General features: G+C 35.8%; 1 long non-coding RNA gene across 1 annotated transcript; it reads left to right on the top strand.

The window, feature by feature from the left end:
• Positions 1–67983: 67983 nt before the first annotated feature.
• Positions 67984–116153, top strand: LOC150110026 (uncharacterized). Its single transcript, XR_016548586.1, has 2 exons — positions 67984–68149; positions 116048–116153. It is a non-coding gene; the product is annotated as an uncharacterized LOC150110026 (long non-coding RNA).
• Positions 116154–144179: the final 28026 nt, after the last annotated feature.

Genomic DNA, 144179 nt, shown 5'->3' with positions numbered 1-144179 from the left:
TTGTCTTAATACCCTTGAAGATGTCTCATCAAAGTACTTAATCCCTAACTTCCCACGTGCATCAATTTCATCCCCCCTTTCTTTAACCCGATCAAAAAGAAAAGACGGGAAGTACAAGGGAATTGAAAAGTTTTCTTTGAAATCGAAGCAAGGAACAAAATCAGCATTCAAATGAAACTTCAGATCCCCATTGAGACGCAGTCGGTGGACGATAGCCTTCCTGCATAGATTGGCTTTCACACAAAGGCTGCTACAATATTCACTCGACAAGTTCCTGTCAGTGAAAGGAATCTGCGCATGAACAGAAGGACATTTAACAATCAAATTGAATGACAGCATTTAATGGTTCGTATAACGCATTTTATTGACTTGGAAGGATAGCCGTTCTTTTGATGTAATGGAACTGTGGATTGACAAAAAAAATCTCGTCTTTTAATTCTAATGATTGTCATTTTAACTCGAATCTTTGTAAATCTGGTATTAGCCAATCAACACATATTACGATAATTCCTTAATTAGTACTGCTTGAATGAAGATATGAAAATGGCAGATAATGTAAGAAACATAAACCTACGAACTTTTCTATTAATTTTTATATATATATATAAACTCCCGTGAGGCTTCCATGTTTATATACCACCGTACGAGACCAGTTAACTCATTCAGTTGAAAAGCCGTTATAACGGTTCATCGCGTCCCAGACGGGAATCGAACCCGGATCTTCCAATCCAAGGGAATTGACTAAGCTTAACCAAAGGTAGGCCATAAAAATTTTCATAGTCTAAGCCACAGAGGAGAAAACTTTTTAAGTACTTTTTCTCCCCAAAATATGAAGGTCATATAAGTTTTTTTTTTTGTCTTCCCATCTGCAAATTCTGCTTAACAGATTTTATTGAAATTCGCAATTTCAAAATATGCATCTCAATTTTCATTGCAGACGGAACGTTTGAAGGGGAAAAAAAAACGTCACGGAATTATAAAGAAGTGTACTCTGGCCAAAAGCAGTTGAATAAAATTTTAATATTTCAAATACACACCAGAATTTTGGTTTTAATTCTCAGATTGTCGAATGGTTAGCGTATCCTTCCTCGGTCTGCTGGTTCGAATACCGCGGTGAGCATAATGTCTTGAGGTGGGAGACTAATTTCATCATATAGGAAACCACGATTGTTCTTATTGGAGATCTGAAGTGGCTTGAAAGAGTTTTTTCATAGTCTTGGCTTCTATAAAAGAGTATCCAGATTATCCGACCTTAGTCCACTCATGATACTAACATGATTGTATTAGAGTCTAGCAGCCTTTTTTCGTGGATAAGATTTATACAAAAAGATAAAAAAAAAATAAAATGAAAAACCGGATCCATTTTAAATTTTAGAAGAAATGATCAGAATATTAAAACCATTAGAATTGTTAAAACGATTACAGCGGATATGGGCCTCGGTCAAGGATTACTTGACTCCTTGGAGGGCTCTGATGATGATGATGATAATAATAATAATAATAATAATAATAATAATAATAATAATAATAATAATAATCTTCACTGAAATAATTATGCAAAATGACTCGAAATGATATTAACAAGCTGGCATTGGTTAAATGCAATTTAAAGAAATTTAGTATTATTGATTATTATTAAAATATATAGAGAATCCATAGTTTAACCAATATAGACAATGCTTTTTGATCTGAAAGATTCGGGTTTGAACCCTCTAAGACGAGAAGAACGTTTATAAAGGGTTTTCGTATGGGAAACTCGGGTTTTTCATTTCGAAAGAGAGGCAAACTAGCCAAAGAATACATGCAATTGACAGGCAGACGGATAAGATTAACCCTATCATAAAATCAACGAGAGATAAGCATAGATCATTCATAGCATTAAATAGGTTACGATGAAGCCAAGTTACTTAGATGTGACGTCAATGAGTTAACTCGTTCAAGGAAAGCTGGATATGAAGATAAAAATAGGCAGTTTATTTTAATTTTGGTTTCAGTCGGATCTTTAGCAGCGACGAAGTTAGGAAAAAAAAAAATTGGTCCGACATTAACGACTCTGCATTCAGCTCGTGACCCCCCCCCCCCCTCCAGTCGTTAAATGCATACAGATTAAAAGAGGGACACGGTTAATGAAATCTACTAGTAACTTAGGCATAAACTTACCTAAATAGCCTTAATAATAATGACAATAATAACTGCACTCTGCAATGGCCACCCTTTTCTCTGATCGCAGAAAACCCTACTGCGCATGACAATTGGGAACAGGAGAAGAGGGAGACCAAATGGATAATGAGATTTATTTTTGCTTAAACGCTATGGAAATAGAAAAAAAAAGAACTAGAGTCCTTAAGAACATCTGGAAATGTTATTTGTAGTCTGTTGAAGACATAGACGAGACTGGGAAAATGCTAATCTCGTATGTTATTTCCGTGGTTTTAATTTTTTTTTTTTTTTTTTTTTTTTTTTTTTTTTTTCCAGGTGGGGAGATAATTTGCGGCAAATGACGCACGAGTTATTCGAGTGGTAAACATTCCACATGATGTGCTAGAGTAATAGAAAGTAAACGCGTTATCTTGCAGGGGAACGGAAATAAAAAAAGTAGTCGGATGGATTAAGCAGAGCAATGCATCAATTAGAAGCAGTCTCACGACGCCACAGAATTCTCGTTATCTGCATTAGCCACGCTGATCCGTTGCGTACGGTGAGCACAAAATCATTATTGGAGTTGTGCAGGCAAACACCGTCTGGGGAGTAGCTAATGGGATCCAGTTGTGTGGTGTGGGTTGATAGAAATATAACGATTCATGAATTACATTCACCCACACGTTCTTCCATTATCTTACAAGGTTTTTTTTTTTTTTATTGCAATGCTGTTGTGCATTAATTAACATCGTTACTATCCGTGCTATATTTTGACTATTGTGAAACCTCTCTCTCTCTCTCTCTCTCTCTCTATACTATTTGTCGAATATAATTTTTTGAGTGCAAGATTACTCTACTTCAGAAAAAATAAAATAACAATAATGACATACTTTTGTTATATGGGAATCTTTCGCAAGTGATATCACCACATATTAAGAAACGCACACACCTATATATAAAGAATCATATCAGCAGATGCTTGAATATTTACTTATATTTTTGCCAAAAAAAAAAAAGTTAAGTGTAACTGTTGGTTGTCATTATGATTTATTGTATGTGTTTTTCTTTTTCTCTTTTTTCCATTTATTTTTGTTGCTGCCTTTTTTTATTTCGGTCAATTCTCATACTTTAGAAACGTCTTTTTCTGCAGGTAGAATCCATTAGTAGATATGTAGAGATGGAAAAGATGCTTTTTTAAAACGAAAGACAGACAGACAGACAGACAGACAGAAAGAGAGAGAGAGAGAGAGATTACGAATCCTGGTTAATTGATATTAATTCATTTGATATCCGATATGAAATGAATTTCATCCTCCCCCCCTCCACCAACACACAAATAAACTTTTATATGATTTTTAGCATATTAATCGTGGATTTATTGTGTATTTTTCTAATACAAATACAAACCCACGCTATTATTAATCTTATACTTTCAGTCTAAAATCGAATCATGTAGTGAATGCAACTTCCTTCTTCATCTTCTCATCAACTCTTTCTTTATCAACAACTACTCCAACAGAAACTGTTGGAGGGTGGTCTATCTCTATCTTTTCCATAGTCTTCCTGTTGACTTCCCCCCCCCTCAGTTTTTCATTTCATACTTTCTTCTTGATATTCTTTCTAAATTACTTTTCATTATATGCCCAAACCACATCAAATGAGATTTCCCAAGCATTTTTTCTACATTTTTTTCTATTAAAGAAATAACTTGTAAACTTACTAGTAGCTTCAAGAAGTCTGTGACCTCCAGCTGAAGAAAGAGATGGAAAAACTTTTATACTCATCACTTTCATACGCATTCTTTATGAAGATAACCTATTATTAATTTTTTTGCTATCCATTCCTACTCTATTCTGTGATTCGGCGACTTTGTCTTTACTCAAACTAGTCGTTTCCAATTCTAAGATAATTTCTAATAGAAAAATCTAATAACGCTTTCCTTCCTCACTTATTTGACCCAAAGTAGATCGGCCCCAAATTTTTCTACTCCTATTCAAAGCAAACAATAATTTCCTCTTAAACAACACCCGCTAATTCCTCATCTTTTCCTGTAAGTGTCAATTTGTACAACGTCTCCCCATTCTCAGTTTCCTTTCCAGTCCAGATCGTTTACCATTTACCGTATTTTTCCATGTATAAGATGATAATTTTCTAAAATGTTTAGGCCAAAAATTGGGGGTCGTCTTATACATGGGGGGAGGGGGGGTAACCCTCCCCCCATGTATAAGACGATTGAGATAACCGTGGTTTGCAGTGGCGAAACTGCCGATACCTTGACTCCGCGAACAGACTTCCGGCAATCACTAGCCTATATTAACTGTGTCGAATGACATCATTAACAGCTGATTCTGAATAAACCAATCAGAAGTCTGAAAGCATTCATAGGTCTGCAACTCGTTGGCGGGGTAAGTTAATGCATTAGCAATATTTTGAGTACTAGCCCATAAAAATGTCAGAAAATAAAAAACGATTGTCATATTCTTCAAAATTCAAGTTAAAAGTCATCACTTACGCAAAAAAAACATAGAAATAAAGCTTCAGAGAGACAGTTTTGACCTCCCCCCACTGAATGCATGATTAGACAGTGGAGAAAACAGGAAGAACAACTACTCAAGATGCCAAAAAAGAAGAGGGGGCGCCTTAAGAGGAAAACCAGCGAAATGGCCAAACTTGGAGCAGAGGCTTAAGATTTGGATTATGGAGCAACGCCAGAGCAGGATATGTGTGTCGACCAAGCTTATTCAATATGAGAAAAAAAGGTTTGCAAGAGAAATGAATATTGTTGATTTCACGGGAAAGTCAAAATGGTGTTTCAACTTCATGAGGAAGGAAGAGTGGCCATGAGAACACGAATCAAATTATCCAAGAAAATGCCACTAGCTTATGAGGATAAAAAAATCCAACAGTTTTACTCCTATGTCATAAAACTTCGGAAACAATATGGTTTTGAACCAAGTCAGATTGCAAACATGGATGATGTGCCTTCCAACAGAACTGTTGATATGAAGGCGGGCAAAACAAGTGGTCATGAAAAGACACACTGTACTGCTGTCCTTTCATGCTGTGCAGATGGTACCAAACCGCCTCCTCCTATGCTCACTTTTAAGAGGAAAACGTATCCTAAAGAGAGCATATCACCTGGCGTTCTTGTCCAAGTTCATGAGTACGGCTGGATGAGCGAAGAGATCATGGCTATTTGGTTTGCAAAGACTTGGTCCAGAAGACCTGGAAGGCTCTCGAAGAGGCCAGCTCTGTCGTGTTTGATCAGTTCCAAGCACATTTAACAGAAAAAAACAAAACAAAAAAAGGTTGCAGTGGATTTGGGAACACAGCTAGCAGTTATTCCTGGAGGATTTGCAGGTAAACTACAGCCACTAGATATTAATAGCAACAAGCCCTTCAAGGCTCCGATGAAAGAAGAATGGAATAAATGGATGCAAAAAAAGCTTATTAGCTTAAATAAATACACCATTGACTTTTGTTAACTTCTGTCCGGTTTTCTTTATCGAAAAACGTGTCGTTCTCCTTCTTTGATGCATTCAAACAACATTGGTACTTGCATTGATACACTAAAACTTTTTTATATGAGATAAAATTACGTGAACAATTCGAACAAGCTAACAGTAACCTCACTTAGTGTTTTATATAGTTTTTTTGTCCTCATTTTTTTAAGGATTTCAATTATTATTATCTCAGACCTCCAGAGAGTTAAGGACTCATCGAGGGAGGATATAAATTCATTCTCACTAGATGCACTCACTACCCCTAAAGGCAGATTATTCCAGCTCACTCACTGCTCTGTGCGAGAAAAACCTAGAGCTCTTAGAATTTTTATTAAAAATGTTATTTTTAATAGCAGTTTTTCTTTACTCTAAGAATGCGTCCCTTTATTGCACCTAATTTTAAACACTGTGCACACAGCAGCGTCTTATTTAATCTCTTATTTATTCGTAGGATTACTGTAAAAAAAACTGCTTAGATATTTCGCAAACATGTAAACAATAACTGAACAAAAAAGAAAATAAATCCTTTGTATGAAATACAAAGCTGATTAAAGAAGATTAAATCCTATAATGCCAAGCTTTGATAGGAACAAAAAATGTTTGCTTCGTATGTCTTAAGGAAATATTTATAATATAAAGATTTACAAACAAGAAACTTGCTTTATCTTATCAATTTTAAAACGATAAAGCCATGAAATATTTTATCAGCTCATTTTATGGTACATTAAATGATTTGGATGAAGAGGGAGAGAGAGAGAGAGAGAGAGAGATTTAAACGTCTGTTTATCCTATTCACTGAAATATACAAATCCCTAAGGATTTTAATGCTATTACATGTAGCATTCTATTAACTATATAACAACCTATCAGATAAAATATACTATTTTTATACGGTACATCACTGCAAATAAACACACAGAATTAAATTAAGAGTTTCATGCCGAAGAACTATCGGCGAATTCAAACGTAAGTGAACAGGTAGTATAACACCAAGGCAACTCGAAGCAAAGAGGAGCAAGTTCCCTCATTATCCTGATATTTTCTCATAATGTAAAACACAGCTCCTACGAGATGTAATACTGCCTTACATTATGAGGAGGAGGTCACCACCCAGACCGGTTACAACCTTTTTTGAGGTCTCATCAGTGAGTAGGTAGACCTGGATGACATCAAAGTCCTTAAAAGAGGACTGGCTTAAAGGGACGAAGCAAGAATGCTTTTCATATTCCCTGTTATCTGTAGAGGACAGTGTAGGGATAAGGTGTTATAAAGCTCTGATCATGGCAGGAGGGTAACAGCAATAGCCGAACCTCAGTTAGAACTTCATTGGCTACAACTTTGCCATCCATTACCCTCCAAGGGTATTAATCACCCAACAACCGAACCTGATATCAAAGTTCTAAAAAGAATTGGGCAAAGTTCTTAAAAGACTGAGTCCTTGACTCTTTATCCCGTCATCGGAATGAAGAAAATCTGTGTGGATGGTGCGTTATTGAGCTAAAAAGCTCTAGTCATGGCAGGGTAACGGCAATAGCCGAACCTCAGTTAAATCTTCATTGGCTACAGCATCGCCATTTGTTAGCCTGGAAATTGATATCAAAGTTCTTAAAAGAACTGGGCGATGGACTGAGTCCTTGACTCTTTATCCCGTCATCTGAATGAAAAAAATCTGTGTGGATTGAGTGTTATGGAGCTAAAAGCTCTAGTCATGGCTGGGTAACGGCAATAGTCGAGCCTCAGTTAAAACTTCATTAGCTACGGCATTGCCATTTATTACCCCGGAAGTGCTAAAAAGGACTTCTCCTCTTACCTAGTCCTTATCCTTATAAGGACTGGCTTTAAGGGGCGAAGCAAGAATGCTTTTCATCTTCCCCGTTATCTGTAGAGGACAATGTAGGGATAAGGTGTTATTGAGCTACTATTAAATTAAAGCTCTGATCATGGCAGGAGGGTAACAGCAATATCCGAGCCTTAGTTCGAACTTCATTGGCTACAGCATTGCCATCCATTACCCTCCAAGGGTATTGGATTGAATGAATCAATCACCGCATCTCAGGGTCGATTCATCTCCTCCTCTTACCTAGTTATAGTTCTTATAAGAACTGGGCGATGGACTGAGTCCTTGACTCTTTATCCCGTCATCTGAATGAAGAAAATCTGTGTGGATGGGGTGTCATTGAGCTAAAAAGCTCCAGTCATGACTGGGTAACGGCAATAGCTGAGCCTCAGTTAAAGCTTCATTGACTACAGCATTGCCATTAATAATTTGTGAGTTCAACAAATCTTCATCATCGGTCTGTAGAGTAAGATAGACTGAGAGTCAGCAGATAGTGGGAGAGGAAATAAAGATAGAGTGCATAGTAGTAGGGTAGGTAAAAGAGGCCTCAGTTGACCTGTTTGCCCCCCAGGGGCGATTCTAAAACGGTCGTTGATTTTTCACTTTAGAAGAAAAAGGAAAAATCCTAAAAAGGAAACATGGAACAAAAACAAAAACATGAAGTACAGAGAAAATAAAACTATATAGAAAGAACTGGAAACCAAAAGAGATGGGGGGAAAAGGGTCTGGCCTAAGTGATGCAGCTCTCAAGAAGCTGCACCACCTCGCTGTAGGCCTTCGCCGCTCAGGTTCTCAGGCCCTCCCCCACCTGTTGGAACTAGAGAGCTATTGCTGTGGACAGGAACCCATGGGATGGTTATTGTGACTGTCGCTTTTTGTGGGCAGTCATTATTCTTTTAGCCACCTCACTTCCCTTGGCCATGTCTAATTTGGAGAGAGCTATGAAGAACGCCGATGCCGCCTCCTCGTCTATGTCCATGGCTAGCTGTACTTGCTCAGGGGTGATTTGGCTGATGTCTTCAACAAACATGTCACCCCATTTTGCACTAACTACATTTGGACCATATTTCCCAGTGAGGAAGAGCTCAGGTTCCCCTATTCTCACTATTGCGTCTTGAAATTTTCCTGCCACCCCAGGGATACCTTTAACTAGATGCTTTAGAGTCTCCCCTGCTTTTGCATGAGGAGTCTCCAATTCTTCTGTTTCTGCTGGTTTTATTTTTTTCATCTCTTTTTCCTCTGGACTCAGAGGTCTTTTGAAGGGGGCGCTACTTGCCTCCATGTTTTCTGTTTTTATTACTTTTCCTTCTGCAGTGATTTCATCATGTGACACAGCTTGTTTATTGGCTGTTTCTCGCTTCTTCTCTTTCTTGGGTGTGCAGGCTATGGTTTCTGTGGCGGTTGCCTTTTCTTCTATAGCCGTTATTTTGCCGTATGCCTCGTTTATAGTTGGAAAATCCGTGTTTTCCGACTCTTGTTCTGTAGTAGCTGTAGGCTCTTCTCTACAGAGGAGACTGTGACTGGTATAATAGCACCTCCCATCCTTTCTGCATGCGTTCTTGATGGGCAGGTGTTAACTTTGTGGTCTTTGGACCCGCATTTGAGGCAAGCCATGAGACATTTGTCCAGTGAATGACTTGTCGTTAGACAGCTTTTGCATGTCAGTTTTGGGCAGTTCGCTCCTAGATGGTCGAAGGATCCACATCGGAAGCATTGCTTCTTAACGCCAGAGTAGTTTACCATTACCCTAGCGGATCCGATGCTGACGAAGTTTGGAACCGCTGTTTTCATCTCGAGCGAGATGTTTACTTCCCCCGACTTCCATTGGGGGTTGTCTGCATCGTTTAAGATTTGTATGTTTCGAACAACACCCCATTTCCCAAACACTTCGTGGATTATTTTTTCATCACATTGTATATATTTCAAGGGGAATCTGGGGATTTTGAGCAGTTTGATAATGCTCCCCACCATGAACGGAAAAATTTCCTTTCCGTTACATTGAAAGCCTTTGAGCAACTTGTCCCTAGTCTCGGCGCTCCTAACTACAACTTGGTATCTGCCATTACCGAAAGGAGTGAATCCAAATGTCTGGTCCGCACCGACGCAGTCAATCAGGGCTTTAGCCAAAAGTCGGGGTCTTAGATCAGCGTCAGTCTCGATGCCGAGAGTCCGCGTGGGCGGCAAAACATTGGCCATAGCTGGCGAGTGGAGCCTAGCTATTCCCATCCCCAAGTGTTTATTATTGCCCCGGTCCGGGGTTTAGGAAGATCTGTAAATCTTCGTTAAATATATCGTGAGGCCCGATGGGACTCGTACCGATATCAATGGTTATGAACAGATGCTCAGTTTGTTTCCATACTACAGAAATGATCCTGTGAAGTATGAAATGAGGAAATAGTGTCCTCTAATCTGAATCTCAGCATTGCCATTTGTTACCCTGGAAATCCTAAAAAGGACTTTTCACCTCTTACCTAGTTCTTATAAGAACTGGGCGATGGACCGAGTCCTTGACTCTTTATCCCGTCATCTGAATGAAGTAAATCTGTGTGGATGGAGTGTTATTGAGCTAAAAAGCTCTAGTCATGGCTGGGTAACGGCAATAGCCGAGCCTCAGTTAAAACTTCATTGGCTACAGCATTACCATTTGTTACCGTGGAAGTCCTAAAAAGGACTTTTCTCTTTTCATAGTCCTTATAAGGACTGGCTTAAAGGGGCGAAGCAAGAATGCTTTTCATCTTCCCCGTTATCTGTAGAGGACAGTGTAGGGATAAGGTGCTATTGAGCTATTAAAGCTCTAATCATGGCAGGAGGGTAACAGCAATAGCCGAGCCTCAGTTAAAACTTCATTGGCTACAGCATTACGATCCATTTTCTCTTTTCAATTGACAATTGACAATTGACATTTATGTCTTTAGGGGTGAAGCAAGATGCTTTTCATATTCCCCGCTATCTGTTGTGGTTGCAGTGAAGGTAAAATTTATGAGCAGATTGCTCGCCCTGAATGGGCATGGAGATTATGCATCACTAAAGGAGGCCAATATAGCTTTTGGTCTTCTGTATTTGAATATGTCCGTTGGATCGTATGCTGTAGCTTGTTGAACCAAATCGTTGGGATGTGTGGACGTCTTTAGGAAAAACTTGGTGGCTAAGGATCGTAGAAAAGAGAAGATATAGGGAATATTTGTGTCTCTGTGGAGTTGAGTGTTTCTAACATACCACGGGGCATTCAAAATCATTCTCAGGCACTTGTTCTGCACTCGCTGTATTTTGATGATGTTAGCATTAGAGATGTGGCTCCAGGCCGGAGAGGCATAGGTGATTATAGGACGAATCGTCAACTGGTATAGCTGCAATTTGATTCTGTTGCTGAGCTTGCTATTTCTATTAATTAGCGGATAGATCTGTGCTATGGCTTTAGATGCCTTTGTGCATGCAGACTTGGTGTGTTGATTGAAAGATAGCTTTTTGTCGAGAATTACACCCAAGTAATTTGTTTCTGACTGCCAGGGAATTTTAATATTGAATAGTAACAAATCTCCTACAGGAGACATTGACCTTTTTGAGAAAAGAACGGCTGAGCTTTTCTGGGGGTTGACTTCCAATCTCCATTTAGAGAACCAACCCTCCAGCTTTAGAATGTTTTCTCGAAGCTTTCTGGTAATGAAATGGGGTCTGAGAGATCTGGTTAGTATTGCCGTATCGTCTGCATATAGGGCCAAAATGGAAGTCATCGGATTGTGTGGGATGTCTGACATGTATACAGAGAACAGCAATGGAGCCAGCAGAGATCCCTGCGGCACTCCAGCAAAGATGTGGCGCTGGGAGGATGTAGAACCGTTGATTTTTACTTGCATTGATCTATTTTGAAGATATGAGTGGATTAAATGAACCATTTTAGGTGAGATGCCGGCTGAGATAAGCTTGTGCAGGAGTCCAAAATGCCAGATTTTATCAAATGCTTTGGATAAGTCTAGGAAAACAGCGCCTGTGCACTGGCGCCAGTTGTAGCTGGTTGTGATGTATTCAACAATTCTGTGGATTTGCTGGGTAGTACTATGGTGTTGCCTAAAACCAAACTGTTCTTTTGGAAGGATGTTTAGGTCATTTATTGAGGTTTGAAGTCGTGAGAGGATGACCTTCTCTGCAACCTTACCCAGATTTGAGATGAGACTGATTGGACGATAATTTTGGGGTAGGTGTGAGTCTTTGCCTGGCTTATGTATGGGAATTACGTCAGCCAGTTTCCAGGTGGAAGGAAAATAGTGAAATCTTAAAATTGCATTTATTATACTGGTCAGGTACACTACTGCCCTCCGGGGCAGAAGTTTAATCACACGATTAGTAATGCCGTCTGGTCCAGGAGCTTTTTTGTTCTTTAAATTTTTAATAATGTCATATATCTCAGCAGGTGATGTTGATGCAATATGGTCAGTGCTGGTGATAGGAAGTTTGAGTGAGTGTCTGACCTTGCTGTGAATCTTATGTATGTGGTCAAAGTCAAGGTTTCCATACGAAGGCCTGCATTGCTCTTCCAAGCTGTGCGCTATAACCTCTGCTTTGTCCACATCTGTGTGAGCAAAGCCCTGATCAGTTAATATTGGGGGAAGGGATCTGCCTTTGTTTTTGGTATTTTTCAGTAGTCCCCAGATGGAGTGATCACTAGGTGAAATGGAGGATAACTTTTCATCCCATACATAGTCTCTGTGAGCTTTCAGTGCATCTCTTACTGCCCCATTTAGTCTGTTTAGATTTGTTTTGTCTTGTGGTGCACACGTGTTACGGAATCTCTTTCGAGCTCTGTTTTTATCTCTGATTAAGTTCATGATGTCTTCAGGCAAACGATCTGGCTTGCGGGCAGATTTGTAGGAGGAAGCTACCTTTATAGCAGAATTAATTTGTTGTGTGAGATTTGTAACTGCAGTTTCTACTTCTTCTTTTGTGCGTATGTGAGGAACAGGTCCAATATGATCCTTGAGTGCGGCTGACAGTCTTTCCCATACAATGTAGGAGTGAGAAGGAGGACACAGGAATTCCTGATTTCCCAGCTGCAGCAGTATTGGATTGTGATCGGATGATAGTTCATCCATAGAAATGATACTGTACTGAAGTTTAATATCCTGCAGGATAGCTATATCCAGGATATCAGCAGTGCCGAACGTACTGAGATGAGTTGGTTCGGTGGGGCCTGCCACAACAGCGTTGCTTGATCCTAAGTAATTGAAAAGGATGCAACCATTCTTGTTTGTGGTTGAACAATTCCAGGCAGGGTGCTTGGAATTCAGATCCCCGGCAATAATGGTGGGCCCTCTGATGCCTAAGATGGCATTTAGATCAGAGTGAAGTAGAGATTTTTGGGGAGGGTTGTAAGCTGAGTAGATTTTCAGTTTGCCAGTGGAGCTGGTGACTACTTCCACTCCTGTGATCTCAAGGTTAGTGGTTGAAGGAATGCTCACAGAGTGGTGCTTAATGTAGTTTTTAATGAAGATGGCAGTGCCACCACCTCTGTAGAGTAGTCTGTCATTTCTGTATAGGTGATAGCCCCTTATTGTAGGGTTGTCTGAGGGTCTTAGATGAGTTTCGCTGATTAGAATAACATCTGGCTGATACCTAGATGTGAAGGCACGGAGTTCCAGGATTTTGTTTTTGAGGCCATTTGCGTTCCAAGCAACTATTTGAAGAGATGCTGGAATGAGTTTGTTACTATTCATTTATGAGAGCTGTGAGGATGACCTGTGTTTCACGAAGAAATCTTTTAGTAGAGGTTTCAGTAGGGTTTGATAGGCTAAAATTTTGTAGCATGTTTGCTAGTGAGGCCGTGATAATAGCTGTTAGGTTTTTAGGTGCTCTTGGTTGATTGTGTTCTGGAATTGGCCTAGTTGTACGGGTCACATCGGCATAACTTCTTGTTTGCTTTTGGTTGGAGGTCTCCGACTGTGGTCGATGAGTCTCCGGTTTTGATGTCTGGGCCGCTGGTGTTCTTGTACTGTAGGAGGAGGGCTGATTGATTGCCTCCATCCGTCTGTTCTTTGGGTGTTGAGTACATCCTTTGTAGTTCGCCGGATGAGGGCCACTGCAGTTGGCACATTTGGCCGAGGTGGTCCTTGGCTTAGTGCAGGTATTGGTTGGGTGGCTGTCTCCACATTTTAAACATCTATATTCTGCTCGGCATAGATTCTGGGCATGGCCAAACTTTTGGCACCTGTGGCACTGCCCAGAAGATGATCTTTTACGGAGTGGTTCCGGTGTGACGATGAGACCACAGACTGTTTTTAAGTTGTAGATATCCTTATATATTTTGTGAATCTCAACAAGGACTAATGGCATGGGAGTTTTGTCTGATTTGTACATTCTGCTCACTTTGACTGGTGGCAGATCCTGAGAATTTAGGTCAGCAGCGATTTCTGCTGTGTCAATGTCTTCACAGACACCACGAAGGACTACTTTTAAATTTTTTTCTGAACTGAGCGCAAAGGTATGATACTGGATGCCTCTGTTGTCCAGTTCCTTGGTCAACCTTCTGTAGTCTGTCACTGTTGCTGGCTGAATCTTTATGCCTTCATCCATGTTTTTGGCCTTAATGAAGCCAATATGCAGATTGGACATTGTGGATCGTAAAGCTGCCCACTTTTGTTTTTCTCTAAGGATGACCGGAGGCACCTTTTCTTTGGGAGAGGTAGCGGCGTCCGAACCCTGAGAATCCTGTTCCATTACAGTATTGTCATTGTGCGGTTCTTCTGTTGTTCTTCGCTTTTTGCGAGCACGCACTTCTACAAAGTCTGAAGGTGTAGAAGGCATCGACTCTAAATGATCTTCAGCGACGACTTTGTGAGCACGCACTTCTGCAAAGTCTGAAGGAGTAGAAGGCATCGACTCTAAATGATCTTCAGCGACAGCGTCTGACACATTCGGGGGGAAACGTGTCATACAGTTTAACCTTTCCCGGCCAGTTATCACTCAGTAGCTTTCCCAGTCTGAGGAATTCCCTGTAGACTTCTTCGAATTGGGTCTCATTTAGAAGTTTTGTCATTTCAAGAAATAAAAATGTGTTGAGACACAGATGGAGAAAGAGTAGAGGTCCCTCAGGTGCCCCGAGCAGGCAAAGACAATCCTGTGAACTTTTGAGGGTCCACTAGCAGATCCCGTAGACACTCTTAGGTGTCTACCAGCAATAAAATGTTACTCTATTATATATATCCCGTAGATCAAATCGATCTACCAGCAACGGTAGCATATATTTCACCTTAAAAAACCTTAGAAAATGAAGAACACTTACCTCTGTATATATCATTTATCATTCAAAACTATCGCCACTAATTAACAACACAATGACTCAGCTGACTCTTTAATTTCATCATCCTTCCTCCGAAGTGAAAAGAACTTACATACCTTTACTATACGAATGCCAGAAAGGTGTGCTCATATATTATAACTGAGATAAAAAGTCAAACAGCTATTTTTTCTGGCGAAGTTAATTAAATTAAGGAAATAAAAATCCCTTATTATTTTATAGCCAGTATGCGAAACGCTAAGATCGAAAACTACGATCTAAGAATTTCATGCCAAAGAACTATCGGCGAATCCAAGCGTAAGTGAACACCTGGTAGTACAACACATCTCCTAGGAGCTGTGTTTTACATTATGAGAAAATATCAAGGATAGTGAGGGAGCTTGCTTCACTTTTGCTTCGAGTTGCCTTTGTGTTGTACTACCAGCTGTTCACTTACGCTTGGATTCGCCGATAGTTCTTCTGCATGAAACTCTTAGATCGTAGTTTTCGATCTTAGAGTTTCGCATACTCGCTTTAAAATAATAAGAGATTTTTATCCTCTTAATTTAATTAACTTCGCCAGAAACAATAGCCGTTTAGCTTTTTATCTTAGTTATAAAACAAACAAAATATTATTGTATTATTGTGTCACCAGGTGGAGCTAGAAGTGTAATACTGTCAACGGTGATGAATATCGTATCTTATATTTTTAAATAAGAATTCAAATATAATTTCTAAAAATGAATTATGTATTTTATTTATTTCATATTGTATTACTAAAATAAATAAATATAAGCAAATCAGATTTGCTTATATTTATTTATTTATTGCTGTTTCATATTAACTATTGTCTTTCTGCGATCCATTGTGTTTTCAGCATCTCTCAAAAGCATTCATTGGAGTTATTTTTATAATTATTCCTACAGTTGCAGTCTTCGTTTTTAACAAAATGTAAATACTGCTTTACAGAAATTAATCAAAACGAAAACATGCAATAATTATCATTTTCGCTTTGTACAGTAGAAAGATACTCCTTAAAAAATTCACTGTGCTTTTAGAAGCGCACTTAATTTAGCGCAAAATCGATAAATTAGTAAACTCTAGTGCCATTTTAACTTCGTTTCAGAAAAATGTCTCTTGTATAGCACACCAAAAGAAACAGCTGGGAAATGTGACGCATTTACAGTAAACGATACGTCACATGTCAGTATCCTAGCAACCATATCACGGCACTGCAAGTTAAAATATATTTTTTTCAGATAACAGCGTCGTGTTAAATTATGACACAGAGCATAAAGGTTTATAATGATAAAGGGTAAAAATAAACTTAGAACTGCTAGGGATTTAGTTTAGAGCTCCAGTGGGATCAGACAACGAATTTATATTTACGATTCATGTCCGTCAAGTTAGTTACTTTTGTAGTTTTGTCTTTTAAGCACGATTCGCGTAATACTTTTGAGAAGGAAAAAAAAACAAAAGTTTTTTTTTTTTCGAATTCATTCTTTATTACTATTATTTTTATTTTTAATTGAATTAAATAGGAAAAGTATTTTATTTGAATTTCTCAATTTCGAAAATCCTAGAGGTCGCTTTGGTATAAAAGAGTTTCCTGTATGATACCGTGAATATGGTAGGATTATTAGGATCGACCAATCTTGAGATGCGGTGATTAATACCCTTGGAGGGTAATGAATGGCAATGCTGTAGCCAATGAAGTTCTAACTGAAGCTCGGCTATTGCTGTTACCCTCCTGCCATGATCAGAGCTTTAATAGCTCAATAACACCTTATCCCTACACTGTCCTCTACAGATAACGGGGAAGATGAAAAGCATTCTTGCTTCGCCCCTTTAAGCCAGTCCTTATAAGGACTTTTTATAAGGACCGTGAATATTCCGTGAAGTATGTTTCTATGGCAACGACACGGCCTACTTATACTGAAGTGTATTTCATAGTCCGGACTACATGTTCAGTATTGGTAAAACGTGTGCTGTAACAGGATATATTATTGCTTCTTTCTTTTTAGTTAAAAACAATACTTATAATTTTTTTAACTAATAAAAAAGAAAGAAGCAATAATATATTCTGAAAGTTCACTGAAAAGCTAGTTTTTGATATTAAAATAACATAAGAATAATACATATACATGAAAAACAATTTTGCTTGGCTTTATTATACAACACGTTTGCTGAGGCATGGTTCCTAAAGAAAATTTTAATGCAACTTTAGCACGTAAAGAAATAGCTTGGTCCAGTAAACTGCACAGGAAGGGATTTAAAACATCTTAAAAAGAAGCGTTATAAATCAGAAACGTTTGAAAAAGGCCAAGTCAGTGATTATTTATCAGAAGTTCTGAACTCTTCAGTAGAATAAATTCGATAGTGTAGTAAGGAGGGCGATTTTTATTCCTTATAGCTGCATCCACTTAAACCTGTGCTGTGAAGCTTCTTTGTCGTTCTAAAAATCGACACTAGGCGGCGCACACTTCTTCGAAGGTGAGATTTTAAAACAGAGAATTTCAGCTGATATCCAATCAGTGTTTGCGATTGATTAAACATTCTGCACTTAAAATAAAGGAAAAGAAGCTTTATCTTTATTATCCATAAAAGCTTATCTGCAACGTACAGATTTCACTTTAGCCTCTTCCTGCATTTATGAAAATTAATTATCCTCAATTATAAAACTTTGTAATAGCGGGTAAAAAACTTTTATAAGACAAACTCGTTTTTCTTTTAGTCCTTATAAGGACTGGCTTAAAGGGGCGAAGCAAGAATGCTTTTCATCTTCCCCGTTATCTGTAGAGGACAGTGTAGGGATAAGGTGTTATTGAGCTATTAAAGCTCTGGTCATGGCAGGAGGGTAACAGCAATAGCCGAGTCTCAGTTAAAACTTCATTGGCTACAGCATTGCCATCCATTCACCGCATCTCACGGTCGATCTTCTCGATCCCACATCTCTCGTTTTTCTTTTCAATTTTATGCATTACTTTTATGCATTACATCTCTCGTTTTTCTTTTCAATTTTATGCATTACTTATAAGCGTGATATATTTATTTGTTTTTAAGGTGATACGATTATCCAGTAATATCCAATTTCTTTTAAAGATTTTTTTTTTTTTTTTTTTTTTTTTTACGTGCTTTAAAATTCCGGTTTTGTGTATTAATATCAACTAGAAAATTACCCAAATCTCTCTCTCTCTTCCCAAGCCTCACTTTCTGAAGTTAAGGATGTTAAGGATGGTCTGTGTGTGTGTGTTTGTAATGCGAAAAGAACATTTCCTTTCTTGTATAGAATATCAACATCAGTTTCAGGAGCGTTTCACAATGAATATTAATGGAAATGTTTAAGAATTAAATATGAACTTATTAATGTTTGTGCTCGGGACAACAATGGGAAGAAAAGGAAGTAGCAACCTTTTTTTTTTTTTTTTTTTGAATGACCAATCTCAAAAAACCAAAACAAAACAAACAAAAAAACCCCGGAGATGTTGTGCAATGAAACTTATTTGTTCTTGTGGTCCCACATAAGGTTGTAGTAAGGAAGAAATATAGCAACATTTCTGAGTTATTGGACAAGACAGCTGACATGAAGAAAAATGAAGAGCTGGTTCTTATTGCAGACCTAAATCAAAGTAGGAAATTAATAAACATATATAAAGGTGTTCCAAAATTCACGCAAGAAGTAATTTTGATAGAAAACACTGGTTTTTAATTAAAAATTGTAATTTCTTATTGATTCATAAAGATATGAATCAATAAGAATGGAATAGCATATCGGGTAAATGGCCTCCACGGCTTTGCTGGCACATACGCACTCTTTTGTCGAAATTTTCCATGACCGTTTTGCATAAATGTGGCTGAATTTCGTTGATACAGCGCTCCATTTCCTCCTTCAAGGCGTGAGTGGTCGTGGGCTTGTTGGCATAAACCTTAGACTTCAAAAAACCCCAAAGAAAAAAGTCCAACGGCATTAAGGCACATGATCTGGGCTCCAATTCTAATCACCAAAACGGGAAATTACACGACCAGGAAATGACTCATGCAGTAATTGAATTGTTTCTCGGGCTGTATGGCATGTGGCACCGTCTTGTTGAAACCACATATCGACCACATCCATATCTTGCAATTTAGGCACAAAAAACTGGATTATCATGTCGCGATAGCGAGCACCATAACTGTTATTGCCTTACCAGCCGCATTTTCGAAGAAGAATGGACCGATGATGCCTCCAGCCCAAAATCCGCACCAAACAGTGACACGTTGTGGATGCATTTGTTTCTCAACAATCACTCGTGGATTTTCTGAACCCCAAATGGGACAATTTTGTCCATTAACGAAGCCATCAAGATGAAAATGAGCCTCATCGCTGAAGATGATTTTGTTCGAAAAATAAGCATCCACTTGTTGTTGTTCCATAATCCATTCAACGAACTCTCTTCGCTGTGTGTGGTCATTTTTAATAATGAACTGTCAGCTGTCACGCTGTGTTTTTTTTTCTCCTTGGCAACATTTTACCGCACAAATGGCGCGGTAAAGTGTTGCTAAATTTAAATCTTGCGTGAATTTTGGGACACCCTGTAGAAATATTTTGAGAAATTTTGAGAAACAAGGCAAAGCAAATAATAGTGATAAGTACCTGCACTCGTAAGAATATAGAAGATAAATATCAGGAAGGTGACAAAATGTTCTGGAGTCTATTACTTAGAAATAATGTGTGTGTGTGGAGGGAGGGGGGGGGGAAGTCATGTGAAAAAACAAGAGATGTTAACTTTCATGTACCAATAAAACTGAAGATATTGTGAATGTTTGTAGTCATGCCATTTAATGCTTACTTTAAAAATTGCTACATGAGATACGCACTGACAGGACGGTGGTACAAAATTTCTGGAGGAATGCAGTCAGAGTCAGGGACGGATAACAATACTCGAGGTAGCAAAAGCCATTAAAATGTGGAAAGGCAGCTACAGTAGAGAATGTCCGACCAGAAATGCTCAAATACGAAGGTATAAACGTTTTACAGGGGGGGGGGGTATACTGTATAATTCAGAAGCTGGAATTATGGATATTCGGAGTAAAGTTATCACAGTAACGTATGTAAAAAACTGATACAAAACTGAATGTGAAAATTTTCTCTATTGAGTGTTCAGGTAAGATTTTATGCAATAGATTCTTAAAAAGTGAAATGTAAGATTAGAGAATATTCGAGTCCTCAGAAAGAAGATATTACTTTTTAAGCAAATTGCTGATTTTTTTTTTTTTTTTTTTTTTTTTTTTTTTTTTTTTTTGGGAGTAACCAGGAACGGGCAGGATAAGATTTATTTCTTTTTACATAGTTTGGACACCTTGCTGTAGAGACCAGACACGGAACTTTTTCAAGTCAATGTAAGTCTCGGCAACGAAATTCATTGCCCACTTAAAAACAACCAAATGCATTCATGTCTTTGATTCGTGCATTTAGCTGGTACGCTAACCACTCGGCCAGCGTGGCCAACAATGTTAATTACTACTAGGGAATGTACACTACCATGGAAGTATTTATTTAATGTAAATTTAATTTGCATTAAACGAATAAATATTGCTTCTCGATTTCTAAACGTTCTAGTAAAGTTAAATTTAAGAATTCTGGTTATTTATAGACTTAAGTTTCTAAACGCGATTGTGTGTATTCTTTTCGTTTCTTTCTGCTCGGCAGTTGGTTCGTTAGGTTGCTAATGCATTTTTAAGTGGAACGTACTTTTAAATGCGGTCTGTGTTTATGGCCGGAAGTTCGGTTATCAGAGCGTTGGACACAATCCAACTCATAATGCGTTACTATCTCAGGCCAGCAGACAAAAATACAAAGCCAGTGTAATATGCCTTATTTCGTGATTGTGCGCTGTTCCCCTGTTTGAAATGGTAATTAGGGTGTTATCAAACGAAACCAAAAATTAAGTAAGGAAATTACGAATCTCTAAATGCACGCATCAACGTTTTTGTTCTCCGTATAATTACAGTATTTTGTTGTTGAGCGTGTTATCTGAGTAAGGATGAACTTAGTAGATAAAAAGAAATTGTAAAATTATCTTTATTATTAGAGTTTTGGTGTGTGTGTGTGTGTGTGAATTTTTAAATATTAGACTTTATTACATTTTTTCTTAATATTACGTTTTTATTAATGAAATTTCATATTAAATAAAAATCAACGGTTAAAACTCAGTTTATTATTATTATTATTTAAGGTACCAAAATCTTCAAAACCATTTGTAAGAATTGTTACTATGACAACATATCATTATTATTGAATTTCGTGTCTCCAACCCAAATTTCTGAAAGAATAAAAAGAAAAAGCTTGCACTTCCCTCAGAAATATGGCTTTACAATTCTTCTAGTGGAAAAAGCAAATGCGTCAACTACTTGATGGTCGAGATAGAGAGAATCGAGTTCGGAGGTTTGTATAGGCGACAACAGATCTATCCGCGATATTCACACTTTTCTAAACACCCGAACTAGTTTTCACATCCGACGTCTATCAGATATTCGAAATCTATTTTTTCGATTTCATTTTGATGGATCGCCAAAGATTTTTTTATTTATCTCTCGATCGTTTTGTACCAAGTATAAATTATTGTGATGACTCTGTTCCCAGGTCAATATCCTAATTTAAAAAATAGAATATGGAAAATAAGAATAAAGCAGACAGTAGCAACGTTATTATCAGGCAATTTTAAAAATGCTAATATTTTGACTTACTTTGAAATATCAGTTTTTTTTTTTTTTTTAATGAACACACATCCATGCTGGAGTGATTCTGACCAAGAAAAACAGTATTCTGATAGATTTTTGTGCATCCACAAAACGAAAATATTAAACTTCTTTTGTTGGGTTTTAATTTTATGTTAAATAAGGACATGTTTATGCTTATGATATTTTTGTTTTATAATTAACTAAATTGAATCGATATATTGGATCTAAATTGTTTGATTAGAACAAAAACTATGGGTTTATTTTATATTATAAGGAAAGCCAGCTCTGTAGATAGCTGTATACTCTCCGATCAAATTTAGACTGTAGATTCGAGCCCGCCTTGGGCACGAATGTTTGAACATCTTTAGATGGAAAATGAATTTCATTCCCCTGTGAGACACGATCACCCTGCTTATTATGTTTGAAATGGCTGGAAAAAAGTTCCGCGTTTGGTTTATGGCAAACGTGCAATAGGCTAAAAGCTTCTCTGGTAAGGATTCACATCAAAAGAAAACTACTTCATTTTATTTATTTATTCTTAATTCATTTCCTTGGGTTTAACTTCCTCCAACCATTCACATGTGCATCCAGCGATCTAAGTGACTCACATACGTATTTTGTTTTTTTTTATTTTTTTTTCAAGAATAATGAAATGAAGAAGAAAAAAAAAAAGACTTTCTGCAATCACTACCTTAGGATGGCACCTTATCATTATACACCAAGCTTTTCCCGAAGCTGTACTTCATGTCCTAAAGGAAATAATGCTATCAACACATTTTAGGCTCGCACAAGTCGATTAAAATATCTTGGTTTGTTGTCATATCTCCCCAACCATCATTACATATGACATCCATTATAACTATTCTTATACCACGACCATAAAAATATTCCAAAGATCTATCGAAATGGGGCTGTTTTGATGTCAAAATATTACATCTTGACTTTAAAAAACTCATTTATTACATTTAAATGACGCATCAAGTGCTAAAGGAATATAAATTTAGTTTAAAAAAGTAGAAAATGAAAACTTCTTTCCGAAAAAAACAGAATGACAGACACTTGTAGCTCGTGGCTCATATTAACTCAATAAAATCTTAGAGAGAGACAGAGAGTCCATATTTAATATTTATTGAATCTCGAAGTCGACAAATTAGATTTTAAGGAGCTGCGATATTTTAAATCCATTGTTTCCCCTGTGACGTAATTGAATTACCTCCACTTCTAAAAATAAGGAAGTCACTACGGAAAACGTTAGTTAAAGTCCTAAGAAGGTCGTATGCGTATTATCTTCGAGGCAGAGTAATTAAACCAGTGCAAGTAAATGTCAGATTAGAATTTCTGCAATTTCTGCGTGAACGAGTTATTATCAGAGAGTCATTTTCATCTACTGGCGCTCTGAACCCATCTTCTCTCTCTTACTTTCTCACTAGATTCTAATTAACATGCCTGTCCTCGAGGAACTAATGTCTTCACGTTAATTACTGCAAGATACCAGTGGATGATTGAATCAAAGATTTCGCAAGAAGAACTCTAACTTTTGCAGATAATAAAAGGTAGAAAATGAAATCAGCTGCTTGGAGATTTAATGTCAGGGATAACAGAAAGATTTGTCGTTTACATGCAGAGATTAAGTGAATTAAACAGGACAGATTTAAGTTCGTAAATAATCCTTAGCATTTGTTGCTTTATAATTGCAGTATTATGAAAGAAGAAGAGGTATGCTAGATGACGCTATTGTTGTTAAGAGCTGATTGGTTTACGTCTGTAAACTGAGTGGTTTCTCTGGCTAGTTTTCATTTCCCCTTCATGAGGCGCTGTGTGTAAACATACAGCGCCTCATGAAGGGGTCATTTATGTATGAAATGAGTATACAATGCATAGTTTAATCGTTTCAGCTATTATGATGAGTTCGAATAATAATAATAAAAATAAAATATAAACCAAACGAAAAATTTTGAAATGAAGCCTTTAGTATCATTATCTAATTTTTATCATCATAATCATAATCATATTCCTCATTTACCCTCAAGAGGTGTACAGGATATGACAATACTACATGAAAAATTTACATCATTACTAACTTCTTATCTACAATTTTTCTCCAAATCAGTCTGTTACTTGTCAAGACTCCAACATTATCAGATCTTATATTTCTATCTTCTAAGGAACTTTTTACTGTATCAATCCACCTATATCTTGGCCTTCCTCCGGGTTCTTTTCCTACCAACCTGGCAGAGAACACTTGTTTGGCTAATCTTTCCTCTCCCATTCTGTTTAAGTGACCATACAACCGGAGATTTGCTCTGTTAAAGCATTCCTGGATGCTGACAATGTTCTTTCAAAGTTCTTTCCTAATATCCTCGTTTTTAATATGATATTGCCATTAATGCAATCTGTTTGTCCCCTAATCTTTCTCAGGACTCTCATATCTGTGGTCTCTAGTCTTTGGTCAAGTGTTTTACTTCTAACCCAGCTGTCAGATCCATAAGTTAAACCTGGCTTGAACACTGTCTTGTATACAGCTAATTTACTGTTTTGACTAATTTCTCTCTTATTTCATGTAAATTTATTCACTTGACTTCCTACCATACCAGCTTTATTGATCCTTTTGTCTATTTCCATATTCAATTTACCATCTTCACTCAAAGTCGTGCCTAAGTAGCTGAAATGTTTTACTTGTTCCACAGGTTCTCCATTCACAATGCAGTTGATATTTTCAATGCTTCTGCCTATTTTCATCGGCTTTGTCTTGTTATTGCTGACCTTCATACCATATCTATTACAACAGCTATTCAATTTAGTCAGAGAATCTTGCAGACTTGTAGCGGATTTATTTAGAAGTATAACATCATCTGCATAAAGTAAAGATCTGAGATTAACATCTCCAGTTTTGATATCATGTTTAATACCACTTTCCTTCATAATGTGATCCATATAGATAATGAATAACAGAGGGGATAATGTATACATCCTTCTCTGACAACAGATTTAACATTAAACCATCTTCCTGTACTTCAATTCTAACTGCTGACTTACAACTCAAATAAAGGCTAAGTACAGTATTACTTGATTGTAGCGTTTGTAGTAATACAATTGATACAAGTAATACATTTATAGCGTTTTGAACAGCTTCTTTCTTGGCACCTTGTCATATGCCTTTTCTATATCTGAAAAAACTCAATTACAGATCTTGTTATATTCCTACGATTTCTCAACTATTTGTCGTAACATGAAAATTGATACTCAACAGCCTCTATTTGGCGTGAATCCAGCTTGTTCTTAATGAAGCTTCCCTTCCACAATCCTTTTCAACCATTTCTCAAGTATACTTGCATATATCTTACCAGGAACACTCAGTAGGGAAATACCTCTGTAATTCTCGCATTCAGTTTTATATCCTTTTTTATATATGGGTGCGATGGGAGCTCTACTCCAATCATCGGGAATTCGTCCCTCTGTCCAAGCCTTCTGAACTATGCAGTGCAGCCACTGTAAGACTTTTATACTTCCACACTTTAGCATTTCTGGTCGAATATCATCTACTACAGCTGCCTTTCCATATTATTTCAGACTTTTGATGGCTCTTTCTACTTACTACTTTCTACTAAGTATGGATATGTATTCCTAACGGCATGCCTGGTGAGTGTTTTTTTTTTTTTTTTTTTTTTTTTTTACCACTCTGCTATATATGGGACCATGTGTCTTACAATGCTTAGAGAAGGCAGGCGTGCATACGCAAATACCGGTTTGATGCTTTAACGCATTAGTGGTATGAATGTTTCAAGGACCTATATACGAGGGCAACTTGCAAAGTCACTTTACTCTTCATTTAAGTTCGAACTTGAATGTTGGACTAATACAGAATCTCGAAATTATTTTCGAAGTTATTCCTCTGATTTTCCAGGCAGGTGTGATTAAAGTCACATACATCTTGATGGTATCTGTGAAGAGTCGATGGTTCCATTCCTGCATCTAGGTATAGCCTGCCTCCTTGACTTCTTAAGTGAAAATTTCGTGTCTATATATATATTAGGGTTACCAAATAATTTTATAAGCTTGGTTATTTAACTCCTAATCCCAAGTATGCAAACAATTAAGTTTGCACCTGAAACATAGTTCAAGTCTAGAGATGGGACAACACCAGGGCAACTCATTGTAAAGGTGGATAAAGTTCTAATCACTATTCTTAGTGTTTTCCAATAATGTAAAGCACATCTCACTAAAAGATGTATACTGCAATACATTATAGGGGGAGGGGTCACTACCCAGGCCGGTTTCAACCTTTTTTTTTGTGAGGTCTCCTCAGTGAGTAGCTAGACCCTAAATACCAAGTTTCTTAAAAGAACTGGGCGAATGGACTGAGTCCTTGACTCTTTATCCCATCATCTGAATGAAGAGAATCTGTGTGGATGGAGTGTTAACGAGCTACAAGCTCCAGTCATGGCTGGGTAACGGGCAATAGCCAAGCCTCAATTAAAACTTCATCGGCTACAGCATTGCCATTCGTTACCCTGGAAGTCCTAAAAAGGAATTTTTCTGTTCACCGATACCAAGGTTTCTTATAGGCCTTATATAAGGACTGGCTTAAAGGGGCCAAGCAAGAATGCTTTTCATCTTCCCCGTTATCTGTAGAGGACAGTGTAGGGATAAGGTGTTATTGAGCAATTAAAGCTCTGATCATGGCAGGAGGTTAACAGCAATAGCCGAGCCTCAGTTAGAACTTCATTAGCTACAGCATTGCCATCCATTACCCTCTGTTTAAGTAAAGGGGTAAAATCTCAAAAAATCAGACGATCTCTAGGCCACTCATTCGTGGGCGAAAGACCGTCCAAATCTCCGCGTTGGTTCCACTCAGTGAAACCGCCCACCGAGCAGACCCGCTCATTCCGAAGAAAATAATTCACCGACAAGAACCCCTCAGCGGGCCGTGCCAGAGAACACTTTCCCCGGAGACTCAAATTGCTCCCTTAAGGCAAAAACCCTATGAGAGCGAACTCTCGAAACTCATCAGGGTAACAGCAACAGCCGAACCTCAGTTAAACTACATTGGTACAGCATTGCCATTCGTTACCCTCCAAGGATATTGGATTGAATGAATCACATTCAAGCTACCTCCTCCCCGATACCAACGTACAACAACAACAATAACGTTACTGGCTTGCTGGGTGAAGCATAAAATGCTTTTCATTTTCCCCTTTATCTGTGTTGAGAAGCTTGATGGGGGAGGTTGTGAGACTTATGCTTGCACTTTGTGAACTATGGAGTTAGCTCTGTTCTGCTGAAAGCAGGATTGCCTTGGGTCTTTTGTGTTTTTGATAGTCATGTTCACTATAACTGGAAGCTTGTCTGATTAGTGGATTGGGATGAGAATGTGCCTTGCTGAAGAACTTTTCCGCATGGTCATGAAGGAGAGAACGGATGTCAGGGGTTCCGGTTTCTCTGTGGATCTGCGTGTTTCTGACGAACCATGGGGCGTCTAAGATCATCCGCAGGCATTTGTTTTGTATCGTCTGTAGTTTCTGGATGTTAGAATTGGATGTGTGACTCCATGCCGGGGATGCATACGTGATTACTGGTCGAATTACCATCTTATATAATAACAGCTTGTTGCGTTTATCCAATTTGCTGTTGCGATTGATCAGGGGATAGAGTTGGGCTATGGTTCTGGATGTCTTTGTGCCTATGAGCTTGATATGGCTGTTGAAATTTAGCTTTTTGTCTAGCTGTACTCCAAGGTATTTGGCTTCTGTCTGCCATGGTATCTTTTTTCCGAGAAGTTCAATATCATCTTGGATGAAGGCTTTGCGTCTGGTGAACAGTATAGATGAGCTTTTGACAGGGTTTACTTGTATCCTCCAGTCGGAGAACCATTTCTCTAGCTTTGTGATAGTATCCTGGAGATCCTGGAGACGACTGATCGCCAGGTGTGGGCGGAGAGATCTTGTCATTATGGCTGTGTCGTCAGCATATAGGGCTGTGATGGTAGTCCTCAGGTTCTGTGGAATGTCCGCCACGTAGATTGTGAAAAGTAAAGGAGCCAAAAGAGATCCCTGCGGTACTCCTGCCAGGATTTTGCGCCTAGTTGAGATGGTGCCATTTATTTTTATCTGCATGGATCTGTCAGTGAGGTATGATTTTATTAGACGGGTAAGGTTTGTTGGAATGTTGGCCTGAATGAGTTTATAGAGTAATCCTTGATGCCATACCTTATCAAAGGCCTTGGTAATATCCAGAAAAACCGCAGCTGTGTGAAGGTTCCAGTTGTATCCTTGAGTGATATGCTGCACTAGTTGGTGTATTTGTTGCACTGTGCTGTGCATACGGCGGAAGCCGAAGTGTTCGTTTGGAATTATTCCTATTTGGTCTGATTTTTCTTGTAGTCTTGAAAGGATAATTTTTTCAGCAATCTTTCCCAGGTTGGAAAGCAGGCTTATTCGACGGTAGCTTTGCGGGAGTTGCGGATTGTTTCCTGGCTTTTTTATTGGTATGATGTCTGCTGTTTTCCATGCAGAGGGGAAGTGTTGTATCCTCAATATTGCATTGGTTATGTTAACCAGGTGCATAATAGCCTTTCTAGGAAGTAATTTGATGATTCTGTTAGTAATTCCATCTGGCCCTGGAGCTTTTTTGTTGTTTAGATGCTTTATGATGTTGGTTATTTCAACTGGAGTAGTGGGGGTGATGCTGGCTGGTTTGTCTTCGGACTGACTTAAGGTACGCTTGACCTGCTGGTGGACTTTATATATGTGGGTGATGTTTATATTATCATATGACGGGCTGCATTGTTTTTCTAGGTTTTCTGCTATTGCTTCTGGTTTTTCTTTATCAGTGTGCGCCGTTCCATGAGCAGTTTGCATGGGCGGTAGGGGATTGTGTTTAGTGCGCAGAATCTTCAGAAATGTCCATATTGTGTGATCTTCTGGGTTGAGTGATGATAGTTTATTGTTTATTGTCCGAATCCTGGTTCCTGTGGATTTGAAGTGCTTTTCTGACTTGGTTGTTCAACTTGTTCAGAGTTTTCTTGTCCTGTGGGGCTCTTGTGTTGTGATATCTTTTCCTGGCTTTGTTTTTTGTTCTGATGAGGTCCATTATGTTTTCTGGGAGCCGACCAGATGGGTGGTTGGTTGTGGTTTTGGTGACTGCTTCTAGTGCTTTTTTAATTTGGCTTGTTAAATTGCTTATTGCTTCATCTATTTCTTCTTTTTTGTGGATGATTGGTACAGGACCAATGTATTCTGGTAGGATTTTAGCTAGCCTATCCCACGATATGAAGGTGTGCTGGTGGGCCAGTTGGTCTTGCGTGCCAAGTTTGATCAGTATTGGGTTGTGGTCGGATGATAGTTCACTGAGCGTCTCTAGTATGTATTGATAACTGATGTTTCTAAGGATAGCTATGTCAAGTACACCTGATCTGCCATGAGGGCTCTAATGAGTGTGCTCAGTGGGTCCTGCTACCACAACTGAGTTAAGTGCTGAATAGTTGTGTAGTATGCGACGACTTCTGTTGTTGGTGGTGCTGAACCATGCTGTGTGTTTGGCGTTCAAGTCACCTACTATGATGGTGGGGTCTGTGGTGCCGAGGACTGCATCCAGGTCTGTTGTCAGTAGAGGATTGCTTGGTGAGTTGTAGGCAGCAAATATCTTGAGGCTTCCAGCATTGTTTGTGTGGACTTGTATTCCTGTGGTTTCCAGGTTTGTAGTCTGTGGGTTGGATATGGCATTGTGGTGGAGGTATGGTTTGATGTAGATGGCAGTGCCTCCCCCTCTGGAGCTGAGTCTATCCGTAGTGAGAGGATACACAATATCTATATATTGTGTATCCTCTCACTTTTGGGTTGTTGGCAGGTGGGTCTCGGTGGTGGGTCTCGTTGATCAGCATTATGTCCGGGTTGTGTCTTTGTGCGAATTCCTGTAGTTCTAATGTTTTGTTGGTGAGGCCATTGGCATTCCAGGCTGCAATTAGAAGCGAGTTAGGTTTTACTTTTGTTTTATTCATAGTTGAGTGCTGTGAGTATGGAATGGGTTCCTTGCAGGAATCTCTTTGTGGAGGGTGGAGTTGGGTTTGTTCTGCTAAATTCCTGCAGCATAGTGGCTAGCAAAGCAGTCAGTATTGCTGTGATGTTGGAGCCTATTTGATTGCTTTGTATTGTGTCCTTTGGGCGGGCTGCTTCTGCATAGGTCTTGGAAGGTTGAGCCCTTTCCTGACCTTTATGGATTGGGTTTGGTGGTTTGATGACTGTGCAGCAGAGATGCTTTGAGTGGTGGTCCAGATTGGGGGAGGTTGGACGGTCTTGTAGTTCCGTGATTTCTGGGATGGTGGCTGCATCCTTTGTAGTTTGTTGGGTGGGGACCTCCACAGTTGGCACATTTGGCTGGTGTGGTTCTTGCTTTTGTGCATGTAATGGTTTGATGCTTCTCGCCACACTTCAGGCATCTGAACTCGGCTTTACAGAGTCTTTGGGCATGGCCAAACTTTTGGCAACGATGGCATTGCCCTGCTGATGCCCTTTTCCTGAGTGGCTCTGTTGATATTTTAAGTCCACAGACCGCAGTTATGTCATAAATTTGTCTTTGTGTGTTCTGTATCTCAACCAATACTAATGGCATCGGTTGTTTATCGGATCTGTACATCCGGCTGACTTTGATAGGTGTTAGGCCCTGCTGGGTAAGGTCAGCCGCGATCTCCTCGGAGGTAATGCCTTCGGTGACACCTCGCAGTACAACCTTTAGATTTCTTTCGCTGCTTAGTGCGAAGGTGTGGTACTATAGGTTGTTATCCATCATTTTTGTTATTCCTCTGCAGTCTGTGACTGTTGTTGGTTGAATTTTTACACCTTCGTCGGTGTTTCTGGCCCAGGAGTATCCAATTTGATGTTCTCTTAGGTTTCTTGCAACTGTGGTCCATTTTTCCTTTTCACGGAGAATTACCGGGGGGGGGACCTTTTCCCTTTTTTTAGGGACTATTTGTGAGGGTGTTTCGTTTTCCACCTGATCATCCTCGATTCTACGTCTCTTGCCCGTCTGTTCTCCTGTGAAGACCGTCTGACTGAGGCTCTCGGGCAGGGAGATGGATGTGTCATTGATCTCTTCCACTTCGCCCTCCATATCATGGATTCTTCCGGCTGTGTGTACAGGTTTAGGAAACCTGGCCATTCAGTATCAAATTTTTTAAGCAGTAATTTAAACAATTTTAATGCTTGCTCTTTGTTTAGATGCTCTAGCAGATCAGTAATATTATCCATGTCTGTTTTATTTGTTGTTATATCAGGCATAAATGTTACCAGCGATTGGAAAATTGCTTATGATCGCAATTCCGATACCAACGTTCTTATAGTTCTTATAAGAACTGGGCGATGGACTGAGTCCTTGACTCTTTATCCCGTCATCTGAATGAAGTAAATCTGTGTGGATGGGGTGTTATTGAACTAAAAAGCTGTAGTCATGGCTGGGTAACGGCAATAGCCGAGCCTCAGTTAAAACTTCATTGGCTACAGCACTGCCATTTGTTACCCTGGAAGTCCTAAAAAGCACTTTTGTTTCATTTCCCTTCCGATACCAACGTTTAGTAATACAGAGCCTTATCAACTTTACCTATAGAACTGATAACTGATAACTGATGTGGCATGATGGATATCAGTCCCAAGGACTCCAATCCCTTTGTCTCTATGAAATAGTCTTGCATTAAAGATTAGCGAGCACTTGGCTCACCCTATTTAGGGCTGTATGGAGGCACCTGAACCGATAAGCAGAGCTGTTTTCGGGCGCTTATGTTTCCACCTGTCGTGTTCGTCATAGTTAGAAGACTCTCGAATGAGTTGATTTGGATGAACAGCTGCTTTGGCAAAATAAGCAGCAGCACTGTTATGGAGGAACGTGGGAATATCTGGAATATCGGCATCACGGTGTAAGAGAGCATTTCTGACAAACCACGGAGCGTTAAAAATCATACGGAGGCACTTGTTTTGAATAACGTGTAGCTTGTTGATGTTGGTGGGGGAAGTGTGACCCCAGGCTGGAGATCCGTAAGTTAACGATGGTCTGATAATTGTTTTATAGATCCGTAGTTTGTTTTCAGTGCTAACTTGACTTCTTCTATTGAGGAGAGAATAGAGTTGTACAATTGCAGAGTTTGCTTTTTTGCATGCATAAACTATGTGGGAGTTAAAGTTTAAATGGTTATCAAGTTGAATGCCTAGATATTTGGTGCTAGTTCTCCATGGGATGGCTGTGTTAAAAAGTTTAACTTCTCCAGAGTGAGATGCTTGTCTTCATGTGAATAGAATGGCAGTGCTTTTATCGGCATTTACAGATATTCTCCATTTTCTGAACCAGTCCTCCAATTTTCTTGCTGCAGTTTGTAATCGCTGAGTAGCAATATTAGGCCTGAGAGATCTGCTAAGAATTGCCATATCATCCGCATAACTAGCTATAGTGGTTAGTGATGTGCTAGGAACATCAGAAACAAAGATGTTAAAAATCAGCGGTGAGAGCAGCGAGCCTTGAGGGACACCAGCAGTGATTTTTTTCAGTGAGGATCGAATTCCGCGCAACTTGACCTGGATTTTACGATCCTGTAGAAAGGAGTTAATAATTTTAGTAAGGTAAAGAGGGATGTTGGCTGTAATTAATTTATAGATGAGACCTTTGTGCCACACCTTATCAAATGCTTTTGCAACATCTAAAAAGATAGCTCCTGTGTGCTGTTTCCAGTTAAAGCCTGTAGTGATGAATTCAGTCAGTCTGTGAATTTGCTGTGTAGTGCTATGTCCGGTACGGAAACCGAATTGTTCTTTCGGAATTATGTTATTTTTATTCACCTCCTCATTAAGTCGGTTGAGAATGACTCTTTCTGCGATTTTTCCTAAGCATGATAAAAGACTGATAGGTTTATAGCTCTGTGGCATTTATGGTGCCTTACCAGGTTTAAGGATAAGGAATATATCAGCTTGTTTCCATCTTGAGGGGAAATAATTTAATCTCAGAATTGCATTAATAATGGCTACTAAATGCATGACAGCTTTGTGTGGGAGGGCTTTAATTGTTTTGTTGGTAATTTCATCTGGACCAGGTGCCTTTTTGTTCTTAAGCTTCCTAATGATTGAATAGACCTCTTTAGGTGAGGTGGGACAGATATTTTCACAGCTACAAGGTTTCCGAAGCACAGAGCGTACACGACGGTGTATCCTCTCTATGAAGGTCAGATCAGCATGCGTATAATTAGGACGGCACTGAAGCTGGAGGGCATCAACGAAAGCTTCCGCTTTTTCATTATCTCTGTAAACAAGACCTCTTTCTCCATGAATGAGCTGGATGTTAGAGCGATCTGAACGGAGAGCTTTAGTCAACTTCCACAGAGAATTATCTTCAGCTTTGAGAGAACAGAGTTTTCTTTCTCATTGCTGGTTTTTGTGATCTTTTAATGCGTAACGAACTTGGTTGGATGCTCTATTTAGTTCTCGACGGTCTTGCGGAGATAGTGTGTTGTGATAGCGGCGTCTGAGTCTATTTTTGTTCCTGATCAGAACAAGGATTTCTTCAGGAAGTGAGTTGACTTGAGCTGGGGTGGAAATAGAACAAGCTGCGGATAAGCCAGCATGTATTTTACATTCAAGATTGCTGACTGCCACGTCAATGTCTTCACAGGTGGAGATAGTAGGTACTGAGTCTATGATAGAGTTCATTTTAGCCTTGAATTTTGCAAAATTAGTGTGGGATTGGTTGGGAATGAGCTCAGGCTCCCCCCTAAACTTAAGAGTACTGGATTGTGATCTGAGCTGAGTTCGTCAACCACTTGAAGTTGAAATTGATGACAAATATTGTTAAAAATAGCAATATCCAAAACATCAGGTCTGCCGATCGCTCCATAATGAGTTGGCTCGATTGGGCCTGCAATAACAATATTTCTCTTTAAGGCAAAATTGTAGAGGATCATTCCGTTGTTGTTAAAACTCTTGCTGTTCCATAAAGGATGCTTAGAATTGAGATCTCCTGCTACAATTATTGCTTCATTTGTATCTAGTAGCTGAGAGAGATCAGAGGGGAGTAAAGGTTTGCCAGGGGGGTTGTATACAGAATAAATCTTTAAGCTGCTTGCATTGTTGGTATGAATTTCTATGCCTGTCTCCTCGAGGTTAGATGTATTAGTCTTCTTAATCTCATTATAGCAGATGCTTCTTCTGACAAAGATGGCAGTGCCTCCACCTCTGGCATTGAGTCTGTCATTTCTAAGTAATGAGTAGTTTCTAAGTTTGGGATTATCGCAGGGACGTAGGTGAGTCTCATTAATGAGGAGAATATCAATTTGTAAGTGATCTATAAGTTCCTGTAATTTCAAAATTTTGTTGTTGAGACCGTTTGCATTCCAGAATATTATCTGTATAGAATTTGATGTTGAATCTGAATTAGTCATTAATCATGGAGAAGATGAGTTGAGTATTCCTAAGGAATTTGTTGGTATCGGCCTGGCTTGGATTTGTTTTGCTGAAGGCCATTAGCATCTCCCCTAGTGAGGCAGCGAGAATTGCTGAGGAATTTTGACTGCTAGCTGCAGGGAGTACCTCGGTGTTACGTGAGGAAACCACAGAAGCATAAGATTTATCTGGTGTAACTTTTCGTGCTTTGATTTCAGGCACAGATCTCACATTATTTTTCTGCGTGGGCTGGATTAACTCCTGTCTAGGTTTTTGAAGGTTGGATGGGTGGAGAGAACAGCCCTTGTAATTAGCAGGATGTGGGCCACTGCAGTTCGCACATTTAGCAGGTGTGGACTTTGGCTTGACGCAAGTGTGCGAGGGATGGTTGCCACCGCATTTCACACACTTGTAGTCTGCTCTGCATAACATTTGCGCATGCCCAAATTTTTGGCAGCGATGGCATTGACCAGCCGATGCCTTTCTTCTTAGTGGCTCGGTCTTGATGACCAAGTTGCAGACTATTTTAAGATCATAAATTTCTCTCTGATCTTTACTGATCTCTACTAAGACCAGAGGCATAGGACGCTTGTCTGCTCGATACATTCGAGAAATCTTGATCGGCTCCAAGCCTTGTAATCTAAGGTCAGTAGCTATTTCTTCTGATGTTAAGTTTTCTACCAATCCTCTGATCACTACCTTGAGGTTCTTTTCACTTTTGAGTTGGTAAGTATGGTATGGAAATTTATGATCGTCCATAAGTCTGGTTAGCTGGCGGTAGTCCGTTGTTCCTTCAGGCTGTATGCGGACTCCGTCATCTGTGTTTTTGGCTGATGAGAACTTGATGTTATTTTTCTGCATCGTCTCTGCAAGCAACGACCATTTTTCCTTAGATCGCAAGACTACTGGTGGGATCCTCTCTTTGGGCTGTATCGGTATATTTGTCTCTGTTCTTGCACTAGATTGTGCTGATGTGTCCATTTGAGGTGCAAATTCAGGTTCTGCAGCAAGAGACTCTTTCTTTCTCTTCTTTCTGCTGACTTCCTGATAATCATTGGAATCTATGTCAGTTGTTGTGACATTGTCATGTGTACTGTGAGGAGAAATTTCGGAGGTTTGAGGGTCTTCTGTCTCGACCTCCATAATCTGATGAATTTCAACTCTTCCTGGCCATTTCGTGTGCAAAATGTTACCAATTTGCCGAAAAATAGCTAGAAGTTCTTTGAAAGAGAGATCCTCATATGGTGAATCCATAATTAAATCTAGACTTGAAGTGGGGGAAGGATCTGCCTTGTCCCTTCAACCACCAAGTGCTGCACAGGGCAGGGAACAGGAGAGGGCCTGAAAAATGTTTTTGAAGATGAAATAAAAGTCTTACCTGCTCTGATGATCGAGCACTCTGTTGACGCTGGATAATGCACTGACGAAAATTAAGCGACTGTTTATAACAGCAAGCTATTAACTACTATTACAATGAATAAACATAAAAAATCGCTAAAACATATCAATTAAATTCACAATTCATCATCAATAATACCCGATACGAAACACTAACACACTCGACTGATAATTCTAAAATCAGAATTCTCAACATCGACTACTCGAGAAGCCATCTTGAAAATACTCCGAAATTTTTTTTTCACTTTACCTATAGTTCTTAAAAGAACTGGGAGATGGACTGAGTCCTTGACTCTTTATCCCGTCATCTGAATGAAGTAAATCTGTATGGATGGAGTGTTGTTGAGCTAAAATGCTCTAGTCATGGCTAGGTAACGGCAATAGCCAAGCCTCAGTTAAAACTTCATTGGCTACAGAATCGGCATTTGTTACCTTGAAAGTCCTGATTAGTAAGTAAAGGGTAAAATCTCAAAAAATCGGACGATCTCCAGGCCACTCCATAGTGGGCGAAAGACCGTCCATGTCTCAGCGTTGGTTCCACTCATTGACGGCCGCCCCATCCAAGCACCCCGACGGGCTCCCCGTTTAAGCAGAACCGCTCAGCGTTGGTTCCACTCAGTGTCGGCCGCCCCATCCTAGCACCCCGACTCCTGAGCAGAACCGCTCAAATTCCGAGGAAAATAATTCACCGACAAGAACCCCTCAGCGGGTCCTGCCGGAGAACACCTTCCCCGGAGACTCAAGGTGCTCCCTTAAGGCAAAAACCCTAAGGGAGCGAACTCAAAAACTCACACCCAGGATAACAGCAACAGCCGAACCTCAGTTTACTTCCTCGGCTCAGCATTGCTAATTGTTACCTTGAAAGTCCTAAAAAGGACTTTTGATTCTTCTTATCACTTTACCTATAGAAGTTGCTGCAGAGCCTTATCAACTTTACCTATAGAAGTAACTGCAAGGTGTTTTTATTTTTAATAAGAATCTCTGGAGAAAATACAGATGTAATTAATTTTTTAACTTAGGGATACTGTATATTAGAGTTACCAAGTAATTTTATAAGCTAGGTTATTTAAGTCCTAATCCCAAGTATGCAAACAGTTAAGTTTGCGCCTGAAACATAGTTCAAGTCTGTTTTAGGCGCAAACTTAATTGTTTGCATACTTGGGATTAGGTATTAAATAACCAAACTTATAAAATTACTTGGTAACCCTAATATACAGTATCTCCAAGTTAAAAATATTATATATATATATATAAACTATTATAGAGGACCAACAGTTCGTTATCTCTTTAGTCATGCCCGTATCAGACATCCGTCACTTATTTTTCTCGTGTGCCATCAAACTTCATCAACCTTTGAGGTTCTCGGAAACCTGTGCGGTCTTACTCACCCTTGTTAAATCTTTCCAGTCATTCAAACTATTTCCTTTGTCTTACTCTTGTATCGTTCCCTGTGCAAACACGAAAGTGGAATCCATTCCGATTACAAAACTCCGAAGACACTACCAAAATACGAGACACAATACGCACCGGAAACTGGGACGACACGTTTCGACTAGATTACTCACAAAGTAAGTATCCAGAATCATTCTTACATTCAGTTTTCTTTAATCTTTTTTGATTCTCTCTCGAAAATTCATTTTATCAAAGAAAATATTAGAACTTCGGTCTTTTTTTTGCCGTTGATGTGCGATGACACTACTTGGCAATGAAAGCGAAAAGAGTTTTTAATGTAATAAACGATAAAATTGAAGGGAAAATATTACTTAACTAGTTGCAACTATTTCCTCTCGTGTAAGATCGGTTTAATTAGCATTCCCACGATAACAAACAAACTTAGTAATTCTTTTGTGATTACCTTACAGAAGTTGTATATCACCTAGCTATCCCCCCCCCTCCCCTTCCTCCATCGTTCCCTTTCTTTCCCATTAGCACCAAAGGACTCTTTTGAATCAGGAAAAGATTTGCGTATTAGCAAAAGAATAAAAATCCTTTTATACTGTAAAGAATTCGAAGTTGCGTTATCTCCAACGGTTCTAATTAAAATCTTTTCCCAGTAATTAAAATTGTATGTAATTAAGAAAGTGTGTTCAGTTTCATAATTACAGATATTAATTTCGGGTTTTTGTTTGTTTTCTTTTAGTTACGCTTCCTATATTCACCCAAACATGTTAGTCTTCCAGTAAAGTCCTCTAATTTCTCGATAATGAGGCTTTTAAAATTAACGTGCCTTGGTTTGCGTCAGAATGTACTCGTAAGATTCAAGTGTGTGTATATATATATATATATATATATATATATATATATATATACAAGTCTTAAATAACCTTGATTATTCAAGTCCAATTAAGGACAAAAATACGAGGGGAAACATTGATAAGAAAAATTTTATCACAACCGAAGCAAATGCTTCGCTAATGCCAAACGATGCTCATTACCATTCGTTGAAATTTTTCCTTTAATTGATCTTGTCAGTAAGAGAGATTAACCGTTTGGCATGGTCACTTGCAAAAATTACATACCACATAGATGGCGCTGCGATCAACGTTTTCGTTTATTGAAACATAACAGTGTTGTTATTCTTCAGAAAAAAGACTCAGGCCGGCTCGGACGTCGCCCGGTCAAACAAGGTCCGCGTCCCCAATCGAGTAATCAGGATTGGATCGAAAAATCAGTTACTGAAAACAAACACACACAAAAAAAAATCAAACTCAGGCCTGTAAAGGATGGAATATCAATTGGCACAGGGAATGTCCGTACACTCTGGGCAACTGGAAAATTGCAGTTGCTTCAAGAGGAAATGAAGAAATACAGATGTGATATATTGGGTATTTCAGAAAGGAGATGGACACTGTCCGGAGAATCAAATGGTGAAAGAATTCTCTGGTCAGGAAATGAAAGTAATCATGAAGCAGGCGTAGGTTTCCTGCTAAGTAACAAGGCCTGTCAGGCAATTATAGGATACAAACCAGTTAGTGAAAGCATAATGGTTGCGAGATTCAGTGTCCAACCATTTAATATCACAACCATTCAAATATATGCGCCCATTGCAGAGAGTGCAGATGAAAACATTGAGAGATTTTACAGGGATCTACAACTAGTAATTGATGAGTTGCCGAAGCAGGATATACTCTTCATTGGAGAAGACTGGAATGCAAAGATTGGCAAAAATAACACAGGATGGGAAAAAGTTATGGGAAAATTTGGAGATGGAGAAAGAAATGAACGTGGAGAGATGCTGGAATTTGCCACGGATTTGCAATACCAAATACTAATGATTTGCAATACCAAATTCCAACAAAAAGATTGTCGTAAATGGACTTGGCGCGCTCCTTCGATGTAAAACACAGGAATATGATCGACCTGATATTAATAGACCAGAAATGGAGAACCTCAGTTCAACAGTGCAGATCATTCCAAGGAGCTGATATTGATTCGGACCACAGTTTAGTGATTGCGAATATAAGACTAAAACTGAAACAGAAGTACAAAGGAAAGTTCCAAAAAGTTAGAGACATTTCAAAACTAAATGAAGACAGGCTAAGAACAGCATATCAGAACATATTGGAAACTAAGCTTAAGACCGCAAGTGAAAAACAAAATATAAATACTAGAGTAGAACGACTGACTTCAGTGCTAAAAATGCAGTAGAGGAAGTAATTCCTGAAAGAGAAAAGATCAACAAGAAATGAATAACTCAAAAACTCTAAAATTGGTACAAGAGAAAAGAGAACTGAAACTTAAAAGAGAACTGAAACTTAAAAGAGATAATTTAGAGGCAGCAGATGAGTTATACCATCAAAAATGCAATGAAGTACGGAAAGAAGCAAGATCTGATAAAGCCAAATGGTTGGAGGACCAGTGAAAAAATATTGAACAGTACTGAGAAGAACACAAAACTAGAGAGGTCTATAAACTTATAAGAAATGTCAATAGGAAGTGGCAAACAAGATCAGTAGCAGTCAAAGATGAAAATGGTAAAGTATTGATGGACAAGACAGAAATCATGCACAGATGGACAAGACAGAAATCATGCACAGATGGACAAGATATTGCAGCGAACTATATAAAAATCAACTAAATGATACTGCAACAGAAGTAATCAAAGAACTAAAAGCAATCTCTCCACCAGCAGAGATCTTTGAAATGTATCTTGGAAGAGGAGGTGAATAATGATACAAAACATCTCAAGAACAACAAGAGTCCTGGAAATGACAACATAATAGGCGAGATGCTAAAATTTGGGGTAGAATCAGTTGTAAAAGAAATACATCAGCTATGTAATGAAATATGGGGATCAGGATATGCCCCCGACGAGTGGAAAAAATCAGTCTTGGTTGTTCTTCATAAGAAAGGCAGTGCTTTAGAATGCACCAATTACAGAACTATTACATTAATAAGTCATCTTGGCAAAGTGCTGATGAAAATACTAACAGAACGCCTGAAGGGGAATATGGAGGCACCTTCCGGATGAGCAAGCCGGATTTCGACAAGATCGGAGTACAGTGCAACAAATACTCGCACTAAGACTAATAGCAAAGAAAGCTCGTAGAAAGAACAAAACGATATATTGCTGTTTCATGGACTTCCAAAAAGCATTTGATAATATTGACCAAAAAATAACATGGGCTGTCTTGGAATCCTATGGTGTGGACAATAAATTGATTCGCCTGCTGAAAGATATAAACAGCCAAGCACAAGCAAAAATCAGGATAGCAGGTGAGACTGGAGATTGGTTTGCCACTAGTCAAGGCACAAGACAAGGGGACCCAATATCACCAAGAATCTTCATCACACATCTGGGAAGAACACTAGATATGATTAAAGAAGAAGGTGGAGGCATTTCTACAAATGGCATGAGAATAAACTACCTCTGCTTTGCAGATGACATCGTCCTAATTGAAGAGACGCAACAAGGCTGGAACAGACATTGCAAACACTATACACAGAAGGAAAAAGATATGGACTAAATGTCAACTTTGAAAAAACTAAAACAATGATATTCGGACAACAGGAGTTACTGACCAGAGTTACGATAGACAGATTTCAACTGGAAAATGTCAAACACTTCACATAACTTGGATGCCACATGACGCATGACTTGGACCCCAAAAAAGAGATAAAAAGTAGAATAGCCAGAGCAACAACTATTTTAAAAGCCATGGACAAAATATGGAAGAGCCGAGCTAGAGAGATGCAAACTAAAATGCGCATTGTAGAAACCTGTATCTTCAGCAGCATGCTCTATGGATGTGAGGCCTGGGTACTCCTGAGAGAATCTGAAAGGAGGATATTAGCATTTGAGAGGAAGTGCTATAGAAAGCTCTTAAGAATAAGCTGGATCCAGAAAGTGAACAATGAGGAAATCTACAGACGAATACAACCAAAAAAAACCTGATTCAGAAAATAATCAAAAGGAAACTACATCTATTTGGCGATATATGTAGAATGAATGATGATAGAAAACTAAAAACGTTGCTGTTTTGAATGATTGAAGGAAAGAACGAAAGAGGAAGTCCAAACAGAGAATCGGGCAATAACATCGTCAAATGGTGCGGAAACTCTATACACAAACTGAGTCATCTTGCACAAAATAGAATGCAATGGAAGAATCATATCAAGATGGCAGCAGACACCTACGGGCATTGCAGCCATGGTTGTTGGTGATATTCTTCTGTGTTGCAAAATGAATTTTCTCACTAGAAAGCATATCAGAACATATTGGAAACTAAGCTTAAGACTGCAAGTGAAAAACAAAATATAAATGCAAGAGCAGAACGACTGACTACAGTGCTAAAAAAGCAGTTGAATAATGGACAACGTTCTGTGCTGCTGCTGCTCATTGGTCTCAAGATATTAAGTGTATACTTCATGAATTTTACAACATCAGTGAGCGTAAAGTTCACAGGTCAGTTTCGTCTTGAATCTGTCGAACAGAATCCTGTCACAGTTAACAAGGCGTTATTTATTATATGTAAACATTACCTAAATATAAATAAAGAGCCAATAGGCTTCATTTCGGCGATATAAACATTATTCAAATTAAGGGGATATTAAATCTCACATTGTTTTAAAACCGAATAAGAAACTCAAAGATTGGAATCAGAGAGTTTCTTGCCGAATATAGTAAACTATAAAGTAACGGCGAACACAGCGTGAGCTAATGCAAGTAGTCCTAGTACGTAGTACAATCTCGGGCAACTCGTTGCAAAGGTGGGGAAAGTTCGGATCGGTATTCTTGATATTTTCCATTATGTAAAAACACATTTCCTAGGAAATGTATGCTGTTATTACATTATGGTGGGAGGTCACTACCCAGACCGGTTTCAGCCTTTACTGAGGCTTCATCAGTGAGTAGCTAGACCAAATTAATACCAAAGGGTATAGCGAAAAGAACTTATATACTCTGCTATGCGAGTTGTCAAACAATTGTACTACGTACTAGGACTACTTGCATTAGCTCACGCTAGTAATCGCCGATACTTTTATAGTTTACTATATTCGGCATGAAACTCTCTGATTCCAATCTTTGAGTTTCTTATTCGGTTTTAAAACAATGTGGGATTTAATATCCCTTTAATTTGAATACTGTAAACATTATTTAAACACTAGGAACGTGAGCAATCTTTTTTGTTTTGGATGACTTGAATTTAACTGAAGATCTAGTATTCCGGAGAAAACATTTCTTACAAAAGTTGTAAGAAATTGACCATCTCTAGACTTTTTTTTCTTTCCCTTCTTTGACTTTATTCCAATCAAGCTAATCACACTTCTCAAGACGTATAAAATCGAAATGTTTTCATCTCATCATTAATATACAATCCTTACTTCATCCTGTTAAACCTAAAAACATAGTCCTCTGGAATACTTGAAGTTTATCGCTTATGATGCGACTGCAGTACATCAGACAGACTGCAAATGTTATCAAACAAAACCTCCAAGAACGTGCTAGAGATAGAAAATACCAGAGACGTGATGCCAGAATACTTTCGACATATGTTATCCTCAGGTGCCCGTCTGATCACCGAGCAGAAGGGACAAAATACTTTGGAATAAATCTGAAAGATTACACCTCGACTAACACAAGAGAGAAAGAAAAACCAGGGATTTAACTGTGAATATGAGCTAAACCACTATGTATTTGAATATAATCGATCTCAATGCTTTCGCTACGATTTACCAAATATTTGACTCTCAACCACGTACTTTGTACACCTGTAGTGCATTACTACTTTGGGGTGGGAGGATTTTTATGTTTTTATTAATTTAATACACTGTATACTTATTATCACAGATTTTAAATGGTAACATAATCCAAAGATAAATCCAATGTTATCTAATAAATTTAAGATCGAACGTGACGGAAAGAATATAATATAATATATAATATAATGTATATAATATAATATAATAAATAGCTATTACATCATCATATGCTTTAGATTAACGATTAACATGTCTGACTCCTAGGGTGAAGCAAAATGCTTTTCATACTCCCCGTTATCTGATAGGGAAACAGTGAGTGGAAAAATTTATGAGCCAATTGCTCGCTCTGAGCTGGCTTGGGGATTAAACATCAGAATTAAAGGTTAAGATGGCTTTTGGTCTTTTATGTTTGAGGTGATCCTTTGCTTCGTAATTTGAAGCTAGTTAAACCAATTTGTTGGGGTGTACAGATGCTTTTGAAAAGAACTTTGTTGCTATAGTTTGCAGGAAAGTGTAAATATAGGGGGCATCTGTGTCCCGATGGGGGGTGTGCACATTTCTAGCGAACCATGGAGCGTTTAGGATCATACGTAGACATTTTATTTTGCACTCATTGTAATTTGAGAATATTAGTATCAGCGGTGTGGTTCCAAGCCGGAGAAGTGTAAGTGAGTATAAGACGAACCATCAGTTTGCAGATAAGTAGTTTGATTCTGGTGTTTAGTTTAGTGTTCCTGTTGATTAGAGGATAGAGTTGAGCAATGGCTTGTGATGCCTTTACACAGAGAGTCTTGGTATGGCAGCTGAAAGTTAGCCTTCTGTCCAGTAGTACACTAAGGTATTTGACTTCTGTTTACCATGGGATGTTTCTGTTAAACAGGAAGATGTCCCCTTTAGGAAGCATCAGTCTTCTGGTGAATAGGCATGGCTATGGTCTTCTGGAGATTCACTTGCAGTCTCCATTTGGAGAACCATTTTTCAATCAGTAGTAGGTTTTCTTGCGCCGTTTTTCGATGGCAAGATGTGGTTGTAGAGATCTGGCTAATATTGCTGTATCATCCGCGTAGAGGGCCATGATAAATGACAATGGATCGTGAGGGATACCAGACATGTATATGGAAAACAGAATCGGTGCTAGTAAGGATCCTTGTGGGACTTCAGCCAACAGTGGCGGCTCGTGGCTTGAAATCGTGGGTGTGTTGCAACTTTCGAAATATACATACACACTGTAAGTACAGTGTATACATGTTTGGATAAAATATCAAAATTATGGTAAAAATTAATCCATTCCTTTAATTGTAATTAAAGGAATGGATTTACAATATTTGGACATTACAATTAAATCTTTTAATTTTAATGTCCAAATATTTAAAGAGACGAAGTAAACACGATAAGTACTACGGACACTCAACTACTGGCGCAAACTGCATATAAACAACAGTGGAACTGCGCGACGGCCAGTGCCGCATTACGCTAATAGCTCGCATCTCACTATGACGTGCATATGCTTGCGCGCGTAGCAATATTTAAAATGTAAGTTATCAAGGTTTTCATAAAGATTTTCTCGTACTATGAGCAGTACAAGAAATCCAATCCAAGTCCTTATAGAAAAGGGCGTCAATGCTACCGACTACACTACAAAGAGGCTCTTTTAGACTGCAATGCAAAACTTATTTCGTAATCAGTATACTAATACAAAAAAAAAGAAAATACTCTCGATTCTATCTCTTTCTCCCTTATATAACCGAATGTTGTGACGTTAAAGCAAAACGCATTTGTTTGTGTGTAGGGAGGTGGGAAGTACAATCGACAGAAATCGTTTGAAATTTTTAAAAGTAAATAAGATGGTGTTCTTAGAAGAAACGCTCTTTGAAAAATTTTTTTTTTTACCTTTAATATCAAACAAGGCTTAATGCAATCAGCAATATTCCAAACATTTCTTCACATGATTTCAGAAAAATATTAAAGACAATTTTTCGCATAAAAAAAATTAAAAATAAAAACTTTAATTAGGATTCTTGAGATAACAGCACATCACTCATATCTTCAACATTCTTCAAGAATCTTGCAAAAGATCAAGAATCGTCTTGTCATTGCAAAATAATTCTTGCGAATCATCTCGTCAATTTAAGTGATTTCTTTTTTTTTTCCTTTTTTTTTCCTTCTCTAACTGCTTCCTTTTCTTCTCTTATCGCATCGAAACAGAATTAAATCGAAAAAAAAATTATCAGCCGGAAAAGATTTAAAAAAAAAAAAAACGCGTCCCATTTAGCAATAATCTTTACGGTTTGTAAAGTGGTAAGCAAACCTTTATAGTCCATTATGCTGTACTTTTAGCCAAAACTCTTACTGTTTTCAATTTTACCTTTTATTTATTTTTATGTGAAATGTACAAATACCTGTATGCTAAAATGAAGTATGCCATGTTGGCATACTTCATTTTACGTATGTTGGCTGGCAGTCAAGATGCGTTTCTGTGCTGATACTGTACCGTTGATCTAGATTTGCATACGCCTGTCAAAAAGGTATGATTTAATTAGGTGAACCATTTCCAATAGTATTCCAGTTGAGATCAGTTTATGCAGTAATCCGAAAAGCCAAATTTTATCAAATGCACTGGCTATGTCAAGGAAAACAGCCCCAGTACATTGATGCCAACTGTATCCAATGAAGATGTATTCGACTGTTCTATGTATCTGTTGGGTGGTACTATGGAATTGACGAAACCCAAACTGTTTTTAGGAAGAATGTTTAACTTGCCTACGGAGGCTTGGAGTCTGGTAAGAATAACATTTTCTGCGATTTACCCAAATTTGAGATGAGGCTGATTGGCCGATAATTTTGAGGCAGGTGCGGGTCTTTTCCAGTTTTATGGATTAGAATTATATCCGCTAACTTCCAACAGGAAGGGAAATGTTTGAAACGGAGGATGGAATTAATTACGTTGGTCAGATATACGTTGGTCAGTAGCTATACGAGGCAGCAGCTTAATCACCTTGTTGGTGATGCCATCAAGTCCGGGAGCCTTTTTGTTTTTGATTTCTTGATTATATCATATATTTCTGCTGGTGATGTGGGTGCAATTTGATTAGAACAGGTTACAGAAGATTTTAATGAACATCTGGCATGTCGATGGATCTTGTAGATGCGATTGAAGTTTAGATGTTCATATGAGGGTTTACATTGCTTGTCTAAGTTTTCTGCTATTGCTTCGGCTTTATTTACATCGGTGTGGATGAGGCCCAGATCTGTTTGGAGAGAGAGAGAGGGGGTGGGAGATTTCTTTTTGACCTTTCTGATTAGATTCCAAATGGAGTGATTGTCAGGAGACAGACAGAAGTCAATCTTTCTTCCCAAAGTTGACTTCTATGTGCTTTAAGGGAATCTCTCACTACAGAATTAAGCCCATTCAGGATTCGTTTGTCTTGTGGTTCGCGGGTATTATGAAACCTTTTTCTAGCCTTATTTTTCTCATTGATCAGGTTCTGATATCTTCTGGCAAGTGGTTGGGCCTGAGGGCAGTGGTGGAAGTAGTGACTGCTGTAAAGATTGTGTCAATTTGTTGGGTCAGGTCTTTAACAGCTGTTTCAATTTCTTCTTTGGATTTTATAAGCGGAACAGGACCCATATATTTCGGGAGTACTTTGGGCAACCTTTCCCATGATACGAATGAATGTGTGTGTGTGTGTGTGGGGGGGGGGTTTCTTGGTTTCCCAACTGCAGCACTATTAGATTATGATCAGATGAAAGATCATTTAGTGTCATTAAACTGTGCTGGAATCTCACATTCTGCAGTATGACTATGTCCATGACATCAGCAGTGCCTTACGTATTATGATGGGTAGGTTCAGTGGAACCTGCCACAACCGCACTGTTGGATCCTGTATAGTTAGCAAGTATGTGGCCATTCCTGTTGGTAATTCGACTGCTCCAGGCCGGATGCTTGGCGTTTAAGTCACCGGCAATGATGACAGGCTTTCTGATGCCGAAGATGGCATCTAAATCCGAGGATAGTAATGATTTTAATGGAGGATTGTATGCTGCATAGATTTTTAGTCTACCAGCCGAGCTCGTGAGAACCTCTACACCTGTAACCTCAAGATTAGTGGTAGGCGAGATATTTGCAGAGTGATAACGATTATAATTCTTGATGAAAATGGCAGCATAGCCGCCTCTATGGGTCAGCCTGTCAATTCTGTACAGATGATATCCCCTGATTATGGGGTTGCCCGATGATCTCATATGCGTTTCACTTATCAAAACTACATCTGTCTGATGTCTTTGGGTGAACTCGTGGAGCCCCAAAACCTTATTTCTGAGACCTTTCGCGTTCTACCCGATAATCTGCAGATAGTCTGGATTTAGTTTATTCCTGGTCATGAATGAGCGCTGTGAGGATGGTTCGTGTATCCTTTAGGAATCTTTTAGTAGAGGATGGTGTAGGGTTGGATCTGCTGCAGTCTAGTAGCATATTTGCCAGAGAAGAGGCGATGATAGCTGTGAGGTTTGTGTGTGGTACTGGGTCATCCTGTTCATGAGATATCTGTTTAGAACGGACTATATCCGCATATGTCCTTGTCTGTCGTTGTTGAGCTGTTCTTTTAAAGGCCTCTGACTGCGGCAGATGGGCTTCTGAATTTTTGTGGTCATTGAGAGGCTGTGGATCTACTGGGTGGGGGGGAGAGAGTGTCTGTCTGTCTCTGCTCTTCTATTTTTAGGGTTTTGAATGCATCCTCTGTAGTTGGTTGTGTGGGCCGCCTCATTTGACACATTTAGCCGGGATGGTTTTCGGCTTTATACAGATATTGGTTGGGTGGCTGTCCCTACCTTTTAGACATTTAAACTCAGCCTTACACATTTACTGAGCGTGGCCAAACTTTTGACATCTGTGGCACCGACCTGTTGAAGCCCTCTTCCTTAAGGGTTCTGGGCTAATTTTAAGTTTACAGATTGACGTCAGGTCATAAATCTGTTTGAAAGATTGGTGGATCTCAACCAATACTAGTGGCATCTGAGTCTTGTCTTTTTTGGTCATTTTACTGACCTTAATAGGTGGCAGGTCCTGATGGCGTAGATCAGCAGCCACGTCTTCTGTGGATACGTCTTCAGCCACTCCTCTGAGCACCACCTTGCGAATTTTCTCTCAGCCGAGCGAGAAGGTGTGATTCATTTCTGCTGTCAGTTTTCGGTAGTCCATCACTGTGGTGGGCTGTATCTTGATGCCATCAGTGGCATCAAGATACAGCCCACCACAAATGTGATGGCATCAAGATATCTTGATGCCATCACATTTTTTGGCGGTGATAAAAGAGATCTGTAGACTGGATATGGTGGCGCTAAGAGACATCCATTTCGCGGAGTATGATCGGAGGTACCTTTTCTCTAGTGGAGGTAGAGGGGTCCGAAACTAGACTATCTTCTTTCATTCCATCTTCTTTTAACGGTTCAGAGGCCGTGTTTTTTGCCTTCTTACGTGCTCGGACCTCTGTACGTCTGTGGGTGCAGAGATCACCAAGTCCAGCTTCTCTTCGGTCGGAGCATTGTCGTCACCCTCTTCTTCGTCCTCCGACATAGATTAAAATTCATTTAAAATTTTTTAAGAATCTTTTTAAGTATGTTTATGGCTAGCCCTGTGAGGATGTTAATTGACTCTACCAGGGCGTCAGCGTCAACTTCACTCATTTTGAGTAAATGAGGTGTACAAACACTGTTTAAGAGCGCGGATCCTTATGTCTCCGTAAAAGTCCCGTAGACCCAATCAACGGTCTGCCCGCAGAGAGAATCCCGCAGCAGTAAAGGACTGCAAGCAAAATGAGAGTTGGTAAAACGGTCGAAGTAGCAGCAATGATTTAAATCAAATCAACCCGTGATTTAATGGGGCTGTGTGATTCAGGACCTGCCTTGTCCCTTCTTCCAACCAAGTGTAGACCAGCAGTCGAAATCTCCTACTAGAGGCGGAAGACTACTGACGGGCACAGGTGAGGGCCTGGGAAAGTAGAATTAAAGCCAGAACCTTACCTTGCGCTGAACGAATCCAATCGGCAAAATCCTTCCAGCCAAATCCGTCGCCTAACCATCGTGAAAACTAGGTGAAAAAAGCAAAACCAAATTCCTCAAAACTCACAATTCAGAATTCACAATTCAATCCGACGGCATTCAAAAAAATTCTGAGAATAATTTCATATGCTTCAGTCCTTATCCTTATAAGGACTGGCTTAAAGGGGCGAAGCAAGAATGTTTTTTATCTTCCCCGTTATCTGTAGAGGACAGTGTAGCGATAAGGTGTTATTGAGCTATTAAAGCTCTGATCATGGCAAGAGGGTAACAGCAATAGCCGAGCCTCAGTTAGAACTTCGTTGGCTACAGCACTGCTATCCATTACCCTCCAAGGGTCCATTGAAAGTTTTCTTTTTTGGTATATACCAGCGTATTCGTACAGTACATGGGACTGTAGGTTGAAAAGAAAGAAAAACGTATTTGAATTGAACAACTGGGAAGGACGCAGAACAGGACATATATATGGCGCAGAGGGTGAAGCTTGACGCTTTTCATATTCTCTGTTGTCTGTTTCGGGAGCAGTGATGGCAGAGATTTGTCAGCTATTTTAGCTCGCCCTGAGTGGGCAGATATGTGAAATATTCTGTGAAAGCCTATTATATTACTTCATTTAATTAAAAATCAAGGTGTATGTTTAAAATTTATTATTTCATTTTAAATTTTTTAAAAAATTTAAAAGAAACTTAGGAAAATTCATTTTAATTATAAGTTTATTTTATAATATATAGAAAATAATTATTATAATTAAAATTTGTATATTATATTAAGTTTATATTCTGCACTAACCCTTGAAGTAAGTTAATATTGAAATATATTAAACAAAGTTAGAATTCGCGAAAGCCTGTCTCGTTTATCTGTTGACTCTTCTTTATTCAGCCAATTAAAGTATATTTAATTTAGGGAATGAACGTTCCACTTATATGATACCACGAATAAAATTGCACTTTCTACACTATCTTCACTTCCCCAAGAGAAAAACTATAACGGAGTATTTATTCTCTATTATAGTTTTTCATATGCTATAATGCACGCGTTGTCCCAGAAGTATTTTAAATAATTCTGAAAGCAAAAGAAAATTTCGTAATGCAAGTTTATCAAATTTAGAAATCGCATCAATATTTCAACACGTATTTGTCAGCACTTTTAGGATTATTAATAAACATATCATGCGATCTATTTTGGTATGTGTAGAAATGACTTCGAATTGTAAAATATTAATTGTATCAGATTCATTTCAAGTAAAATTGCGATTTCCTGCTCTTGAAAATCAGCCTAAGAAAGTCGCAAAAAAAAAAAGAAAAAAAAAGAAATTAAGAAATGATTTTAGCCTCAAGTTTGAGAATCTTTTAATTTTATTTCAAAATAATTTTTTAAAAAGCAAAAAAAAAATCTAAATAAAGTTTTAACTAAATCTAAATAAAGTAGTAACTTATTACAATACAAATTTAATAAAAAAAAAAAAAAAACATATCTTGACAATTATTCATGTTTGAAGAAACATTATTGTAGTTTCTCTCACATTTGTCGGAGTGGTACGAGAGCTTCAAATATCGTCGAATAATATTAAATAACGAACACTTCTTTTTTTTTTTGGCTAGATGGGTGAAGGAAGAATACTTTTCATCTTTCCCGTTATCTGTAGAGGACAGTGTAGGGATAAGGTGTTATTGAGCTGTATATAAAGCTCTGATCATGGCAAGGGAGTAACAGCAATTGCCGAGCCTCAGTTGGAACTTCATTGGTTACAGCATTGCCATCCATTACCCTCCAAGGGTATTAATCACCGCATTTCAATTTGGTAAAGATGTCCTTTTAAGGACTGGTTTAAAGGGGCGAAGCAAGAATGCTTTTCATCTTCTCCGTTATCTGTAGAGGACAGTGTAAGGATAAGGTGTTATTGAGCTATTAAAGCTCTGATGATGGCAGGAGGGTAACAGCAATAGCCGAGTCTCAGTTAGAAATTCATTGGCTACAGCATTGCCATCCGTTACCCTCCCAGGGATTTCGTCCGATAATCATCACTCCGACCTGTTATGGCATACTTCATTTTAGCATACAGATACTTGTACATTTCACATAAAAATAAATAAAAGATAACATTGAATTAATGCTGTACTTTTAGCCAAAACGATAAGAGTTTTGGCTTAAAAGTATAGCATTTATCAAAAAACATCTATTGTGTACAAAGTAATATTTGAATTGAAATTGTTTTCTAGACAGTTAAAATTGGTTTATCGTTATAAAATTAAAAAAAAAAAAAATAATTTTGGAGATTTCATGATTTCAATAGGCATCCAAGTATGAATGATATAATACGAAAATAGTATAATTAATATTTTTATAATTTTTATAATATTAAGTATTAATATTATAATTATATTATTAATACTTAATATTATAATTATAATATTTAATAATGAACTATTACCTCTTTACAAACCGTTGCGTTTTTTTTTTTTTGTTGTTTGAGTGGGCGTAATTCCTTTTTTTTTTAAAAAAAAAAAAATCTTTTTCGACTGATAAATTTTTTTTTCGATTTAATTCTGTTTCGATGCTATAAGAGAAGAAAAGAAAGCAGTTAGAGAAAACAAAACAAGAAGTCACTTAAATCGACGAATCGGCATCCCATGGGATGCTCTTTTGCAAGATTCTTGAAGAATGTTGAAGATACAAGTGATGTGCTTTTATCTCAAGAATCCTAATTAAAGTTTTTCTTTTTTCTTTTTTTTTTTATACGCAAAATGTTCTTTGATATTTTCCTGAAATCACGTGAAGAAATGTCTGGAATATTGCTGATTTCATTAAACCTTGTTTGTTATTAAAAGTAAAAAAAAATTCTCAAAGACCTTTTCCTCTAAGAACACCATCATTTTCTTTTAAAGATTTCAAACGATTTCTGTCGATTTTACTTCTCACCCACCCACCCACCCACACACAAACAAATGCGCTTCTTTAACGTCACAATATTCAGTTATATAAGAGAGAAAGAGATAGAATCGAGAGTATTTTCTTTTTTTGTATTAGTATACTGATTACGAAATTAGTTTTGAATTGCAGTCTAAAAGAGCCTCTTCGTAGTGTAGTCGGTAGCACTGACGCCCTTTTCTATAAGGACTTGGATTGGATTTCTCATACTGCTCATAGTACGAGAAAATCTTTATGAAAACCTTGATAACTTACTTTTTAAGCAGAAATGGGAGATAATGAGTATCATACGAAGGCAGAAAGGTTCTTTTTTAAAGTCTATGTCACTGAATTAAATTCTCTTGCGTAATCTAAATAACAACAACCGTGATTCGGTTCGTTGTTTATTGTTGTTATTCTTATTGTCATATTGTTATTCTTATTGGCACTCAACGAGAAGTTGCTTTGATTAGGATCAATACCGAATCAACAAAGAGGCAGCAACAATACTGGATAATATGTAATGCAGATAGTGATTAAAAAAAGATGAATTTTTTTATACAGCTGTCATGTTAGCAACACCATTCATTATCAAAAAACAATATATATATATATATAAACGAGATAATTAGAGCAGCGAGTTCTATGTTAGCCGCTTTCCTATGCATGTCCTGTTGTCGAAATCGTAATTCTGAACATCGCTTTTATGAGAGGTTCCAGCCCACTTTTATGACCTTCCTCGCATCTCTGTCGACAGATGCTTAATATACTTCTAGTCCGTAATTAGGACGATGTCAATATTCTTTTGCAATAAACAATTACGATGAAAATCCATCCCTTCATTTCTTCCTCGCTTATTGATCTGCCCAATTTATGGCGTCTTTTGTCAAGCACTTTTCTTCATAATTATCTTCCCGCTAAAATAGATTATTATAACAAACAAATTCCATGCAACAATTTCTATGATGTAATCGTTATAAACCTGTCTAATTAATTCATTGCACTAAATAACGTCTTAGAAGTGCGTCTTTTTAAAAGATTCCTTCGCACAAGTAATGAAAATTTGACTCTAAGTCTTGTCAAACCCCAATAATAATAAAAATCAACGCTATCGAATCTGGCAAAAAATAAATGCACCAAGATAGCTGATAGTTAATGAAAGATAATACAAACAAATTAATTTAATAAGATCACGACAAAATACAAATCGTAAAAAATTACCATTTAGGTCCGAAATCAAAAGTTGATGTGAAATCCATGCAAAGGATTCCGCAACTAGTTTAGATTTCAGATCGAAGGAACCTTCTCGTGTTGGACCACTAACTTAGATTCAATTGAATCCCTTTCATTATAGTCTGGATTTAAACAGAGACTTTCCCCCTATTATGATGACATACATCACCCACTGATTACATATTTTGATCCTTGAATAGCTTGAGGATCAAAAGGGAAAAAAAAATCAACCAGAACTATCGCTTCTCACCTTTAAGTGTTTAACTTTAGAGAAGAAAGTTATATTTGGAGTCTGAGTAGGTAAATGGGACCTTAAGGTAACTTATATACCAATAGTCTGAGAAGAGATCTGTAGGATATCCGGTTTTTCTGTATCTTTAAAGTTTTATTAGAGTAAATCGACATCTGCGTTTTTTCACTTCTCAAGAAAGTTAGATTAGTTTTTTTTTTTTTTCCCGCTTGGTTCAATCATCTTATTCATCGGACTGTTGTTATGGCAACAAATGTAATCCATTCTCTGCATTTGTTTTCGAAATCAATAGTGTTTTATTTTCTTTCCTTTTCATTACGTGCATCTATTTAATATGCACATTGAACGGCAGCAGCTGTAAATATCGCATTCATAATATTCAATAAAGCTCAAGTAGAAAAAATAATTCAAACACTGATTAAACTGCGAATTTAAATTTGTATTCATGGAAGGCCGAATGAATTCGATGCATTCTAATGAAACATTTTAATTAATATATTGCTAATTAGTGAGAATTCTACACGTTCATTTCCCCCAACTGTCAATTGTTATTAAACCACCACCTGCATCTCATTTGTTCGTCAACACTCTGTAACTCAAGACAGAAATTAGTATTCCCATATTGAAAGATATTCCATGATTACTTTTCATAATAATGAAGCCAGTTATTCAACATTAGCTTTGCTGCTCTCTAAGTTTAGTATTGATCTTCTAAGCAACCAGTCTTTGCATTGTTTCGTCACGAATCTTTGCTGTAGTGATGATAATAGCATTGTTGCATACTCAACAGTAGCCGCTTTATTATATTTAACATTTCGACAACGCACTCTGTTGTAGCATGTTAGTTTCAACAACGAAGTAACTGAAAGTGTTACTTCGATACTGTTCGCGTCACAAGCACAGGCAATAATAAAATATGTAATCTGCAGTTGTTAGCGAATGAAATAGTGCTGGCTGAACTTAATCCTTGTAGAAAGTCAACTTCGATAAATACTTAAAATTTTTAAATAATTGCCAAATGGTACTGTGACTAAACTTAGACACTTATAGATAAGTCAACTTCGCTAAATACTTTTAATTTTACTTTTCTGTCAGTGGGTATTAAAATGTTTGAACTTTAAGCAGGAACTCATTTTAATTTAATTTTAAAATAAATTTACGATGTATGGTTTGGATAAAAATATATAAATAAAGAAATAAAAACTCAATATTCAAGACCTATAATTACTTTAAAACGATTTTTTTTAAAAAACAATATATTGATAATATTTCGTCCATCTCATCTTCCTTTCTACCCTCTCCCCCACATCTCGAGGATCATAATTGTCTTTTGCTGTACATTTTTTTGGTGTCAAATGAGATGCTTGCGGTTATGATGCGCGCAGGCAAATAATTATTTTCTTTTCAAATAACGCAGCTCGACAAGAGTTTAATGATGGCGACTAATGACGCATGATCACGAGCGTAGCTGGGTGCTCATCCCTATAATTTATAGTGTTAATGATGCGTAAATATGTTGACATCTACCATGCTCGCTACCATCAATCTTTCTGCTGTGTTTTTTTTGCAAGCGCACTCGAACTACAAATTAAGTGTGGAAGCTCATCTTAGAAACCAGATAACGAACTAGCAAATGGACTAATGATTGCAGTAAATGCTGTGATTAGTATAATTTTATCTTCTTTGACGCATATTTAGTTTTTTTTTTTTTTTAATCTTGTTCAAGAAAAAAAAGACTATAACGTTAATGAATCTAAGGGCGATACTAATCTCGTTCGAAAGCAGCGTTTGATAGCCCTTGCATTATAGGGAGAAGACGAACCGTTAACATTTAATTCATTAAGATGCTTCTTTTATCGTTTCTTTTCAATTTAGGGAAGCCAGAGCTTAACATATGCGTGTTTAGCAATCTAAAATGTATAACACGACAAATCTTATACTGACTTTTCAACTGAATGCAAGTTTAGCAGTTTCATACAGAGGTTGTAGGATTTTTCACGATTCAAAATAGTAAACAGATGTAACACGTGATGTCTTTACAAACCTTACTTACTTTGGCTGCAATTCTACTTAAATAAAACTAAACTATGTGGATCTAATTAAATGTTACTAGAAAAGACAAGGTAGGTTAAGGCAAAATGGGGGGGGGGTTTAGGATCACTTTAAGACAAATAGTTACGAAATCACGGGAATTTAATAAGGCCCTATATTTAAGTTTCGTAGATATGCCAAAAAATGACAAGAGAATATAGCAAGTTACATTGTGCAAATGGAATATTATATTGAGCAACACATCGTCTATATTTCAGTTGTTGAATTGAAGGGGAATAGCGGAAAATGGTTGAATGTTAAATCAGGTGGAGAGAAGGGAACACGCTACCTCCACTGTTATTCAGCATCGCTATGGATTGCACAGTGAAGAAAAGTGGCATTAAACTTAATATCAAGATTGGAGATGTTGGTCTAACTCTTTGCTTTATACAGATGGTGTTATACTCCTAAATAAATCCAGTACAAGCCCGTACGATTTCCTGACTAAATTGAATAACTGTTGTAATAGATTTGGTATGAAAATCATCAACGAAAGGGCCAAGACAATGAGAATAGGCAGAAACATTGAAAGTAACTGCATTCTGAATGAAGAACTCATTCTCCTTACACGTATAGTAGGGCCTAACTCACCTTTCGTCGAAAGTGACCAGATAAAGGTTCCTCACGTCACTGAGGGGAATCGAACCCAGGTCTTTCCGACCAAAGGCTTCGTCTATACTGACTGAGTTACGGATGCTCGAATGAAGAACTAGAAGTAAAATATTTCAGCTCTTTAAGCATAGTTTTTTGTGAAGATCACAAATTAAATTTGGAAATAGACGGTAGAATTACCAAAGGCAGGAATTCAACTGAATTTATATGGAATAAGAGCGCAATTAGTCAAACCACTAAATTAGCTGTATACAAGACAGTGTTCAAACCAATTTTAACTTATGGATCTGAGAGCTGCATTAGAATTAAAACACTTGAATAAAGACTGGGGAAGACGGATGAGAAAGATTATATAGGAGTGAACATATGGCTACAATAGCACTATCATATTAAAATTAAGGATGTTAGTAGGAGAATGTGTGAGTAGGGATAAATGTGGTGTGGTCAATTAAATTGAAGACGAAATGTCAGCAAATCGAATATTTTTTTGGCTAAATGGTAGCGAAAAAGATCTAGAAGTTCAAGATCTAGATGGATTGTACAGTAAGAAGTGCCTTATAAGACACAAATATAAGATCTGCTAATATTGGAGTCTGTGCAGATTAATTTGAAGGGAAGCTGTCGATAGGAAGTTGGCAATGACGTAAGTTTTTTACGTAGTACTATCATAATACCTTGTATCCTTTCCACTCCCTGAGGATGCATTGCAGAAATTTCTTCTCAGCTAGAAAAGAAAAAATCCAACAATCTACTTTTATTGCGAATGAAAACAGAATTTTTATTTTTTTATTTTTTTTTAAGATATGGGTTTAAAGATTCTCTTGTGACCAGGAACCTAAAGCGAGAAGATAGCGTTCTGAAGGCGACACATTTTCACTGAATTCGTTTTTTTTTTTTTTTTTTTGTATTCCTTCAATAATTTCAAAGCAATATTTCAATATCAGAACTGGGCAGGAAGGTTTTAACTCGGCCAACATTTTTTATTTTTTATTTTTTATTTTTTATTCTCCTAAATTGATCTTCATGAAAGCCTACAAAAATGAAATGCCACCAAAATCATTGCATTTCCGCTTCCAGTTCCTTGATCTCCATTCGCTTTTTAATTATGATAGATATAAATCTTTCAAATTACTGCTAATAAGGACATATTTAATTAAAAAAATTCTCTGTGGTTCTTCCATCTACGCTGCTCAGGCATAACATGCGCATTACTTTCAGCAAATTTGTGGAACTTTCTTCTTGCAGAAGTTGTGAAAAACAAGTTGTTTCTCTGTAGAAGAAATTCTAATAAATTGATAAGAAGGTATTATTATTATTATTATTATTATTATTATTATTATTATTATTATTATTAGTTGACACCTTCAAGGAGTCAAAGAACTAATCGCAGAACGACATTCCAGACCATGCATCCAACCATCTACACTATTTAGTCATCCATCTATACACTCGCCATTTACTGCCTAATAACGATATGTTGTTATATTAATCGCGTGAGTTCCCTGGTCGATTTTGTCCGAATCATATAAAGATTCTTCTCGTCATGACGAACTCAAATCTTTTCGAATCCAAAAAAGATTCTTCCTGTGATTCTTTCATGTACGCTACGTAGGCGTAAATATTCCTGTACGTTTCACTATGGTGGATACATTCTTGTAAGCATTACAAGATATTTATGTAATTGTTATGTGAGGTGAAGTGAGGAAGGAAAACTTACAAACCAACCGTAGAATGCACCCAGTCAAGAGATATAATCCGCTTGTCTCATAGCCTTAAGATGCTTCGGTTCAATCTAAGCAAGTAACTAGTCATCCGATAGGATGTTAGGAAGCTACAGAGAGGTCAGCAACTAATAAACAAGCTAATTCTTTAAAGGGAATTAGAATTAGTAAAAATTCGAAGTATTTCTGTTTGATTGAATTTCCTTGAGCTAGAAAAAACAACATTCGTAAGTAACCGTAGCTAAAGCAATCAAACTGCATTGGCGAATTTCCTTTTTACCTCCTCCCCCAAAGATAAGAAGTTTTTATGTAAAGAGAACACCACTACTTTCTTTTTTATCTCGTCCTTCCTTTTCCCCTTTTTATTTTAAAAACTCCAAGGAAACAGATCTTAATTGCCTACAAAACCCTTAGTGGTTAAAAATGCACTTTAGTTTTATTTCTTTTCTTGGACTTTTTTTTAATCAAAAAAATTTTGCTATTAACTTAAGAGAAAAACGCGATTTGTTTACTTGATATCCTAAAATAGAAGACAAAATTGATTGAACACCGAAGTAAAGAAAGCAAGAAATAAAAAAACACTGTTCATTTTCTTTCTTTCTTTTTTTCCTTATCCTTATTTGATTGTCATCAATGACAAGTCGAAAAAGAGATTTCCCAGTTGGTTACAAAGTAGGCTAAATCTCAAAGTCTTTAGTTTCCAATAGGATAAAAAAGCTTGCTTTGCAATGACTAAAACGGTGCTACTTGAGAGGCAGAAAATGTATAATGAAAAAAAAATCTTCGATTGTTGTTTGATTGTTGTTTGCGTATGTGGTTCAGAGTCATTATAATGTTTCATTATAGTTAGCCGTGTGATTGTTAAAATAATTATCGATCGACCAATGGTGTAACTAAGTTGAGCTTCAAACAATGATTCCGGAAGAAATCTTTCTCATAACAGTTGGATGTGTTTTATTTTTATTTTTCACCTTACTGTATACAGAGTAGATATGTTGTCATCATCACTATTGTTGTTGTTATTATTTCAATCTTTCAGTACGAGATATTACCTCGTTCATGATCCGTACAATGACATTGAAATGTAGTCAGTCCATTAAAATTAATAAATAGTACAGGATAATAGTGAGTAATTGTTATCTTGTACTATTTATCTGGTGCGATATATAGTAAAAGGTAACAATTACTCATTGTTAAAACTATGCAAAGTACAGTATGTGTGTATACATAGCTCTTTACTGAAGAGCTATGTGCATACGTAGCTCTTTACTCTCGGTACTTAACGGTACGGACCGACAAAGCCCAATGTAATAGGATTCCAACACTTTATTTGATATTCTCCAAACTAATTTGTAAACCTTAATCAGATCTCTTTTTCTTTTCTTGTTTAATTCATTGAATTACTGCTAATTGACCGACACACGCAACTATCACGATACACTCTCTACAAGTAAATCGACTCTAAATATCTTCGATTCTCTGAACATCCATTAAAATATTATCACATGAGCCTAACCTGACCTCATATAAGGCTATAATAACTTCCTTTTTTCTCTATAATCGAAGCTTATTTTAATTAAGTTTATAATCTGTTTAGCTTAACTCTTACTAACATGATTCTTAAACTTTAATTCTCTATTAACCAAATTGTTCGAATATGCATGAAATCATTTTCCTGTACATTCAACTTGTATCCATCCTGTGTAACTATCGTTCCAAATTTCAAATTTAAAATGGATATATTAAATTTGAAACCCCGTCTTCATGTGTACGGATAGCTGGCTGAAGGTTATCAATGCTTTTAAATACACATTCGGGGAGCAAAATAGGCAGACAACTGCTGCCATCTTGTGGCCCCCTAACGTTAATATCACATTTATTGTGTGAAATAGTGTGAGGTCTACGGTAGAATTTTTCTGAATTGGGAGATCAAAAAAACGTTCCTGGGAGAAAAACCTTACTTGCCCATGCCAGAGATCAATTAAATCGGGAATCGGTAAAAGAAAGGCAGAACTTGTAATGATATTTCATCGGCACTGTGGATGCGTATGCCATTTTCCTAAAGGACTGAGATACACGAGGGTCTTAAGTCCAGTGGTGAGCTATGGAAATTTTAACAAAGGGCTCGCATCGTCGAGCCAAAAAAAAAAAAAAAAGCCGTATTTCACACAAAACTTGTTAATTCAAGTTGTGTACAAATTCCAATCAAAAAGTATGAGAAGACAATCAACCTCTAAAGGCTATCTTCAAACAAATATTTCATGATCTAAACATGAAATATATTTGCACACATTCAACTGTGTTAATTTATCTCACATAAGAAAAACATTTTTTAACTATCAGAATATAATAAGAATGAAATCTTTTGTAATCTTATAAAACATTTGATTGGGTACTGGTTTTACCATATGATTGGCTACCAGAAGAGAGAAGGGCAAGGTTAGCGCATGCGCTTATTTTATTTTCAAACTTGGGCGCATTCGTTATAGAGGAGTTGAAACAATAATTCCAAATAATCTATAAATGCAGAAGAGACTAATTTTTGTTAGGTTACGGTATGAGTTTGTCGCTTAATATGTTTAAAAAAAATTTTTTTTTTGAAAAAATAAAAAAGTAAACAAGAAGAACAAGGGGCTCGCAAATTTGAGAAAAATTGAACAGAGGACTCGCGCGAGCCCCCGCGATCCCCTTATAGCTCACCACTGGACCTTGTAGTATCCGGCTCTTTGGTCTTAGAAGAGTCAGACTCTTAATATTACTTCATGTTATCTATTAACCAAAATTTTCTATCATCAATTCTTTTTAAGCATATTTTAATCAGAAGACTCCTCAGTTTGCAGTGACATTAAAGCCATTTTTTACAATCCAAATACATCACATCATAACCATTAATTACTAAACACAATCTATATCATTCGTGATTTCATCATCAAAGAAGCAAGCAAATTTATGATAATCAATCTATCCTTAATGAAATCATACAATGTCTTACTCGATATGAGATTTATGTTAAGAATGTTCTAGATCAGTATTTCCCAACGTTTTTTGGATCATGCCCCACCTCAAAGCCCAAAGATTTTGATGTCCCCCATCGCCGATAATGGTGAGTATTTTGAGTATATCAGTGATGAAGTGACGAATGCAACATCATTTTCTAATTGCCCCCCCCCCAATATTCAACCCCCCCCCCACACACACACACTGTGGGACGTGCGCCCCACGTTGAGAAACACTGTTCTAGATCCAAAGGCTCACGAGTGAAAAATACTGATATGTATATTCCTGTGTTAGCCTATACTGCTAAATGAGGAAAATAAAAATACTTGTAAAGTCTTACATTAGTGGTGTGGGATAAGTACGAATTTTTTAAAATTATTTTTTAATTTTATATTATTCTTTCGCCACCAGGGTGCGTCGTATCAACTGTCAAGGTGAAACGATGCCCTCTGGTGGCAAATGTGTAATTTTTTATGGTTGTTTCTACTTCTTGGACTCAGACTTTGTGTTGTAGTGTCTGAAAAGATAAAAGCTAATGGATATCCAACATTTTGGGATAATAATTCAATCATTATGGCAATTTTATTGAACAGACCATTGCTCTTAGAGCTAGACAATGCATCACGTCATATAAATTGTAGGTATTACTAAAATTGTTTGATGTAAATGATATTATTAAAAATTTGAGCGCGTTGTTTAGAGTCCCAGCCATTAGTCGGTCAACAACGGTGAGTGAACCGTCCGTTAAGATGAAGGAAGAATCGTCTCAACAATATCATTCATATTATACGTAATTGGTTAAGAGTATGACTAATGAAATGGTGAAGTCTGATGAGGACCAAAGGATGACTTATGCGTTATCGCCATGTGCTCAATTTAGGTTTCTTATGCTGGGTATTACTGTAGTCAATAAGAGAATGTGTGGCTTATTGACGTTGCAATAACAGGGGTATTAAATTGAAGAAACAGTGCAAAAAAAAAAAAAATCTCACAGACAAAGATCTGAAGATTGAAATTCAGAAGAATTTGGAGCAAAACAGCAACAACATCATTCGAATTATCATAGGAGTGCTAAGAACTTTGACTGTGAACTATGTTGATTACATATAAAATTGTATATGGTAAATAAAATAATTAGTGTCTTTTGTAGTTTTCTGGAAATGAGTGAGAGCCTGCAGAAGAAAAAAGATCACTACAGATTTGATTCCAATTGCCGACTTGAAGAATTTCGTGTATACGTTTTTCTTTTTCTTTTTTTCTTTTCTTTTCTTTTCTTTTCTTTTTTTTTGAGCTTTTTTTTTAAAAACTAAAAAGACCCTAATTATTTTATTTGAGCTTCTTTCTAACTTTGTAGATCTTCAGTAGAGGTACGCGATTTCTATACCAAAACCTAATTTTTTAAAAAATTTTTTAATTTTGATCGTGGAACTCACACTATTTCAGAAGATTACATATCAGTTAGGATTGAAGAACAAGAAATGGTGGCAGTGCTGTCTGCCATACTTTTCCCAGTTTTCCAAATCATCGGTAACTATGGGATCAACTAACAGTGATTACTAAGAGAGGAGACCGTAGCTGGCCGATTAAACGTGCGAAAGACCTTAAGTAACTCATTATATTATCGTCGAAACTCCTTGAATCCCAATCAATGTAAACTAAATATGGCATATAATGAAAGGTGGAAGTGGCTGCTACTGATTTACAAGAGTGCTGAAAGAGGGCTCTAATGCCATTCCTTTGAGAAATGAAAAGCGTTAGACGATTTATTTATAAGAGAGTAAAAGAGAGAGAGAGAGAGAGAGAGAGAGAGAGAGAGAGAGAGAGAGAGAGAGAGAAGCATTAAGATTGAGATATTCTGAGAATGGATTTCTAATTTCAGATTTTCTTACAGCTGTTATTAGCATTCACATCGGGCTTTGGTTACATCTAACACATTCTTGATGCGTTTCAGGTGTGACCACAGCTCTTTCCCCCCCCCCGGACATCTTGTCATTAGTATTCTTGGAATAACGAGAGGTTACGATGGTGTGCTCTCGATTCCAGACGGCACGTTATTGCGATGGATTTATCCCTCATATTTAGGGTAGATTGCTAACATAAATGGTTTGCATTGATGTTCAAAGACTAATGCATTAGTCTTTTTTTCCTCTATTATCAAAATGGATAAAATGTAACAGAAAAACATCAATTTTTTAAACGAAATATCAATATTTTCCTTTCAAATATCGTTATCGTTTTTATTACCAGCGCTTGCGTGTGTGTGTGTGTGTGATGAGCACGGCCTAAGTTTTTGTTCATGATATAAAGTTTTTAAATTATTGAAATACTTTACACTAAAAAATTAGGAAAAGTGTAATAGAGTCATCATTTACAAAGTACAGGTAATGCATTGTAAGCAAGCTCCATAACTACATATTTCTGAATCCGAAAAAGAAATGTTATCATAAATGAACTTTATGAGCTGCCGAAAATGTTTTGGAATCTGTATCGTGTGAAATGTCATGAGTTGCTATACGAACAGTACAAAAATCACAGTAGGCGAGGGACAACTACGAGGATGGTGAAATGAGACTATTATTGGGGTTCATGGAGAGAAGAAAACAGCAGGAAAGATTCAGTACTGGCTAATCAAACTCGTGTATGGCTTATGGGACTTTGCACGTGACAGCAATGAAGGAGAGTGGACTTCGAAGTCTGAGAAGTAGGAGGAGAGGAGATATAAGAGGAACATACAACTCAATAAGGATGAATTCATGAACTAGTTACAAGGAAGATTTATCATCTGATGAAGGATGCAGGAAGAGAAGTTCGGGGTGATTCCTGAGTAAAAGTGTGATCAAGAAGAATGTGAGGTTCGAATTCTTTTCATGGTTTGTGATGAGTGAATGGAATAAACTGTCAGAGGACACTGTGAGTGCTTTTACGGAGCCCTTTTTGGTAGGTTCCTGAGTTAGTTGGTCTTTTGCACAGGGCTTCATCTCCCGTAAACTCGGATTTTTCATTCCTCAGCGCAAATGAAATAATCGACCATTGAATTCGCAGTGTTTCAAACATAATACACCTGTCAGACTTAAAGGCCATGATATGTTAGCAGTTTTTGCCATGATCTCTTCAATTGATAGCTTTGTTCATTATCAGTGATGAATATTAATTCATCAATATGAATGAATATTAATATTGAGTTGTTATTGAGCGTCCGTAGTTCAGTTGGTTTTGATAAAGTCCTTTGGTTGGAAAGATCTTGGTTTCGATGATGCGAGGAATCTTTATCATGACTTTTTCAATCAAATGTTAGTTAGTTTAGCCGGTCTTATACGGAGATGGAGGGATTTCCTCTGGGTAACTCAGGTTTTTCGTTCTCTCTCTCTCTCTCTCTCTCTCTCTCACACACACACACACACACACACACACACACACACACACACACACACACCTTAACTGGTTCTTCGGGCTCAGTTACCGTATTATCCGCCATGCTTAATTATGATAGGGCCAGAGATACGAACGCTGGCATACATGGTTGCTAACCTCCAAATTGGAGAAGCTACTTATGAAGAAGAATGCGGGAATTATATCTTTTAACTGTATACATACAAATGTTTTAATTAAATCTGAAAAACACGTATAAAGAAATAATCGTATTGCAATGATTTCTGTATCTTGTGCTTTAATACAAGCGTCAGATCTATTGTTGATCAGCATTTTTTTTTCTTCAATCCATACTGTTCATCAGATGAGTTAATGAATTATTTCTTGTATACTTAATTTTAATGTTAGGAAAAGCAAATTTATTTCTCTCTAATTCCCCGGGTTTGTTCTTTCTTCAACGTCATTGGTAGTTTTCCTTCTTTTTTAGAATATCACTTAATTATGTTGTCAATTAAATATGGAGGGGAAAACAATCTATTCCAGGTAAATTACTGTTTTTAGTTCTTTAAGGGATTTTTAGTATTACTTAATGTTCACTAAATTTGTGTCAATTCTGTAGAGTATAAAACTTCCTCTTTGTTACACATGGTGGAGCGCGCGACGTCATATACATGATGTTGATTTTCGTGCTTCACTAAAAACGTCATTCGCACTTCATTTTAATTTCGAATGTTTTCAACGCTTTCTGTAATTCACCAAAAGTAGGAATTTCGAAACCTTTTCAAAGGAAGAGGGTAAGCTTGTGGTTTAAGAAATGCTTTAAATATTGACATTAAAATATACAGTCAATTTGTATTTCAGATACTTCATATTCGAAAATCAAAAGCAGTGATCAACAGAGGTTTAAATTATTGATTATATAATTGAGAAAAAATTAGTCTTTAATTTTGAAATTGGTCTCATTCTTATATTAATTTAATACTCATATAACGGCTATATATGGTCTAGATGAATATTTCACAGTGCATTTACGGAATGTATGGTAAATGCACATATTTCATTTTCAGCTATTATAAACAGAACGTATGTCATCGTTTTAAAATGATTGCTTGATAAGAAACAGTGCTTTTAACTTATTGACTATTTACTGATCTGAGTTACGTTAAATTTGGTCTTAATGTATGATCAGTAATTCAAACAGATTTTAGGAACTGAATGAAAACAACAAATAAACAAGAAATGGATTGGTGCCGAGTTCTAGCGATGGTTATATTTTAAAATTACATGAATATCTCTCTCTTTCTCCTCTTCCCTTGTGTGTGTGTGTGTGTGTGTGTGAGTTATATGGAAAAGTGTTTCATGTTTAGCATTTTATTAAGGATAAGAAGGAAATATGGCATACCACACAGAATTACCGGAGAGATTCATATTAAAAAATTAGTAGTTTAAAAATAATTTATAAACTAGTTTAGAATTATAAATTTATATTTATTTTTATATTATTATTTATAATTATGTTTACATTTATAAAATTTATTCAATATTATAAAATCATTATTTTACGAAAAGAAGATTGTATCTAAAAGTTATTTTTTATATTGTATATTCTATATAAAAAGTTGTATATAAATTCAGTTCGCTAGATGTCCTAATTAAGTATTATTAACAACGAAAAATAACCTTAATATAACATTTCGATTTTTAATGTTGACATGTCTTTGATGAAGTCAGCTAAAAGTTTTTGATGCTGTTACGAGTTAATTGCACAAGAGGTAAATGTGGAAATGTCGCCTCAGATCATGGGCTCATTTAGAGGAGTTTTTGACACGTGGAAAGGGTGACTCGTGAGTTAATTTGAAATATTTAGGGAAGTTTCCGAATATATAATTTTCTGGAATATTCTACGTCCCGAGTTTTACTTCTCCCCTCCCCTCGTTACACTTCCAGAGATATTCTGTTACTGTTTACGAAAGTCCTCGCCTGCTTACAATTTCAGAAACGAGGGCCTGGGATTTTGCACAACTCACATTCTACTCGCACTTGCAAAGGAGATTCCTTCCGCTGTCCCAGTATGTTTCAGACTTTAACTGAGGAATCAAGGAAGAGGCGATGTCGGGGAAGGAAATAATCTCATCTGGGGAGAGAGAGAGAGAGAGAGAGAGAGAGAGAGAGAGAGAGAGAGAGAGAGAGAGAGAGAGAGAGAGAGAGAGACTTGTGTTTTTTCCAAGAAATGAAATTATACAATGATTACCAGAATAATTATTGTAATTATAATAATAGTTATAGAATATTTGGGAGAGTGGGAGAATAAATCCTGGATTTATGATTTGATCATTGCATCTTGTATTTTAACTATGGCAGTCAGCTAATTCTGAGGAATTCCTCTGAGGAATTTTTATTATGAACAAGAAGCTACTGCCCGAACAGGTGTTGGAAACTGAGTATTTCACAATAGCTAAAAGGGTGCGACAAGGATGTATTTTATCTCCATACCTGTTTAACTTGTATAGCGAATACATTTTAAGAATGGCAGGGATGGAGGAGTCGTAAGTTGAATTAAAATTGGGGTAAAAAATATGAATAATTTGAGGTATGCTGATGATACCACCTTATTAGCAGAATGCAAAGAAGATTTGGAGGAACTTATTATGAAAGTTAAAGAATGAAGTGTTAATATGGTCTAAAACTCAACCTCAAAAAGACAAAAGTTATGGCAACATGTGGACTTAATGATTTTGAAGTAGATGGAGAGAAAATGGAAGCAGTTAACGATTTTGTGCTCCTAGGATCCCTAATTGATAAAGATAGGTATTGCACTGAAGAAGTTAGAAGATGATCATTATTCGGAAAGAAAGCAATGACAAATTTAAGCAAGATCTTTAAAGATAAAGATATTAGCCAGGCAACAAAAATCAGAATCGTGAAAACAATGGTATTCCCTGTGCTGCTGTATGGATGTGAAAGTTGTACCCTGAGAAAGAGTGAAAGAAGGATGATAGATGCATTTGAATTATGGGTTTAGAGACGCTTACTAAGAATACCATGGACTGCAAAGCAAACCAAAAAATGAGTGATAGACAGAATAAAGCCAGATTGCTCCCTTGAAGCTATGATCATGAAGCAAAATTTGTCATACTTCGAACATATTATGCGAGCAAATGACAGTCTGGAGAAGATAATGATGCTTGCTAAAGTTGATGGAAGCAGGAGAAGAGGAAGACCAAGAATTAGGTGGATGGATGGAGTTAAAGAAGCAAGTGGAATGCGCTTGGAAATTCTGAAAGATATGGCCAGGGACAGATCTGAATGGGGAGTGTTTGTTCATAGAATCATCGGGAGTCGGAAATATAACATAACATAACATAACATGACAGACACACACACACACACACACAGTCAGCTAATTAATGAGTACGAAACTATGTTTAATATATTTTAATCATTTTAAAGATTATGGAATTAAAAAAAAGAATCATTTTCGTTTAAGAAGATCAATGAGTGATATGATTTGATACCGTCTTCTGCAAAGTTTCTTGAGAAGTGGAAAAGATATCTCGACTCCGTCAACGTATCCCAGAGGATGCCTATTGTTTTCACAGCATCCGAAAAAAAAAGTGACTGCCCAAGCAAAGCCGGTATTTATTCGCTGTTAGATTGTGAACTAGGGAAGATTTAATGGATTTAAATGCGAAAATTATTTCCACAGGCTGTTTCTTATATATTTATAGACACTGTTCGAATGTAGCCTTCCATTGCAAATATGGAACAAATTTGTTTATTGAGAGGAAAACAGGGCTTTTTCCTTTACCGTTGTGATGTTTTTTTAATATAAATTTCTTCCTTATTTTTGACATTTTATGCCCAGTTCATTATTGCTGTACTACTATCTTTTTCTAGTATGTAATCGGTCCAATATTCAAATTAAAACCGTTAACCGGGCATGTAATTTTGACAACTTATTTACCGTTCATATTTTAGAACGTCAATCATAAAAAAAGAGATTAAAAAGAGGAAACTTTATGTGCAGCCCTTTCAAATGATCGGTAAACATATTTAGCTCAAATAATCATTTAAAATAATCCTTAAAAGCTTTTCAGACACATTAAACCACTACGTTTTTTTTGCTTGCAGATACATGTTGATTGAAAATTACATCACATTATTTGATGATTATCGTGGCATTCAACAAAACTTGGGGAATAGTCAGTAATGCTAATAAACGTATTTTTGTTTTATTACAGTTCGTATGAGATGGAAAACTAAAAGGCGTGGAGGAAAAACCGAAAAAAAGTAATGACGCCAAAGCTTGTCTTCAAATATGGTATTCGAATCTTGTTCGTGTTGGGAACTATTCAGCTGGGGGCAACAGTAGAGTCCAATGAAACAGATTTGGGTTTGCCGCTCCAGGAAAACTTCACTCATGCAGAATTAGAATTAGGTATGTTTGGAACAGTTGATTTTTTACGAAAACTCTGTGTGTGTGTGTGTGTGTGTGTGTGTGTGTGTGTGTGTGTGTGTGTGTGTGTGTGTGTGTGTGTGTGTGTGTGTGTGTGTGTGTGTGTGTGTGTGTGAGAGAGAGAGAGAGAGAGAGAGAGAGAGAGAGAGAGAGAAAGAGAGAGGGAGAGTGTTCTTAAAAGCTGATATAAGGTCAGGATAAACGCATTTTCTAAAAAAGGTGGTATTTTTAAGATTCGGATAACAGCGTACGTACATGATATATTAACAATTATATACAAATTACAAAAAAAAAACTTTTTTTCTAATTTTTCCCAAAGTTTGAGATGAAATACATTTAAGTGTTAGCTGAAAAGCGATTCGAAAGTGAATCATGAAACTAACTGATGACTTTCTTTTAAAAAAAAAACGTGAATTTGTAAAACCACGTTTATTTGTGAAGTGTGTGAAGATCCTGAAGGTTCCAAGATGCTTCTGTTTTTCTCTACACACAGCAGCCTATTTATTTTGTTATAGTATTTTATTTATTTTTTAGGCTTGATTTTTCATTTTTCTTTATTTACAACAAATTGAAATTAGGAGGAACACGAAATGTGAAGCGATAACGGCGAATATTTTACCTAACTTCTCTACACAAGTTGAGGGATGGATCTGCAATTCTTCGAAATTCCTTTTTCACTTGCCACTACCATTGTTCAGTGTATAACGAGCAAAGAACATGGATCGCCTTTCCTCCCTTTATATATATATATATATATATATGACTACTACTATTAACTCGGGGTTGGGATATGTTCATTTTTAATATAAACTGACTAAAAATCCGAGAATTATAACAAATTGAGATTTATTTGAAAACGCAACATGTTTCGTCGAGATTGACTCCATCAGGCGTTAAGAACATAGAAAGATATTAAAAGACACTGAAATAAACATCGAAACACTCTAAAACTATACAATTATAAAGTGATGATATTCGACTGTAAATTACAGTTGTTATGAACTTGAGCTATAGTCCATGTTAAAGTTCTATTGTTGTACACTTGTGCGTGTGTGGAACCACGCGATCTCCAGTATCTGATAGTAGAGCTGAAAGAGTCAGGCAAATTATAGCTGAGATCATTGTTCATATGAAGAGGGTCCAAGGTGATTTCTTTTGACTCTACAATGCGGCGTTCTACCTTATCGTGGCAAATGTGTAGGTTTGAAGTTGTTGTCCAATTTACTTCATGTTGGCGGTTTTCGTTGTTCGTGTTTATTGAAAACAGGACATGGCCTGACAGGGCAGTTGCTCTAGTTCTCTTATAAGCAGTGTCTCTCTGGTGCTCCTCGAGACGTAGGAGAATAGATTTCTCCGTTTGGCCATAGTAAGGTTTTCCGCACTCAGACGTGACTTTGTATACACCTGGGAATTGTAGAAGGTTGTGAGATTGTTTATAGTTGTTGAAACTTGATCTTATTTTTGGAAGAGTCAACAACTATAAACAGTCTCACAACCTTCTACAATTCCCAGGTGTATACAAAGTCACGTCTGAGTGCGGAAAACCTTACTATGGCCAAACGGAGAAATCTATTCTCCTACGTCTCGAGGAGCACCAGAGAGACACTGCTTATAAGAGAACTAGAGCAACTGCCCTGTCAGGCCATGTCCTGTTTTCAATAAACACGAACAACGAAAACCGCCAACATGAAGTAAATTGGACAACAACTTCAAACCTACACATTTGCCACGATAAGGTAGAACGCCGCATTGTAGAGTCAAAAGAAATCACCTTGGACCCTCTTCATATGAACAATGATCTCAGCTATAATTTGCCTGACTCTTTCAGCTCTACTATCAGATACTGGAGATCGCGTGGTTCCACACACGCACAAGTGTACAACAATAGAACTTTAACATGGACTATAGCTCAAGTTCATAACAACTGTAATTTACAGTCGAATATCATCACTTTATAATTGTATAGTTTTAGAGTGTTTCGATGTTTATTTCAGTGTCTTTTAATATCTTTCTATGTTCTTAACGCCTGATGGAGTCAATCTCGACGAAACATGTTGCGTTTTCAAATAAATCTCAATTTGTTATAATTCTCGGAATTTTAGTCAGTTTATATTAAAAATGAATATATATATATATCTATATCTATCTATCTATCTATCTATCTATCTATCTATCTATCTATCTATCTATCTATCTATCTATCTATCTATCTATCTATACAGTGGCAGCTCGTGGCTTAAAATCGTGGGGGTGATGCAATTTTCGAAATATACATATACATAAAAATGATAATTAAGTACAGTGCATACGTGTTTGGATAAAATATCAAAATGTTGGTAAAATTAAAAAAAAAATTAAACATGAAAAAAAATTCTCAGTGGCTCACATTGGTGAGTACGGGCATGGCAAATCCGAGATTCCCAAGTTAGACCTGATCTTACTTCGTGCAATATACACTTGGTATATCATATCTGGTCTTCTACCCTTCTTTCCTCTACTCTCTCTTACTCCTTCCCCCCCCCCCCCCGTGCTATTATTAGAGCAACTCGAGGGCAAGGGGGGGGTGACTCTTTCCTCTCAAACCGTAGTCTCTACTATCTACTGAAAAAGGCAAGCCTGGTTGTCTTAAGGTGGCAGCCCCACCACTAGGATACCTATCATCATGCTAGTCACTTGGCATAGGGAAACATATATTACTTTCAAGTCTCAACGAAATCCAAACAGGACACTAAACATGGGAAACGACTGCATACTGGGAAAGGTTAAGAAACTTTGGAAAAAGAAAAACGTGGTGAAATATGCCACATGGAACACTAGAAGCTTAGCACATAAAGAAGAATAATTAGATAAACTTTTAAATGAAGAAAATATAGAAATTGCAGTTCTTACAGAAACAAAAAAGAAACTTAAAGGAACAAAAGAACTGCTAACTACAATATCTTATATCGTGGAGTGGACAAACAAATACATGCAAAAGCTGGTGCAATGATTTGGATTCATAAATCAATTAAAGCAAAAATAACTCGTTATACATACTGGAATGAAAGAATATTAGAAGTGCGATTAAAATTAAATAAAGAAAATTTAACAGTTGTTGGATTGTATGTCCCTGAAGAAGGAAAAGAAGAAGAAAATGATTACTTTTACAAAGAGTTACAAGGAAAATATGAAAAATTAAATAAAACAGACCATAAAATTATAGCTGGAGATCTTACTGCCAGAATAGGAATGAAAAAAGTAACACTAATACACAAACATTTGGAGAACCAAACAGCAAACAAAAATGGAAAGCCACTCATTGATTATACAATATATAATAATTTAAAAATGATAAATACATTTTACAAACATAAAAATATACATATATAAATATACCTGGTGTGCAATAGGACAAAATCAATAATAGACTACTTTATAGCAAATGAAAAAAGCAGCAAACCTCTTCCAAGACGTTAAAGTCAGAAGAGGGCTAGAAATTGACACAGATCACTATTTAGTACAGGCAAAACTAAGATTTCCATCAAACTGGCTACAAAAAATAAGCAAACTAGAGAAACAAAATCTAATTAGAAAGTAAGACTACTAAATGATTCAAGTATAAGAAATTTATACCAACAGAGGATTAATAACTACTTAGAAAAAATACTAGAAAATGAAGATATTGAGAAAGAATGGAATAATAAAAAGAAATTATCGCATCAACAGCATATGGTAGTCTAGGAACACACAAAAAATATCATAAAAATAAAAAAAATTACACATATGGGACAACGAAATAAAAACAGTAATTGAAAATAAAAAGCTGTCTTTTAAAAGATGGTTAAGTAGCAAAAAACAACAAGATGAAATTGAATATAAAAAAGATGAGCAATAGCCAAAAGAGAAACCAGAAAGAGACACCGAGAAAGCTGGGAAAAATCTTTATCATATCTAGGAAATGACATATACAATATAAGACCCAGTGCGTATAAAATACTAAACCACATGAATGCAGATAATAAAAGAAATTTCAAATATAAATTGTGAAATAGATGTAAAAGAATTCTTGGATTACTTTACAGAGCTTTGGACGGATAATACTGGCATCAAAAATAATTACACCAGAAACTTACAAACTACCTTAAATGATATGATAACGATGAAAGAATTAAAGGACAACCTAAATAAAATAAAAATATGGCAAATCAGCAGGAAAGGATGGGATAAATTCCGAACTGTATAAATTTGCTGGAAAAAAATTTCATCGGAGACTACTAAAATTTTTAAAATAAAATATATACAAAGGACAAATACCAATAGACTGGAATACAAACATAGTAATACCTATATTTAAAAAAGGGGATAAAACAAAACCTGCTAAATACAGAGGTATTAGTTTATTGAATACATGCTACAAAATATATAGCAGAATACTTAATGAAAAACTAAAAATATACAGAGAAAAATATTATTAGAACGTCAAAATGTATTTAAAAAAGGGCAAGTTATATATATTTATTTATATACTTGTAATATATAAATAAATATGTTACAAAGAATAAATATACCCAATATTTTACTACATGCAATATTGAATATATATAAAGATAATGACATAAAAATAAATGAAAATCTGTCTGAAAAACAATCTATACACCAAGGAGTAAGACAGGGATGCCCTCTCTCTCCAACAATTTTTAATATTTACATTAATGAAATATTAATACAGTGAAAACACCTTAAACAATCAAGGTATAGAAATTTCCTTCGCAATAATAAAATAAATACGCTATTATTTGCAGATGATCAGGTAATAATATCAGGTAAGAAAGACAATTTACAAAGAGTAATATATAATTTAAACATTATAGAAGAAGAGTTTGGAATGAAAATTTCCATAGATAAAACTAAAACAATGGCATTTTGTGGACAAACTCCAGTTTGAAGCAAAATAGTTATTAATAATAAAATAACAGATCAGATAAATACTTTCAGTTATCTTGGATGTGAAATATCATATGAAGGAGAAAAAGACATAAAATTAAAAACTTCAAAATTTTTGCAGATTATAGGCCTGATAAATAGAACACTCAACCTAAATATAGTACAAAAAGAAACACGATTGAAAGTATACAATACTTTAGCAGTGCCCCCACATTATTATATGGCAGTGAAATTTAGACAATTAACAAACAAAGGACAACAAATTAACAAAAAAAAAGACAATAAACAAAGAATAAAAACAAGTGAAATGAGATTTATGAGAAGAACTGAAAAATACACATTATTAGACCAAAAAAGGAACGAAGACGTTTTAAAAGAACTAAAAAGAAAATCAATAGAAGAAAAACTAAACAATTATAAACAAAAAATGGATTGAACATGTAAACCGAGTCACCAACACCCGACATCCTGAACAAACAAATACTAAAATATAAGCCAATTGGAAAGAGAAGGCAGGGTAGACCTCAAAAAAGGATATTGGATGGATAACGAGACCGGAAAAGACCAATATGGTCTATACCCGTAATTAGTGTTATGATGATGGTTAAAAAAATTAAACATAAAAAAATATTGTTGATTATCGATAAAATTATACAGTTTGGTATAATTCAAAATTACTTAAAAATAAAAGTAAATCCATTCCTTTAATCATAATTAAAGCAATGGATTTAAAATTTTTGGACATTACAATTAAATCCTTTAATTATAATGTCCAAATATTTAAAGAGACGGAATAAACACGATAAGCACTACGAACATTCTAAAACTGCATATAAACAACAGTGGAACTGCGCGACGGACAGTGCCACATTATGCTAATAGCTCGCATCTCACTATGCTTGCGCGCGTAGCAATATGACTTGCTAGCGTCCTTCGCCCTAAGTGCTACAAGATGGATTTTTATTATTTTTTATACAAAATAAGAGAATTGTATATGATTGTTGATGATAAAATTAAATATTACAAGCAAATATAAATAAATTAATAAATATATTTATATATCGATAAAAATTGGGATTGCTGCAGTTCTGCAGCGCCTATGCACGAGCCGCCTCTGTGTGTGTGTGTGTGTATATATATATATATATATATATATATATATATATATATATATATATATATATCAGATTTAATATGCAACCATATATACGTATATCCATAAGTTTGGAAGCCTTACTAATGTTAACATAACCATTACTGCAATGTGTTTCTATAGGTGGATAAAACATTTAATATCTTGGAAGATATAATATTATGTAGACGGATATGATTTTTTATACGTTTTCCCCAAAATACTAATTTTTAGATACATATTTAAATTGACGACATTTTAACGAGCATAGAAATGCAAAGAAGTATTGCAGGATAGCTGGATTTTGCAAAGGCATTTGACGGAATACCACAAGGAACACTGTTACGCAAATTAGAACCAATGGGGGATGAATGTGACACTGGCTATGTGGATAAAAGGGTGACTGCTGGACAGTATCATTCAGTTATTCTATTGAGATATATTTTTATGTGGTGGATAAACTTAATATTGAGAAAACTACGAGAAAATCAATGAATATCTGTCGACTGTGTGTCGACAGGTATTTGTATTTGGAGGGACATCATCGAGACGAAAACAGGTGACTAGTGGTGTGCCACAAGGTTCAGTGCTGGGACCGTTGCTGTTTAATTTATACATAAATGATATGAAACAATAGGAAAGGAAATATTCAGTTGTTTGCTGATGATGCCAAATTACGTGGAGTAATAGTTAATCAAGACGATGTGCAGAGCTTGCAGGAAGATTTAAATAGGCTGTCAGTATGGGAAAAAATGAATGGGTGTCAGTTTAATGTCGAGAAATGTAAAGTTATGCATTTTGGGATAAATAGATTACAAGCCATTTATCATATTGATGGCACTCTACTCCAGGAAATAGATGAAGCTAGAGATTTAGGAGTGGTGGTAGGAAGAGAGTTAAAGTTTAGAGGACATATTACTAAGGTTACTAAAGTAGTTCATGTGATTACTTGACTATTAAAGAACACATTAAGAAATAGAGATAAGGAAGTTGTAATTCCCATTTTTAAGGCCTTCATATGCCCACATCTGAATTACTGTGCTCAAGTCTGGTCCCCTTGGCTTCTTAGGGATGAGGAAGCGGTGGAGAGGAATCAGAGTTGAGTAACCAAGATAGTGAGTGGCCTGTGGAATGTTCCCTATGAGGATAGATTGAAGGTGTGTGGATTGCAAAAGTTGGTTGATAGGAGAAAAAGAGGGGATATAATAGAAACATTTAGGTTGCGAAAAGGGTTTTATAGGATTGATTCAAGAGAAATGTTTCAGCACTCGGCTAGAGGGAACAGGACAAGGGGTCACCCATGGGAGTTGAATAAAAATGTGGTCAGTAAGGGTGTGAGGACTAGATTTTTTGCTTGGGGAGTGGTGAATGAGTGGAATGGTTGCTGGAGTTGTGAGTGCTTTGTCTGCTAATGGGTTCAAGGAGAGGTATGATGGATTGTGTGGAGAGATTGGGTCTCCCACAATAAGTCTTCGGACTTCATGAAAGTACCCGTATAATATTATAAGAAGACGAAGAAGAAAAAAAATTATCAAATATTCCGACACACACACACACACACACACACACACACACACACACACACACACACACACACACACACACACACACACACACACACACACACACACACACACACACACACACACACACACACACACACACACACACACACACACACACACACACACACATACACACAGTTGACAGATTTCATTGATACTCTCGTAGTTTTCTCAATACTAAGTTTATCCATCACATAAAAATATATCTCAATAGCATAACTGAATACTAAATAACTGAATAGCATAACTGAATACTGACAGTCAGCCTGCCTTTATATTTCGTACTATTTGTTTGCAGGGAGAAGACGAGATGGAGGTTTCTTTGGGACCATGCTGCATTTTACTCATTTCGTCGTCACTTTGCTACTTAGAGGAGCCAAACAATTCCATTCATTTCCTAACAGCAGCGCACTGATTCATAACTACAGTGATCACCTAAACGAATCCCATGTGGGTTCTGCTGCACGATCTGTTCCTCTAGACATTCATGTACAAATTAGCACACCATGTCCCACTGTCAACGATAAATTTAATCTAACAGGATTTCTACGATCACCGTCCACTTCATCAAAAGAAATAGTGAACGAAGGTTTTGGCAGTCATTCGGACAAAAAATTAAAAACGGATGCCAAGAGATCTCATCTCGAACGATTCTTTTTCATGGTTGGTCGGATGAAACCGAACTCAAGCAAGCACATCTTTATTCATCGAATACACCTACAATCTCATCCTAAGTACCCCCATGATTTCGTTGATGACGTTGATATGACGAATGATATTTTCTTTGGAATTCTATGTATATTATTCTTGACTACTTTTGCACTTCGCTGCTGTTTTTACTGCCAGAGAACACACAAAATGCGATCTCCCATTTCCACCAAGGCTCCTGTTAAGAGTAAAAATGACTTGATGCGAGATGTAGAAGGCTACCCACTTTTGTTCAGGAAACCCGAATTTCAACCAACAGTTTTACGCTATTCTGAATTCCAACCAACCCTCACTAGTCTCTGCAATAATGACTTAAACTTACCCCAAACGTCAATAATGATAAATGACCCTCTTTGGTGTTTCACCGAACCAAAAGGCCCTCAATATTTACAAAATCAATCAGAAACTGAGAAATTGGTGTGAATGTACAAAATAATCGTAAGTGTAGTTGATCAGGGCTGTAATTAAAAATGTGATTTGTTCTCTTAAATTAATTTCATTTTGTAACTGTTACGTGTGTTGCAAATAAAATTAATTGCATTATTAATTTAAACTCCTAAGATTTGTCCATTTGGAATATTAATAATAAAATTAAAAAGTAATAAAAAGTTACCTCTTTTTAAATCATCATTTAGTGTTTTGTTTTTGTTCAACCTATTCATAACAGTTTCATGCATGCAATACTATTTAAAAGTGAGCCTCTCCGATGTATCTGATTGCCTTGGACATTAGTCAGGCCTATTAAGTACTGACACACATACGCGAAGGGAGTGAAAGCTTGACCTGAGATGAGTTAAAAATGGAGAAAAAGAAGAGAGATCGGATGCCTGAAAGAAAGAGAAAGAGGGAAAAGAGAGAGAGAGAGAGAGAGAGAGAGAGAGAGAGAGAGAGAGAGAGAGAGAGACTTTCTACAGGCCTGATAGCGTCTGCACGTTTTGGCCAACAGGATGTGATTCTTCTTATTGTACTGTGGTGTGGATGTTTATGAATGTCTTCAGGAGGTAGACGATTTTCGTTACCTGGTGCTACCGTGCTGCTTACTGGAGTCCTGAAGTGGCTTGGAAGAAATTTTTATGGAATCTCGCTTACTCCGAAAGTATACTTTCTGGCCAATTTGACCCAATTTTCAGGAAGAGAAATCCTCCACCTCTATCAGACCGGCAAACTCATCACTTAATTGCAAACACTTGATAAAGGCTCCTTACGTCACAGACGAAATTCGAACCTGGTTCTTTCCAACCAAAGGGCTTCGTCTATATTGACTGAGCTATGGAGACTCCATTTGCTCACACATAGCTGTAAAATATGTTTGGTAATGCAGGATTTGATTATCCCGCGAGATTTTTCCATTAATGTTAGCTGCTTCTAAAATTGCTTTGAAAAAAGTGCATTCATTTTCAGCATTTCTGAATTCTTCAAGGAAAGTACTCAAGAAATTAACAATCTTCTTCTTCTATTGCTTAAGTCTTGTGACTGGTAGCTCAGCAGTATTTCCTTCCATTCTTCTCTTCTGTTTGCTTTCTTTCCTCTTTATTTCGTAGTATGTTTTTAGTCCAGTGCTTTGATTTATTTGATCAAAGTATGTGATGAAAGTATTCCAAATTTTCAATGCTATATTTTTTCGTATGATTTTGGTTATCTTTTATTTTAATTTTAGATTATAGGTAGCAACCTCCATGTTGTGGTCACTGCAAATATCGGCTCCTGAGAAAGATCTAGTCTTTGGAAAGTTAAGTGATGTTTTATGTGTTGTCCGAACAAGTATGTAATCAATTAAATTGTAGGCGCATCCATTAGGTGAGGTCTACACTCATATTTTCGATGACTTACGACGACATAAAGTATTAGTAATTGGTAAATTATTTTGAATAGTAAAATCAATGTTTATATCCTCTGTCATTGGTTTTACCAAAACGAGATACGCCACAATCTGGAGGAGAAGTTTCTTCCAATATCTGTCCGATTTTTGAGTTCCTTGAACAATGACAGCCTTTATTTGGAATTTGTTTTTGATCAGTGAGTTAGTTTGTCCGTAGAGATCATTAATACACTCTTAATCGCGTAACGATGTACGTGCATACATCTGTATTATTAACACACTAATCATCTTTTTTTTTTTAAAAAAAGTCTGACAAGAACTATTCCATTATTTATAGGCAGAATAGTTCTCGATCAGCTGTGATTTTGAAAGGAAATCTTTCGCGCTAATGTTTAGTATGGGAGTCAACCAAGAATCAACAACAGCTAAAAAAAAAGAAAATAAATAAAATAAATAAATAAAAACAAATCGATTTAGGATTTGGCTAAAATGGCTAAAAATTAAAAACTTCTGACACTCACTCTTCAACATCATCATCAGCATCATGTTACACCGCTTTCTATTCTGTGCAACTTTCCACAATGATTTTGAGAAACATTTCTCCTCTTCTGATGCCGAATCACTTCCATTTGATCCAGTCGTTTGTTTCTGATGACAAAAATCAAACCTTGTTTTAACGAGCCAAACATATTCGACAAGAATCGCTTGCAGTTCAACTACATTTCCCAATCGGCTTCCGCCCTGTTTTCCAATAAACTCATTCAAGAGTGGATTGGTTTGCTTGATGGGAATCAATTTTATAACATATTATAAAACTTTATAATATATATGTGAATACTTTCAAAATAACTTTTCAATTCCTCCCGATATTACAGAAAAGTATACCTATTTATACCTGTAAGACCCGTAAGGCTCTTCATATATGCCGGTTCTTTCTTTCTTTCTTTCTTTCTTTTTTTTTTTTTCAGTCATTTTTACATGTCTGTAACACGATCTTAGGTTTTCAGCTTTCAAAAATGACGTGAATGTAGCTGTACAAATATATAATAAATTATATATTTATTACGAATGCTGTTTTTCTTTCTCCAAGTAATCTAGCAAATTTTCAACTTTATAATCTGTAAGCTGCTCTTCATGTCTATTATTAAAATTTGACTCAAATCTCTTCAGGCCCTCTTTAAATCAATCGTCGGTCAAAAAGTTTCATTAAAAATATTTCCTATAAATTATTATTATTATTAAGAAAGACCTCCAGGTAGTTAGAGACTCATCGAGGGAGGTCGGATACTGCATACACCAGCTATCATACTTATTCTTGAATTCATTCACACTGCTTGACTCACATCATCCAATGGCAATCCATTCCAATCACGCGCCACCCTCTGAGAGAAAACTCTAGAACGCACACCTTTCTTGGCGGTCTTCATTCTCAGCTTCCAGGGATGCCCTCTCGTTCTTTCCCCATCCTCCATAAATTGAAAAAATAAATAAATTAAAATCCTGTATGACCATTTCAGAAGTCTGTAAGTGTCAATCATATCATCCCTCTTTCTCCTGTTTGCTAGTGTCTGCAGTCTACAAATTCTCAATCTGTCTTCATAATCAGTATTCCACAATCGTGATATCATTTTTAACACTCTCCTTTGTATTCTCTCCAATATATCAAAATCATAACGGAAACCAGGAGACCAGACCTGCGCACAATAGTCCAAGTGAGGTCTTATCAACGCCTTGTAAAGAGGCAAAATGACATCCTTATCTTTACATGTGAACGTTCGTTTCAGCATTGCAATTATCTTTTGAGTTGTATTTGCAATGTTTGCTACATGCCCCCTGAACGTCAACTTCCTATCTATTAAAACTACAAATCCCTAGCCTCATCAGTTTATTCTAGCACAATCCCACCAAAATAATGCAATATTGGATATTTAATCACGCCATGGAGAATTTTACCTTTACCGACATCGAACTGATAGCCATTTTTCCATGCTCATAATTCCAGCATTCAAATCATTCTGCAAGTACTTCATAACCTGATCACTTTGCCTATCTTAGCATCATCAGTAAATGGCTGAATGTTGCCTGTAAAATCATCCCTAATATCTGTATATAGAAATAAATAACAGCGGACCAAGCACTGATCCTTGTAGTTCACCACTTGTTACCTTAAAGCTTGCAGATTCAGATCCCCCGTATACCATTTTTTGATATCTGTCAGTCAGCCATCCTCTTGTCCATGCTAATATTGTATAACCCAAACCCATTTTCTCCAATTTATGCAGCAGTTTGCCATGCTGTATTTTGTCAAAAGCCTTATCAAAATACAAAAGTATCATGGTGTATCCATTCCCCTTGTCTAATTCAATGGTAACATTGTTACCGAATGTGAGCAAGTTGCTAAAACATGACCTTCCCTTAGTAAACCCATGTTGCTCATTGCAAAGTAGAGATTCACTGTCAACCCATTTCTGAATGCGGGCCCCTAACCAATTTTTCCCAAATCTTTACCACCACCACTCCTGAGATACTAATTGTCGATAGTTGGACACATCGGTCTTTGCCACCCTTGGGCAATGGAATTACCGTACATTCCTTCCATTTCTGCGGAATCTTCCCTGTTCTGAGTCTCAAATTATGTAGCCTATCAAAGGAATGGCCAGTTCAGCTGAACACACTTTTAGCACACGTGCTGATATTCCATCAGTCCTATTACTGAATTCTTATTCAGTTTGTGCAACAACTCTAATACCATGGCCTCACACACACACCTGAGTTTTTTTCTCTAGCATATTCATTCTTTCTTTTACTTGCAGCATATCGACATTAAAAAAAAATAATAATAAAATAAATAAAAACCGTTTTCAGTTAGTTTTTAGTTTATTAAAAACGATTGCTGTATACAAAATTTTTCTATATACCAAAAAAATAATTTTACGTAAATATGTAAAAATAAGTTTATGCGTGAAGCGTAAAAATTCCTGTGTAAAAGAATGTGAAAGATTTTGTAAAAAAAAAAAAAAAATTATAGAAAAAGCTGCAAAATATTTCTGTGTCAAAGATATTTAAAAGATTTGTGATTGAAAATGTTAAAAATTCCGTGTAAAATTTCTGTATCAAATCGTCACATTAAAGCGACCTCATTCTGTTTAATAGGGATCCTACTAACCTGTCGTCATCGGCGGACAAGCGATCAGACAGAAACGGCAAAACGAAATGAATTCGATCACATTTTCCTTCCCAGAGGTCTTCTTGCAAAATGGTTACGTTCCCAATACAAATCGTTGTTTCGCACACAGGATTATGTATATTATTATAAAGAGATATGGAAAGAACTGTTAAAATTGAACCTAGAATGAGATTCAAAAGAATTATTTCTTTTTATAACCCTTCTCTCTAAAGAAGCCATTACCAGGAGGAAAATAGTATCTACAACACGTGCACTCAACGTTATTACACAAGAACGATAATGTTCACAGCTAAATAGTGCAACCAGAAGGAGTATCCATTCATACCCCCCTCCCACCATACCCATACACACACAATGCATTATTTAAGGTGTATATACTGCTGTTTGATGGAAGAAAATCATCAGGTGAAGACTGCGTCAAGTGATCTAGAAGTGGTAGTTTATTTGAAAAGATAACCCCCACGATTGATCCTTGAGAGATGAAGTACTTCGCACCAAAGTAATTTGATTTCAGTGAAAAGAAAGAAAGAAAAAAAACTCGTGGAGTTAACGACACTGGGCTTTATAAAGGAATTGGCTATTTTTATCATTGTAATGAAGGCAGCAATTTGCATATAAAAAGCCGAGCCTTCTAGGTGTTGAAATACGTGTACTCTTTGAAAAAGAAGGTTCTTTGCCTATCCCCCAACCACCTCCTTAAAAATGAAGCTTCGTGTTTATTTTATTTTATCTCATTGCTAGTAGCAGTGCCTATTTAATTCGCATACAAAATCGGAACTTCAATACCACTCCATTTAAATAATTCTTTTATGACCTTTCACGACGAGAGTAAAAAAAATATTCAGTGCATTTTTTTTTTTTTTCAATTCAAACTTTTTTTTTTTACATAAATATTTGTCAAGTTAAACTGCACGAAAATATGTAAATTGTATTACTTTGATTAAGTTGCAAAAGTGAAATCTGCACATTCTGAAAAGAAATAAAGAAAAGAAAAGAAAAAAAAAACAGGACTAACAATTGCTGTAACTGCAAAAGTAAAATATTAAATAAACTTTTGTAGGCAGTAAAATACTGAAATTTACAGCAAATGACGTCACGCACAATGCGCAGCAGATGTTATTTTGCACATTGTTGACAGTATCACGTGCGTAAATTATTTGATTGTGAAATACGCATAGGAATTCAAACAGTTTGGATTATTTTTTATTTATAGAAGGTAAAGATTTATGCTTTTTTTCGCATTCTGATAGCAGCTGCAACTGGCCTTTCACACTTTGACATTAGATAACACAATGAAGAAGTCAGTGTCGGAATAAATTACACTACTACTTTATTAATTAATTAGTGCTTGTATTAATTGCTTCATTCACACTCGTTTATTGGTAAACATGCGGCTTTGTTACAATTAAGCTTGTACATTTCCCCTCCTGCTGATATCCTTCCTAATTAGTGAGTGCCTTTATTTGAGTATTTTAAGAAAAGGTTTATCTTCAAGTGTACTTAACGCGCTGTATTTAATTATTTGCGCTACGACAGAATTGACGATATTTGAATAAGGCTTCCCATTAGCATTGAAAGGTTGTTATTATGGCAGTGTATGTGACAATTATTGACTATAATGAAGACCCTTAAGCAAAGCTGGAAATGATTCAGTTAAGAACTGATTTATTTATTTCTGTGTTTGTCAAAGAATTTTCAAAAATAAATGCTGAGAATTAATAGAAGAGAAAATTTGAAAGAATCAGAAGAAGAAAAGCAGACGTATAAAATACGAAAATATAACAACAATAGAAAAATATTAGAAATTCCAGAGAAAAAAATTTCAAATAAAGAACATTTAAAGCAAACGTTTTGCTATCTGAATAAAGAAAGTGACAGACTGACAGAATGATTCACGTATTGAAAAAAAAAAAAAAAAAGAAGAAAGAAATGGACTTTTAAAGTAGTTTCAGATCAATTGTTATGATCAATAGTTTCGCCAAGTTTTTAGGAGTATGTCTAAGGGGTAGCGTACACCTGTTTTGGTGTGTTTAATACTGAATACGACAGTATACAGAAACCAATGCTGCCTTTCAGATTCCCTGCAAGAAGACCGATAGAGAAACTTCGTTGAGAAGACAGATCACTACTAACAGAACAGTTGGTTGACGGCCCTGAAAGTTTAATGGTCGCCGTGGGCGAAGAGGAGACGAAACTCTGATGACACACAAAAAAGGAAAAATATAAGGATTTTTTGAAGGTTGTTTTTCTACGGAAGTTGAGCAGTTTTATTATCATAACAACATTGACGATCTTCAGGAGTATATACAAAGCGCCCTCTGTCGTTAATAATTTAATTTATTTAATATGAGTTTAGTTGCACTGTAGAGAATGGATTATTTTGTTTTCAGAAGTCGAAGACGATTTTTTTTAGAACCTAATTAAGAAAAAAAAGTATTGTGAATTAATTACCAGATGGTCACTTTTAAAATTAATTGGTCCTCAAAAAAAGTTTACCTCTGATAATTACTTCTTTTGTTCTTAAGCAGGGCAAACAGTTGTCGATTTATCAATTAGTGCGATATCATTATTTCAAAAGGAAGGAAAAAACTCAATTTTGTTTATCTGTAAGACGCCAAACATTAGACAAACTACAAGCTATTTTTTCCTTTTGTTTTTACTTATTTATTTGAATGCATTAAGGTTAACCCCCTAGAATGAGACTTAAAAATACTTACGCTGTAGAGAAACGAACTGGGGGTTTTGTTAACCATCTCACCCATCGATTTGACTCTTCATTTGTTTCATCAAAATAAGAAAAAAAAAAGTCTTCAAACAAACTTTTCCTTTTGTTCAAAAAATTACTCAGTTGTAGCGAAATAAAGTGCTTTTTGTGTGGGCTACAAAGTTTTTGCTGGCTCAGCCTTGCGTGAAAAGGTTCCAACTTGAAGACAATAAATTGTTTTCTAATGTTTTTGCTGTTGGTAGTGACGGCAGGCTATTCGTATAGTTAGAACGTGCCGTGCTAAGGGGTTGGTAGCGTTAGTTCAAAAGCCCCCCCGCTTCTGAACGTTAAATCTACTCCAGCAATGACGTGATAAGGTTAATAGGGAGAGGCAAAACGTCAAGAAAGATCTTTCAGCCGGTTTTTACAATCACACCGGTGCCAAAAATACTAGCACGCGGTGGCCTACTTCGCACATGTGCTTGTAAAAGAAGCAGGATGGAAGATTCGATAAAAATTTCACACTCGCATTTTATCTCGAATTTTCAGTTTACTCAAAGGGATCTCCGGATTTTATTTGTATATAAATTATAACTGCTATTGAAGTCGAAGAATGAATTAAGTATTCACATTTCTGTTGCGAAATGAACATTGAAGGAAACCATGGCAACATCTAGTTTCAACAATTAACGTAAACGTGTATTTCTTAACAATAAACAATTCATTTCTGTTGCAAGTTTTATTTTGAAATATACACGTTATAGTTCATGGAAACCATAAATGCACGCTATCAATTTTTCAACAATTAATCTGAACACATTTTTAGAAATATAGTAAACTGGAGCTCTACATTTTATTAGTGTTTATTACGTAGACTATTAAAATAAAATAAAAAAAATACAGTAAAGAGATTTTTTTTTGTTTAAAGATACTAGTAAATATACGATGCAAGAAAATCACCGTTTTAAACATTTCCTGAAAGCTGAAACTCTATTACCAGACACAAAGGATATAAATACATTGGATTATACCTCGCTTCATTGATTTTCGCTTAAGCGCAATTTTAATGGAAATTCTCTGAAATCGTCGAGAGAAAGATGAGTTTTACCATATAGTGCTTCAGGTTATGTAGTAACTGAAGAAAGATAATAGGCTCTTGTGAGACTGAGAGGAAGGTGAAGTTTTACAGACTTTCGCCTCGAAGGTTTATACGAATAAAAGACCAACTGATGGTTTTTAAGTGCAGGGGGGGGGGAGGGGGAATTGAGGATGAATACAAACGCTTCAATATTAATCCCCAGTTTGATGTGAGAGCTTCCTATTCAATTATCTTGTTTAATAAGACGTGTCCAATAGAAATGTAATAGAATAAAAGAATGGAAGGATGTTCTAACTGAAAATGATAGCTTCAGTATTACAAAGATGTTTTGTGTGGAAAAATACCCCAAGATCGAAGTGGTTTAGGAAAAAATACTTCTTAATGAATTTCTTTGGAGTTAAACGCTATCAAAAGAAAGTTTGTCAATGGAGGACTGGCGTCGTTATCTGTAGAAACAAACGTCGATCCCTTCCCCTTAGAATAAAAGAAGAAAAAGAAAAAACTTCGTTCTTAGAAGATTGATTTACCGATTTTTGTAGATCGCTCTAGGAAACCATTTAAAAATCACTTTAAAAATCAACATCTTTTTAGAAAATCTAAACTTTCTGAGAAATCCAAGTACTCTGGTTAAACCATTAACCAGGCGTTGTTACTGTTGTTCTTGTTGGTTGAGTGTTTAACGTTGTTATGAGTCTCGATAGCACTATTTAATATGTATCAACATATTGTAAAACCACTTAAAGATTCGGAATCTGCATAAAATTCTAACTACTAGAACAACTAAAATTTGTATGACATAGGCTTAAACATCATTATATATACGAAGTACAGTTAAAATCTTCAATGGCTGCTTTCGAAACGATGAGCGCAGTCTAGTGAAATATGAAGATCGGAAGGAATGTGTGAAATGAGTATAATTGATGCGGAGCAGAGCAAGACCAACCTCCTCTTTAAGACACATGAGCAAACCGGACCACTAAAAGTTTAATTTCAGGTTTAATCCGGTTAGTTTATTGCATGATGTTTGCCAATGGATACTAAGTTTGTGTCGTAATTTGCTTGTAATTGGTGTAAAAGCGGGTATTTTAATTGTTAAGTGAAGCCTCCAGATCTAAGAGAGAGTTCAGTGGCGTTCGTACAATGTTGTGTGCAGTAAATTCTCCAATTTGTATCAATTATTTTATATGCAGTCTAAAAGGGACGTGTGGCAGTCTGAAATGTACTAGACAAGTTTCACAAGGTAGACAATATATTGTCTACCTTGTATATATATATATAATGGACCGCCACCTAGAGTCACTATTTGAAACTTTTCTGGATTAATTTCATACCTGCTTCTTTGTGGTTTCCTAAGGTTGAACTAATGTCATTTTAATTATAATTACCAGCTGTGTTCGGTTCTTACATCTTTCTATTAATAATAAAGAGACAATGGGTTAAGTGTGAAAATACTTTCTCAGATGTTATCTGACGCCTTCAATTTCTAATCCCTTCAAAAGACAATCTTTTTATTTAATAAAAAGTACTTCTTTTATTGATTTCCCAACTCTTCCTGCCTATCTCAAAGGATTACTTAACAAAAAAAAAAAACAGTAAGAAATTGCGGAAGAACTAAGCAATAAACACCCACGCACGCAAGCACAAAAAATACCTTTTAATGCTTCACCGAGCTTGAGGTGCGGACGACGAAGAAAAACCCCAGATTGTCAAGGCGTTCTTAGAGACGGCTTAGGGTTAGCACGCGCGTGACTCTATTCATGCAAGGACACTGAACGATCAGTTTTCAAACAGGCTGCATGGTAACAGATAACGTTTATTCTTTAATTATACGACTTTTATAAGAGAGAGAGAGAGAGAGAGAGAGAGAGAGAGATTACAGATGGGGAAAATAGACGATGATATTTCAAGTACCGCTGAGTCCATAAGCCGCCACTGACTGCGCTTCCTGATAGGAGACGCATTGACGCGTCCAAATCATATGAGTTATTCTATTTATATGTGGTTTAATTGTAACGCCCTATTTGTAACTTCGAGATTATAACAAGGTATTTTAGTGTTAGTTATATTTAAATTATTGTATTATATAGCTGTATGTGGTCTCCTCGATGAGTCATGGTTCCCTAGATGTCTCTGATGATGATGATAACCAACTGATGAGGAAAATAATGTAACCGAAAAAAGAAAAAAAAAAAAATCTAACGCAATATCTGACTGAGCTGATTATTTATTTAGCGTATGATGATACAACGGCCGTGAGGCCCTTTTTACAGGGAAGTACGGCACCATCTCAATTTATTCCCCCCTAATTTTATCCGAGCTTGGGACCGGCATAGCTGACGAATCAGGCCTACGACTGAGCCTTAGGTATTCCTGACTGTAATTTGTGTGTGTGTTCACGGGGCTGGTTTGCCTGTTCTAACGAAAAACCCGAGTTTCTGGTGAAAAAAAATCCTTACCTCCGTATGAGACCGGCTAACTCACTTTATCTGGTCGAAAGAAACCAGATAAAGGTTCCTCATGTCACAGACGGAATCGAACTCAGGTCTTTCTGACCAAAGGGATTCGTCTATACCGACTGAGTTACGGAGGCTCTATTGAGATGATTGAACAGACACCACACATTCCTATTAAGCGATATTAAACTAAACAAAACAACTGTAAACAATTATTTTAACTATTTTAAAAGACGAAACATTTAATGCTGATCCGAATGCACTTAAATAATACATCCACCGTCTTGTCGGATACAGTTGTAGCGAACTGCAATATACCGATTGTTGATTAACAATTAAAGTTAGATGGATACAAGGACAGAATCATACTGAAATACCCCCTTAATCACCTCGTATCAAGTCCGTTGAAATTACAGCATATTACTGTCCAGTTCATTTTCGGATTTACTCTTTGAGTTTGTTCATCCTGCTCTACCCAATTAGTGTTTCGAAATCATTCTAAAAAATAACTGCTTCCATTTTTTTTAATATGTCATGCTTTGTAAGCCAATTTGTATAGCTTAGTAATAATAGTAACAGTAAAACAAATAATTAAAAAAATCTTGAAGGAGTTAAATTATCTGTGATATATCCTTATCAGGTTGGCGAGATGTATAACCGGGGGGGGGGGGGAATGTCCTGATATATACACATAATAGATCGAAAAATCGAATTAACACTTGATTGTTAATAATAGATTCGCCCGTCAGCATTGTCCAACAGGATTGGGAACGAAGTTTAGTGTTCGTCTTCTAATTTTGTTTGTTTCATTAAATTTTATAAAGGCTTTATTTTTCTGCATTTATCCTAATTTTTCTGCACAGTATATTACTGTCTAGATCTATAATTACTGTCTCACTTAAAAAAAAAATATCTGGCCTAGTACATTAGCCTCCGTAGCTCAGTCGGTAACAAAATGCCCATTAGTCAGAAAAGCCTTGGTTCAAATCCGGTCTGGGATCCGAATAATCTTGATCTTAAGGACTTTTCAACTGAGTGTGAGCTAACACCTCTCGTATGGAGTCAACCAACTGATAAAACAGATAAAATAGACATAGTTAAACAGACAGCCTCATAGTATTCATATCCGTTAAATAAACTTTTTATAACCTCTTTTTGTAAAAAAAAAGTTTTAAACATTTTCAATACTTTTCTAAAATCACTTACTTATAAAATAAGTTATAAAACTAAACTCTTTAATTTTCTTAACTAACAATAACTATTTTTAATATGATCCCCGCCCCCCCCCCCCCCTGAAAAACATGTAACAGTATTGCACATTTAATGGAATATCATCGTAAACATTATTTGAATTTTGGATTATGAAATGTATTTCATTTTGTAATACTTCACTATTATTTAATAAATAATTTTCTTCTCAAAAAAAAAGTTTCAAAAAATAATCAATGAAATATTCAATTAATGAAAATAAACTCCTAAAATATTAGACGAATTACTACTTATAAAATAAATACTATTATATATATATAATATGTAATACATAAAGTAAAATTGAAAAAAAAAATTGAAGAATTTCTTTTAAAGGAAATTACTTTGCCAACTTAATCGACGAAAAACAGTATTAGGCAACAATAAGCGGAATTACTGGAAACGAAGTAAACTGTTCAAAAGAAAACTAATAGCATTCACAATACAAGATGAAAGAAACGTTTCGATAATAGATTAGCATTTTCAAATAAACGGTAATTGATACTGGAGGCGTTTCCTTTTTTTTTTATTGGCACTCTGGAAACTTGACTTGCAAATATTACCCTCAGAAAAGGAAAAAAAAAAAACTGTAATGGATTAAATTGCTCCTTTTCCCTCCCCCCCTCATTCAACAATGGAAAGTGGCACACGTGCTTTCTCTCTTCATTGGTTAAGCAGGGCCATTGTTGCGTCACGCAAAGCCTTTTAAATGATATTGAAATGTTCGGAGGTAATATTATTCCCTAATGATGCCTGTAGGAAAAATTTGAAGAGCAATAAATTATTCAGTATCACAAGTGGAAATGAATAAATTGAAGGAGTTGTTTACAATGATTTCGAAAATATTGTGAAAGTCGGGTATTTACAATACGCATAACATATCCTGTAGAAAGTATATTACTATGTACTTGCCTGCTAAAGTAAAATTTAAATGCATTTGATAGCAATAAAGTGGACTTTTCCTTGAATGATTCAATGCTCTTACGGTTAAATATGTGTTTCTCGTATTTTATTTTAACTAGTAGTGCTATTAAAGTGGCATATATTTAATCATTTGCTTCATATAAATATTGAAGGGGAATTATGTACAGAACGATTGTTTAGGTTCTTGTTCGCTTGTTTTATTTTTTATAATCGTTTGTAACTGAAATGAACTGACTTTCCCTCGTATACAATATTATTCGGTCCATAGTTAATGTGGTTACCATGGCTACTTGAGCATTGTTGAAGTTATCCATGGTAACCGTATTAGTAGGATTTGTACTGCTGCTGGATAACATTTCACTACTTGCCTAACAAGCACTGTGCACCATCACAAAACTTAGTACAAGTAGGCGTCAAATAAATTTCTAGAATCTTATAGGAATATTTAAAAAATTCAGAAATTCATTCACGAGAGAGATACAGAAGCAATTTAAAGTATTTGGCCAGAAGTAACGAGAGTCACATTTTTGAATGATTATACAATATATATATATATATATATATATATATATATATATATATATATATATATATATATATATATATATATATATATATATATATATATATATATTGTGCAGTTTTTGGCCCTTTTTTTTTTTAAAGTATTTCGTTGCCTTTGTTGGCAATACGAAACTCTTATTAGACAATAGTTTGTGTTTTGTGAGTTAAATAACTATTTATAGAATCAGACAGCGTATCTGAATTAACTGCATTCGTATTGTTGGGAAGTCTAGCATTGTTCATCCATTGCTGTTTTTCGATTGTTATCGCGATGTGTATATTTCAATTAACTACAGGACTTCAACAATGCTCATGCAGCTTGAAAACAAATTATTAGATTTATGGCTTCTTCAAATGATGTGCATGTTTTTCAATAACTGATTTCACGAAGTAATGGTTAGCTGTTTGTTAAAAGTAATTAAAGAGATAGGTTTTATTTGCTTTGCAGCAAGTGTATAACCAGAATAGAACTAAGTCAGCGGTTTGAATCATTTATAAATCCAGTGACACTCAGACACGCTGATTAAAAAAATGAAAAAAAAAAAAACCCTACTCTTTTATTCAATTCATTAATCTTTTTGAGTTTCTACTTTTTCTGTTTCTCATAGACACTTCTTGCCACCGATAACATCATCCTTTTTTATTTATTTATTTGATAGAAACATCGATGTTTAACTAGAGCGTAACCCAGCCAACCAAATATCCCTTCAGACAGAAAAGTATTTTATTATTTTGTTGCTTCACATTACAAGTAAAAAGAATTTCTTAGTTTAATACATGTAATTAAATTTATTCTCACTTATTCATGCTTCTAAGAATGTTAAAACTTAACGACTATGCAAATGAAACTATTCTTGAGATCAGGATGGATCCTCCCTTTTTTATATCAGTTAAATAACGTAACTGATGAAATAGATGACAAATTATTTATTAGTAAAAAATAAATGGAAATTAACACAAATAAAAAAAAACAAATTGACACCTTTTTTAATTTACATGAGTATAAAAACATAAGATTGCGCTTGATTCATGAATGATAGTTTTTTCCTAAATGATTTATTTTGTTCGTATAAGTAGGAAAATAAACCATAGTTCTTCTGTTAGCCAGCAGATGGCGATTAAATTTTTGCGATGATAAGTTTCTTTTTATGATAGAAAAATGAGAGATTTAGGCTAGTTATTACTTTAATTAGGTATTGTGTGTGTGTGTGTGTGTGTGTGTGTGTGTGTGTGTAATCCAAATTTATTTAATCCAAATTAATCAATTAACCTGAATTTATTAATTATTTAATAAAATGATTATTTAATCCAAATAATCCTGTTGATCTTTAATTATGTTCCTTATTTTAAACGCCAGATGTCAGTATATCTTTCAAATAACATACTTTCTTAATAATAATTACTTAAATGTTTTTTACGAAGCAAATAATGTAGAAGAAAATTAACAAGAATTAGTTGTTATCAACAATTAAGAAATCAGCTTATTTGTTAGGACAGGAGGTAATACAAAATTCCATCTAATTAAAATGTTAATAGCTTGGGGACACCAAACACGTACAGAACTGTTTAAGGAATTGATGGGAATCAAAAATTAATTAGCGTTGACTTTCAGTTCACGAATATAGTTATTGTAGTTGTAATTAAATGCGCTAATGAACATTCCATTGCATTGATTTGGAATGGAGAAATTATCGGATAATGTAAATTATACATAATCCTCCATCTCACATCGAAGTCCAATATTTCTAATGCCATTTCTCTAACTGAGAACGAAAAAGATTATTTGAAACTACAATATTTCATTTTCTTATCTGTTGAAAATGTTGAAAACACTTTTATTGTTGTGACTTGCAGTTGTTACCAAGAATTAAAACACATCATTGTTAGAACGAAAAAAAAAAAATTGTTGTTGTGATTCGCAGTTGTTGCCAACAGTTAAAACATATCATTGTTGGAATGTCACTTTATGTAGATTTATTCAATTGTAAATTTCACGAAATGTACACTGCAGCCAAAGACAAATATTTATAGATATTTCAATATCTATAAATAACTTTTCTAATGTCTACGAAGAAAAGACTGTGCAAGGTGAAACTGACAGTCTTTTTACACAAAACCAACAAGGTAGAATAAAGAATAATCCAATATGATATAATAAATCGTCAGCCTTTCACCGCATTTATTTATTTAACTGAACTTTTTATATGCAAGTATTTAGGTAATAATATGAACAATGATTTTGTGAATACAAAATAAATTAATAATGGAAATAATCTATCTTTTCAATCACATTGAGAGACATTTGGCGAAACAGTTGATTCTAAAAATACATTGGAAATGCAAACAGCTGTCAAAAATCTTATTCCACGATGAAATATTGAGATGCGCGCAAAAACGATCAAGAAATACCGAAGGAAATTTAAATCACGGATGTGATAAATTATTAATGTATTACGAAGCACAAAGTACTTGTTTATATACAAATATTTTGTAAATCTAATAGAAAATTATTTAAATTTTAGTGCAAATAGTCACGGTTATGACTTTGAAAAGTAACTTGGCCCAACAGTCATGATAATAAATACGAATTTAAGTTGTTTGCGTCCTTGTAAGTTCCCAGAATGATACTTAAGTTCGTATTTTGCATAAAGAACTTCAGTTGCGAGTTACAGCTGCTGAAAAAGGCTATGAAATTCATAAAGAATTTCTTTGAAAAAGTCTCTTTTGACTAAGACAAGACATAACGAGGGAATGGAGACAGACCTCTTCTAGGTCCCCATGTTCATACTTCATTCTATATAGGATATAGGAGTGGCCAGCTACGAAGTTTCGTAACACTTACCCACCCACCCACACACAGAATAAAACATTACGAAGGGAGAAATGATCCCTTCGTGATCATTTTCACTTGAATGTTTTCACTTTATTTTCACTTCGTGATTTTCACGTGATCCCTGTGGGATCACGTGAAAATGCGCCATTTTCTAGCCCACGTTAGTTCCACGATCGATTGCTGATCACCTGGACGTTATTCTGTCTAGTTGGTCCAAAATACCTCAGGACACCTTCCACTTGGTTTAGTGGAGTCAATGTCAAGGCAGATGAAAGCAGTTGTGTCATTCAAGGAAAAAAAATATACACTAGGGAGATTTTTTATTTTTTTGAGAAACAAATTTACCATAAACTAATGTTATAAAAAAATATAAAAAAAAGTATGGAGGCAATACACAACACCAGAGAAAAATATGAATATGAATATGAAGAAAATTCAGAACGCAAACACATAATTTTTTATAGAACACTCGCCTAAGCAGTTGGGGAAATAGTTCGAACTGTAACTGAAAAAAAAAAAAAAGAAGAAAGATAAGAAGAATATTAGGCTTGATAAGAAATTATATTCACAAGAGGAAGCACTTTCTTCAAAAGAAAGATAAGTTAGACTAGATGTCTTTAAATGATTACTTGCGAAATCTTTGATAAATTAATGAAGTCATACTTAGGAAATAATTGTTGTATTGGCAGTCCACAGTATGGACTCACTTTACACGTAATTACATAACAGACGACTACTGTGCTGCAGGGAAGAAACTGTTTTTTCTCTTTTATGTTTTACTCTTATGAGTAAACATTGTACCACTATGAAGGCCTTATGTATAAGTAAAGAACATCTGTAAAAATTAGGCGATCTCCAGACCATTCCCTACGAGTGACCGAAAGATCGTCCAACTCAGCGTTAGTTCCACTTAGTGACATTCTCAACCTACATTCTTAGTGATATTCTTTCCCTGGAATATGAGCACAATCGTTCATATTCCAGGGAAAAGCATTCACCGACAAAGCCCCACACAGGCCACGCCGAAAAACACTAACCCTGGAAACTCAAATTGTCCTTTCAAAGCTAAAACCTTAAGAGAGCAGAAATTCCACTATGAAGGCCTTCTCTACGTCATTCTAGCAACTTAATAAACATTACAGAGTAATTCCTTCCCATGTTTTTTTATAGTTTTAAAATACTATTATTAAAAATGTGTAATAATAAAACTCCAATGATAATATTTAAAATTTCAATAATTATTAAATATCATAAAATTTTGATTATAAAATTTCTTTATATATATAATGTATAACTGATAACTGTATAATAAACTGTATAATCCCTTCTAGAAACTGCTCAGAGCCAATATTTCATCTCGTACAATCTGGTTTCACTTCCAATTCTTACCTCCAACTAAAAAAAAAATACCACTTCCTCATGATAGTGTCTCAAACCTCTCCCTTCGTATATTCATCCTTAAACCTAACATCTACAAGGCTGCACATGCCACTCAGTTTACAGTGGGATCTTCCATATAAATCGAAGTGTGCCAAACTAGATTCCGACATACAGTGGAGACTATGGCACAACATCTTGCCAACTCCTTCTAAGCTCTACAAATTTCAGCTAAGAGAAACGGATCTGTGTCTATTCTGTGACGTTTCAGGTACCTTGGAACACACATATCTAATCTGTCCCGCAAACAAAGCGATGATTACCTATGTCCTGGATACCGCCTCTGCCACTAGTAGCTACGCACACAGCCAAGAAGACTACTGGAATTTAGTCCACACAGAAGAAAACAGACACAGAACATGCAATTTCCTCTTCATCTGCGCTAAGGCCGTCATCTACAGCTTCTACCTAAAACACACAAGAAATAACCAACACCCATCCATCACCGGAATGGCACAAACCCTCATGTATATCCTCTGTAGGAAACTAAAAAGCAGGCTTTCACTGGAACTTGAGTACTACTAGGAAACAAAAACTGTCGCGAAATTCATAGAGAAATGGAATCCAACTGGTACCCTCTTCTGGATTGCCGATGACAATACGCTTCAAAAGATAATTAAGAGTGAAACTGAACTGTAATGTTGATTTATTTGTTACATTTTCTATTGTACATTATATATATATATATATATATATATATATATATATATATATATATATATATATATATATATATATATACAATGTATATATATATATATATGTATGTATATATATATATATATATATATATATATATATATATATATAATATATATATATATATATATATATACACAAATATATATATATATATATATATATATATATATATATATATATATATATATATATATATATATATATATATATATATAATCAATTACAGTGAGCGGAAATGAGAATAGAAGATTAAAAAGCTCAAATAATAAACACACTATTTTATTCAAGAAATTATAAACACGTTTTTATATAAGTTTATAATTAGGCCAAAATTCTGTTCTACATTTGTACCAGGTTTGGATGTTCTCTTTGAATTCTTTGTTTAAACTGAGAAATATCGTGAGAAGAATGAATTCATTCAGCGCTATGTTTACAAATAATTGCCCCACCCCTCCATACCCACCTAAATAAAAGTAAGTACAGTAAATCAAATGCTACGAATCAAGATCAGGCGTCTTATTGATCAACAGATGTTCTCATTTCTGGATATAATGGGATTCGAAAATAATCGTCTTACTGTTGGTTAATCAGCACTTTGGGAGATATGAGAAGCCCATTTTGTTGATGTCTTGTCATTAATTTAAGGAAACCGAGTTAATTCTAGGATTAATGTCACAGTTTCATTGTTATGTATTTAAAGATAGGGCCAAAAGACGATATTGTTTACAAAAGTGACCTTGGCATTGAGAAATATTCACAGGTCCGGAGTCGGACTATGGCAGCAGAAACATCCGATCTTCTAATGTGGGCCATGTTTGAATGTTAGTTCAAAAATTTCTCTTTATTCCGAATGCTTTCTAAACTCTAAGACTCGAAGAACACCGCAGACTGGGGGTTAGCAGACAGCGCTGCGTTATTAACCCTGCGGAGGTCGCGGCTGATCTGACAGATACAAACAAATTGTTTAATATAAATCCAGTGTATAGCTTGGAGGTCATGAGTAGCTGCGCATTCATATATTACGAGTGATATTCCACACTGTTTTTTGCTGTCAGGTTTGGTTTAACACGTGTTATGTAAGGGTGTGTGATATTTGATAGTGAATTGTATCCGAGAGATACCGCAATCCCCCGATGTCAGTATAGTATTGGTTTATTTATTTATTTATTTTTATTTACCGTTGAAAATGGCTAGAAAAATATATCGATTGGATAACCCATCAGATTCAGCGAATTTGTTACTCGAGTCCGATGATGAGAATGACAGAGTCCAATGCGAAAGTGTTATTTGATAGTAAATCGTGTCTGAGAGATACCGCGAACTCCAATGTCAGCATAGTATTGGTTTAGTTGTTGTTGTTTTATTTGTTTCTTTGTTCAATAATTTCTAGATTGTAACTGAAAATAAATAAACCATCATGTATTATATTTGCAGTGCTTTTTTTTTTTTTTTTAAGTTTTATCGCATTTTAGCACATACTAGTAAGCAATGTATCTCTCAGATACACGCGACCTACGCTGCAATTTTTTCGATCGCAACCTCCGCAGGGTTAAGGCAGATTTCGGAATCATGGAAGAAATTACAGAAATCATCAATTTTTTTTTTTTTTTTTATTATTGTGCCTTGTGGTTGCTCTAACGTTCTGCTATTACATCATGATACGGCATTGAAATTATTTTCCATCTTAATAGTTACTAATAATAATAATATTTTTATATTCGCATTTTTTCTACATCCTGATTTAATCCTTCTATATAAAATTAATAAAACGAAAGTATAAAAAAAGCAAAATAAAAAATTGTTAATGCTGTTAAGTGGCAGGATCCACCATAAAGATTCCTTGTCGTATAATAAGCAAATATTTTTATTTTTGAGCCAATTAATTATTTTGCAGAAGATCGATTCCTTCATATATTGTACATTGCATAATCCTAAAAGACACAATCTTGTACGCGAAAAACGTTCCCCCCCACTAAAGAATACTGTATATAAAAGAACTACCCAACTTTATTCCGCTATGAACACAGCAGTGTTTTATTTCTGGCCATCCCATAAATAACCCGATGGAAATTTCATGACATTTATTTTACTTGTACTCACAGATACAAAGTCCATTAGAGAACTCTTTGACGACACTGTCTTTGAGCGACATTATGAGTACAACATTTCTGCTTGTTGTCTTGGTAACATACATGTGGGTTAGAAAAGTGTTGCATAATTGAGTAGAATGTTATTTTCAAATATTTCACGTATAATTAAATCGTGTCACATGCTTCCAAATCAGCGAACAACATGTAATAAAGAATACAGATGATATCAAGGTGAACATTTATGCAAAAAAAGTAATAATTAAGCGTACTTACAACTATTTATGCATACTAGTACAGTTAAACGAATCTCTTTTTATTTTGTTTACGCTTTTCTCCTATGCAATGACTACAATTGTTTGTTGGTTTATGCGTACTTGAATACTGTTAATGTTTTTTCCTCTCTGTGCTAGTGTGTGTGTGTGTGGGGGGGGGAGGGTGTCCTGCACTTATTTCTTCGTCACTATGAATATATCTTGGACAGGATGACTGGTTCAGGATCCAAGAGTAAGCAGGGTGATCAGAAACAGGAAGTTTCTGTTTCTTTTTATCCTTCTTTGAAGGATAACCTCTGACAAAAAATATTTAGGAGCAGAATGAGAAAAGGTTAAGAAAGCATGAGGAAGAACAAGGCCAACCACAGTTAGCGATCAGGTTTTCATTTTAAGGCAAGCAGTCGAAAATCATGAAAATACGTCTGCATATTTACAGATAGAGAAAAGGTAGACAACACAGTAAAAAAAGAAACTCTACCGCATCTTATAGAGAACAGACATATAGCTTATGCTTAAAGTGATAAGGCTGCACACTATCCTTACCTTTGCTTGTAAGCTATCCCACATTTTTAAAGAAAGAGACATTTAGTAAAATCGAAGGGGGGGGGGGGCTACTTCTATCGATTACTTTATTTTATGCAGATGATGTTATACGTTTAATTATATTTACTAAAAATCATCACGGATCTTTAACTAACCCGTATAACAAAGCCTGGTTGCTTCTGACTTCCTGCATTCTTCATAAATATTCATAATAAAGAAAAATCCTGTATATTCTCCTGTTATTAGCACCTTTTAAATTTTTCTGATGGACAGGCTCATTGCAGACTTAGCACTTATTATCGTGCTTAATAATATGGCTTATTATTATAACGTGCATGCACATTTTATCTTCATCTCTTTACGTTTTAGGTTCAGTAGTCTGACAAGCAAAGTCACGTGGCTTTATTGAAGCGTAATTAACACTGCTATTATTTGCATAATATGCTATGTCTGTTAATTGCACGTAATCTTTGACTGGCTTGCTTGTTTTTTGGGATGAAAAAAAAAAAAAAGAACTTTCTCTGAGAGGAAAATTGATGTTGCGCATGCGCATCGTTGCGAACCAATCAAATTCATTACGTGTCTTTTTCTACTCACTTAACGCAAAAAGCTAAAAAGCATCTTTCGTCTGGATAGGCAATGCGACTCTTTTTTGAGTAGTGAGCGAGTAATCATCTATGGCCTCCTCACTTCCTGCTATCCCCTACATTCGTCCTATAAAGCACAGCCGCTGACAACACTTCCTCCTCCCATCTGGATCTTGAACTTCTTGTTATATGTTTTCTACTTTCTTTGCGATCGATCTGATTTTAGTTCGTAAGTTTGATTGTTTCTGCCATATTTTTCTAACAAAATCTAACATCTTTTGGGAACAGCAGTTTTAGCCTGATTTTGTTCTCAAGAAAGCCATTTTAATCTACAGATTACCATTTCCTTCTGATACCACTTAAATTAATTACCAAGTACTTAACGTGCAACACTATCGAAAACAACCAAAGCACCGATTGAACACACGACTAACTTTCCAGTGTACATCGAACTTCCGCAACCTTCTGTTTCCCGTTCCTCTCCTCACCCCCAGCTGATGACCCAAGGGCCTAGAGCATATCCGAAATCTGGGATGCGGAAGGTAGCATCGTTCAGCCTGGAAGCTAAGGCAGAGACGTGCTAAAACAGTTTCCTGCCGCAAAGTTCCCAAAGGGATTGGATGAGGGATCCCATTACAGCTTTGAGAAGAAAAATAAAATAAAAACACTAATTAGCCAGAGGCAACTCATGGAGTTAAGAAGGAAGACTGGGGTGGTAAATGCATCTATGAAAAATATTACACTTGCTTGCACGGTAAGTACACACCTGCAATAGCGGCATCGCAAGTTAAAAGCTATACGCGAATGCTAACATAGCAAGAAAATGTCGTAATTGTAAAATGAATCATAAAAAAACATTTCATTCGACATTTGACGCTTTTCTTTGAGTATTTTCAAATTTTAGTTTGAACATAAACGCTTAAAGGGAAGGATTTCCCACTTTTGCATTGAAAGAAAAAACTAATTTAGAAAAATTTAAAGAAAAAGTAATTGAAGCATTAAAAGTAAGTTAGAAAAATTAAAGAAAAAATAATTATAGCATTTAAATAGAAACCCTTAGGGCAAACAGTCCAAAGAATTTGAAAACATGGGACTGTTCAGTTATAAACTGATACAAATGCTTCCGCAGGGAACGTGCATTAAGGAAAGTGTAAACGAAATGAGAGGTACAGAAACATTTGACATCTTTGGCATCTTTTGAAAATCACTACAATTAATTTAACTTGGAATTGTATTTTATTTAATTCAAGTGTGTGGAATATTTAGAGAAAATGTGTTGTATTATCCTCACCTTTATAAAAATGACAACGAGATTCATCTCAAATTTTGCTTGAACATCAATAATCGTCTTGACATTGATAAAATATTTTTTTTTTTTGTGCGAGGATGAATATCTTATAAGGAAATAAAACCATCACGTTAAGAAAAAGAAAGGAAAAGAATATTACCGTGGCTCATTTAGCTGTAAAATCAACGACCTTCAATCATCGTCCAGAAAAAAAAGTAGAATTCTTTGCACACCACTAGCACGAAATACGTTTGAAGCCTTCTTCAGATGGTAAAAGTTTTATTCCGTTTGCGATTAGTTTTTTTTTTTTTTAACTGAATTTTTGATATCGTCCATCACATTTTGAGGAATCTAATAATTTATTTACGGAAAACAATTTTTAAACGCGCACAGTAATAGCATCTCACTGCTATATATATTTCAGCTACAAAAGTTGTCGAGGAGGAGAGTAAATGCTTAATCTAATATTGAAAGTATAAAACTGTCTTATATTAAGCCTCAAGGACCAACAAATTTCCCATCTTTAAAGCAAGAAACCGTTCTATATTCATCATCATCATTCCTGTTAGCATTAGTCAGTGATAGCTAACTTACCCAAGGAGTGAATTTAAAGATTACTCCAGTCCATCTAGACTTTGGCATTTTATAGACAGAAGTAACTTATCTTGTTCATTTTTCTACTACATGGCCAGGTCTTTAATATGTTTCCTCTTTCTCCCTCCTTTTTTTTAATCCTTCTGCACTTCTTTATATACATATGTAGAGATAAGTATACATATTTGCATGTCATGTATGTACCTGCTCACCTGACTTATTATTCCTTTATTTTTATTAGAAATACTGCAATGGTTTAATAGATTAATAAATAATTGTTAGAAATAATAGAAATAAAACTTGCCTGGAAGACTCCGAAGCATTTGTTGCTGTACTGGCCTTGCAATTAATTTGGAAGGAATACGTCCAACTGGGTGCAGACTTCTACACTCTGTTGATTATTGATTATTCTTTGAAGAATATTATACCTTGAAGACTTTTCTTTTAATTAAGGCTGGTTTTAACTTACTTAATCAAACAGCATTTAGTACAATCAACACGAGCTGTTCTAGGTGAAATTATTCCTTGGAAGTTGAGAATGAATATTATCAAGGAGGTTTTCTCTCATAGAGTGGTGGGCTAATTGGAATGGATTGCCATTAGAGGTTTGTGTGTGTGTGTGTGTGTGTGTGTGTGTGTGTGTGTGTGTGTGTGTGTGTGTGTGTGTGTGCGCGCGTGCGTGCGTGCGTGTGTGTGTGTGCGTGTGTGTGTGTGTGTGCGCGTGTGTGTGCGTGCGTGTGCGTGCGTGTGCGTGCGTGTGTGTGTGTGTGTGTGTGTGTGTGTGTGTGTGTGTGTGTGTGTATAGTATGTGGTCTCCCTCGATGAGTCCCTGACTCCCTGGAGTCTCTCTTAATAATAATAATAATTATAATAAATTATAGTAAAAAAATGAAAAACAATTTCACACATTAAACGCTTAGTTTACAACTTAGCTCAGAGTACAAACTTTTTTGATAACTCCAAGACATACATTACCAAGAAAAAGTTCGCATCTTAAAACATCATTTAAAACATTACTAGTCGCCATTATTCTCCTTCATACTCATCCTACTCATGCACTTAAATTAAAGTTGGTATATTCTCCTCACCTTCTCTGACAACTTGCCATGTACTACTAACAATCTGTTCTTGTAGTTTGTCAAGTCATTGCACTGCTCCAAGATGACTCCAGAGTGTCTCTCATTATCATAAGCTTTATACTGCTAAGCTTCTTCTTGTAAGATAACTCATGTTTGGAGAACTTCCCAGAAAAAGACCGCATGGTGACTCTACCAGTTGGAGGCAGAACGTCTACTTTAGTTATGGATACATCTTCAGATGCTGTTATCAGATCCAAAATTGTGATATCCTGTGTATCCTATATAACATGTTGTTTTATGTAATTAGCCCTCAGCAACTATAGAAATCAAACTTCAATCTTGCCTTGCTCCCTTTTCCTTCCTCTATTCTACGTCAACATATTTAAAGTCTCCAAAAGTAATTGTTCAGCTTACATTCATTGTGCCAATCTGCCTATAAATTGGCAACTTCGTCTTCTTGTGGACCCCCCAGTCTCTAGCAGCACCCAACAACGTATGTTGTCCTATTTGCCTCTATGTCACAGTACACTCAAATAAACCATCTGCCTCCGACCTAATATCCGCTTTAACTTTTCACTTTTGGTTGTATTGCAGCTGTCATCAACCATACCCCACTTCCTGTCTTAATTCTTCTATCCTTTCTGAAATCCGCTTCATATTCTCTCCCTGTAACTGTATAATTTTCGGTCAACCAGGTGTCACCGATGCATATAGTTTTGGCTAAATCGTGCTTACCAATGTCAAGCACTCCTCAACTTTATTCCTGATACTTCTTGCATTCGCGTACATGCATTTCAATATCTCTTTGTGCCGACAGTTATTACCCTTGTCTTGGAAAATAATTTCTGACCCACTTTGACGATCATGACCTATGACCGTATTTCTGTTTTCAATCATACTGAGACAGCAGACCCACAATCTTTTCTTTCTTACTGTACATTTTTTTCTTCTACAAACAGCTTTCATATCTACTCATATGGAATATTTCTCACCATTCAATTGGTTGGTGCTTCCAAATCAAATAATTCTTTCGCTTCTTTCTTCTGCCTACTAAGAGCATCACCAACATCTTTTATCTGCGCACCTAGAAAACATCCTTCCATAACTTTCTCTTCAATTATACCGCTTGTATCGAATCCTCATACAATACGTTATTTCTCCCAATTTTTCATACATTTTATGATTTTCGTTATTCACACTTTCTTTGATTCTTTGTCCTTCTGTACCACACACCAATCGTTTCTCCAGTCGCTGGAGTTCACGTTTTGTCCAGTGAAAGAATCCGCGCAAGCGTGCAATTTCTATCCTCGTTAGCATCTCATCATCCACGTTAATAGTTCCAACCACTTTCATTTTGTGTACTAACATTCAATACTACCTCTATATTATCCTCAAGACTTTGACATTCCTGACTTAATATCAACATCCTTAATTTCAACATCCATAATATCAATCACTTTATCGTTTCCCTCCCTTCACGACGCACATTTCTTCACAACCGGGGGCGGGGGCACTTTAAACATGAAATTCAAGGAATTTGCGTATCACACTACCGGACAGCTGCCGTTTTTTTTTTTTTTTTTTTTTTTTTTTTTTTTAAATATTGACACTGAATTTTACACTGGATTTTTCCCTTCATTCATGATGTTAATACGGCCCACAGAGATGTCATGAACCTTGCCTCAATGTGAATGTCTTCATAGCTGCACTACATGAACAACTGCGATACTGTTGCTGCACTGCACAAGTTACGTCGCCTGAACAAATGTCGCAAATAAGAAACATCTTTTTGTGATCTGCTACGAGAGGTTAGTCGTTTTGAAAAAGACGGGTTCGTTGGGAGGTAGACGTGGCATCAGTGTCGTGAAGTTCACGACAAGTAAATGATGTTCCTGTGGTTGTTGAGCAGGCCATGAATGACTGCTTTGGTGTCAGCAGTGGACTGGACTTGCTGCATCAAGACACATGAATGACCCTTATACATGAATTACCTTTTGAGTACTCATTATTGCCTGGTATGAGCTGTGCAAAAGACGCATGCAATTCCATATATATGTTTGCATTCACCCAAAGTTATTGTCTAGCGTGGGTGTAGAGTTTCGTTTACCATTGGCCCATTCTTCTTCCAGGACATTTGCCACTCGGGTGCTCTGACTTGTCCAGTTACTGTCGAGTGATATCGCGATATTATAAACAGTTTCGTTTTGCTACTGCTACAGCAGCGCCTGAGCATGGATAAATCATTTTTGCGTAGGATCGGTCCCATCTACACAGCTGTCAATCCGGACACGAGGTTCCTCAGGAACACTTTACGGTATCCAGAGTGATCAGCTGTGCTGTTCCGACTGTCCTCTTTCATCTGATCTGACACGCTGTAACTCCTGCATCCGAGGATTACTCAAAGAAGAATTATCGCTATCATCCCGATAACTTGCTAGGCCTGACAGACATAATAACATAGCCTGTTCGCATCATCATCGGAGCTGATCAGCTGCGTTCTGCCGTTGAACACAATGTACAAAGGATTCAGTTTCTTGCATATCAGGGAGGGCAGCGCATTATATTCGATTACTATAGACTGACTGGAAATTGTTCCTATGCGAAAACTTAAAAATATTTGAGTCATAAATTTGCTAAGATATATCAAGCAGGTGTATGTTGCATAATGCACAGTGCTACTTCTACGTTGGATGAAGAGTTAAATTTCATGAAAATCAGGTTAAAGAGCTTGCAAAACCTGGATAAGGATTTGTCAATAAGGACAAATGGAATATCTGCCAGTTTGTAAAAGGAATGTTCAGCTGAATTGGCTAGGACTTGAAAAGTTGAATTGGCTAGGACTTTCACACATTTGTATAACTTCAGTCTTAGCTCATTAATGATTCCACAGGAATGGAAAGAATGTATGATTGTTCCATTGCATAAGGGTGGTGCAAAAAATGATGTGTCTAACTAACGACCAATCAGTATCTCTGGTGTGGTAGTGAAGATTTTGAGAAGTTGGTAAGAACTCGCATACAGAAATGGGTGGACAAACATGCTATAATTTGCAAGAAACAGCATTGGTTTACTATTGGAAGATCTGTTTTAGCAATTTGCTCTTATTTTATAACAACGTTACGGCCGAGTTGTATAAAGGGAATGGATACACTATGATAATGTTGGATTTTCTAAGGCATTTAATACGATACCACCTGAAAGGATGGTGCATAAACTGGAGATTGTGGGATTGGAATACAATCTCTTCTTGGATCAGGGGATGGTTGAGAGAGATATATCTAAAAGTGTTATATGGTGGTTGTGAATCTGCCAAATTTAAGGTAACCAGTGGTGTACCTTTGGGTTCAGTACTTGGGCCATTACTGTTCAATCTATACATTAACGACATCAAACAGGGTCTATCATCAGATTTGCAATTGCTTGCCGATGATGCGAAGAAATCAGGTAGAAAAATCAGGGATGCTATTGATATTCAGCAATTACAAAATGATTTGAATAGACTGGAAATTTGGGTGAACGAAAATGTCTGTCAATTTAATGATAGTAAGCGTAAAGGTATGCGCTTTGGCGTGATTGGAGTTCCAGCGGCATATTATATTAGTGGGATTATGCTAGAAGAAATTGAAGAGGCAAATTAGATATCTTGCTAGATATCAAACTAGATATCAAAATTCACATAGGAAAAGTCGAAAATACAACTCGGAGTGATGTTAAAGCGAGCCTTGAATGCACGGATAAGGAAGTCATTTTGCCTCTTTATAAGGTTTTGATAAGACCAAACCTTGGAGATTCAGGCAAATACTGAAGAAAGCATCGATTGATTCAGCCAGAGAGGCAGTGAGGTTGTCTGCAAGGAGAGAAAAATTAGAACTCTATGGTGGACACAGGAAGTTAAAGAAGAAAGCATGTCGAAGTTTCCTGGGAAATAAATGAATCAGCTTGTGCTCTTTAGAAAATACAGAGACAAATGTAAGAAAGCTAAACACTGTGTAAAACTAGCTGAACAAAAGTGCAGCTACTTTTAGATGATATTCGACCAGTAATGCTCACATGTGGAGGTATAAATGTCTTAAAGTGACTGCACTGTATAGTTCAGAAGGACTGAACAGAGGAAAGAATTTCCGATGATTGCAGTAGAGCTCTCATAGTACCCATATATAAAAAGGGAAATAAAACTGAATGTGAGAATTACAGAGGTATTTCCCTACTGAGTGTTCCTGGTAAGATTTATGCACGTATACTTGAGAAACGGTTGCGAAGGATTAAGCTTGGTGTAAAACAAGCTGGATTCATGATAAATAGAGACTGTCAGAATCAGAATTTCGCTTTACGACAGATAATTCTCGAGGAAAGGCTTAGACGTTGGTCATACATTCTTACTAAATAGCTTAAGGAAATTACAACGTATAATAGAATATACATTATAATAAATTTTGACACACTTCCAATATTTCGGCAATGTCACGTTGCCATTTTCACATGAACTTAAAAACAAGACACGTGCACGCAAGCACAACACGCAGTAAATGAGGACGAAGCAGGAAGCTATTTATTCACAAGTAGTACAGTAGCACACTTCTCGTAATGCGTCGAAGGTCTTATGAAGTCAATGCCAAACAGCGTAGCGGCGGTTCTCACAGGAAGAGGGGGAAGATGTATGAAGTGTGAGAATGGTGTTAATAATATTTTCATTGGACAGTGTTTGTAACGTTCGAGTTATGATTTTGTAAAAAAATATTTTATTAGAATATACAAGGGGGGGTCTGAAAAGTTCTGATAAGCATCTAGAACAAACTGATATTAAAGCAAATGATATAACTACAAGAAAAACATACTAGTAGCAGAGTTATGAAGATAACTTATGTTCTTATATCCTCTTATGTTCTTTCTTGTGGTTATATCAGTTGTTTTAATATCATTTTCTTCGATGTTTATCAGAACTTTTCAGCCCCGTCCCTACCTTATAATTTAAATTATCTCAGCTTATATATTTATTTAATACTTATACATATTTTTTTAGGGGGGTGGACCGAGTCCTTGACTCTTTATCCCTTCATCTGATTGAAGAAAATGTATGGATGGGGTGTTATTGAGCTATAAGCGCTGGTCACGACAAGCTAAAGCCTCAGTTAAAGTAGCCACAGTTAAAACTTCATTGGCTCCAGCATTGCCATTCATTCACCCACGCTCACATAAAAATTTCTTATAAGGACTGGCTTAAAGGGGCGAAGCAAGAATGCTTTTCATCTTCCCCGTTATCTGTAGAGGAGAGTGTAGGGATAAGGTGTTGTTGAGCTATTAAATCTCTGATCACGGCAGGAGGGTAATAGCAATAGCCGAGTCTCAGTTAGAACTTCATTGGCTACAGCATTGCCATCCATTACCCTCCAAGGGTATTAATCACCGCATCTCACGGTCGATCTATCAACTCCTACGTAAAAAATTCATTTCTGACAATATAAATATTTTAATCTTATACAAATTATAAAATGCGTAAACAAATTTTAAGCAAATTTTAAAAAATAACAAATTTATTGTATTTTATTATATTAAATAATATTTGATTTAATAATTAAAGTTTAATTGAATAATAAACAAAATTTTCGAATAGATCTACGATGATAACGTTCTTAATTATAAAAGTCAATAATGCTTTCGATTCCTTATTTCTTAAACTGTGGGTGACGACCCTTCCGACGATTACGAAAAAGATTCTGGCGTGGCGGGGGAGGGGACACAGCAAACATTGATAAACTTAAGTTAATTTTTTATTATAGAACTATTGAAATTATTATACAATTCAACCTTTCGATTTCTATTTGTTTAGTTTATTGCAGAACTAAACGTCATCAAGCCTAATTGCACTGAATATATGCTTATTTAAAAGAAGCCGGGGATAAAAAATGTTTAAGAACCTGTTCTTTAGATTATAACTGGGTGATTTTCCTTTTTCTTTTAATAAAAAGAAGAAGAATGGCACATTGTTGGTCGCCATTGTGGTTAAAATCATAATTGCTCGTTTGTCTTATCTGAATATTATTCGGAAAATTAATCAACAAGCCAATTTGATTATAGCAAGGCATTGGGCAAGTGAGGAGGACGCATTACGCTTTCTCATAACCAATATAAAGTGTTCACGCCATCTTCATAACTTATAATGAATCTTTGTTGATTTAGGAAGCCAGCATCCATCTGAATTTTAAAGCGATGTGCAAACTACGAGAATCCATCATTAGAGCCTTCGTTAGGGAGACCAAACAATTAATCATTTCGCATACGGAAGACTAATGGTATGCATCAAATAGGCATTCATCAGTGTCTACAAATGTTTCTTGTAACTAAGTTTAGGACGGACGTATTTCCAGCATGATAAAATCGCTTTACAGTAAACGGGAGGGAGGTCTTATGCTAGTAAGGATATCCTAGGTGGTCATCTGCAGAAATATCTTGCATTACTATCAAAATATTACGGAGGAGGTGTTATAGAAGATAAAGTGAATGCAAAAGTAGAATTCTACCAATTAATGAAGTTTTATTTGCCTTTAAGCAAATTGTTTTCATCACCTGATTTGTTTTCGCACCTTTGTCCATTGGAGACCGGAAATATATTTAAAAAGTAAATATGTAATAATAAAAAAACCTCCCCAAACCACAAAGAATTGATGATAATCCTGCCTATGAAAGGTTTTAGCATTTCTATACGCTGATTAAAGCTATAAGATACGTACGGTGTCTGCTAGTCATGTGTGTTCAGCGGCTAGTTAGGATTATTTTCTAGAGAAGGTTACCTAAGATTCCATAATGAGTACCTATTATCTTAATATGAGACCCACTAGAGATTTCCCGCTCATAAATAGAAAACTACCCATGTCCTTCCAACTAAACAACAATATGTCATATTGATGTTTTCCAATAAACAACAATATGCTCTGCGTAAGTGGAGGAAATACCGAGTAGTCATGTGGGGGGGGGATGCATGCATTTTTTAAAATCCAATTCTACTCACGAAAGGCTGAAAAACTATAGCTTATTTTTCAATACCCTCATCTGACCCTTATTGAGCACGATTTTTCTGAGCTTTCCTGAGGAGGATTCCTACAAAGAATCCTGCACAGAAAAACGGAACTTTTTCAAGTTACTTTAGACCAACAATAATCATGATAATGGTCTTGTGGATGAAAATCGTCTGTTTACTTAAAAGACATTCTCAAAGGATGCAAACTATAGTGGAATTCTCACAACCAATGAGTTGGAAAGTGAAGACTCTATCTATTGAGTCAACTAGATAATTTTTAAATTTAAATTTAAAAATTCATATTTAAATATGAAAATAATTACACCTAAGTTTTTAAATTCAGAATCAGTGAATAGTAACACATTACCGATCAAACCTCAACTACTGATATACATACTCATGCTGGAGATGGAGAATATCGTGTCAAACACCTCACAATGATCGAGTTAAAAAAAGTCGTGAACAAAAGAATTGATTAATGACATTCGACACACAACTTGAATCGAGATTAGATTATGTCTGTAGGCCGAGTTAATTACTTCTTTGCTGTTCTTAAATTATTGTCAGGAAGATAAAGCTCTTCGAAATGAATAGAGAAGAGCATCGATAAGAAACCTAAACGCATCCTGAATGCCAAGATAATTCCCTTTAAGTAGTTCCATGATGTTTAGATAGATTAAAGATGAAAAAGAAGGGGAAGAAAAGGAGATAAGAAAGAGTTTTTAGCTCTTAAGAACTAAGATTATCTCATGGTTGGTGTACCACAATGTCTAAAACGGGTAATTAATGAGTTCTTGTAAAAGATATTTGTGATACCATATGTATTAGTCTTTTGTGTTTAACATTTCGTGTACTTCGGTACACGAAATGGCGATCAATATCTGCATTTTGAATTGCATTTGCGATAACTGTTGGAGAAAATTACTTTCAATACAAGGTTTTAATGCGTTTCCTTTTCAGTGTTATTTATTTTCTTGAATGAATATGCTATTATGTATTTTTCTGAATGTAAACACAGCATACGTAATTGAAAAGCATTAAATGCAAGTTATTGTGATGATAGTGGCCACCGCTAGAGGACATTGTTCATTCCAGGAATAAAGGTTTTATTCTTCACAAGTGTTGAAAATTACAAGAATTTCAAACACGTTTTCCTTTATGTAAAATATTTATTACATGTTCAATCAAAGGAAAAACTAATCAACACAGAATACGCGCTAGTTTTCAGACACTGGAATTAATTATCTATATTTATTATGTCACATTATTTTCAAATATATTAATATTAATTTTAGGTATTTATTATGTCACGTTATTTCCCCATATAAGTGTAGATACTGCAGTGACCAAATTAATGTCCATACAATTAATATTACTAATTACACAATACATGCAGATATCATGTCATGCTATTGCCACGTATTTGAGGGTTACGTGGCCAAATTAACGTCCATAGTATTGATATTGATTCACATTTCATAGATTAATTGTAAATTGTTGATGTGGAATTTTTAAAGATGTATTTTTATTTTGAAAGTCTAAATAATTTACTTTCAATTTAATATTTAAAAAATCCAAAACCACCAATACTATTATAAATCCAAAACTATTTTAGAGTAATTAAAATACGAATCCAATATTTACACATTCATCTCTACCAGATTAAAAATCTCTCAAGTAAACTATGACAGTATATTAAAACCATACTTTTATTCGATGCTATATTCACGATCAAAAGAAAGCTATTTCTTAAAAAACGTAAGCGAAATAATTTGTTAATATAATATTCAAAACATGCACATGAAAGAAAGCGCCATCAACTATAGTATACAATTAAACAAATATAACAGCGGATTATTTCACGTCTACCAATCACTTCAAAGAACCAGCTCATCTTTAATATTTACTATATCTTTAATTTTAATATCTTCCATATTTTTTACTAATGATGATCGTAGGTGTTGAATATGCATGAAAACCTCAGTTTCATAGAACGTAATATATACGAACAAAAAGTTAATTAACAAAACATGATCTGTACCGCGGAGGCATAGGAAACTATATTCAAATGTCACCATACATAGGAAAAATTAACAAACTCATATTATATTTTTAATATTTTTTAATATTTATATATTTTTTATATTTTTTATACTTTCGGATATCCTAAAAGAATGCCGCTGTCAAAAGAAGAGCGTACTGATATAATCCTCATGACTGGTTCTTGTTCTTGTTTTTCTGTTCAATGGAGTTGAACAGGAAACATGGAAACACATCACACACGGTGCTGTTGCCAAACTTATTGAGAAGTTCAAGAAAACTGGAAGTGTTGCGGATCAACAGAGAAGCAGACGTCCACGGACATCCACTAACGAAGGCACAACTGTTGAGGTATTTTGGCAGCGTTTGCAGGGAGTCCGCAAAAAAAGCATATGACGATTATCTACAGAAACCGCTATCAGCAGATTGAGTATCCAGTGCATTATGAAAAATGAAAAATGGCATCCACACAGAGTGCAAATGTTACACTATCTTAGTGAAGACGACCCAGATAAGAGACTTGAATTTTGTGAATGGACTCTATTCACAAAAGAAACTGGGTGAAGATGTAAACTTCATAGCCGAGATTCTCTTTACTGATGAAGCCAATTTTTATGTCAACGGAGAAGTCAATCGCCAAAACCTACGTTACTAGATTGATAGCAACCTAAACTAGATGAATACGTCAAAAATGCAAGGTGCTGAAAAAGTGATGGTATGGTGCGGGATATGGGGCAACAGAATTGTTGGACCTATTTTCTTTGACATAAATCTTACTCCGACCCTTCATATAAACATGCTACAGGATAACGTAATTCTCTCTCTTCAACGAAGATGGAGAGTTTTCATCTTGTTTTCAACACGACGGGGCACCACCTCATTATGGTATCAGTGTACGGCGATGGTTGGATCGACAGTTTCCACGTTCATAGATTGGTCGCCGCTGTCCTGTGGAATGGTCTGCGAGATTCCCTGATCTTTTCCCACTCGACTTTTACTTGTGAGGCCAATTGAAAGCTGTGGTGTACAAGGAAAAGATTATAAACACGGATCATTTAAAGGAACGAAATGCAATTACTTGCATAACAACAAATATCTTGGAACGTGTTTGCCATGAGTGGGAGAGAAGACTATGTGTGTGTGTGTGTGTGTGTGTGTGTGTGTGTGTGTGTGTGTGTGTGTGTGTGTGTGTGTAGAAAGAGGTGGCCAACACGTACAAAATATTTTGTAAACATTTTTTAATGAATATTTTGTAAATAAAGATACATTTAGCTACAATTTTCCATTTCCCTACGTATGACGACTACTGGGACACCCTGTATTTCCAATTTTCACCAAAACTTGTTTATATGTCTATGTTTTTTTTTATTCGAGGTAGTGATCTTAATCATGTTTATAATTAACTGCAGTTCTTTTCATCCCTAACCAGCACTATGAGAATATGAATCCGTCCTGATATATTTGCACACTACAATGTCCGCACAGCCTTTAAGATTTCTAGGAAACTGACCGAACAGTAATGAACCTTTCGAATCCTATTCATGCTTTCTTTAGGTATGTGTCATATACTAGCTATCAATAATTATCCGAATACCCCTCTTATTAGAAGTTATGAAAATTCCAGGTTTGTTAATAACATAAAAAACTGGCATACAGATAGCAGGAAGCAGTATTCCATCGTAGCAGTTGAATACAGGTGTTATGGCAACACGACATTAACTCAGTGACTTCGAGAGAGGGGTGTCATCGTGGGCTGTCACATTGGTGGCATGTCCATACGTGCCATTGCCGCTCAACTGGAGCATCCAGAAACAACGGTTTGCATTGTGTTCAACAAATGGAGACGTTCTGGCTAATCGACAGTGCAGGGAAACACCCAGGGCGGCGACCGAAAATGACTGACAGGACAGGAGGGTGTTAAAAGGGCTATAATGGGTATAGACCATCGTGATGAGTTTCAGAGTGCCAGTAACACCATGGTGAGTCCTAATACTGTACGAAAAGAACTCCATTTACTGGATTTCCACAGAAGAGCAGCAGTACACAAGCCGAACATCATAACAACGAAGAAGGCGATTCGTCTGACCTGGTGAAAAGAAAGTGTGAACCAGACAACTGAACAATGGAAAATGGTACTCTGGAGCGGTGAAGCAAGGTTCACCTGAGTTCAATGAGCACGGTTGGTGTGAGTGTGGAGGCAGCCTGGTGAACGCTTGTTACCACAGTGTGCTGTATCCCCATTAAAGTTTGGTGGTGGAGGAGTGTGAGTGCATTCAATTGGTTTGGAGTGAGACCACTGGTGGCCATTCCCTGTGGTTCCATGAAGGCAGCTAAGTACCTTGCTATTTTGGATAACCAGGTGCTACCTACACTCACTGCGGAGTTTTTATGAAACGGACCCTTGTTATTATCAAGACAACAATGCCCCATGCCACAAAGCTGCAGCTGTTATGGAATGGTATGAAGAGATGGTTGTGAAACCACTGCTGTAGCCTTCGCAGATTTCTGACCTCAATACTATCGAACGCCTATGGGACAAACTGAAGCGGCGATTGAGGTCCATAGCAGTACATCCTCGATCTATTGCTGAACTCAGTGCTGCTTTGATGGAGGGATGGAGACAAATTCCACCTGATGTCTGCCACGCATTGGTGGAAAGCCTTCCTCAAAGAACGCAGGAGGTGATCAGAGAGCCAAACGTGGACATACCGGATAGCAGGATTCACCTGCTGGTATCAATTGTAAATTGATGAGGAGTGTGAACAATTATTGGTAGATAGTAGATTCTCGTGCATTGCAGAACTTCCCTGTTTCAGTTTTTAGCGTTATTACTTTCCATTTTATATAGTGATAACAGCCATCTTTCTTTACTTTGTCATGAATATTCTTGGGAAAAATTGTTTTGCTTGCTTTAAACCAAAACAAGATGTCTAGAGAAAGTAAGAAACTAAATTTAGCTTTATTTTACAATTTCAAGAAGTTACCTGTACTGAAAGAAATAGAAAAAAAAATGTTTATTAACTTACTATAATTCACCGTTTACTACTTTTTTTGTACCTTCAAAAATAGCTGTTAGAGAGTCCGGTGGTAAACAAAATGTGTATCGCTCTGACAGTTGTCTGTCAGTTTCTTTAACTAAATAAGCAAGTTCATATTTGTTGCATGCTGATTTAACTTCCTGTCAGTCATCACCCGGGATCGACTTATTAAAGCAGACTTATTCTTCAGTAGTATTGACGCAGATGACTCTGATGTTGACATGGATTATGAGCCCTCATAATTTGGCGTAATTTCACGTAAATTAATTGCAGTGTGAATTGAAATAACTTATCAAAAAGGTGATACGCCGGAATTTCTTGGAATACTATCTTTAGAAAATAAATGAAAAAGAAATGCAACTTCGTTTTTGTTTAGCCCAAATTGAACAAGATTCTTCTCCAACCACTAGCAACTGAATTAAAAACCTTTATGCAGATGTACATAAACATCATTTTTGCAACGTATATGAAAAATACTTGATCACGTGTTCTAGACAAATATTTAAGAATCCTGCTGGTTAGCAATCGTCAGCAGTGTTGATCACAATGAGAAAACAAAGGCTCTTTCGGAGTTCGACAAAGGGCTTATTGTGGGTTCCCGTCTGGCCGTAGCCACAATTTTGAAAGCAGCAGAAGCTAACTGGTTTTTCAAAAGACAAGATATCCTGGGTGTTTAATTAGTGGAAAAATAACCCACATTGCTTTTCTAAGAGGCGTAACTGTGGTCCTAAGGCAGTCTGTCAGGAACAAGATCACTGTCGTCTGAAAAGACTTGTACGGACAAACAGAACTTCCTGTGTGCAGCAACTGATTGAAGCATTCAATGAAAGCTGTCCCTTATCCACTTCTCACCTCGGAGGGAATTGAAAAAGATAGGTAGTGGTAGTCGCTTCTCAATACGGAAACCACTAATTTCTGCGAAGAAGCGGCAAGTTCGTCTACCGTAGTGTTAGGAACACCGTGACTGACACTGGAAAAAAGTCATATGGTCCGACGAGTCACGGTGTGCCTTTTTCGGTAGCGATGGTAGGTAGAGAGTTTGGAAGGAGCCCATATAACCATGAACCCAACTTGCTTACAATGCAAGTTGGGTTCATTGCTTTATGGGGTTCACGCTTGCATTGTAAACCCAACTGAAGGTGGTTCTGGATGCAGGATCACGATGCTGGGCATATTTCATTGGTACGGAACAGTTCTCCTGATATTGCTGGATGATCGGGTGTCCTCCAAGGAATACTTGAACATTCTTGCCAATCAATTCGATCTTGGAATGTTGACTTTTTATTCAGCAGGTGACGGTTGTTTCATGGACGACAATACCGCTATCCATCGCTCAAAAATTGTTCAGCAGTCATTCAGCGAACATGACAGCGACTTCTACCATTTTCCTGGATATTCGATAGCCCGGATCCGAATCCAATTGAAAAATGTATGGGACATGTTAGAAAAATAAATCCTGGAGCAAAGTCCTCTTCCGCCAAATCGGTGTCAGTTAAAGGGTTGTTTGGTGAGCGCCTGATATGTTGTAGACTTAGATGAAATCCAAGACCATGTGGAATCTATGCCAAATTGTATGTGTGTTGTAATTAAGGCCAAAAGCGGTCCGGTACTGCATTAAATAAAAGTTTCTAATTCGGTGGCCGGTATGTGTAAATTGGGGACAGAACTTAATCACTTTTTTAGGGTTAAGATTGAAATCTCTAATAACATGGATAACATCCAAACAAATAATGAAAAAATATGCCATGATTCTGTGTATATTTGATTATATAATTATGTAATCATTTCTAATATGACGCAGATATGACAAGTTCCTACTCGAAGATCGAGTTCATAATCTTGAAATGCAGAAAATGCAAGCGATTTTTTTTTCCTCAATCAAGCACGAAGAAAAAAGTCATGAATCACTTAAACCAAGAGCGTTCTTAATGCTTTAAATCCCATGACAAATGTCCAATTAATGATTTTTTTAAAGTTAATTTTTAAACTTCTTGCGGTATTTGTTTTTCGAATGTATATAATTTACTTTTTTTCAGGTACTATTTGGCGTAGGAATACATCTATTGTCCTTCTTAGAAAATGAGTCACTAACAGTTTGAGCAAATATAATTGAAAGAATGATAAATTCATCGATGTAAATTGAAAATCAGGTTATTATTTTGAAGACTTTTTCTGTATTAACAAATCAAAGTTTGCCTAAAGCTTTTATTTTTAAGTGTATTTGTTTTCTTTCCTTTAATCTAAGGAAACAGAAATCTGTGTTTTTTCCATGTCTCAGTACAACATTAATAGCTTCTGAAAACTCACCGATATATTTACTGACAGTTGTTAGTATGTTTAGTCTATGACCTTTAGCAACAAAAATGACATTAAAGGCCATTAACGTCCACACAAAATAACCCAGACGCTCTCTTTATGTGAAGAAGAAGGTAATGTTACTTTATAAGAGGCCATTCAAACAAACGGAATATTTGAACATTCACAACTTAAATTACAAATCGAATCCCACTTCCTGATAAAAATCAAAAGAAATCGTTCAAACAGAGGGCACGTGAGTTGGAGCTTTAGTGGTACAACAAACATCATTAAGAGTAAGTTTTCCTGTATTCGTACAGCTTCATTTGAAAGACAGTAGTTGCAATCCTGGCAAAGATTAGACCTTTTGGAATGCTGTTAAATTATCTTTCAGCGAAGAGAGCTAATACTTGATGCCGTTCGTGCGATGATAGGTTACTGCTACTGAATGAGATGGTTGATCAGTGAACATGATCGGCAACTGACATTGGCGCTTGATGCTTATGGGACAAAAAAAAAAAATAAAAATTGGAACAAGAAACTGAATAAGTCATAACTTTCCCTTGTAGATTTTTCTACGAAGATGCCCGCAAAGTTTTTAATTTAATTTAATTTTTAAAAATTGCTATAAATAAATAAAGTGAAAACTCACAATTAATCATGGCAACTTTGCCATGATTAATTATTAATAAAACAAGAGATCACATTTGGATAAGAAATCTACCAATTTTAGATGACTCAAATTAAAAAATACCCGAAAATTCCGACATATTGCAAATATTTTATTTATTTATTTCTGTGATAATGCAGTTGTTGCCTAATAGAATAATAGTATTCGTTCGAATTAGTCCTTCGTGTATCTTCTGCATTTTTTCATTCTTGAGTGGTTTTTTTTTTTTTCTTTTTTTCCAGAAGAAATGCTTACAAAACATATCCTGAGCTCGCGACAATACATTTTCAGTCTGACGTTAAGGAGGCCATTGATGGATACTTTACTCTGACCAATGTTTCTTAATTTGTGTCGATTCTAACACAAGAATGTACTTGCATTCTACAGGTATTTATATGGGCGTAAAACAAGTCAAGTACGGCTTATTCAAGCTCTCTCAAGGTGAGGCATGATAAATCCCATGAAACCATTTACCCTTCTTCTAGGTTATTTTTTCGAGATCAGAGCTCTAAATCAAGATAAATTGCCTACACGGATTCTGATGTGATTGTCATGACTGGAAAGATATTTCATGTCCAAATCACTTTGTTTGGGCTTCTGCCAAACTAATACAGGGATTTTGTTGGTTTTCTACTATTATATTGGATGTTTTCACGTGTCTACAATAATGCTAGCTCACGTTTACTGAAATATATTCATTGCAATTTATATTTATTTAGAATATAGTTACATAAGAATTTGATTTCAACTTCAGCAATATATTTATATTTATTTATTTATTTAAAAAATATATTTATTTCATTAAAATATAGTTAGAGCTTACGATAAATATACCATCCCTTTGTCGCTATACTGCTTTCTATTAACTGAAGCAGAAATATAGATCTTCTGAAAAGAAATATAAAAAAAGATAAAGAACTATATATTTAAATAAACATGATAATTATATTTAAATTAATAAATACTGTTACCATTTATAATGCTCGAATGGTCTCTATACTATTGGTGAAGAAGAAGAAATGAATCGATAAATATAAATACGTTACTCAAGCAGTCATCAAAATTCGTGTACTGGATTTTAAATGAATGGACCTAACTCTGGAGAGATTTGTTTCTTATTTTAATAATAAATTAGGTAAGCAAACGTTGGTTTTGTCATAGACATACGTAAGATTAAATTAGCTTAAAAATCAACAGATTCGAAAAAATAAAATAAAATAAAGTCACTGTAATTTGTTGTATACAGATAGATAATATTAGAGAGGATAAATTGATCAATTATAGAATCAGACGGCTTCAATATGGCATAGATAATATGCTATAAAGGGGATAATATAAATATAAATATTGCCATATGAATATGGATCTATTCAGATTTTATAGCGAAGTGTAGAAAAGGAATACACACAAGCTCCTGGGCACAGCTCCTTGTGTTTTAAATACTACAAATCAATGCAACTGCATACGATGTTCTCATGAGCATTCGAAGAAATTTTTTTTATATATTTAGCCATAAAATATGACTGTAGTGATAATATAGTGTAATTTATTTAGGTATTAACTCATCCCTACAAAAGCCAAAATAGTGTTGGAAATAATTAATTTTAAATTATATATATATATGTAATAAATTTTTTAACTTGGGGATATTGTATATTAGGATAACCAAGTTATTTTATAAACATGGTTATTTTAACTCCTAATCTTAAGTATGCAAACAATTAAGTTTGTGCCTGACACAAAGTTCAAGTGCAACTCATTGTAAAGGTGGGTAAAGATCTGATCACTATTCTTAGTATTTTCCATAATGTAAAGCACATCTCACTAGAAGATGTATACTGCAATGCATTATGGCTGGGGTCACTACCCAGACCGGTTTCAACCTTTTTTGAGGTCTCTTCAGTGAGTAGCTAAACTCTAAATACCAAGGTTATAGTAATACCGAGCCTTATCAACTTTACCTATAGTAGTTGCAACAAGGTGTTTTTATTTTTAATAAAAATCTCTGGATTTTTATTAAAAATAAAAAATAAAAATAAAATTTTTTAATAAAAATAAAATTTTTATTAAAAGTTTTAGGAGTTAAAATAACCAAGTTTATAAAATAACTTGGTTATCCTAATATAAAATATTCCTAAGTTAAAAAATTTATTACATCTAAATCTTTTCCAGAGATCTTTATTAAAAATAAAAACACCTTGTTGCAACTTCTATAAGTTAAGTTGATAAGGCTCTGTTTGGTAACGAAATTCAATTCAATACCCTTGGAAGGTAATGGATGGCAATGATGTAGCCAATGAAATTCTAACTGAGGCTCGGTTATTGCTGCTACCCTCCTGCCATGATCAGAGCTTTAATAGCTCAATAACACCTTATCCCTACACTGTCCTCTACAGATAACGGGGAAGATGAAAAGCATTCTTGCTTCGCCCCTTTAAGCCAGTCCTTATAAGGACTATAAGAACCTTGGTAACTTTCAAAAAAAAAAAAAACCCTTGGTATTTAGGGTCTAGCTACTCACTGAGGAGACCTCAAAAAAAAAAGTTGAATCCGGTCTGGGTAGTGACCACACCCATAATGCATTGCAGTATACATCTTTTAGTGAGATGTACTTTACATTATGGAAAATACTAAGAATAGTGATCAGAGCTTTACCCACCTTTACAATGAGTTGCCCTGATGTTGTACCATCTTTAGACTTGAACTACGTTCAGGCGCAAACTTAATTGTTTGCATACTTGGGATTAAGAGTCAAAATAATCAAGTTTATAAAATAACTTGGTTATCCTAATATATATATATATATATATATATATATGAGGGATACACGGAGTTATTGCTGTGATGCCTAATATTTTGGGCACTTGCTGGGCTGCAAGATACTCTGAAAGCATAGAAATGATTAATCTGAGAAAAAGAAAGAAAATAGAAAGGGAAAAAAATGTAAACACCGAGTTTATCTCACAAGTTTCTAATTAACAAACACAGAAAAAAAAAGATTTTGGGTTATGATTATTATGCATGAGATTAACAGTATCCTCCTAAAATTATGGTTACGCAAACTAATCTGTAAGTAAATAATCCTTACTATTTATTATACGTCTGTTATTATTCTTTTATTCGCATAATTGATACACAGTCAAAACAAGATATTTAAACAACAATTTGACGACTGGTGATACAGAACAATTCAGATTCTACCAAAATTCTAAGAATAGTCTGTCAGATAGCGTCGTAAAATATGGACTGTTCCAAGTAATGCTGTTTTTTGTAAATCACATGGGGTTACTTCGTTGATGTTTAATTGCTGTAAATAGTTGGATAGCTTCTTTGAAATTGCACCAAGTGCACTGATAACTATTGGGATAACTTTAGTGTGTTTAAGCCACAGTAGGCCAACTTCGATTGCCAGATCTCGATATTTAGTAATTTTTTCCAGTTCTTTTGTTTTTGATGTTGTTATCACTGGGTAATATAATGCGCCTATTATTATTATTATTATTATTATTATTATTATTATTATTATTATAGATACATATATAGATATTATTCTAGTTTTACAGTACATCGAAAATTATAAACCGATATTGAATTTGCTGAAATAACATTTATAGTACATGTGTTATCCAAACGTTCCCAGGCTTGCTGAATCCAGGATTAACTTGATAATACAGATCTTTGATGCTTCCTTTAGAGTTGTTTACTTGCGAATTTATAGTGCAGAAATGGTTTGCGATTCAATGGATCTCCACAACGTCTCATTTCTTTACCGTTTAAACGTCCGCACGGTTAGCCGAGTGGCTTTGCGCTTCGCAACCCTATGTCTGGGGAAGGAGTGTCCTAGGTTCGATTCCCGTCAGCGACAAGAGGAGCTTAAGGATCTTCCTCAGCCATATCCAAGTTAGCCGGTCTTGGGCGTGGACCGCAGGGTTTTCCCCCAGTTTATCTGGGGTTTTTCATCCCACAAGCAGACAAACAGGCCCGTGAACACACACACACACACACACACACGGATACAGCCAGGAATACTTAAGACAATCCCTCCAGGCATAGGTCTGAATTGTCAGATATGCAGGTCCCGAGCCCGGATAAAAATAGGGGGGATTGAGGTGGTGCCGCACCTCTCTGTAAAAGGGGATTACGGCCGTTGAATCACCATACGAAATGAAATGAAGCCGTTTAAACAAAACTGTCATCGTGAAGAAAGAAAAAAAACATCAAGGGAAAATCAGGGGTGGGAAGTACACGATGAGTCTTGAGACAAGATTTTGATTAAAACCGAACTTCATTCATGCGGTCATTACTTTCAATAAGCATCCTAAGCACACCATTTCATTGCATCTCACCAAGCGAAAGATCAGTTATTACTTTATGTGATTTCGAAACGTGTTAAATTATGTAACTAAGGGATTCGGTTGAATGGGAAATAATCGAAGGAGAAGATAATTGGACAGATTTCTGTAGACATGCTAATACGAAATTGCAATAACAGTTATTCGAGATAGTGGAGAAAAAACAGAAAGATAGATGGACTCAACTAATTAGGTGTTGACCCCTTTTATAAAAGTTGCCTAATGACAGAACAGTAACGCCCTCTGTCGCAATGAACAATTGATAAAAATGGAGTATTCATACAAGTAAGATCTGTGGAATTGTGATGCAAGAGAATTTCGATTTTATTTATTTATTTATTTGGATATGAATGAGGAAATAATTTAAACATTTTTTTATTACTTTAATCGACTGATATTGTAATCAAGAACGACAGGGCGATCTCAATTACAGGTTTTCTTCTTTCTTTTTCAAGTATTTCTAGATGGTGCTCGTTCCACAGAATATAAATAGTAGGAATGAATCAGGAGGATTATTTCAGCCTTTGAAGTTTAAGTGAATATTGATGGTGAGTGATTGCTTCTCCGGTATTAACATGTATAGAGTAGAGTGGTGGAATTATAGATCAAAGTTCAAATGAACACTGTTGTAGAAGTATCTATAGAGGAAGCTAAGAACAGATAGTGAACGTCTTGTGCTCCAGAGAGCAAAAGGAATTGGTAAAGGAAGGATCATTATTCAGCCTACTTGTTCGCAATTGTATGACGTCTAGAATTTTTAGAAGGAGTTTTAGGAAACTTCTTCAGACACGAGAGTAGTATGTCATGCCAGGATAAATTTGAAATTTGTAGTAGAGAATAAATTGTACAGATGAGAAAGAGCGTGAAGCTTAAGAGAAGTTTTATTTTTATTAACGCCTGGAGAGGAATATTATTCAAAGTTGAAAGACTGAATATGGTGGATTCTTTCTGAGAGAAGCAATATTGAGTTTTGAAGATGAAAATTTAAGGAAATAGTTGAGTAATTTCTTGAAATCTTTAATAGGCGATGTTCTCAAGGCATCAATCGACCTATTGATGCAAACAAATTATAATTTTACACTCGATTGAAGAATTAAATGAGTTCTTCAAAGACAGTTATCTTTACTTAAACATTATTAGTTTTTCGATAGGAATAATTAATAGTTTAATGATTTTTATTGCATCATATGTCATATAGTATTCGATATATTTATCTGCTCATTTCAGTTATAAGAATTTAATTAGAAAAAAAAATCTTATCAGCCAATTATATATGCTGATATCTTGGTATTACCAGTAGGAAAAAATAAAATACCACTTCTTATGCAGTGCCAGTAGTAGCTAGTCAAGCCAATAGGGTGCGTTTCAGTAGAACTCTTTTACGTTTTGCATTATAAATAAAGCTCTCGATCTGTTTTCTACGAATCAAATATTCTTGTTTCTCTTTTTGAAACGATCTTACCTCAGTTACGTATTTTTACATTTGAATAAAAATGTGTCCTAATTATTAATAGCCTAATTACACTAATGAAAGTGCTTCTATATTTAATTGGGTTTCTATATTTTATAATTGCAGATGCTTACATTTTGAAATCGAATTTTGTAAGGTTCGGAGAAATAATAAACGCAAGTTTATTCATTGTATTCATTATATGAAAGCAATAACACACAATAACTGTAATGTTTACAAAAGTTCAGAAAACAAAATGCTAAATTTAGATAAGCTTATTTTACTTGCTCTGATATCCATGATTTTTTAAGAAAGACTTCAATGGCTTTCGGTGACGAACGCGCGCGCGCGCACACACACACACACACACACACACACACACACACACACACACACACACACACACACACACACACACACACACACACACACACACACACACACACACACACACACACACACACACACACACACACACACACACACACACAAAGTAGCAAAGGGCATCATTCAGTTGAAGAACATGCTGAATGATAAAAATGCCTACAAAAAAGCTGAAATAATCCGAAGTCACTGATCACAATCACCAAACAATAGGCTGCAGTTTCAAGATTCGACTAATTCGTCTATCCGACTATTATACAATTAGCACCTTTATTTTCGCTTCCCACTTTCCACAAAATCATCAACAGTATAAAATAAAATAAAATAAGTTATTTGCACTTGACAACGTTATCATTAGTTATTGGCACATATAACTGTGCCAATAAATCCCATAAATCCCCGCAAAACCAACGATGTATAGCGATGGCTGCATGAAAGAGTACTGAACTTTCTCTCTCTCTCTCTATCTATTAATTACGAAAACACTGCGGAACTGCTCCTGAGATGGAAGCTGAGGCAACATTCTCACACTGACGGTTGGCATGCACCGATTTCTAAATTAAAAAAAATAATAATAATAACTATTATGTTATTTGAGGGATTCAAAAATAAAGTCAGTTAAACCAAAAAGGCGTCGAGAAAATCGCTCATTTCTTGAGTGCGAAAATAATTTCCACTCCAAACTGATATTTCATTTCTACTCAGAAAATTGAATATGAAGAATATTCGAGGGTGGCCTGAAAGGTTCTCGGCCTCTACCATAGATGGCATCACTATCGACAAGAGTTTTTTATTTTGAGTTGGTACATTTGTCATAAGCATCCATGTGAAATTGCAAGTCATTCTATCAAGTAGTTTGTTTTATACAGCTGTCTGAAGCAAAAGTGTTTTCTGCATTCCTTGAAATAGATAAAATTGAGTATCGTGCGGTAAAAATTCTTTGTAAAAGAAGAAGGTTTACCGCCAAAAGAAATTCATTCGAAGTTCATAAAAGTTTATGGGAACACTTCTCCTTCATTTTTCGGCAATTAAGAAATGGGATGCTGAGTTCAAACCTGCCCATACCAGCCTTGAAGGTGATCCACGTGAAGGACGTCCAAAAAGTGTAACAACACCAGAAATTATTGATCAAGTGCACGATATTGTTATTGGATGAGGGGCGAGTCAAAGTTCGTGAATTTGCTGAGACTATAGGCATTTCAAAAGAACGTGTATGATATATATTTTGCATGAAGAATTGCAAATTAAAACGTTTTGCGGGAGATGGGTGCCGCGCTTGCTCACAGCAGATCAAAATGAACTCGTATGAAAATCTCTGAACAGTGCTTGGAGCGTTTTGACAAGAATAAAACTGATTTTGTGCATCAATTTATTACTATGGATGAGAGTATTGGATTCACCATTACACACCAGAATCCAAACAGCAGTCAAAACAGTGGACAGAAGCCGGTTGTTCAGCGCCAAAGAAGAAAACTTGATTCCATCAGCAGGAAAGGTCATGGCATCGGTGTTTTGGGAGGCTAAAGACATTTTGTTTATTAATTATCTTGAAAAGGGAAAGGGTAAAACAATGAACGAGGAATATTATTCTGATCTTTTAACCAGACTAGAGGAAAATATTCTTGAGAAAAGACCCGGTATGCAGAAGAAAAAAAAACATCTTTCATCAGGACAATACACCTGTCCACACAGGTGTTTTGGCAATGGGAAAATTAAGGGATCCCATGAATTGTTGGAACATCCATCCTATTCCCCAGATTTGGCTCCTTCTGACCTCTATCTCTTCCCAAAACTAAAACTCTTCCTTGCTGGTCAGCGTTTTTCTTCGAATCAAGAGGTGATTGCAGCTGTAGAAAGATATTTTGCAGATTTATCTTACTGAGAACCACTACAGGGACGGGATAATGGCGCTGGAGCATCGCTGGAATAAACACATTAGACTTAAGGGAGATTATTTTGAAAAATAAAAATAATTTTGAAATTATAAATTCGTTTTTTCATTGTTAGGCTGAGAACGTTTCCGACCACCCTCGTATTATAGGATTATGTATAGTAAAATATTGTTAAGAACTATGCGTATTTAACTTTAATATTTTAAAATGTACAATTGCTCAATGATGAAAATCATTGTCATTATGATAAGGATAATGTTTCTATTATTTAACCCAAAAGGAATATCGCAGTGATATTTTCTAATTGGTAGAGAACGTATCATCCCATTGAAACATGTATTGATAATCTTTCCTGCAAAAACATTCTGTTGAATATTGGAGCCTCCTCTCTTGTTTATTCACCTTCCAATATAAGATTTTCGTCCACAGAACAGCCTTCTACTTCAGAAGACTGACAATGTAAGTTGGCTGTTTAAGATTGTTTAGAGGGTCACCAAAGCAAATGTGCTGTCACTTGCGGTCACGGTTCGCTTTTGTTTGTTTGTTTATTTTGAAGAAAAAAAGTTTCCTTATGACTTCTGAGAGTTCAAAATTTCGTTCCTGAGATTATTTAAAGCAGATCTTTCGAATCAAATCATTCTTCATTCAGCTATACCAAAGAGAAATAAGTGACATTTTGCTCTTTAAGCGCCATTCTAACATTTAAATTTTTCAAAAAAGACTACAAACACCAATCGATCACCAAAGACTGCCCTGTCATTGAGTACATAATGCTTGCTATTTTTTATGTAGTCTTTTTTGACAAATTGAAATGTAAATGTGGCGCATAAAGCGCAAAATATAATTTATTTCTCTTTGGTGAGTGCAACATTAATTAACAATATTGTGTTGCTGACAGTGGAATAATACTAATTAATTGCCTCCTGGCATACGCACGTCGAATATGATCTAAATGATCAATTTAGTTTGATCACTTAGATCAAGCTAAATGATCTAAACAAGATCATTTAGCTTGATCTTGCTAAATGATCTTGTTTAGCAAGATCAAGTGCATACTGATCTTGCTAAACATGAAAGAATAATATCACATCTGAAACAGACAAAAATTATCTATTTATATAGAGCGATTATGAAAAAAATAACAAGTAACCCTTATAAAAATATCTAACTTGTAACAGAAGATAAAAATGAAAAAATCTTATAAACTTCACTAATTTGCATGTAACTAATTTACTGTGTAGCAAACTCAATAGTCCAATGCATCATATTATGTATAAAATGGCAAGAATAAATATAAGTATCCTACATTTTCCCAAGCTTAATGCAACTACCTACATTATCTCAAGAGAATTGCTCGAATGTGGTTTATCACTAAGTATAAAAATGCTGTGGATGAAGCACAAACACAAAGCAATATTTTAATGTATTTTTGAATAAAAATGGATTCGAGGCAAATGTCAATATTTTTCGAAAAGTAATGCTGGCAGGATGTTTCCAAATAATGATATTAAGGATTTACTGAGAAATCTGCAAGAGTATAGGGGAAAAAAGGCAGCATGAGAAGGTGTCCAGAAACATTTGATGGATGAGGCCAAAAGGAAGTTAAGAATACTGTACAATCGAGAATGCCACAATCACCAAAATCACTTCTCTGTGCAACCATAGTGAATAATATAACATACAAAACCACACCGCTGTTACATTGTGTTTATTTGAGTTGCTAAGCGACATCTTTTTACTCATCAAGTTTTATGAAGGTTGATTGGCAAAATATCTCTTAGATGGGTACAGATTACATTGTCATACGTTCATTAAAAGATCAAAATATATAGAAAGCACTCGACTTTTTGTAGTAAGAACACCGTTCTACACACCACTTCGTGCCAATTATGCTCGGTAAACGTATGACATATGAGATGCCATTGATTATGAGCTAGTGATTATTCATGTGTATCTGTCTACGCTTAAAATTAAACGCTCTTTCAGAACTCAAAGAAAATTTTCATTTTCAAAGGTAATATTTCGTGCAAGTTTCCGTCATTTTGTAGAATGTGCAAAACGAGTACTGTTATATGAAATCCGTAGATATATTTCTCTATCGTGGATCACGTACAGAAAGGAAGAATCACGTGGATCTGAAATTGAGAGAGCTGATGTTTACTAAAGTAACGGAAAATTTAAGAGAACTTTATCTTGCATTCTACTCGCACTTGGACAATATGCGCCTAGGGATGGTTATTTTCGATTTTTGACGTATTGAGTGGGCTGAACTTTATTTTTCTTTTACAGTGGCACATTTAATTTTTGTTATAATTACATTCGAAATAAATACACATACAGAAATGATAAAGTAAGCTATCAATTCCGACAACGAGCTTGTATAACCTAGTACTTCACTATCCAAGAGTTCTTTAAGTTCTTAAAAGAACTGGACGATGGACTGAGTCCTTGACTCTTTAACCCGTCATCTGAATGAAAAAAATCCGTGTGGATTGAGTGTTATGGAGCTAAAAGCTCTAGTCATGACTGGGTAACGGTAATAGCCGAGCCTCAGTTAAAACTTCATTGGCTACAGCATTGCCATTTGTTACCCTGGAAGTCCTAAAAAGGACGTTTGGCTTGTCCACTATGCAAGAATCCATAAAAAATTATATAATATTATGATATAGTATATTTAAAAGGGCGTATAAAAATATAACCTTTAAAAAATTTTTAAGTATTTAAACATTTTCTAAAGTTGAAATTATTTTCTGACTTTACATAAATTTGACTTAATGTATTAATTAAGATATGAATTATTTTATTATTTGTAATAAAACATATTATCCAACTATGCCATATAAAGAGCATGACGTAACTTCCGGATAAAATATTTAAGCAAATCTTTCTGGATGACGAAACACACACATGCGCAACGTTCATTTCAACGCTGTTGCTTTGAGCACATCGTGATGATTACTTAAACATGGCAAAAAAACTTCTTTTTTGTTTCTACTAAAAACAGAATCAAATTAGAATAATTGAAATAACGTTAACAGGAAATTTTTATTTTGTCCAATATCTTAAAGTAACAGCTTATGCAGAATTTTTAGTACTTAATTATTCCAGTCTTTTGGAATCCTTTTATATATTGCCCTGAATAAATACTTGACTATTATGATATCTAGGAGGAAGAGGATACATTAGCTGATTGAATCTCCTTGTAGAATCTTTCCTTTCAAGGGATTTTTCTTATCTTACTCAATTTAAATTCCGTCTTCTCTGGTACAATCGATTATTCGAAGAGGTTCATGTTTGAAATTCAGAAATCTGAATCTCTCTCTCTCTCTCTTTTCGGATCTTAAGAATATTTTTTATTTGTTCATTTTTATTTTAGCAGCGTTTCCAAAAAAAAAAAAAAAAAAAAAGAAAGAAAGAAAAAGAAAGAAAGAAAAGAAAGCATATTTCATTTATTTCAAAATGGATCATGTTCGTATAAATAAAACATAAATATAATCACAATGCACGCTTTATTCTAAACCATTTTGTTTTCTAATACTCCCAAACAGGAAAAACAATCTGATGATATATTTCTTCCTATATTGAAAATCTTATTTCTCAAGGCCTTTTTATAAAGCATTCAAATATACTTGTATCTGTTCAAGTGATCTTATTTTTTTAAATTTTATATTACTTTAAACCATACGTTATCCTATTGCTGTTCAAAAACTACTTTATTTCTGATCTTTCATATCTGAAATCTGAATTAAGTAATTAACATTTATTACCATAAATATAGAAGTAATGAAGATAGAATTAGAACCTTAAACATTTCATAGAAAGTAATCCGAATACATATTACAATCCTAAACACTCCAAGCCAGAGACTTTAAATATCGTTATCTAAGAAAATAAAGTAATCAATGCAATTTAAAGGTCATTATCCAAGAAATTTCTGTAATCTCAAAATTACAGAATCGCACTTCCTCAAAATGTTCTTATTAATCCTGTTTACAAAAATAAAAGAGATTATTAGCTTATCCAATTATAATCTTGATACAACAAGATTTACGGAAAAAACTTTTCAAAAAACCGTATTCTGTTTATATATAATTATATATATATATAATCGTGTTGTACCTCTTTTAGCTACTGCCCATTGCGATCCTCTTCAATTCCATGTGCATACTCTTCGGTGAGATATGGTTCGGGAACACCCTTCGTTAAATGCTTCGGTAATTGCTGCATACAGGAAGTTCTGTTTGTCTGTTCAAATGTTCGACGACTGCGATCTCGTTCCTGACCCTATCCTTAGACCACAGTTACGCCTCTTAGACAAGCAATGTGGACTATTTTCCACTGATTAAACACTCAGGACATCTCATCTTTTGAGAAACCAGTCTGCTCTGCTGTTTACAAAATCGTAGCTCCAGCCAGATGGACACCAACAATAAGCCCTTTATCGAACGCTGAAAGATCTTTTGATTTTCTCATTGTGATCAACTATTGACGATTACTGACCAGCAGCATTGACCGGGTAGCACCATCGATTTTCTAATCTACGAATGACATAAGCAACGGTGAATTTCGCTATGCTGAGAAGAGTATCAATGTGACTGACAGAAAAACTGCTGATGTGTCACCCAACTACCATCCCGAGTTGGAGGTCTGTCAGCAGCTGAACGTGGCATCTTGACATCGAGTACAGCAAAAAACCTGCAGCACATCCCTCCTTTTTTTACCAAACTAACGCAGACACTTCCTGAACATTTGCATGTAGTAGGATCCGAAATTTGCATGGTACGAAAGGCATCCAAGTACTTTTGTCAACATAGTGTATATATATATTAAACGATATTTTTTTCTTGACCACAGAAGCTATGTGAATTGACTATTTGGGAAATGTTGATCACGTATCTGAGAAAAAACTATTTAAATGCCAACTAGTTTCCTCAACGTAAACTGCTGGCATCTTCAGGGTACAGGACTGATGATAGGAACTAAAGCTAACAAAACATGTTACAGACAAGACATTAACAGAATTCTAATTATAAATTACAAAACAAAAGGTTGCTAAACTCACCAAACCACATAGAATAAGAGTGACCTTTAAACCTAAAGATACAATTCGAAAACTTAAGCTCTCCAAACGACTTCCATCCTTTCTTTAAATATGCTGGAGTTTATAATATCCCATGCTCGTGCGGTTTAAGTTACATCGGCCAAACTTCAAGAAGCTTTGAGATAAGACAGAGAGAACACATTGGATATGTCAAAAACAACAGACAAGATATATCGGGCTTATCTTCCCATTTCTCCACAACTAACCATGTCATTGAGTGGGATAAAAGCTGTATTCCTTACATAGAAGAGGATTACCGCTCTCGTATTTTTAAGGAAGCCACAACAGTCGCCCGTTCTGTAGAAAATCTTAATAGGAACCTAATAGAAACCAAGGTTTAATCTTATCCGAGATCTGGAAGATCCTAATTAGATCTCTAAACATACAAGAAATAAACTTTAGTACCAACTATAAAACGTTCCAAACAACAACAAGTAAAATCATGTACGCGCAACACGTTCAGTGTTGTTTTGTAATTTATAATTAGAATTCTGTTAATGTCTCGTCTGTAACATGTTTTGTTAGCTTATGCCAACAGCTCAAGTTGGTGAAATTAGTTAGTATTAAAATAATTTTTTCTCAGATATTTGATCAACATTCCCGAAATAGTCAATTCACATAGTGTATATATATTTTTGCCAGCTCATTGCAACGTGACGGCCTTTTTTGATCGAGTATATAGTAACAGGGTGTGATTGAAATTCCACCATGAGCATGGACGCTTGTAATTGTCTTCATGTGGTATATTTCTCTAGATTATCTGAGTCTTATACCATCCGCATACTAATACAAATAACTGCAGGTTTACAACCTTTTGTAGGTGAGATTCACATTAAAAAATTAAATTCCATATTATTAATAGTGAAACAGTCAATCGTTGTGAATATCGGTAACTTTATTAAGGGTTTTATATTTGTTTCAATTGATTTTTGCAAAATTATTAAAAGAATTTGAAAGCGATCGTCATCACAAAATTCCTGATATGTACCTAATATCAGGATACCAAGGGGGCGCCGCTGCCGTGGCACGGTTCATAAATTCATTTTTAAGAAACAAAATTTTTATCAAGAAAACAAAAAATTCTTAGAATGATCCATATTAAAATAAATAAGGCCGGATACACAGAATAAAAATTTTCAAAAATTGTATATTGCCGCCTCTTTGATCAGCCGGCTGTTTACAATTTTGCAGCGAGAGCATCTAAATGCTTGCCTGCAGAATTTTGTGTCTACTGCAGTCTATCTAAAGTGAAACGGTGAACGGTTTTTATGTGCAGAAACCAATTTTCGTACAAAATATTTGTTGCTAGTTAACCAGTCATATGGTACGCATCTCAGTAGGCTACTGACAGTAGCGCAGTGAGGACTATTATTTCGTCTCTGTGTCGTGTTGTGTAATAATTTCTTGTGGGTATCAAATAGAAATGGAATCAAAAATTTAAAAAAAAAGTTATACGGTGCACAAAATCGTAAGCGACATGCTGCGAAAGAAGCAGATGTTAAGAAACAAACTGAGACTCTTAATAAATTTGTTAAAATATCAAAATATTCTAATGCAGATTGTAACCAACTCGATACATCACAAATCAGAGTTGAAGAACCGTGCACATCATCTAGTTTGCATGAAAAGTACTATTGCAACTATTGAACAAGATAACAAGATGCATGATTTAAGTGAATAACAGGAGAAGATTTGGTTGTAGTTGACCACGAAACTAACACATTGTTAGTCTCTGTAACTTTAGAAGATCCAGGTGAATGGGGAAATATTGATGAAAATTTATGAGTTGTTTTAATTAAAATGGGGCCTGTTCAAAAGAAAAATATAATATATCCCGGAGATACATATGGTTGTGAATTTGGCGACATGTATTATAATAGAAAAATGGAAAACAGGGAGCTCGTGTCAAGAACATGGCTCATTTATTCCGAAACTTAAAAATTTTTTTTTGCTTTTGTTGCAAACTTTTCGTACCTATTGAATCAAGTAGTCTTGTAGAAGGTTATAACGATTGGAGAAAGGCAAGTACAACTTTGCATAGACATGAGACTAGTTTAACTGACATGAAAACTTTTTTAAAATGGAAGGAACTTGATAAAAATTTAAAAAACAAAACTACTATTGATCGCCAGACTCACATGTATGAAATGAAAAAGGAACATTGGACGATTGTTTTAGAACGCTTGATTGAAATTATAAAATTCATTGGTAGCCAAAATTTAGCTTTTCGCGGATTATCTGATAAATTATATGAAAGGAATAACGGAAATTTTTTAAAATTAGTCGAACTGTTTGCGAAGTTTGATTCCGTTATGGAAAATCACGTTGAAAGGGCCCTACAACGAAACAATAGGGTACACTATTTGAGTAAAGACAGTCAAAATGAAATATCGGAAACTTTAAGTAACGCAATCAAGGATACAATTTTATTATCAATTCGAAAATCTAAATATTATTTCATAATTTTAGACTGCACACCTGATGCAATGACCAATGACCAAATGACCATTATTATTCGTTTTGTTTCCTGTGACAATGGAATTGTCAAGATCAGGGAAAACGTTTTAGGTTTTGCAGATATATCAGATTCCACAGGATGTGGTTTATGTGTAACAAGAATGGAACAACTGGAAAAATGGAACATTCCCATTGAAGACATGCGAGGTCAAGGGTATGACAATGGGGCAAATATGAAAGGGAAAAAATAGGGGTTCCAAAATTTGCTTTTGAACAAAACTCCTCTAGCTTTTTACGTGCCATGTGCTGTTCATAGTCTAAATTTAATCATTAACGATGCTGCCAAAGTGAATGCAGATACAATTAGTTTCTTTGCAATTATTCAAAAAATATATAATTCATTTTCATTCTCTTACAAACGTTGAGCAATCCTTTTAAAGTTCGTAAAAAAATTAACATCGAAACAGCCATCAGAAACGCGATGGAAAAGTAAAATTAATACAATCTGCTCTACGATATCAGTTAGGAGAAATTTACGATGCACTTTTTGAAATTTTAAATAATGAAAATTGTAATACAGAAACTCAGCATGAAGTACAAATATAATGTCCTAAAATAAAGGACTACAAATTTATTTGCTCTTTTATAACTTGGCATGATTTACTTAACAGAATAAATCCTGTGAGTAAAATGCTTCAAGACAAAAATATGAACATTACACTTACTTTAGAATCTATCGAAAACTTAAAAATATTTTAAGTTTTCGATAGATTTTAAAGAAATTCTAAAAAACGGCAAAAGAACTGAGTGAAGAGGTGGATGGAGAACAAGAATTTAAAACTAGTACGGAAGTCCGACGACGAAAGAAGACACGACAGTTTGACTACGAGCATCATGACGAAACGCCACAATCGCCAGAAGATAAATTTAGAGTGAATGTGTTTTATACACTTATAGACGTTGCAATGTGTTCGTTAATAGAAAGTTTTCAACAACTAAAAACATATTATGATAATTTCAATTTCTTGTATAAATTACTAAAAATTAATAAAGAAGATTTACAAAAAGATTGTGACGATTTAGAGATTCTCTTGAAGGATGGCGACAATTAAGACGTAAATGCAATAGAACTATATGACGAGTTATGTGCTTTTCGGAGTATTTTTTGGAAGGATAATTTAAATATTCAAAACCCTTTCGATATTCTTAATTTTATTGTGTCCAATAATTTATCTTTCCCTAACTTTTCAATCGCTTTAAGAATACTATTAACTTTACCTGTTAGTGAACGTTCCTTTTCCAAGTTGAAATTGATTAAAACCTACTTAAGAACAAGTATGTCACAAAAAAAAGGCTTGTTAGTTTGGCATTAATAGCTACTGAAAATGATATATATGCGGAATTAGATGTTAAGACTATTATTTCTAATTTTGTGAATATGAAATTAGAAACCCTAAAATTTTAATTAAAAAAATTGCAAGTATATTTATGTAATTTAATTTATTTTCTGTTATTCTGTAAAGATGTTATTTTTGAATACTTATATTAAATGTTCTAATTATTTCTGAATTATTTTCTTATTTTCTCATCTATCTTGAGTTTCTTTTATTATCGCTTAGATAGAAATTGCATGCGGGCGGCAAAGACCCTAGCGCCAGTTCTGCTAAGGAGGTATGAAAGATGCTATGATAGTACTACATGTAAAGATTACACCATTACTAACTTCCTGAAGTTAGTCATTTTTTCATATTTCAGTTTTCTAAAGCGCGTTTTTACTGTATCAATCCACCTGGCTCATGGTCTTGTTCTGGGTCTTTTTGATTTTTTAAATGTTCTGCCTTAGGAGTCCACGTTTGCATTTATGTAACATGCCTCTCTCTCTCTCTCTCTCTGTGCTCTCAAATAAAATGTGAACAGGTCTCAACATAAACTAAGGTGTTAATACCATTTTTGGATCAGATTGAAACCTCTCCATATTTTTCTGATGAATAAATTGAAATGTTAATCTGAACCAGTAAAACTAACTAAATAAATAAGATCACCCTCTTGGAATTTAGCAGCAACTTATCATAAGAGTTCCTGCTCAGATAAAAAATTAACATATTATTTAATTAATTAAATATATAAAAATAAAAATAAAACAAACACCCAAATCATATAATGTCCAATGAACAATGATTGGCGAGTGTTAATAATTTGAATCCTTCAGTGCTAATTAAAAGTCTTCGATATTTTAACCTGTTTTCACACGAAGATCTTGTTCAAGTTGCAACATACTTAATTGAAGTTGGCTTCTTTCCGATCACTCTTGTATATTGAAAACATTAAGTCCTCGCCTAAAAGTGATTTTTAAACATTCCATTATCTTACTCTATTTTCCTTCGTAGATTGTGTTTCGGTGTTACGTGTGCCTTGAAAGCGCTTTATTATTGAACATTCTAATTTTCGGAAGTGGACACTACCATATTATAAACAATTCAAGGCACATACAGATGTAGTTTGGAACAACACACACACACACACACGTGTGTGTGTCTGTGTGTGTGTGTTTTCTACTGGCCTGTCTGCCTGTTCTGCGGGATGAAAACCAGAATTTCTGGGGAGGGGAACCCTTTTATTTCCGTATGAGACGAGCTAATTTACCTTCAGGTGAATATAGGTGCCTAATAAAGGTTCTTCGTCTCCTAGACGAGATTCGAACCCAAGTCTTTCCACCTAAAGAGAATTATGGAAACCGATTGAGGTAAGGAAGCTCGAGAGTGACTGCTTGAAATAAAAAAAAAATTCATAAAAAAATAAATGAACGAATTGTGAGATGCATTGCTTTCTGCCAATTTAAACGTACTTCATTTGAAATGCACATTTTATTAAAATTAGCTTTCTCTGGATTATTGAAATACTTAAGTGAAAACAAAGAATGTGCAGTTTCAGGATTTAATTGCAATAAATCAGTAATTGTTATTTCGGTGTTTATTTTTAGGCTCAGAAGAGTATGTGCTTCTTAAACTGGACAATTCGACTGATAGTGACTTTCCCTGCATAAACCAGCGCTTCTCGAACTGTGGGCCGCGGCCCCATTGGGGGCCGTAAGTTTTGTTGAGGGGGGTCGTGAAATAATGAAAACAAATTTAAAATGTTTTAAGACTAAGTAGATTTTTTTTTTAATCTTAAAAGAAATGAATTTAATTTTTATAATTTATTATTTCTTTTTTGTTCTTTTTTATATTTTAATGAAAAAAATCACACATCGGTGTTGGTTTACAAATTTTACTTCTTGCGTATTTAGGCGATTAATGAATATTACTAAATATATGCTTTTCAAAGATATTGATAAGAAGCAAAAAAAATATTACAAACGCAAAATCTTGAATATAAACTGTATTGAATTACAATAAATATTATAATAATATAAGTCTATATTGCGATTTTTTTTCGATGGGGGTCTTGAAATATTTTAATTTTTCCAAAGGGGGCCTTGGCATCCATAAGTTTGGGAAGCACTGGCATACACAACAGAATACTACAAGGATGAGCTAATGAATGCCATTTAAGAAGCTGCTAAAAGATGATTTTAGACGTTTCAAGATTTGCGAAAAATATGATAACGAGAATTATAGCAAGGAGACTGTGATACTTAAGGAGGAATAGTTTCTTCTTAAAAAAAAAAACTATTATTATGTACAAAATCCGGAGAGAGAGAGAGAGAGAGAGAGAGAGAGAGAGAGAGAGAGAGAGAGAGAGAGAGAGAGCAGTGAACGTATAGATTAGACGACATGCTTATCATAAATTCTCTTAGTTCTATAAACAAAATAAAAAATGCTTTGAAAATCCTTTTGACTATGAATGAAGCTGGGCAAATTGTAATATGCAAATTTTAATAATACTTAATTTCACAACATTCAAAACAAATTAATCATTCATCAAAATGTCTCAGTTACTTAACTTGCAAGGTTGCTATACCAACTAAGAAGTAGGGTGATCTTGAGCTAAGAATAAACTACGAGTACTCCTAAACTCGAACTCCTTTATATTCCTAAATTTTTCCATTATCAATAGTTTGTACATCGCGAAGACGTGTTTAAATTAGCTCCAAGTAAAGAGACCAAAGAATTACGACAGTCTTTACTCCCTACTCGCATCACTTGGTAAAGTAAACCTAAGGAACGAATAATTCTTCTCCTGTTTTGGGGCTACAGAAAATAACCGTCGTTCACTCCAAAGAATCGGAAGCACACATTGGTCCACTAATTATGAGATAGTCGAAGACAGAAGCGGGTCGGAACCAGTTAAGTGTGCGAAGCATCTGCCTTATTCCTGTCTAAATATTTTTTTCTTGTCCGAACCATTTAAGGTCCGCTAAATTGAATTTATGGAAGGGAACTAATACCTTTTATTGGATAGCCGGAATTCCACTGATGTCTTCTTGCTCTTCTAGCTGCTGTGTGATTGGTGGATTAGTGAGCCATAAATGTCTTAGAACGACCATTTGGTGTGCCTCTCGTCGCTTTAATTACAACTTACAAACTACCTTAGAATCTCCTAAACTTTCTCTATCTCGCTTTGTCCTTAATACGTTGAAATAGGTCAGTTGTAGCACTTTAAGCACTTTGTTGCGTTCGGCTCGCGTTCTTATTAACGCTGTTCGGCTTTCTTAATAGATTTACGATCGATCGAATCGAAGTAATTCTTGTGGGAGCTACTTTTAATTATTCTTTGATTTTTATGCTTTCGCAGATCGTGTAAGGTCGTTTATGGCTTCGTGATAGCGAATAAAATAGATTTTCTGCATGTTATGAAGTCGAAACTACACTCTGCTTTATTTAGTGTACAAAATACGTGATTAGAAATGGTCGTCTTTAACTTCTGCCTTCCTTCTGGTCAGTTGCCATTAACTGACGACCTGAAATAGGTTTAGACTACTGAACAAAAAATGTGGAGCTTAGATACAAGCTCTACTAAAATGCAATAATAACCGAAGAAAGGTAAAAGAATTAGACTATTATTGGGTTGACAATGGCCTTCATCTGCTTCTATTTGCTTTTCTGATCGATAAATATACAAATTTGATTCTTTGACAGGCGATCTGACATAAATGCAGTAACCTTGAAGACAATAACCATGCGGCAAATGAATGAATAATATCAATGCTATTCGATGCTCATCATTTGGGATGTTCTTGAGGAGTTATATGTCTTAATATACACTCTCTAATCAAAATATTATAAACACAGTTGGTCGATTGGTAGAGCCTCTGCTACTGATGGCTCACGCAAAAAGTTAAGCAAGTTTGAACGCGGTTAGTAGTTGGAAGGGATCAATCGTTCGATGCTGTTGGCACACTCTCCCTCGATGAGTCTTTGGACTCCCTGGAGGTGTCAAATAATAAGAATAATAGTCGTATCCCCTCCCCATGCTTTGAGAAACCTTTCGCTAAGCTGCATGGCAAGGACTCTAGAAGATCATCGAACGTTGCAGGAGATATGGTATAACACGGTCAGAATTGCTTCTCATTTGCCTATCCCGAAAACTGACAGATCTATGGGACTGCGGCAACAACGAGCCATATAACGAGTTATCTCTAATGTAGCCTAACTAAAATGTCTAAGATGAATTTCGCTATACCACATACATTAGGTCTTATGTATGTACAATAACAGTTTATCTTTTTCCTTACCTTTACAAGCATCCTGTATTTAATTTAATTTAATTTTTATTTTTTACATAAATGTTAATATACAAACATATACCGGCAAACATGTTCAACCACAATAAATTAAATAATCTTATACGTATTTTTAAATTATTTACTGGAGGAATAAAATAAAAATTAATGGATAAACCTAGTACAAGCAGCATGTGTGACGTCACTTCTGTGTACAAAAACGTTTTCCTAGCTATAGTGATAACAGAAATTTGACTAATATCGAAGGCCAAGCACCGCATTCTTTTCAACCGTTCACATCTACTTTAAACGTGTATTGAGAAAGAGTAAATAACAATTAAGTATAAAAATATATACAGTAAAACCGCTTTTTTACACTTTTCAGGGGACTGATGGAAAAAAGTGCAAATAGTAGGAAAGTGAAAATAGCAGGAAATGTAAAAAAACGTTTAAATAAGGCTAAAAAGACGACTTACTGCTAGTATGTGAGTCTACATACTCGATTACAACATTTAATAACTGAAAATAAGTGAATTTACAATTACTTACATTTATCTATTTAAAAAAATCTTCAATTGTTGATTGTTTTTGCTTTTCGTTTTTTTTTTTTTTTTTTTTACATAGCGCCAGATTTTTTTTGCATTGAATTCAATGCTTGACCTATTTTTTACTATCGTGTTCAAAGTGGACACGGAGAGTCCAAGATCTTTTGCTAAATACACACGTATTCCGGAATGCCAATTTACACGTGGCAGAATTGCCATCTTTTCTTCTACCGAAATACATTTTCTGTCTTTTTTCTCCATGTCACTAACATGGATAATCCACCACCGCAACTTGAAAGCAACTTTCACAAGCTAAATTACTTAGCAGAAATTCTGCGATATTAATTCGTACTGTGATTGAAAAATCACGGTATCGCTCATTACTACAGTACTGCTGCATGCGCGCAAGTCAACGTGATGGCGGAAACGAAATTACAGCCGAAAGCAACGCCATCTGGAAACAGAAATTGTGCATATTTCTGCAGAAATCGATTCGAAAATCAGTATTGCCATCCGAGAAAAAAACGCAAATCACGAGAAATAACGTCCACATCAAGTTGTTAATGGCGGATAAACAATATATCGTAAGAATAAGCCTTAAGACGGGACCAACGGAAAATGACGTAAATGGCACGAAAACGTAAATTGCGGGAACGTAAAAACGGGGTTTTGCTGTACTCCTTTACCTGTTCACTTTCTCTGTGACTAAAAATAGGATTCCATCAAAGCAGATGGAAATTAACTTCATTTTGAATAGTTTATTTTTATCTTATTATTATTTCTTTCTTAATTTTTTATTTTATTTCAAAGACGCCCTGATATTTGTGTCAAATATCAGATGGTTTTTATCTGCATAAGCAGTAGCTTTTTCCATACAAGCTACTACTAGCGCCACCACTAGACTGTTTTGCTTCACACAGAGAAAACCTGGTCGAATTGCTTTAATTATGAGATGTGATAAATTACTATATAATATGATAAATCTACTAATTTGCCAGAAAATGCGAAAAACACACTCCAGCTTTAACAATAAAGATTTTAATTAGATATTAACATTTTTCTACAAAAGACAGCACGTCTTCAGATAAAGGGATAAATGAATCATCATAATATTTAGTAATTAATTAGGATATAAATCAGAATATAATAATGTTTTAACAACGAATTGTTCCAATAAAAAATGCGATCTTCAAAGGCTTCACAGTCTCAGCTAATCTTCGAAAAACTGATTAACAGAAAAGGTCATTTTTCTGTTGCTATGGAAATCACTACGCAAGTTAATTCGATAATGAAGTTCTCAAAATCGTAGGTGTTTTCGTATTTAAGAAAGCACAGAAAAATTGAGTTTTGGGTTTTTGTGTAGAGCAGGAATTTCAAAGTGAAAGTTTTCAGCTTTGTTTCCCCCCCCTATGTATATATTTGCCAACGTGTTTCAGAAATTTATTTTTTAAACGGCTCTAAAGAAAAAATCTTTTCATGTTTAATTCATTTAATCGAAAATATTCTCATTGCCATACTCTGAATAGAAATAATATTTAAGAAAAACAAAACAAAAAAAAAAGATGCTTTTCATATTCCCCGCTGTCTGAATGGATACAGTGAAGAAAAATGTTTATGAGCAATATGCTCACCTTGAGAGGCCAAAGGGATTATAGATAATTTCTTGAAATCAGGATGACTTTAGGGGTCCATTGGGTTTGTACAGATCCGTTTCATCATAGTCAGCAGCTTGTTGCACCACTGGATTGGAATGTGCAGACGTTTTTAGAAAATACTTTGCTGCAAGAGACCGAAGGAAAGAATATATATGTAGGGATGCTTGTGACCAGATGAAGTAGAACTTCTCTGACAAACCACGGGGCGTTCCGCATCATACGAAGGCACTTGTTTTGCACTCGCTGCGGTTTGGGGATATTGATATCAGCGGTGTAGCTCCATGCTGGCGAAGCATATGTAATTATAGGACGAATCAACAGTTTGTAGAGGAGCAGTTTGATTCTAGTGTGTAATTTACTATTTCTGTTTATATAGAGCTGGGAGGTGGCTTTTAATGCCTTTGCATACGAGTCCTTGATGTGCTGGTTGAAGGTTAGTCTTTTGTCCAGCAGTACATCAAGGTATCTGACTTCTGTTTTCTAAGGAATTTTGGTGTTAAATAGGACGTTGTTCCCTGTAGGAGATCCTATTCTGGAGAAGAGCACGGCTATGCCTTCAAGGGGTTTACTTGTAATCTCCAATTGGAGAACCTTTTTTTCTTATATTTGTAGGTTTTCTTGAAGTTTCTTTGATGACTAGGCGAATAGATCTGGTTAGTATCGCTGTGTCATCAGCGTAGAGGGCCAAAATAGATGACATTAGATTCTGCGGAATATATGCCATAAATATTAAGAACAAAATTGCCAGGGCACCACAAGGTCAGTAATGATTCTTGCAGTGGCCTTACACGCAGAATGCTACTGTCTATAAGGGTGAAGCATAATGCTTTTAATCCATGCTATCTGATAAGGATACTGTGTAGGAAAAAAATTATGAGCTACGTGCTCAGCTCGAGTTGGGCAAGTTATAGATCTTGAAAGGGAACTAGAATGGCATTAGGTTGTCTATATTTGCATAATTCCGATTCATCATAATTTGCTGCTTGTTGCACTAATTCATTTGGATGTAAGGACGATTTTGAGAATTACTTTACTGCGAGAGATTGCAGGAAAGAGTAGATATAAGAGACATTTGTATCTCGATGAAGTTGAAGATTTCTAATGTACCATGGTCAAATTAAGATCATGCGTAAGCATTTGTTTTGCAGTCTTTGAAGTTTAAGAATATTTGAGCTTGAAGTATGGCTCTAGGCGGGGGGAAGCATAAGTGATAATGGGACGAATCATCAACTGGTAGATGAGCAATTTGATTTTAATATCTACTTTGCTGTTCCTATTGATAAGAGGGTAAAGCTGTGCTATGACTTTTGGTGCCTTTGCACATAAGGATTTTGTATGCAAGCTGAAGGTAAGTTTTCTATCTAGCAGTACGCCGAGATATTTGGCTTCTGTTTTCCAGGGAATCCTGATGTTAAATAGAACGATGTCTTCTTTGGGAGATGTTGAATTATTTGTGAACAGAAGAGCACTGCTTTTTTTTTGAGGGTTTACTTAAAGTCTCTAAATTGGGAAACCAGTGTTCCAGTTTCAGCAGGTTATCTTGTAGTTTCTTTGTAACAAGATGCGGTTTAAGAGATCTGACCAGTATTGCCGTATCGTCGGCATATAGAGCAATGATAGATGACATCGGGTTATGCGGGATGTCCGCCATGTAAATCGAGAAAGTATCGGCGCAAGGAGGAAGACACATCCTTGAGACACTTCAGCCAAGATCCGCCGCTGGGTAGATACCGCCCCATTTAGTTTAACTTGCATGCATCTTCCAGAAAGAAAGAACTTAATGAGGTGGATCAGATCCAGTAGAATACCGACTAAAATCAGCTTGTATAGAAGTCCAAGGTGCCATAATTTTTCGAACGCCTTTTCTAAATCAAGAAAGACTGCTCCAGTGTATTGAAGCCAGAAGCTGGTGATAATGTATTCAACTAGTCTATGGATCTGTTGAGTAGTGCTGTGGAGTTTGCAAAAATCAAACTGCTCTAAAGGTAGGATATTTAGCTTGTTTACAAAAACTTGAATTTTGGAGAGGATTACTTTTACAGCGATTTTGTCCAAATTGGAAATCAGACTGATGTGGCGATAACTTTGTGGCAGCTGTGGGTCCTTACCAGGCTTATAAATAGGGACCACATCTGCCAACTTCCAAGCATAGGGAAAGTATTTGAATCTAAGCATGGCATTTATTATTGTTGTATGATGTACGATGGCCTTTCGGGGGGTAGCAGTTTAATAACTTTATTAGGTATGCCGTCAGGTCCAGGAGCTTTTTTGTTTTTTACATTTTGTACGATGTCGTATATTTCGGCTGGAGAAGTAGGTGTGAGTTGGCTGATACAGGTATCGCACTGTTTTAGTACGTATCTGACGTCGCGGTGGATTTTATAAATATGATTGAAGTCCAGGTTATCATACGAAGGGCTGCACTGCGTTTCTAAGTTTTTGACTGTAGTTTCGGCTTTTTCAGCATCTGAGTGAACTATGATTTGAGAGGAGGAACAGTTTTATTTTTAATTTTGATATTTCTTAACAGTTTCCAAACGGTTTGATCACCGGGTGAAATGGAAGCTAATTTATCTTCCCATAGTTTGTTTATGTTGGCCTTCAGTGCATCTCTCACTGCACTATTCATCCGGTTGAGTAACGTTTTATCTTGGGGAGCCCTGGTATTAAAGTATCGTTTTCTTGCCTTATTTTTATCCCTAATCTAGCTTATAATATCTTCTGGAAGTCTTTTAGGCTTAGAAGTGGGCGTATTTGAGGTGATAGATGATAAGGCTGCATTGATTTGCTAAGTAACTTTATTGATTGCAGAATCAATTTCTTCTTTAGAGTTAATATGAGGAACAGGACCAAAGTAGTTTGGGAGCACATTGGATAATTTTCTCCCAGGTCTGAAGGCGTGAGGCGTGGGGAACATTCCCTTCTGATTGCCTAAGTGGAGCAGAATAGGGTTGTGATCAGAGGTTAATTCGTCAAGTGAATCCAAGTTGTACTGCAATTTGACATTTTGGAGGACAACTATATCTATGACGTCAGAGGAATCAATTGGACTGAGATGAGTTGGTATTGGAGGACCAGCCGCAGCTATGCAATTAAAACTTGAGTAGTTAAACAGTATGCGGCCATTTTTTTTTGGTAGATTTACTGTTCTGTGCAGAATGTTTTGCATTGGAGTCTTTAGCGATGATGACCGGTCCTTTTACGTCAAGGATGACATCCAGATCTGAGATCAGCAATGTTTTTGTTGGAGGGTTGTAAGCAGCAAAAATTTTTAGGTTCCCAACTGAGTTTGTGAGGACATTAATGCCTGTGATTTCGAGGTTGGTGTTTGCAGGGTTGCTTATTGAATGATGGTTTATACAGTGGTTGATAAGGATGGCTGTACCTCCATCTCTATACCCAAGTCTGTCGTTTCTGTAAAGCTGGTGCCCTCTGATTTTTAGGTTGTCAGCAGGTCAGGTTAGTTTCAAGAAGTATATCTGGATATTATCTATTATTGAATTTCTGGATTTCCAACAGTTTGTTTTTGATACCGTTGGCGTTCCAAGGTATAATCCTAAGCGAATCTGGAGTGATTTTTTCCTATGCATCAGAGAGTGCAGATAATATGGATTGAGTTTGCTGTAAAAATCTTTTTGTAACACTTAGTGATGGATTTGAGTTGCTGAAATCCTGCAGCATGTTTGCAAGAGAAGAGGTGATAAT

Source organism: Typopeltis vanoorti, chromosome 1, assembly GCF_054136105.1.
Source record: "Typopeltis vanoorti isolate ZY-2024b chromosome 1, IOZ_Tvanoo_1.0, whole genome shotgun sequence".
Taxonomy (NCBI): Eukaryota; Metazoa; Arthropoda; class Arachnida; order Uropygi; family Thelyphonidae; genus Typopeltis; species Typopeltis vanoorti.
The sequence above is the reverse complement of the archived record's forward strand: the minus strand, read 5'-3'. Positions and strand labels throughout refer to the sequence as shown.